Below are 144,179 nucleotides of genomic sequence, written 5' to 3' on the forward strand. Positions count from 1 at the left end.
TTATCACGAGACACAAGCTGACAATCTTAGGGATTTATTATCAAATTATTTAAACGTTTTTATACATTATTCAAAAATATGAATCTCACACTGCAACTGAGAATGGCAGCAGTAAGAACAATATCTCTGAAAGGAGCTCTCAGTGGTTTGTAATGAGGTTGCCTGAGTCTAAGGCATCTCTTCTGTCCACGCTCTCGATGCATGTTGACAGCCACAATATGAGTTGTAATAGCTAAGCATTCAGGGATCAAATTAATTCACCCTTCATGAAAACTTTATGAATACACTCTGAGGGACTGAATATAAATGTGCACATTCTGTACGGGCAGTGCGCAGTGTAGGCAGACAGACGCATCAGAGTACAAATGTTGTTAGATAATGTTTGCATTATTTTCACATATTGGCCAGCCATTAACATGATTATGCTATCTGCATTACTAAAGGAGAAAACTGCATTTTTTAAATAAAATTCAGTATAAGAACATGAAAGTGAGTTGTTACAATAAAGAGAGTAAAATGTGTCTGTCCATGGGAGGTAATGTATACATGCTATCTTTAGTAAAATAAATGGCAACTTTCATTTTGCTTGACTACCCAAGCACAACAAAGTGACTTTAGCACAAAGGACAAGCCACTGTCCCTATTGAAATAAACCATTTCTCCATGCAGTTTTCACTCTATCATCATCAAAAGATTTTCACTATTGGCACATATTCTTCTTAGACATGTATAATAATAATCCAACTGAAGTAATTTCTTCAGAGTGGCACCACAGGGGGAAAATCCTTGTAAATATGCAATTTAATTGAAGTCTTAGTGGATACATTTGCATGCACGGCAGAGTTTCCTTAATATTTAGGATGCTCACGAATTCCAACCATCATGTTCTGTTTATAACAACCCAGTTAAGATCATACCCCAGTTGCTAGAAGCCTGATTACAAGAGTGGGGGCATTATCTAGTATACTGAGGCATGTAAACACTTTCGTCCAATTACTGTTGTGTTTTATGACCACCGCAATGTGATTTCCGTGGCAATATCCTGGTAACTTTGTTTACTCATCTACAGGAACACAGAAAAATTGCACATTTCAATCCTTAAGTGTCTAAAATATTGCGTCCAACAAAAGATAGCCATCATATGTGCTACAGATTGTTTTGTAAAATATACAGGACATCATCAAATCTATTTTGGGACTCTATAGGAAACATGCACAAATCTATCGCTTTTCATTTTAAAAAGAGATTGAGAGAGCTAGGCATTGTACTAAAAATGCAAAACAGCTTCAAAGAGAAACATAATGGATTGAGCACGGGGGGCAGTTTGTAATTTCTCCCTGTCGTTGAATTACTAGGTGGAGAAAAGAGGAAAATGGCTTATGGAGCATTAACCTCTTCGTTCACAATCATCCTGCTGCCTCTTGCTGGTTATCTCTCTCTCGCTCTCTCTCTGGTTAGGTCTCTCTCTCTGTGTCTTGTATTACACACCGCTTAATGGCACCAAACAGACCACCGCTCCCTGGAGGCATCCTCTGTCAGCCAAGTGCCTGATGGTATTTTTTCACAACACCTCTTTGAATCCTAAGAGAGGGGTAAAGAAGCACCTTGATGATATCACTGATATTAAGTTTCAGAGAAGTCATCGCTCACCGTGTGAGGGGCTGAGGATGGAGGTGGGTGAGGAGAAGGCGACTGGGCTGATAAGGATCTCTTTGTCTCAAAGTGATGACCTGCACTGCTGGGTCAACATCCTGGGGAGCTAACTGGTGTGAGGTATTTTTCAACCTTGGAAAGGTGTTGAGACACTGAAGGGTGGTGTGGAGAGAGCTATTGAGTTACTCAGATGGGGTGCATGTTTGCTTGATGGCCGGAGGCATTTATAAGGCAATAATAGGCGAACAGTTCACGTCTTTGTCCCATCAGTGCCTGGTCTGTATCACAAGTGTGTGACACCTGCCCTCTCACACCTGACTCTAAGGCAGCGGTTAAGGACTGATGTTGAGCAAAACCTCAGCCTTCACACGCGACACTACCCGTGGCATAAGGAGAGAGATGCTGAACTGACCCAAAAGGCTGGTAATTAATAACAAAAAAATGTCAGAACGAAGGATGTAGCAGCCAAAGGCTTCCAAGTAGATCTAAGTCTACAAGTCCATATACCTGTACAGGCATATACGAGTAATACCTGTATAAGGCTTGCTGTTGGGTTGCGACACAAGCTGGAACGCAGTAATATCATCAAGCTGATTACTGCTTTTATTGCACGGGAATCTGAAAATATAGGAATTATAATGACTCCACCTTCATGGCCATCAATTCCAAGTTACTGTAATAAACCCTCTTTGCCAAAGTCGTTCCAGCCGCTGTCTCCTAGCAGCCAACTAATTGAGAAAACTGATGAGCTCCGTTAGCTTCCAAGTAAGCCCTTTTGTTCTACCTGCTTGCTAATTCCTTGCAAGTCTCCATCTTTGTCCACTTAAAGCTAATTCAGCAGTTCTCAGGCATATGAGCTCCTGATGACCTCCCAGAGGTAGGGAGAAAAATGTAGTAAAACCTTGTGATTCAGCTGGGAACTTGTGGTCATGCATCTTGTAACCTTTGGGTACTTCCTGCATTGTTTCTGAGACAGGGTCAGGCACGACGTGAGGTTAAACCTCCGTGTTGAATTTAAAAGATTCTTTAGGAGTCTACTATGCTTTAAACATTTTTTCAAATTTTACTCATGAGTTTATTTGGTATATCATGTTTTTGTAAAGAACAGATTGTCTTCTTTGTGAAAAACTGCTTTAAGAAGCAGTTTTTGCAAGGTGTAATGTAGTTTGAGTTTTTCCACTCTCAAAAGAAAACAACTCAGGGACAAAATCTGCATATCTGTCATGAAAACAGTCAAATTAAAGGATATCAATTAGTGATGCAAAACTCTGTGCATCGTGGAATGTAATATAGAGAAATTTTTAGCATCTCCTTAAAAAAAAATCAATGTCAATCAAAGTCAAGTGAGGACTGACAGGATTGGAAAACATAATATTAACAGAAAGGCACCGAGGCTCCCCATCATGAACCCATAAATAGCACATGAAACCAGCATATATTAAATGTTCTGTGGGGAATGGCAAAGTTATTAGTCGCCACCAGTAGGTATTTACTTGATCTTTTTAGAGTAGTGCTCTCATTTTAATTGCTGTCTGAATATTAAAGGACCGGAACATCCCTAATCCGCTCTGATCAATCACATATTGGCTAATGAAATAAAAGCCCCAACATTCTCAAGCATTGTTGCCATCTCCTTTTGGGCTGTAAAAGTAAGTTGGTGAAATGTGCAATGATAAACACCCATAAAGGCCTGTCTCATTTTACTGAGAGGCCATTATGGTAGTATGCTGAGAGGTGCTTTCATTCTCTGACAGTTAGTGAGATTCTTCTCATCTATAAAACATGCAGGTTACGCTGAGAGGTAGCTGTAAACTGCCAGTTTGCTCATTTAGTAATGTCTAGGGAGTGTAGCTATCAGGTATTCATCTTCCGCCTCCTGGCCTCTTGCTGTGGCCCTGACTGGGAGGACACTACCTCACAGTCATAAATGTACAAATGAAGGGGTAAAATCTCTTGTCGCTCCACCACTACCCCAACAAATGGTTTTATTAGCACTGCCACCACTGAATATGCTTTATATCAAATGCTTTTGGCTTCCTGTGCTCTGGAAGATTAAATAATCATGTCACATTTGTCAAAAACTGTCAGATTTGCCACTTCGCTGCAGTCTCTAGAAGCATATGCGTGCATATTAAATGATTTGGACCTGAGGGCTGGTTACATAGAAGGCTGGTGAAGCTGTTGCTAAAAAAAACTGTGACAAAACACAAAATCTTCCATTTGTACTATCCAATCTTCATTTGTAGCATCCAATGTGTTCTTAGTTAGGCTAACTGTTAATGAATTCAAAGCTAACTTTGCTCTCTTCAGGTTGTCTGCCTCTCCTACGGGGCCCCTGGGACACATAGCCACAGAACCAGAAAAGTTTGCTAATTGAAAAAGTGTAGAGCGTCAAATATACAACTATCTATCTTGCCTTTGTGCAATAACAATGCAATCAAATGGTAAGTGAACGGAAGAGTATGTTTACCGCTAATTGCAATTGAGTGCATTTCCTTAATGAAGCCCAGACTTGACCCTAATGTTTCCCTGTGCACAAAACACTGTGTGGGCATGTGTGAACGTCTGTTTCTTGGCAGTTGTGAATGTAAGATTCCAATATGTTCCTTTGTTTTGATAATTAATATAATTTTTACCTAACAAAGTCATTTTTACAAATGCTTTGCCAAGCAGGAAGTGAATGAGACGTACAGTCAAAGAATGCAGACAGGAATCGTGTGTTCTCCCATGCACCATTTGGCAGTATAAGGCACGGCCCTATTGTCTTTTATGATGATTAATCTGCGAGCACATACGTTTTCAAGACCTCCCTATCAACTCTTTGGGTGCAGAAACCCAAGAACAAGCCTAGAATGTGTACTCACTATGTACCCATATACCCACCTATTTCTTAACACCCTACCATAAAAGAACAATGACAGGAGGCAAAGCTCTTTAGTACATTTTCACAGAGGAGAGGAGCAAAATAGGTAAGAGGTAAGGGATGAAAACTAAAACAATTCCATCTATATATGAAACACTGCTTTTCCTCTGAAAATGCTCCCTTTAAGAAAACAACTCAACAGGGAAATATACAAATCAATAACTTAGTTGAAAAAGTTTGTTCAAGTTTTGATGAGAAACATTTTAATTGAAAATCACAATATACTATAAGACCATCATAAAAGTTAGCAACTCTCAAATTCTATAGGACTTTACTTATCATCACGGGAGCCTCTAGGAAAAGCAGGCTATGATGTGGGGGTAGGAGTTTTGAGTCGAGCAACATTCCTGTACTCAGCATAGCCAACAACATCAGATGACTTCTTTCACCATAACTCATTCTGTTGCTGCCTGCAGCTCCACAGCTCTGGGTCAGATGAGAAGGAGCAGGCTAATGTTAGACTGTGTGTGTTGTAGATGGCACAGCACAGAGGTCTGTCTGACCTTAACTGACAGAAAAACCATGGATAAATGAAAGATATCAACTAAAATTGGATTGCTCTACAGCTTGTTTTTGATGGCATACAAGATAATTGCCTTCACAGTGCCAGAGTAATTGAGCAGACTCAGGCATTAACAACATCGGTAACATTGTCAATACTGTCAACGCTGTTGTCTGGGGCTTCAATAGGAACTCACAAGGCAAAGTTGTAGAGGAAAAAACAATTACTCATCACTGTCCGTGTTCTGGTGACATTTATTTCCCCTAAATGATTGCTGGAAATTTAATACGTGAGCATATGAGACTATCATCTCCCAAATTGCAGATTCAAAATATTTCTAAAGATGGTTGAATTTAATACACTGCACCAGGCATTTTTGGTTTCAGCCACAAAACAGGAAGGAAACCGTCACAAAAAAAGAAAGTGTTAGCATCTAAATATGTTGACATACCACAGCAGACGGTTGTGATTGAGACGCCAGCTGGTGTTTAGAGTGAAAGCCTAAACCTAGTTTACCATAATGAAGCTCTCAGAGGGAGGCAATGCATACCTCATGCCATTTTGCTTTACTTGGCTTCTTAACACATCCAAACCTGAAACATACACACATGGATTTTTGGGAAAAATACAAGATCTCCCTAGTTGCTATTACAAAGTGGCACTGAGTGTATTTGCACAGCTTGAGAGAGCTCTGCTAAACAAATGACTGAAGATTCGATGCCAACTTGCATGTGTCTAAAAAAAAACAACAAAAAATCTTCATTTTAGGGTGCCAAATTGTGTAAGGATGGGGAAACAAAGGTTTGCCCTTTCTCTGTTGGATGTAGTTTGCTTGTTTATAGTTTGTATCTTAAGGAGAGAAAGTCTGTTCCAAGATTGTTGAAATAATAATAATTTTTTTTAAAAACTTCAATTAAAATGTGCTTATTAGTGCTAACAGCAAGCATTAAAGAATCTGTTCCAAAATGATGGTGCCCCGTTCCTCTCCGCCCTTAATGACTGCATCCCACAGCTCTAACATTGTCACACATTTGAACCCAGGCTGTAATGATTTGCCACAAAGGGGCAGTGGATTTTACTTATTCTTTAGAATCACATCAGTCGTCTACCAGCTGACACCATCAGCTCGCCTCTCAGCAGCGACTGTTGCATTTAAGCCACTTCAGGTCAACTTAGATGTAGTTTAAGACTCCCAAGGCCATGCTCTCATCTGAGGGATAGCTCACCAATTAGCCAAACCTACAGATGGGTGACTAATTAAAGAAAAAAGTTAAGACTTGACCTAAAGTAAGTGGATTTGGTGACTCTGTTATGCTGTGTGGAACATTTTGCTGTCATGTGTTGTGTCCACTTGTTCCCTTAGAGGGAAGAGTCATTGCAAATCAATAAAAAGTTATTCTGAGTGATCACATCTGTCCTTTGATGAAACATTTTTATCCTGACGGAAGTGGTCTCTTTCAGGATAAAAATACCCCCATTCATAAGGCAGGAGGGGTCACTGAAAGGATTGATGAGTATGAAAATGGCATGAATCATATGCTGTGGCCTCAATCTCAATCCAACTAAGCACCTATGGGAGCTTTTGGATCGACATTTTAGATAATGCTCTTCACCATCATCAAAAAAACAAATATGGGAACATCGTTTGGAAAAATGATGCTCCATCCCTTCAGCATTGTTCCAGAGAATCAATGTCAAGCTCTTCTGGCAGCACATGGTGGCTCAGCAGATTACTAAAACACTACATGTTAGTTTTTCCTTAAATTTGTCCTCCATTGGTAGGTACCTTAAGCAATTTTTTTACTAAGAATTTACAAGATCACCAAAATGTCTAAAAGTTGCTGTGCCCCTGGACACAAAATCCACATCTCTGCTTTTTCATACAATCAAATCCCAGAACAGAATCTCTGAAGAGTCACATAGTCTATCTTAAGGCTATCAGCTGCCTCGGACAAGCTGCAAAATCTTGTTTCTTCGCATACACACAGTGGGTGAAAATAAGGCTATAATTTATTATTGGTTAAAAAAAAATAATAATTTAAAAAAAGAATGAAAAAGTAGGGTTTATTGACAAGTTACATGTTATTCTCTCATTGCTTTTTTCCCTTTATGTTGTCAGTTATCTCTCTTTGGAAATCTTGGCCTCTTTGTGTAGAACTGTGTCTGCTCTTAATGCAACTCAAAAAATTGGTGCTAGTTATTACACAATAATATGGGATTTTTTGTTGTATCAGAAACATCTGACCCCAGTTTAAATTAGCTTTCCACACATACTGCTTACAAATATCACTGAAACTTCATACATCATGCACACCAAAATCACGAAAAAAAAAAAAACACACCTGGCTTTCTGCGTCTCCTCCCATTCTGCTGGCCTGTACTGACATGCCTCTCCATTAGTTTCAGCAGCTGAGGCAGCATTAACTGGCAAGCAGTTCATTGACTTGTCTTCAAAATGGACATCACTGTGCACCTCTTTTCGGGATTGGTGAGATGACAATTAGTGAGCTTAACCAAAACTACAGTTAGTAGTAAAATATAATATTTTTAAAGGGCAGTGAAGTAATTGGTTTTTGCTATGCATACATGAAAACAACATTCCAAGGCTATTGATATACTCGCCCAGGCAAAAACTCAAGGTTTTTAAGGTCATAGCGGAATGATACTTTGAAGTGGAATGCGTGACTGATTAAATAACCATGTCTTAACTTTCAGTTATAAATGCAGAAAGAGCTGAGTAGCAGCAATAACTGTATCTTCTTATCCCTGTCCAGAGTTACATTTAGCTATGCTCACTCTAAAATCTTTCATTCAAAAATTACACTGTTGGCTGGAGAATAAATATGTATACACTGTATTCAGACAACCCTTTTTCTCAATTTGTTTAATAATTTTGTACATGAGTCCAAACGTAACCCCTCTCAACCCTGCAACTCTCTTGAGTTTGTTGTCTATCACAGTCAAATACAATAAAGTCACAATTAAACAGACAAACAAGGAAGCTCATTAAAGCAGTAAACATTTTTGTTGGATAAACACTACTGAGGAGGCAATAGCCTGTTACATGATGCTGAATGTTATAATAATAACACCGCTTTGTCATTTTCTTTTTAAGCTCGACAACAAAGCCGCGGCTGAATAGTTTTTCTGATGGAAGTCAATCACTCATCACTCAAGAGGAGGAGGAAGGACGAGGAAATTGTCTTAAAATGCCAACAGTGTTTTTTTAGTACGAGGCTAGATGCTAAGTTGTAAAAGCTAGAAATATGAGAAGCGGATGGAATGATCATCACTTCTCAAAAACTTTACCTACCTGCAGATATGCTCCTGAATATGTTCTACATAAATACTGCAAATGTTTTTGTGAGGCTGTGAACGACAAATATATTACTCCTATATATACACATATATAGTCATTGGTCTACAATACTGTACCTGAAACATTTGTGCTTTTGCCTTGCATTGCCATTTTGGATGTATTCTGAACTGATATCACCTAACTGAACGGGATAATTAAAGCAGTAATTGAGTGTACTAGTAAAAAGTTTTCTAACCCTCTGGCAATACAGCATGAAACTGTTCCATCTTTTCCACTACTTGTCAAGACACCCACTCTGACATGATAAAGTTACCTGTATCAGCTGTAATGTGATGTGTTTCATCAACAACATGTCGCAGCCCCTTGGGGACTGCAGTGGCTGCAGGATGGCCATGTGGTGCTTGATTATCCAGAGAACATGAGAAATTAAATCTGCTGAGAGTACACAACATCCTCCTCTGAGTCTGCTGTCTGTCAGAACTTCCTCTTTTCTCTCTTCTTCCCTGTTCTTTCCCCCTCACCTGGCAGCTTTTCATTATATCTATAAATATACAATGTGTATTCACCTTGTCTTCGTGTTTGTCAAAGTGGCAAAGCCCATTAAAAAAAAAAAACTAAACTCATGACTGTGATAAACACAAGATCTTCTCATTTATTCAACTTTTCTCTCTTCCACATTCATCCACACCAAATTACATGCTTACAGATCAATCAACACCTACTCATGGCAGGAGAGGCAAGGAAAATGCGAAGAAGGATTGTTTCCTGAGTGCTCGTATCAAAGAAAGGACTGTGGAAGCTGCTTAGAAGCTGACTATTTGTAACAGCCTGAGTTTCAGCCACTTGAGATATAATTAGCTCTTCATCATCATACTGAAACACAACACAATAACGCTGTAACCTAGATATAGATATAGAACAGGGAGATTTCACGGGTATGCAGAGGAGGCAATACGCCCTTTTTTCATCTTGTATAAATCTATTCTAAGTTTTCTGTATTTATGTTCTCTATCTATCTCTCTGCCTATCTGTCTTCTGTTCAACCTAAAGATTTATCTGTGGTTCTCACCATAACTTAATGCAGTACATAATGTGCTGTTATTGTCCAGTGGGGTATCAGTCATGAAAGAAATCCAAGACCTTAACCCTGCTTAAATAAACTGAATAAAGTAAAATAAGTACAATGGAACTGAATCGGAGCCTTAGTTTTGTGTTAAGGGTGTTTCTCGCCATGTGTCCACACAGCAGACAAAAACCTCAATACCACCCACAGTACTGGGAATTCAGTGGCATCACAGTGTAGTCTTCGCTTTATTGGGAACCTTTAATCTGCTTTGTTTGTGCATGGAGGGGGGCGAAGATTGTATTAAAGAGATAAAATTGTTTCCATAGCCAGCTGAAGCATCAAAGGCCAGCCAAATTGCAACTCTTACTTGAGTGGGTTTCACTAAAGTCACTTATTTGTCCATTTCATCATGCTAATGGCAGAAGCCATCATCCCATTATAGCTCCACAGCTGAGCGAGGTTAAACAAATGCAGTTTGTTTGAGGTCGCGCTGCCTCCAAGTCGGGTCCCACTGCTCTCCCCCTGTACATCACAACAAATCATCAGCTTGTCTATAACTACTCTATATATGCAACCCTGTGAACCCTGCTGCATTAACCACCTCTTCACTCAGTGGCACTTAAGACATAAGCATTCTCTTTTCAGTCTCCTCTTGTTCTCCTTTAATCGAAAAATTCTTTGCTATGCATCACTCTGTTATGGAAATAAAATCCAATCTAACTTCCTGGTCAACCTAAAATCACTATTACTCTGAGGACTTGTATCACAGTATGACATTTCAAGCATCTGACTCAAAATTTTCAATATACAAGGCACTGTTACCATAATAACTGTCTTAAATGACAAAACTGCAGAAATAAAACCCTGCAGTAAACAGTACTTTCTCATAACACAGTCTGCAATAAACACAGTTGTGATCATTTTGCCATAAATGAGCCCAAATGGGTTCCGATTTTAGAAAACTGATGGAGTTCATGTGCACTCAGTGTTTGCAGCAGTTTCATCGAACACTGACTTGTAAGCTGTAAGGCCCTTCAAAAAAAGAAAAATAACTCAATCACACCTATTAAAATCATATCTGGGGGACATTTCACACAAAGCTCACCATTCACAGCCAACAGAACCTCATTTCTATTACCAGTCCGCTGAACAAAGGTCTTCGTGTATAATGAGTCCACATTCTCTAAGCCCGACAGTAACCACACAATCACTTGTGTCAACAGAAGGGAAATCCATTTCATCAGGATGTCCAGTCAGTGCTTCATTATCATACGCAAGGACAACAACTGTGCAGTCACGCAGCCCCTGACAGCTGCTCTGGATTGCTGGAGTTCAGTGCATTTGCCATGAATACATTCTGTCTGTACACTAGATAAAGCACATTCAATCAAAATCACAGGTCAGTTCATCATGTCCACTATGACAAATAGACTCAGATGAGGTTTTAACACTTTTAGGCACTGCTGTGTCAAAGTTATGGTAAAGACAATATAAAATGCTGTGACATGATAATTTTCTATTTCTGTAATCATGTAAATCCCTGCCAGAAATGTGGAGTTTAATAAGATATATTAGATGAAGAACTATTCAGTTTCAATATACATAAATGTGTGCGAAGAAAAGGCACTGAATGTCAGCACATTTTATAGGGATGGAGTAATTTCTGTTACCAAGCATTCAGCAATGTGCTTTATGGTCAGGGCCTTCACAGTTGAGAGCTTGTTGTCACTGTTCTTTCATCTTAAAATTATTATATTCATGCAAGGTTTCAAAAGTCACGTTGTGTTAAATGTATACCTTACTCATTTTAATCTAATAAAGGCTGCTGTTGCTATAAATCAGGTTCATTACAGAACATAGAAAAGGTCTCCTTCATAGCACCTTGGGTGCTTTTCTAGGATAATGTTTGTATTTTCTGGTTCAGTACTGCTAGTGCAGCTATAAAACATAATTTAGATATCAACAGTCTAAAAACAAACTCTAAAAACTATAAATTTTTCCAATATAATGGGCTTCATATTTTCAGACTGCTGACAGCTGTCTGATGTATCACATCATGCAGCAGTTACCTACAGAATATCCAGCTTAATGTTTACTCTAATGTCCTATTAAAAGTAGCTACTCACTGTAACTTTTAGGAGGCAAAAAATAAGGACGAAATCATGTTAAAAAATGCAGCCACTACATAAAGTGCATAAAAAATATAAATACAAACCTATAATATAAATACAAATATAAATAAATGTTTTTTGGCAATCCATTATTTACACAGTTAATTTAATTTAATTTTTAATTTAGTAAAATGAATGCCAATATTCATTTAGATATTTATTACTGTTCAAAAAAAATACATAAAAAAATATTTTCTTGTTAATGGGTTTTTGAGATTAATTTCATTCAAAAATTAGGACATTAAGTAAAATACTTGCTGTAAAATTAAGGTAAATAAATACCCATACACAAAATATATTTTTTGAAAACTTAACAGTAATAACCTAATCTTTTTCTGTTCATCCACTTTGGATGAACAGTGGGCTGTTAAATTCTTCCATTTACTTTAAATGATGGAGAAAATGTAGTGTTGATAAATAAACATTTTATTTAATTTAGTTTCAAAAGATAGATAAATGTTGAATTTGAGAAAATAAACACTCGGATCACAATGATTCTTGCGAGTTAACCACAGCAACATGAGAAAGCTGAGCATTATCATATACGCTGCTGAAATGTTAAGTATAGGATTGAGTACTGCCAGCTAACTCAATCAAAAATGAAAGGAGAGACAAACATTTTGTTTTTTTAAGAGTGAAATTGCATCTCCTCTTAGTGTTTACTCCCTGCTGTAACAGCTTAGTTAGAAGCAATCCTTCGCCTTAGAAGAACTTATAAATAAGCCTCTGGAAATGTACAAGTGCCATATTCCTCTGAGAATTACTCTCAAGTAAAACTTTTAAAACTCGTAGTGGAACAACATTTATTTCAAAATGCATTCAAAAATGGCCAGCTGAGAGCTACTTTTATGAATACGGCCCTTGGTTCCACAGAGAAACTTGCACATGCTTACAAATATTCAATGAACTGCCAAGGGTTATAGGATTGTATTCTCATTTACTCAGCTACTCAGAAAACATCACAGTCTTTCATTTCAGTTGCTTTGAGGCCCTCTTCTGTGGAGTGATATTTCTGTTTAGCTCACAGAGAAACGGTGAGGACATAATTATATAGCCCCATAAAGTGCTGATGTTCTAGGTGGAATTTTGACAGAAACTTAGTCACAGTAACGCTGCATTGGATTGTTTTATTGCTGCTATGACATGACTACATACGCTTTATAGCATGAATATATTTGAATCGCTGCCTCTCCTCTTAGGAAACCGGAACTGCAAAGCTGAAGCATAAAATCATCAAATGCAGTGTCTGGTGAAAGAAAATCACATCCTTCGCTAAAATGCGTGCTTTATATTCCTTTACTTACTTGTGACATTATGTTGCTCATTACCTGGACCATTACCATTACCTAGCCATTATACATAGAAAGCCATTATAGAAAACTTGCCACTGCAAGCGTGTAACCAAGTAGCTCATCAGTATTTCTGCTAAGGTGCACACTTTTCTGGGCTTGCTGTACATGGCTTGCATTTATTTGTTTCTGCAAGGGCTTACAGCATTTCCAGGACTAGAGATTAACTGAGAAACTGAGAGGAGGGAACTGAGGTGAACATTATGAGAACAGAAGCAGGGAGAATGAATTGATGCTCAAAGAGCGACATTGTCAAAACCAGTGAATCGCCTGCTGATGACAATGCAGAGCACACTGTCTGGGGATTGTGCCGGGAAACAGTCAGGGGTTGATTTCTCCAACCTTCTCCTTTCACTCCTTGCTTCACTCTACCAATAAAGAGCTAGTCTCACCCGACATCTCTCCACATTCCCTTATAGATAAAAGAGCTCACTCCATCTTTTGTGCATACAACTACACACTCGCTTTATCTCCACGTCTGCAAGAGCCAAAGAAGTGTATAGTACAGACACACTTTCACTTCTTCAGTGGAAATATAGCATAACAGCCGAAACTTTGTGGTGAGTGTCGAATTCAGCTTCAGCATCACCTGTTTTTGTAAAATGTTTCATTTTGTTCCAAAAATATGTTTCAGTTTCCAAAAAAAAACTGCACCAGTGGATGATTTTCTAGGCTACTGGAGAAGCAGATGTTGAAAATCTGTAGGATGCCTTGGAATTTCCAGTTGTTACCACAAACATTTCTTAAGAAACATGTGTGAAGGGAAAGCAGAAAAAGGGGATTTATCCATCTGAAAGGCAGAACCAGCTCAGTCATCCCACTGCTCAAACTAACTCTAGCAGATATGTCAGAAATGTAAATGGAGCCACAGTGCCCCCTACAGGTTAACAGATACATCAGCTTCATGAGCACTGAATCCATTCTTCTGGTTTTTCTGCCTGCAACGCTGCCTGTTAAATAGAAGCTTTACCTGCTTCATACTGCTAAAAAATATTCATCCACTTTAGAAATTCATACACTTACCACACACACAAACACACTCAAACACACAGGCCTTCTCATAATGTATGCGCAGGGTTTTGACGTGAGTCATTTTGTAACTGCCATCTCTAAGTACCTACTCAAAAAGCAATACGTTAGTTTTTTTCTAATACTTTTTTAGTAATGCTTTCTTTAAACCACTAGGACAAATGTTTCTTTATTGAATAAAACTAATACCTTTGTTTTTTTTTAAACTGCCTGTTTTCTGGTCTGTGCTCTATAAATGACCTCTACGGGTATTACCATTTTCAAAGACCCTCAACTTGTGTGGGACAAAAGAAATGAGAAACAGAAGGTGGTGAGAGACAATTTCCTCATGTTCCCATCTGAATACCCTCTCAATTACTCACAGGCCTGATGGACGAGATGTGGCATGTGTGCAGCATAAGGCAAGGTGTTTTGAAATGTTTGTTTCAGGACGGGGAGGGGCCAGAGGAACAGAGGCGATGGGGCAGGAAGAAAAACAGGGATGCAAACAGCGATGTTCTGACCTTGACAACGATGACTTAAGTTCTGTGTCCACCAGGGAGACAAGTGAGGACCTGACCTGAATGACGGGTCTCTTCATGAGCGCTGGCAACTGTCTCCGAAGACACAGACTCAGTTTCATGGCCTTCGCTTTAAGTAGGTGTGTGGTATTTATGTGTTCAGGTGCGTGTGTTTGTGTTAGAGGGAGAGAAGATGTGGGTTGGGTCCCAAAGTGCATGACTGGGTAGGAAGGGTAGGGTCATTCTCTCAAACACTCAATATGGTCATAGACCATTAGCAGTCCAAGCAATTGTAAACATTTCTCTAAGTGCCAGACGGACACACACTGACAGCGCAGATTCCCATGATTACTTTCCATTAGCAACACCTCATGAAAAATTATTTCTATTTGGCCATGTTGGCAGTATGCAGGCCACAGAGATTAGGTAAACAGCACTGATGTTGACCAAACACCAGGCCGGCTGCAGGGCTCACTGGATATTGGGAAGGGAGAAATCAAGCTGAAATTGGAGCAAGGGGAAGCTCACCAGCTGGTTTGTCACCTCAGTTCACATTTACAAAGTGATGGCAGGGAAAACCCTGTCCTTGTGCTGTACCTCTCTCAGAGGTGATACGATTAACTGGACCTTTTAGTGCAAGACCCAGTGCAACCCACTCACCAGAGTCATTTCACTGTTCAACAGAGCAGCAAGTTCTCTCAGCCAGGGGCATTGATTTTCATTCTTGGTGTGACAGTGCAACAATCACAAGTTTGTTCAAGAAGTTACCAGTTTTCCGCTATGGTTTATAATTTAGTTTATATGTGTACATATATACTTGGAATACTTGTGTTGTGGGAACATAAATCTGCCATACTGTGGGGAATGGCTTCACTTTTGGGGACAAAAATCAAATCCCCATACGATAAATAACTACATTTTACTATGACATTTGTTTTAGGTGTAGGTTAACGTTAGGGTACAATTTCAGATGGGCTACAGTACTTGTCTAGGAAATTAATGTAAGTCAATGTAAAGTCCTCTGAAGTGATGGAAACACAGCCCTATGTGTGTGTGTTTTTGTGTGTACTTGCCTAGATATACAACTGGCCCCAGAATGAAAGAAAGAACAAAGAGAGAGAGAGAGAGACCCTGAATTGCAGTCATATTGCTAGGAGCATGGCTGCATCACTCAGGCAGGTTATGGCACAGAGTGTGAATCTGCAGAGAGACGGATAGGCCCATCGAGCCAGACTCTCTAGGGGCCGAGTGTGTTGTGCAGCACATCCGTGGCCTGACAGAAAATCTAATGAAGAGTCTACGCTGACAAGATCCCTAAACAATGGGAAGCAAAACCAGATGCCATAGTCTTTATCACTCATTCAGAGAAACGGAAGAGTAAAAAGGGCATTAGAAATTTGACACAGTTCTTTGGTATGCCATGCCTAAATCAGGTGTTGGTGTGTATGAGCTTGTTGGTATGACAAACTATTCAGCCAAAAGAAAAAAAAAAGTCCCCCGTTTCAACAGTAATGTAGTGCCCCAACCAAATTTTAAACAGACTCAATAAAGTTAGGATTTGGCAGCAAATCAATTTCACAATGCAGAAAAGCAGACTACGTTGTCATATATTACAACTAGACCTTAAAAAGCACTCTAACATTGGGAAGAACAACAATGAAAAGTCTGTCATTTTGGAGTCTGTCTTTAGACTGAGAGCTCAGCAAGAGAATAAAAATGCCACATCTACTTTTCATTCTGGAAAGCCTTTTGCTTTGTAGGCTAAAATATTACCAGAGCACTCAGAGAGTCATTCCGTAATAAATAAGGCAGTGCTCTCCATTAAAGCTTGTGACTCAGAGAAGCACATAATATCCTCTGGACATTACATACCATTATCCTACACTGTTGATGTGCTACCACAACCACTGAGGGTTTTCAATAAGTGGGGATGGATGAACCCAAGCCACCATGTACTTTCCTCACTCTTAAATAACTAACTTTCAGAGAAATTTGCTAGTAGCTGTGCTTTTCATAATCCATTAATAATGTTAGATGGTTCAAATATTGCAAATTTTATCAGTTTTCATTTTCTCATGCTGCTCATCCAAATTTGACGTCAAATGCATTAAAACAAAATCCACGTCATGTTCTACTATCATTTGCATTAATAACTTCCAACAATGACAAGACATTACCCACAGAACATTATTTTAAAAAAACAGTCGCACCTTTACATGTTACTTTGCTCTGACCACAGAATAAAGTTACAGTCTATTCCGTATTGACCAGACCTGGACATGTAGGGTTGTGTACTATACATTATGCATGAATGGCTATGAAGGTAAACAATGCTGCCTTTGTGCCAAGCTACCCTGCAGGTAAACACTGTTTGAATTGACTGCATATCAGAAAACATATAAAAGTCAATCTCCACTGGATCATGGTATTCTACCCTCTGAGGGTCACTGCTCTCATCAAACCTGTGATGACTGCAGTACAAGTGGCTCCATACGACTGAATACCAATTGAATTTCTTGAACTCATCTCAACCCCTTCAGGTTCTTTACAGCATTCATAACCAGATTCCCAGTGCACACTAAATTGGCTCCTGTAAAAAAATGATCTAATACAGAAAGATGGGAAAGGTTTGCAGCAGGTAATGGATAAGGAGTCAACCTGTGTGCATAATTACCACAGCCATCATGATAAGAGTAGTCCTCTCCACTTTGCACTGCTATCTTCACAACCTAATTCTGATTTGAGATGAATGGTGGCACTCACATGAACTCCACGCACAAAGACAAGTAGAAGAATGGAAGACAGTGATGATATACATTAAATTAAAACCATGTTCGAGTGTCCTTTCAACATGAAGTCAACCCTGTAATTTTCTATGAAACAAACCTTGATTAACTGTGATAGTCTTCTTTTGCTATCATTGTCCAATACAAATCCAAAGATGTATGCAAAAGACATGTTCTACTAGTGGATGAATTAGCAATCAGAGAAATTGCTAGGTGTTTGTCATAATGACTGAATAACACAGAATCCTCACTGACATACTGAACATACTACAGTTTTTTTTTTTTTTTTTTTTTTAAAGAGAAAAATAGAACTTGTACTTGTCTGAGCAGGAATTCCACATTCAGGGAATCAATACCCAGGACAAAAGAGTCTGCAATCTTTGGTTGGGTTTCTCACTGTTGTCTTCAATTACTATCACAGGGATCTTCAATCTTATAATAAGCTTTTTTACATAAAGGTAGCAAAAGTAATTGCTACTACTTGCTAGTAAATTGTTGAATGCAACAACACGAGCTTGAACGAAGGCCTGAGTGATAAAAATGACAATCATATGTATCAATGATAACAGTCGTTAAGCAATAAGAAAAAGTGTTTGATGGAATGTTAGGTAGTTTCACTTAAATGCATCAGATGTAGACTGTAAGGTTTGGCTGCATAAACAAACTCCAAGTGTCCTCCTCCCTGGCTTGTAAACAGACTGTAATACATTGATAATGGAGCCCCTTCGCACTCTCTTCACTCTCCCTGTGGCTTTCATATTGGCCTTCCAAGGCACACCAGTCTGCACCTGCCCTGGCCTCTAGTTGCCTCAGTCCACACCTGCAGATCCCCCGGTGGAGGCTGCAGCTGGCAGGGACCAGTGGTTGCCCTTGCAAGATGTGCTTCGCAGTCTAAAAAAAGCCAAGACCCTGTGAACCTACCACCACCTCCATCTAAGCAAAGCACTCATTGCGACTTGCTCCGAGAGCTGACAGACATGATACTGGGGTGCAGCAACCCCATCCAGTCATACCAGGTCCAGGCCAGCCTCTTCATTCCCTTAAACCAATTTGGTTTAATTTATGTGTGAAACTGCATGTATTTGTGTGTTTTTCACTGATGTGTTTACATTCTTACCCATGTATCTTGATAAATAGGCTAAAATGGTTCAATTCTAATTATACCATTATTATCTCCTGGTCATTAGGTGGAGGAAAAAACTATAATTATGGATAGACTGACATAAAACATTTTATTGTGGTTAACCTTTCAGCCATATAACCCAGTCCTACTTTGATATGAACAAAAGAAAGATAAAAAGATGTTTAAAGATAAAAATAAAATGAAAATAGGATGGTCAAGGTAAAGGCTACAGGACTATCTTCAAAAAGAAGCTTAAGGTTCCAGAGCCAATAAAAAGCTGCAACACATCGTGCTTTCTGAATTAAAGTGGGCTCAATGGAAGAAATATTTGTCAGGCAAAAAAAAACATTAAAAATCCAGAGTTTGCTAAAACGCGCAATGACAGGCCATGGACAAGGAAAAGTGTCCTTTGGACATACGGACCATGTAACTTCTGAAAAAAGCTACAGCACTGTTTCATATGTTCAAAGGAGAAAATTAAAACAAAAGAGCTTTTTTTGTAAGTTACTTTAGTTTATATTCACAGAAGAGCAAACTGAGCTTGTAAGAAGACCATCCCCAGAGTAAAATATGGAGGAGGCTCGAGTTATGTTACGAGGTTGCTCAGAAAATTCAGGGGAAAAAAAGTCAGAAAATTATCAAGGCAGTTCTGCAAATCATACCACTCAGTTAGTGAGCTCTGATATTATGTGCAGGCTAAGGGTCACGGATCCTGCAACAGGATAATGGCCCAAAACATGCATATAAAAACCCTAGAATTTGTTCGCAGTAATTGTCTCAAAAGGGTGTGCTACAAAATATTTTTCTAAAGGCTGTTTCCATTTTCATATCATTTAAGATAATATGCTACATCAAAAATCAAAGCAATGTGTTCTATGGACATATAGAATAGAGAATAGTGGATGCCACTTAATTTTGGAACTTTCTATTTCTTTTAGAAAGAAATGTGATTTTTCTTCTTCACGTAGAATGGTACCAATAATTTTGGCCACGTCAGTGTGCCTCCCTGTCAATTTCAGCATTTAAAAACAGAAAGAGGAGAGGTACAGTAAGAATGAGCATGAGTCTACCAACATTTTATGCAGCATGGTGACAGTAAAACAGAGGCTCATTCTATACAGGAGGCTGAGTCAGGCCTTCTGCTGAGACTGGATGATGCACCATAAGCCACCTCATCATGATATGGCTCTCCTGCCCTCTAACCCTGCAGCTTACCGAGTGTCACCACAGCCCCTCCTGTTCCTGCTCTCTCCAGGCTCTCGCCCAGGTGACAGTTTGACCACCTCCCGTGAAACCTCCAGCCAAACAGAATTAAAGAAGAATTAAAAACTCAATGAGCCCAATAATTAAATTTTAATGGAGGACATAAAGCAACTTGACACCCTCTTAAAGCTAAAGGCAGAAACCACAACAGCATTGCCAAGTTGGACGTTTCTCCTTTCCAACACACGTATTGCTGCTGTCACGACAAAACGTTGCTGCACAAATTTTCAAGTGCTGCTGGCATATAAATGTATTGCAAATGGAATGTAAATTTATTCAAAAAGTTACGGGATTATAAAAAACATGTCAGCTTCAAACAAGCTAATCACATTGCAATGTTTTTTATTTCCAGAAAAGCTGACATTTTGAAGTCGCTGTTCATTTCAACGAGCTACACATGGAGTGTTGATGATGTTTTAAGGATAGGAGAGTAAAAGTTAAGCTGTGCCATAATAAATTATGAGCTGTGACTCGATACATGATGACAGAAATGTCAATATTCCATCCCACATTGCAGTCTGGTGCAACAATATATCAGTACAGTAAATCGCCACGTTCAACCACAGAACCAAACTGACCATTATTTCACCAACAACCAGTTTCTGCAGTCATGATTCAGTTCACATCTAAACTGAACACATAAAGCAGTATAATAACTAGCTTAAATATATTAATAATTGAAAACACACCAACCTTCAAATTTAACTACAATTTGCACAATTAATATCCCTTCAATTCATGTTTGACTTGTAAGAAAAAGACATTCTGACAGTTTAGCAAGCTTTAGACTAATACTTCCACAGTGCTCAAGAAGTCCCACAATTCAGACATTGCAGCCAAGCCTAAATGAAAAACAGCATGAGAAAATGGAAGTACTGCAGGCAACAGATTGGAAGCAGTGAATAGATGAAAGGCAGAGTTGAACCAGCTATCCAAAGATCTTATCAATCTATGTGCCCAATAACCACAATGTTTGCGCAGAACTATGTGACTCAAGTTGGACAAAAGCCACAAAAGCCAGTGCATGTCCAGCCTATTTAACTAAGAAATAGTTTGCAGGGACTATATGCATAAAATAATGTCATACTGTAGACTCTTTTGTTACCAGTGACAAAGACATGGTGTGGAACATTTCATTCACATTAAAATTTACATTCACAACATGCTACAGTGCAACACTGGCACAGGCGGTAAACAAAACTGGACAGCAAAGTCCACCATTATATGTTCTTATCAGTCCTACCACCTGTGCAAAGACAACTGCAGAATGCACTATGAATAGAGCAGCAGTGGGAGATTTGAGACCTTCTAAAAATTATAAAAGGCTTCAGCAGTGCCTTCAACCTTTCAGGCCCTCTGACAGGCTGCTAAACAGAATGAATTGCCTCCTGGCCTGCATGTAGCTCAATCAGAGCCTGGACGTCTGGCAGCATTAACTGATGAAGTAAACTGCCTGCCTGTGCTACAATAGCCTTCAACAGTTTAAAACAAAAACCTGCAATGTTCCCTCCCAAACCTTATTTCAATTCTCATGTGCCCTATTTCTCCAGCCACAGAAACAGTGCTCACTTTATATACTACCTTAACCTTGCTTTTGTGAGCTACATAAAGGACATTGACTTTAAACAATAAGGGTAAAAGTGAAAATAAAGAGGTTTCCTTGCCTGCCTGTATAACAGGAATATATACTATAAGACTAGTATGTGGTCTCACTGGTTCTTACTGGAAATAAAACACAAATTCTAACTTAATCTTCATAAATAGAGTGCATATGTATTTAAAATCATAGAGCAAAGCAATTCAGAAAATGAATAAGAAAACTGAAAAGCATCCTAAGATACATGCACTATAAAGTATAAAATATACTTCTTTAAAAATATATATTAAAGTGAAAAATGCACCATAAAGTGTCAATTTCTTATAATATATAGTGAATGATGACATTTCAGTTCTGTAAGCAACAGTGCAACATGTGCAAGTAATGCAATGAGTGCAACAGCAGCAGATAAACAGATCACTGCAGACACAACAAAGATGTTACGAATCAATTCAGACATAAAGCAGTTAGCAAAAACTCAAATGGCAACAACAAAATACTCAAACTGTATAATAACCACTGAGTGCTACATTTGTAAAGGTCAAAATCCTGATAAAGCAATACAACTGTTGTGACATTTAGGTGTGTGTCAGGTGTCTGCTAGGTGTGCTATCTTTGTCTTTTACATGAGGCTGATGATTCAGAATGCCGTGTCACCCTATCCTCATCAGGATCAGTATTTACATAATAGATTAAATTCATTAGCCCTATCCAACGGAGCAGTCTGTTTTTCACATCTATTAATCTTGCATAAATTACAGAGCATTAATTTCACACAAGATGCACACTGCTTAGTAGACTGTAATGCGTATATGTACGTGTTTGCAAATACTGCATGAAGAAAGAAAAGTTCTGAAACATATCTGCAGACATCCAGTGGAGACCATAGTTATAGACTGCTGCTACATTGCTATGCTGTGGAACTATTAACTTCATAGGTACAAAACTGTCTCAAGGATCAGCTGTATAAGCAACAGGTAAAGCAATCCTTTAGCATCGCATATCTAACTATGTGTGTAGGTTGTGAGCAGACTGCAGAAAATTACATAACAGTGGTGCAACCCTGAAAAAAGCGTTTCTGCTAACCCTCGCTGCTTCTGTGTCCTCTCTTTTACTCACAATGACATATATTTACCAAGCTTTTCCTCAACAAAAGCACTGGGTAGCCACTGAAGCACACATAATATTACTAGGCAATGTGATGAACCATATCAGAAGTTTGTTGGTGATGAACCTTTTGTTTTTTCACTGGCACAAGGTAGGACTAAAAGCTGAAACTGCACTTTATATGATACTGTATTTTAGCCTATGGACAGTCGGATCAATGAGATCTGATGTCCTGTTTAACAGGTTTGTGTCAGTTATACTCATCTCTTGTGTAATGCCTCAAGTACCAGCATTTCCTGAATCTCAACAGCAGAGGGCAGTCAAGGACAATTTATTAGTGAGCCGTCTGCAAGCATCAAACATCATCAACAGTTCACAAAGGTCGAAGGACAGAGGTCTTACCAGCATTGACTATGGCATCCACCTCCAAGACGGTAATATCTCCTTTGTAAAGAGATACTTTGTCACTCAGCCCTCCTCCACCTGTCAGCTCCTTTCCTTCTTCATTGTCATTGGCTGCAATAAAAAAGACAACTTGTTGCATTGATTCAAGAAAGAACATAAAGCAGCATCACTGAATGAATACACACATTATTTGTTTATTCGAATAGTCACACCAGGTAATAGCTGATCGTCAGATGTGCTTAAAAGGAATAAATATTTAGTTAAATGTGATGATGATGAATATGATGATGGTAGAATTCCTTTATCCATTATTTCGGTGCATTCTATAAATCATTACTATATCAAGATATTTAAAATACAACAAAATTAGAAAAAAATGTATTTGTTGTACTGCCCAGAAAGTGTTTTACATAGATACTGTGAATTTTAATTCTTATTTTGCTCACTTTTAAACAGTCATTGCTTTTATATATATATATAAAATTCTGTGTGATGCGATGTGTAGTAATATTTTTATGAACTACTAAGTACTGTGGATAACAAGCCAGGTAAGTTGAGCCATGACTATTTTGTGTACTTGGCAGTGACAATCTCTCTTTAGAGAATGTACATATACAAACAGCTGTACAGGATAAGGGGAAATTATCAAATTTTTCAGAGAGATCAAATTTTTTGAAGTCAAACTGCAGTGTAAAAAATCAACAGATAATCAATTTAAAACATGTGACAGAGCAATAGCACTTAAGATACCATCAAAAGCATGACTGTCATACTAAGAGACAGTCACAAGGAGGACAGCAGGAATTTGTAAAATCACTGACACAACAGTTTAAATGCTGGTTTGGATGCGTGGCATAACCAATCTGTGTATTTTCCTAATTGAATTGTTTTACAATTTTGATGTGTAATTCATTTATAGATTTTAAAAAACGACTTCAGCCGTACAACGAATGTATGCACATCTCTCAGCTCTCTTCATTAAGCTGGAATTCTACCTCACATCACTGAACATAAGCTGTAGTCTGTTGGTTTTATATCAAAACGATGAAGTGCCATATGCTTTAAAGCTCTTCTGAGCTTCTTGCTTTGCATAAAAGATGTAATTCCCTCATTCTTCAATACATGACTTACATGCAGCATTAAGTATTTATCAACATTCTCAGATTAAATGTTAAGCTGACAACTAATAATAACAGAGTTTTACTGAATGCAGGCTCTTCAAGAGGCACGCTAACCTAATGGATAACCATAAAGTTAATCATATAACTGCTGCAGCCACAATTCAGTTACCAGCGTGGGCATTTATGGTATGTAATGCAATACCAAAATGAAAAAATTAGGTTTGGGAGGATTTTCTTGACTTTTTTTGTTACATGAGACCCTTTAAACCACCAGTTGTCTGCAATTTAGCTTTAGATATGCAAAGTTTAGGGTATGTTGTCTAACAAATTAGAAAACAATATTGGCTCAGTGGACATGAAATTTCAGCTTTCTTTTTTTCCAGTTTTAGCCAATAATCTTCTTCAAATCATTTAAATCACATTTATTCGAATCCTGCTTTTCAAAGTTAATCCTCACAATGTTGACTAATGCGTTAGCAAAGATAAATCTAAGTTGATATTTCTTCTGAATATTAGTGTTGATCAAATATATTATAACATAGTTGCAACCTCAGAAAAATACTACAAGTTTTGTCAAAGTAACTGCATACAGGCAGATGCTGTGAAGTGCTTTTCACAGAAAAACTGTCTTCACCTAAAATCAGACTGTAAGTGTCTTGAGTAAAATTCATCTATTATAGCAATGGCCTTAATTATTACTTGAGGGATTGTAAACATAATAGAATTTTGTACTTTTTCTGCAAAAAAAACTTCAAATAAAGACTTTTAGAAGCAAGGTTGGGCTTATTTGTGCATCTATTTTGACACCACAAATGTCTGTTCACTTCACTTCATACATTCTTAAAAATATTATACTTTATATATTGTACTGTAGAACTACAGAGACATTTACAACATAGAGAACTGCATTACAATGCATAATACATCTTCCATCTTAAAAATGTGGGTGAACGGGTTGCATTAAAATTCTGCTGTGTTATACAAATGCAATCTGTGCAACTAACACCTAATGTTACCTTGATTAAATATTGCATGTAGTGTGAACACTTGTGGTAGTTTGGGTGCTGTCAGTTTGTTAATTTATTGAGCTGTGGAGGTTGTTGTTTGACCTAGCAAGTCTATTTCATCTTAATTAAAATGGTCTGCAGTGTTAAATATAAATTTGCTCCTTTGATGGTTTAGCTTAGAGTTTTAACTGTTGGGACTGAGAAAAATCAGAGTCACTTCAAAGACAGCATGTTAATCTGCTCCAAGTGACTTACTGGGTTACATTATAAAATAAATAAAACAATGAAAACACTGTTGACCATTATGAAGGTTTGTATTGAATTTATTCCCTACCCCATTCTTAATATAAAGGGGTTGGGGATATGTTTTTAAAATAAACTTTCATCATGGTGATGGTTTTCATCATTATTAAAAGAAATAACTATTACTTAATTTACCACATGTATGAAAAACAGACATCCTGTCTTTTTCTTCAGACTATATAAAAAAGAATCATTGGTGCGTTTTCACTTTTAAACAGTACACACTGGAAAGTTTTGTCTTTCAAGGCTAAATTTAATGAGTTCAGTTGACTTCAGTGATTAATTTATTGAACTCAACATTTCAAGTCAAAAGACCTGAGGTCAGAACAGCTTATTGGTTAGATGTTCTAAAGTGGTCTGAAAATTGAAATCAATGAATTTTAAATTGAATAAACTTGAAATTAGAAAACCTTTATATTTCTGTTAACGAAAACAGATTATTTGATTCTACGAAATACCTGTACATTTTGCAGTGTACTTGCAATAGTTAACTTACGATGATGTAATAGTCAACTTATGAACAACTAATGGATGGATCAAGCTGCCGTGTCATTCTGTAGCTCTTTTCCTCTGTGTTTCACTGCCTTATTTCCAGTGCAGCTGGGGGAATATCCTCTTGTCTATTTATGAAAGATCTGAAATCAGCTTTCAGCGTCTTCAGTTTTTCTGGCACAAAACACTGCTGCAATCTGGCTGAACCCTGTAAAAACTATGGTAATGTGTCAAGGTTTTGCAAGACACTCGGCATTTCAAACGCAAAGCTGCCTCTCTTACATCTATTTTCCTCTCTCCAGGTTGGAATCTTGTCCAAAGGTATGAATTCTTGACGACGATACTCCTTGCGCCTTTCCTCTCGATCTAGACGGAGCAGTCTCTCTGTGTAGGAAGCAAACAACATGTTTTAGAAAAAATAAAGCCACTTCTATTTAAGAATAAAAGATATAAGAGGAAAATGAACATAGCACTGGCACAAGTGTAACATTTATTTTCAGCAAAAACATTTCCAATAAAGCCCCGTTAGCTAAATAGTCTGTTTTCTTCTTCTGTTAATTTAAAACCAAAGTGTCTCCCAATGTCCTCCCTTTACTTTAACCAACTTCCACACATATCAGCGGGTCAGTTGCAGGTCTTGTCCTGATTAAGTTTTAGTTTATAATGAGACTCCACCTCTTCATCATCAGCCATGTCCCACTCCTCATTTCTCCTAATCCATCCCTCTCTTGGCTTTTTACAATTACTCTATGAAAATGTGATCCTTAATAATGTGATTCTGAATAATGTGATCCTGCTTCATGCAATATAATCCTCTTTTGGCTGGATAGGTCAAAGTGTAAGTTCTGCAATGAAGAAGTACCCCTGGAGCTGGTCGGGGCTCAGTGTGGGTACCTCAGGTTACTCCTCTTATTCAGCAGTTCTCAGCATTATGGCATGGATACACAAACAGTGAAGGTGCTGGTTTCACTCAGGAGCTTCATCACCAGCTGATTAGCTCTTCATTTTTTAGTTATGGTTGGTAAATCTTGAAACTGGCTGTTGTGGAGACTGCATGGCTCTTTGCTGAACCTGTCCTTCCTTGTTATAGCTTTATTTGAAATCACTGATACTACACTTTGTGACTGAGGGATAGACCGAGGAACGAAGCCAATATTAGGCTTTTTTCCCCCCCGATTATCGATATCACTAAATTATTGACAGATTAGTGACAAATTAAATGTTCTACTTCAGGACCGATGCAGCCACCTCTCTGTTTGTAGTCACTCCGGCTTCAGAAATGTCTCTCAAGCAGAGACTATGAAAACTGTACAAGAAAAACAAACTGCAGCCAAATTAGTTACTCTCACAGTGGCTGAGTCTATGCTAACAGCTAGCAGCTAAGTCAGAAGGCAGCTATAAATTACCCTGTGCTGAAAACAATAATTTAGAATGCTATAAGATATGAACCTTAGTGGGCAATGAAAGTGATAGAACAGTATAAGATTAAGAAAATAGAGAAGAACAGCAGACATCACTGCAGGAGACAAACTGATCAATCTCAGTCGATCACACAAAAGCAGAGGAGAGTGTCCTAATTTAATCACTACAATTTCTATTTTACACATTCAGTCATAGTCACCCTTATTAATGAAGAAGCGTAGTTAGGAATCACAGGTTCCTTGCTATCATATGCTGTTAAAACTTTACATTTAATGTATATCGGCTCCAAATAAGCCTTTCTTGATTTCCAACAACCAGCTTTTTATCGGTCCCAAAAACCACTTATCAGTCGATCCCTACTTTGTACTCTACACGGAGGACTGACTTTGTTGCAACTATCTACATTTGCTCCTCTGCTAGTTACATAATCTGTGTTCCCAAAGTTTAACTTCTTTTTGTCATTAGTTTGTTTGGTTTTAAAACTCCAACAAAGTTGTCTGGCATCACACAGCTGATGCTTAACCTCTGTATTATCCTGTCACTCTTTAGTGTTCATAGTATTGTGTCCTCATTTTCATCTCCACAGACTGCAAAAGAGCCTCAACTTGCTACTGTTTTTTTTTTCCACTTCAGATAGCACTGGGCTGTTCTGCAAAAGAAGCTTCATCCTAATTATGTGCTTCACTGTGAAATCAGCGCCAGAAAATACCCCAGTGCACAAAGTGCAGTGTGGACTTCAAACACATTCCCTCTGCAAAATAGTTTAAATAAAGTGGATGTGATATGACACAGAATAGCAACAACGCCCTACATCACAAGAACTCTGTACTATTTTATAACTATGAGTTATGAAACTTTCCTCTTACACAAATGAAAGCCTAAAACATTGGAGCAGTGAGGCCTGACTTTATTTTGGTAAGAAATATAAGGTTCTTGGTGACCCAGTAGTGGAGTGGTGCTGGTACAGTAACACCAGGGCACAAATTCCCTCAGCAGAGAGCCCCTGGTTTGATTCTCTACTAACTGGACCATTTCTCATCCCCCTAAAACCCCACGTTTTCAGTCTTTCTCTCCACTTTCAATTAAAGGTATAAACTCCTCAAATATATCTTGCAAAAAAAACCTGAAGTATAAGGTTCCTTAGGTCATATTTTGGCAACATCTCACTGTAAGTTTGGCTTGCATTAATAGGTATTACTGCAGGGTGGGATATCCATCGTATCCCTTATGTATTTTCTCTCCCTCTTGCCCATTTCTGTTACTCCCAAATGCTATTATTCTACATGGATGAATAAACAGACAGCTCTGAGGTTGAACACAGCAAAGCTCTCTGGACCAGCGGGTTTCATTATTCTGCTGAATTTTTTAGAGCTGAAGAATCACAAACCTTAGCGGAGCTGCCACAAGAACACAATTAGCTCTCAAAATATATTGTATGAACCCACCCACAGGTTTCCTATTAATTTCATATACTTGATGAGCCCCAGAAGGGAGGACTGGCCACTCTGCTGCAGACAAACTTGAACAAAATTCTAGTGATAAACTGAAAGAATATGGTATTCTCTGCCCACAGCATCTCATGTTATGTTGTTTATTTAATTACTAATATTCCTGTATCCTTAAGTAGTTTAGAAAGTTTCCCAACTTCACAAAAGTCTGCATCCTCGAAAGATTCTGCATGTTTTCACCCATTGTATGAATTAGGCATATTCTTCCACACAAACCACAGTTGTCAACATCACTTACCCTAATGCATCTTTTGTGTTAGTACATATTACAGTTTCACGCTGCCGACAGACTAGCCTCAGGCCAGATCACCACTTCAAAAAATATCCACTTTAAATTCCTTAAGTTTCAGAGTTTCTTCCCATTCTGACTTACCTTCATCCACTCTTAAAGCAATTTGGGCGTGAAGATATGTTCAGAATATGAAACCTGACTTATTTTGATGTTCATTCTGCGCTGCTACCTGCTCGAACTGGGAATGACTGGCTTTGACTAATTATTACCTTTGCTAGGAGAATTTGAATAACCATTATTAAATAGTTTGCATACTTTAAAAAACAAAAAAAAAGACCCGAGTCACAAGGCTTCACGAGAGGATACCGACTCATTTGTACATTAAAATTAATAACCACCAATAATATGGACACTGTCTGCAAACAATCCTAGTTGCAGTTGTCAAACACAAGGAAGACGTGGCAAATTGTGTCAAATCCATGTGATATCCAACGTGATGATTATTTAATCGCATATACACCCCTGCTCTTTTTACAAAGTACTGTACGCACACACAGACAAGCTAACAGGTGTAATTAATGCCCTCAATCCTGGCTGTGTTCCATTTAGTGTTTGCTAGTTTACTGTGCATGCTCACTCAGTATTAGTATAGCATAAACAGAAGAAATGGGATGCAGTCATCACTCATTAACGTGATTAATTACACCTGTGCTGTAACTGCTATGATAACTGAAAAGCAGGAAAAAGCTCTACTGTGTGGAGAAGTGAATGAATTAATAATAACCAAACTATTCACGGGGTTAACATGTCTTTCTTTGTCTTATATTAGAAGCCAGCAGCTCTGTGTTGTCTGTCTCTAAAACTGAAAGCACTTCAAGTCAAACTACGCCGATGTAACTGTGTATTCGAACCACAGAAACTGAGTTAGCCTCCAACACACGACAATAAGCCACGTTTTACATTAGCCACACGGGTCCTTTGTTTATATGACTAATGTTTGGGCTACATGAGCTTTTAGTTGAAGGGACCAGCTGAGTTGGTGCAGCACACAGGTGGAAGACAGGCTGTGTCACTTAGTGCTACTCCGGCGGGTAAATAAGGACGAGGGCAAAATGAGTGAGCGCCCAAAATGTTAGCTAATAAGCAGGCAAGGCGTACTGTGTGAACAGTGCTGCTGCGAATGTCAAACATACATTACGGCTGCCAAAACAGAGGCGCAACATCATTGTAACATCTGTGCAGTCACCGTATGAGGGTTAGCGAATAGCCTGGGTGATAAGTAGTAGTGCAGAATCACGGAGAGGAGCAGAAAGAGTGTCTGTCAATCTAGTGGCATGCTCAGAATTCATGCTGTCTGCCATGGAGAAGATGATAGCCTGATTCCCCCTCAAAAAATAAGCCTTACCTTTCTCAGTCTTCCAGTCCTTTTTCTTTTTGCTCATGCTGCCGGAATGATTAGACTTCGAATGGTTGTTTTTTGACTGTGGCAACCCCAGGCTCACAGTGAATAGAGTCCCGGGAAAAAGCTGAAATCTAAAGTGAAACAGCCTCTGGACGGTTGTCTCACCTGTGAAGCTGTCAAATTTCTATGGACCTCAGTCGGCTCAACCTACCGTGATTGCGCCGTGGATTATGTGTACGGATGCGGCGCAAGTGATTGGCTGTCGGGAACAAGGAAGTGGGCGTGCGATTGGTCGGGCTGATGAGTCAATCAGATAAGGTTCGCTCAGTGAAGAGGCAGGGTAGGTTGTTAGCGGCGGCTCATTCTGCTGCCGTGTGGGGTGGTGGGCTCCTCACGCCGGGCCACTCACAGAGGCTGCAACCTGCACACAGGGGAATCACTTCAAGTCCCTGCAAATAAACACTCATGTGAGTTTAAAAACAAAATACTTTAGAGTATTTTTCTCAGCTTGTTGCACAATGTTTCGATCCCATTGCGGAGATAAGTGTTGAATGCAGTGTATAAAATTATGGAATATATAACTCTAGTAGACAAAATAACCTATTTGCAATGTACGCAATAAATAATAATAATGATAATAAAGATTTTCTTTTTTCTATCTTTTTGTTATTTCTATTTTGATTTTATTGTATTTTTAAAGTGCGTGAAAATATCAGTAAAATTACAATAAAATAGACTGCAAAAGTACGTTTAGTGTAAAATAATATTTAAAACCAGTAACTTTGAATAACTATAGCAAACTAATTTTTTTTAATTGAAAATTTTCTTATAAAAAACTATAACAGCCTATCAATCAAGCCCTACATATTTGTTTGCTATATTAGTTTTTATTTATTAACGACAACAATAACAACAACAATAATAATAAACAGATGTTGTTGTTATTGTTGTCATTAAAAATTAGAAAATCTTAAAAATTCTAGAAAATCTAACATAATTATGGGAAATTACTGCCTTTGCCTTCATTCTATTGTATTTTTTTAATATATTTTTTATTATTTATTATATTTTTTGGTCTGTGTTTTGTTTTGCTATAGTTTTTTTGTTTTTTGTTTAGTTTTTTGGTGCCCCTGCTGCAAGACTATTGCCATTTTTCTCCTTTCTTTCTTTTGTTTGTTTGCTTTTTACAGTGTCAGCTGGTAATATAAAGCACCTCTTTATAACCTACTTATATAAATGCCATCATTTTAATTATCCCTTTATTCAAAGCCTTCATATTTAAAACAGCTACAGGCTAAGAGGCTACACATTCCAGGTCAAATTATTTTCGCATTCTAGCACAATCTGTGGAACTGTCACATTTAAAGAACATTGTGAGCATTTTTGATCACTTTATTACTTTGCAACTGCTTTGTTTTGCTACACTTGCTTTTCATATGAGTTTTTTCAAATTGCCCCAATTTTGTGTTTTCCTCCACATAAAAGAATCAACTATGAATTGAGGCAAAAAAGGCACAAATTGGTGCATATGGATTCACAAAAATGCAAGAAATGAAGTGCTTGATGCTCAGACTTTCCTAGTGCAGGACTCTCAGACACTTCTAATATTCAACTGAAAGCTAAGACTGTGGCAGCACCTGTTATTTAACCCTTTTTTAACTGACCATAAAAATAACAAATCAGAAAATCTCCCTTCCATAAAAAAAAATTTTTATATTCTTGATGAGACCATGGTCATGAATCTTAACAACACAGTGAAAGTTATGATGATAACTTGGTTGTTTGATATGTTAACTATTAACACAAATGGATAGAGATGCATGGTAACCTGCCCTTGCACATAGCAGAAGACAGTATCTCACAGGAAAGACCAGATCAGACCAGTAAGTCCGGCTGTCATATGTGTGAGGCTGGTTCCAGAGACCACCGTCTGTCATCTGTTGTGTTAGCCTGCTCTGGTCCAGACCCATCTGTTCTTGAAACCGCTGACATTATCTGGGAGTGGAAAATTTCTTTTATCCAAGCTGTACACTGAACCCGATCCAGGTTTTTGAAATTGAAGTCTGGTTTCCTGAAAAAAAGCTAAAAGCCACTTCTTTTGAGGGAAAATATTTGAGTTTCTATTAACATTAAACTGTGGATATAGTTGGAAGCTGTGCTCTTGTTTAATTTGTGCATATTATATCTTAAACTTGCATTACAATGTGTTCACTAATTGCAGTCAAATTAAAGATCTTTATCACACTGAGCTGTTGTGCTGTGTAGGAAATTAAAGTAATCAGACAAGAAATCAGGTTTTACATCTGGCATACAAATTTATCATTTGTCACTATATCTTAATTCATCTCCATAATATCTACCTATTATGAATTTACAACATAGTGGAACATTGTATCAGTGTCTGGGACATTTATGGCACTTTTCTAGACAAAACTCATCACGCAACATGCAAGTAGGAAACTAAAGTATCTTCCTTTGCCCTATATTTAGACAAAGATGAGATCTGAATTAAGTGGCAGCTGTTGTTTTTCCTCTGTACTGTTCATGCCAAAACACTAGATGTCGCTCTTACTACATTTTAAGCAGCTGTGTAAAACGTGCATGATTGCAGACTTGAAGCTGAAGACTAATATTATGTCTTTCATCAGCAGGCTTCAATTTTGCTGTTGTGTAGCTGAGAAAAATAAAATCCAAACTGTGTAATTCTGACTTCTGACCTTTTATTTTGACCCTTCAATATACCATCATATGCTGTTTTCTATTAGGATTAAAAGAGCTTTATTCACACCACTGCACTTTTAAACTATATAGAAATACACACCCATGCTGTCTGATCAGAATTCTTCTCTCGCTCTAATTTCCCTGTTAGTATTGCTGCACCTGGCAGGGTGGGGCAGTTTATCCGGTTTTCACATTTAAAGATGCTTTGAGTTTTTGTGACATCATGTCCAGCCCAAGCACAGTTCTGATTTCACATCTCCAGGTTCGATTACTATCACAGTAATTTTTTGACTGGCTTGATTCCAAATTACAATCACCTAACTATAACACTGTGTCGACTGGACATTAATAGCTTTTCCCTGTTTCAACTGAGCATGATTTAGAATAATTTCATGCAGTATTGGTTGCATACTGTGTGTAATTCTTGTGGTTCGGCCATTTTTCGACATGCGTGATGCAGACAACGTGATCTCTGGTGAGCAGCAAAAACAATAAAACTTGGCTGGTTGGCCTCTGTGACTGGTTGATTCTGCAGGGCAATCTGTATGTTCCAAACAGAGGAGGATCTATTTGTGTGAGTTTGCGTAGGCTATTGTTATTGTCATGGTTACGACACAAGGAGATTAAGCGCATGGCTGTAGCTACAAGTCTCTGCATCGTCTAATCTGTTGTTGGCTCAACATGTATGTCTTTCATGTCCCGCTTATGATAAAAACAGCGTAATGCAATTATTTTGAGAAATGTACAAATTAAAGTAAGCCCAGAGGCTGTGGGAAATATAATTATGCAATTGTTTTTTTATATGTGTTCTTATGTTAATAAATGTATGCCCTTTGATTGGCTTTTAGTGACTATTTGATTTGCTTTCTCTCAAGGCATTGTATCATCATGTCTGTTCTCAGTGAGTGGCTAATAATAAAATCTGATTGTTTTGCACAATAATTGGTACTTTTACAGTTATAACTGCATCTAACCAAGTAGACAAAATACTTCATGTCTGGTAAAAACCTGGACTTCAGCCATCTATGTGCAACCAGCCCTTGAGGCCTTTTGAAGACATCTTAATTCATTTAATGTTTACATAATTTTGCATATCTTGCTAAAAACAATAAAAGGATTGCAGGACAAGTCTCTTACTGAAAGCCTAAGATAAGGTTTCACCGTGTTCGTTCAGAATAAGCATGCACGTAAATGTAGTCATATCACTCTTCTTCAAATAAGTCTGTGAACGTATTCTCTGAAATGCTTCTAATGTACCGTCATTAGAGATAAAAATGGTTCTGTTCTTTGATCCTCGCGTGCTGCCTTTGCCTACCCTGAACATGAAAACATTACATAGAGTTGTGGTTTGTGGGTTGCTTTTTTCAAACCTTTTCAATCAAACATTTGTCTGCCCATATTATCCATTGTGTCCTGTCACATATTATGCTCATCTGTTCTACAGATGGGGCCCAGCGCGTTGCTATTCCATCAAAAAGAACCAAAAACTTTCATGAAGTCACTATGGAGAGCCTAGATTATTTCTGCATGGACTTAATCTGACACAGAGCTGCAGTCATTAGGCTTGTTTACTTTGTACTTTGCAGAACTTTTAAAGGTAAAACTGAAAAAAAAGAGTTGTATTTAATAATCATACATTTTGCATTTATTAACTAAGTAGGGTGTCTTTTACAAAAATACCAAATAAGTTTCAGGGGTGATCCTAATGTGCTCTGACTCATCTGGAAAGGAACCAAAGAAAAGATTTTCATGTTGCACGTAATGTTGAACCAACAGAACTCCAGGAACCTTATAAAATTAAACAGCTGATTGACACTGCATTCAGTGTGATGGGTAAATATTAACAAATCCTTGCATGAAAATGTGTTTGAGACATTTGTTATAACTTTTTGCACCATGTTATTGGCAGCGTCACTAATTTTTTCATCATTTTCTGTTTATTGTCCTGTCCCAGTAACTAGAAAAGAATACAAAATGTTGAAATGCTGACAAGTAATGTTAACTCATGCCTGCTCCTAAATGAAGAACACTCATCGCAGACCACTTACGAAGCTTCATTTATAAAACAGCTCTACTGTGTGCAGCAGCACATCGGTTTTCGGTCATATAAGCTACTGCCCTGCAGAATTGAGAGTTCAAATTTCCTTCAGTATTTCGAGTTACTTTGGCAACAGTTTAATGTGTCCTACTGTATGTCTTATTTATGTCTTTGGCACCTGTTTTATTCATGATTAGCAATTCAACCATAAGAGCAATTTGTCATGAGAGACTGTGTGATATGCTCATGTGGATATAGTGGTTAACTGAGTGGTACTTTATTTAGTCTCCATCCTCAAAATGGGTTTGAGGTTGGACTAAAAAAGCATCACACTGTGACTATTCTTTTCCTGCAAGATTCTTGTGGGTTGTAGCTTTGGCAAAATGTGTTGCAACGACTCCCTCTGTTTATTTTACTTTATTTAATAAAGGCCTCATCCAGCATGTCTCTTCACACCAGAGCGTGCATGCTCCCTGCCTGCTCAAAGCAGCAGGAATTCTTTCTTGATCGCTGGCTGAACTCAAGTTGAATAGATTTAGTGTGGATAGATGTTCAGATGTTCAAAGCATATACATAAAATTGTTCCAAACTCTTCTGACTTCTATGTATCAGTGCAGGATTACTCATCCAAATAAGCATCTAGCGTGCCCTGTCAGACGTTGAAGCAGAATATTTCAGAAGAGATGGAATTTCAAGGCAAAAATGCAATCACAGAATCTGTCTTTCTCTCTTTCAACACTGCAGAAGCCTGGCTTTTTAATGTTTCCGACCTCCTATCCATGTCAAACTGCATTATTATACAATATAATGTGATATATTGCACAGCAGCACAATGTAGCACAATAAACTTTGATTCAGCAGCGGCGGAGAATATTTTTTCAAGGAATTCATTCCAGTTAAAGTGCTAAGATATCAGTTTTTCCAGGTTATGATGGGACAATTTTACAGCTACATCGCAGCTCTCTTCAGCTCAGAAATGACCTGTGCAAGTGCAAACTTGTGTCAAGATGAAGAAGCTGCGAAGGCGTCAAATGAATCGTGTCTGCAGCCTGTGTGGTCATAACAGATAACACATCTAGTAAAACTGAATGAACTGGCAGTTTGCCTCTGCACACCATTAACTACAGCTAGGAGAAGTTTCCACAGAGATAGGAAGGCATGCGATACTAAAGCCACCCCCTAAAGGCTGCTTGGCCCCTCATCGGCACTCTGCACCCTGGCCCCAGCCCTCCTTCCATTAATTGGTCAACAGCACTCTTTCATCTCTGTTGACTCGATCCAAAGCAAACAACATTACACCGCACATTATGATTAAAGAATGTGCTTCTATTAGTCCGTCCATAAGACCTCTGCTTGGGCCATAAGCATAAAAGTGATGAAGGTCTTGTGTTAAATTTTGATGATCACAGGCTATGAGCTGAATTTATTTTATAGCAGTTTGTTGCATTTAGTTGGGATATTTCGAAATGTGGCTCAGCATAGATCAGCCATAACTCAATTTTTAAAATAATTAAAATGGATTTTTTTATTGCAGTCTCCAAGGTAAGAAATATGATCAAATAAAAGTGTAATACTGAAAGTCAGTGAAAGATACTCATATTTTTCAGAAAGTATTTTTCATATCTCAGAAAAATTTAATGAGGAAGCAATAATCTTTGGATATGTCCAACAATATTGAAAACTTTATGTTGCAGTTTGCTTCATTTTATTAGATTGTAATGATAAAATATCGTGTCACGCAAGGGAAGCTGAAAGAGGGGAAGGTCTGGAGAGTTCTAACTGCATGGCAATGACTGGCTTGTAAAGTTCAAGAGCTAATTGTAGTCACGGATGCTGCATTTGTCTCTGTCCAAAGCAACACTGAGTCATTCTTCACAATGAGGCAAGAAATGAATGTTTTATATGCAGGGTTTGATTATCAGCTGGCTGACAGGCTCAGCTCACATTTTTGAAAATAACCATATCTTGGGAATAGCACATCCCAGTCTTTTCTCTACCTCCCCAGTATTGTTGAGAAAGATTATTGTGGACTTGATTTGCAGCTGTGAGGGGCTAAACTTGTATATAAAATATCTCTTGGCCTCAGAATAAATGTTTTCATCAGTTTAGTGTGTCACAAAACTTGCAGTTTATCCATGAAGCAAAATACCAAGTAAGAAAAACATTGTCTTCATGTCAGAAGCAGCAAGTTTGCCAGCAACGAAGGGCAAGAAACACAATAGAAGTGAGACAAAGTATGGCCAAATTCAGTACAGCCCAATCACAAATCATTAATTTGCCTCAAGGGCCTTACGATCTGTACGAAAAAGAAGAATCTATGTCTCTTGATTCAAATGGGGAAAAACTCAAAACATGAGACAAACTTTTTGTGGGGAAAAAATGTAAGAAACTTCAGGAAGAGCAAGTGAGGAGAGATTCCTTTTCTGGGATGGACATGCAATAGACGCTGTGTGTACAGAAAAGGAACAGAGCATCAGAGCAGATTTAAAACACAGGCAAATGAAATGACAAACTTAAAGATTATAACCTTTGGAAGACTATAATCTGTAAGGACAAACAAAGTCCAGGTGTCACCAAACAGGAAGGACCTGATCTCTACACCGCCACAAAGACCTAGAAAGAGGACAGAATATGCAGACACACATTCTAAAGACTTGCAGGAAAAGGGAAAGCAGACAGAAAGAAAGAGGAAAGTCAGTCCCCAAGAGGACGAAGATTCAGTTCATCCAGACTGAGGCACCAACAACAAGGGCAGAGAGCAGGCTGATGGTCCAATACAAAGAAACCTGAGTGGAAAGAAAAGAGAGAGAGGATGCCAACCAACAGCTTGAACCAGGACTGGCGCAGTCTTGGTGTGCTTCTACGACTGTGGACGTCCTTATGAGAGAGCATTTTCTTTTTTGCTTAAAAAAAGTCAATTTGCAGTTTTTGGTGCTGCCACATCAGAATCCAAGACAAACCACTTGTTTCTGTTTTAATCATTTTTCAGCAATAATCAAAGTCATAAAGAGGGAAATAAGTTGTAAAAATATAATGTGGACATAAGCCTTGGTTTCCTCACTGTCTACAGTCAATGGTCTGCAGACATGCTGACCTGGAGGGAAAACAAAGGCGTAATTATTAACATTTACGATCATTGTACTCAGTCTGAGGGTATTATGTATGTTGGCTCACTGGAAGTGCCACGGGGACACATAAATGCTGAGCTGTCATTGAGAATATGAGGTACACCGACTCAATTCATGTTATAACAAGATAGCCAGCCAACTGTGAAAATGTAAGTTGTGCAAATGTTATCACAGTCATTCAGTCATGAGAAATTAAATACGTTTAACTAAGATCTGTCACAGAATTTTCACACAAATCAGTGCAACTTGTCTCAACTGACAAACCAGACTCACAACTTAATGTAGTATTATGGCTGACAACCACAGTAATACTGTAAGGTGCAATTCCCTAGGCTTCTCCTTAAATGTAGTTCATTATATTTGTAATTTAAATTCTAAAAACACAGGCCTTTCTTTTTGTTAAACTTAAAGTAGATCAGTTACTGAAGTGTTTTAACACAAAGTATTATATTAACGGTGACAGCATTCTTTCACGTTTTATGAAATATATGACAGAAAATCAAGGCAGTTTACAAATGTCCTGTCAAACCTTAATATAAACCTAACAGAACCCCTCACATATTACAATTCAAGAACAAATCCCCACTTTGTTGTACATTGTTTCCTTATTCAGCTACTTGGGAGGCAAGCTACATGCTTTCTCAGTGTGGTCTATTATAATGATATCAGTACAGGTACCTAAAAAATAGAAAGCTTTGAAAACTGCTCATAACATACTCTGCAAATCATCCAGGAAAACATATTGTTCTGAGTTAACGCAATAAAACACAAACAATTATATATATTTCTTCATGCCCTCAGCACCATAAACACATACTGTATCCATTTGCCTCCAACACAATATGGAGTTTTCAAATAATATTTAGACCACTGTGACCACATTTTTCTCTTCCTTTGCAGTTCTTTGTGGAGCCGTACTGCGTTTCTTTATTAAGATTGAAATTGACAACTGTATTCCTGTTCATTAAGCAGCAAGATGACTGTGCTCTCATTGTCTCACAATTCTCTTTTCTTAGACATTGACGAGTCATGATTTAGTTTGGATTATCTATTATCTATTACTATATACAATGCACAAAAAAAGAAAAGATGGTGACTCAAAATATGTTCTGACTATCAAATCTGAATAAAGAAATGCTGAAATCTTCATAGATGTATTCATTAAATATTAATTTATTATGTTAAATGTTTAATTGATTAATTCAAGCCCAACAGTCAGTTAACTGGCTTTGGCTATAGTGTAAAATCATGGCAGTCTGTTTATCAGAGTCTCATCTGAAATAATAAAAAGAAAACAAAAAGAAAATAATTTTATAATAGTTTTCTTTTTGTGTCAACCCGGGTATATGCATTTATGATGCATTTTTCTTTCTTTCTTTCTTTCTTTCTTTCTTTCTTTCTTTCTTTCTTTCTTTCTTTCTTTCTTTCTTTCTTTCTTTCTAACAGCACCAGTAACTGCGCTTTTCTCTTTTTTTCTCCTCCAATATTATTTCGTGCTTTTTCGTCCACGTGCACCAGTGTTTGCACTGCACGCGCTTCCTTAGCAACGTGTATCTGAACCAGGAAGTACTTGTGCCTGCTTTAGCTAACTTGCTATGGCTAGCACAGAGGAATGAAAGTGTGACAACAAAGTTTGTCCTAATTACATTTATGAGCTCAGCTAGTGTTCATGTTTATTAGACGCATGTCGGGTAACGTCGTGCTTAGCGGGCACTGCTATCGCTGATAGGAGAGGAGGGAAAACTGTAAGTTGGGACTGTTTTGTTGGTGTGTTAGCCAGCTGGTGGCTAACAAGCTAACGAAAACACAAGACTGCTAGCTTGACTAGAAATAACTTACCTACCCTCATGTGCCTGTCATGTGCTTTTATTCATCAAACAGGCACGTAACGTTAAGTGAATAGCGCCAGTTTGATAACACGAACTTGAAACTGACGTTTGTAACGATATGTTAACAAGAGCAGTTGTTTGGAAAGTTACTGATAACGTAAACTTACGTTAACGAGATGGGTAGTGTCTTTATGTTACGTGCAATCTTTGATCTTTGATTATGGATCGAGACTATGGATGTCACGTCTTTGATAACTACAAGATAAATGTTAAGTGCATTGTTGTTTTATTCGAGTTAGTACTTGAATTTTCTTTAACTCTGATCACTGATGATGGTGAGTGGATAGCGAAAGTTGATTTGTTATTAATGCATGTATTGGAAGGACTCGGAATGTGCATATACTTTGTCGCTGTAACTGTAGTGTTGGTACAATAATAGTGCCGTTTGTCTAGGTGGTTCATGATTGAGAGCCATTCTGCTTTGTAAGAGGCTCTGCATATTGTCCATCACTAACGTTAAAATCTTTTGCTATGTATTATTCCTGAATGGTAATGCTTGTATCCCCTCTCCTGTCACAGGTGTGCCATCAAAATGATTAATATACCACTGTCTGATAGGCAATGATAGGCTTGTCAAGTTATGCAGGGGTTATGGACAGTCTAATGAATTCTGCTGAAGAGCAGCAAGCCTCCTCTCCCCTGACCAACTCTTGGTCCAAAATACAGGAATCAAGCAAGAATCAGAAGCCGAAAGGTGTTGGCGGATTTGTTTTAGTGCATGCAGGTAAGAACACATCGTACTTAACAAGCAGAATTAGGGAAACACAGTTTATAGTATTTATTACTGGAATTGGTGCATCCATCGTGCATTGTAATGTTACTCATCTAAATATACATTGAACAAAAAAACAGCATGCAAATCATCATCCTTTTTGTTATTTAGAGTAAAAGTTAAAAATCTCATGTCTGTTGTTATGATTGGGAAAGCGTTAAAATTAAGCCAATTGTGCACCAAATATTTTTGATCTGTTCAACTGGTGACAAGTCCTCCACTATTAAGGTAATCCCCATGCAGGTGTCAGGTGTGGCTTTAAAAGACAATGACCAGATGGCATGACCAGTACACAGACCCTCCTTTGACCAGTGATTATAAAAGACTACCTTTAAATGCAGATGTATTCAAATGCCACAATGCCACAGATGAAAGAGAAAGATGAGAACAGTCCATTTGCATCCTGTATGTCATCTAGGGACATAGTCAGACACTTGAATGTCTGCAACTCTACCATTTGTTGTTTAAAAAATTGTGTCAGACTGCTCTGGATGGACGTATCCCACAAAATGTCGGCCAGCTTCATCGAGCCCTGCGAGAGGAGTGGGACAGCATTCCGAAATCCAATAACAACAACCTCATAACTCTGTGTGTCACAGATGTGTGGCACTATGTAACGCAAATGGTGGAAATACTTGTTACTGACTTGCGATTTCTGATCTATGATTCCACTTTTGATCTCGTCGGAATCATTACCAATGTTGTGTGTACTTTGTTGTTTCATAATGTTGATCAGATGTAGAGATGTCGTGAGTTGGAGCAACAAAATACTCATTCCCTTATGTTAAAAAGAATGGAAAGAATGTAATAAAATATTATATGCTGTGTTTATACTTTAGTTCAATATATTTTCCTTCTTTGAGAAAGCCAACTATCTCTTTATGAATGGTCAATACATTTTTCTGTTTTTTCCTTTTAGGAGCTGGATACCATTCAGAATCTAAGGCCAAGGAGTACAAGCATGTGTGCAAGAGAGCCTGCCAGCGAGTAAGTTTACTTTATAAGCATTACCATAGCAAACTGCATGATTATATTGTCTGTAAAAAGTTTTCACCCCCCTTGGAAATTTTCCCCTTTTGTTTCTTTGCAACATTGAATTGTGTCGATTTAATTTGGATTTTTGTAAAGAGTTTTTTTTTTTCTTTTAAAGCCCCTTTATGTCAAAGTGAAAACAGATTTCTGCAGCGTAAAGTCGATTAATTAAAAATGTAAAATTTAAAATAGATGACTGCATAATTATTCACCCCCTTGAAGTCAGCATTTAGTAGGTGCCAGTCACTGGGGAATCAGTACTACTTGCTGTAATGATGCACATAGAGAAAATAGCACTCTAAGAAACTCATTGAAAAGGTTTTTGAAAAGCGTAAGTCAGGCGATGGAGACAATACCTTCCAAGTCAGTGAATATGCCTTGAAGTAGAATTAAATCCATCATTAAGAAATATGGCACATGTGAAAATGTGCCTAGAGCCAGCCATCCTAAAAATCTGAGTGGCTACACATATAAGTGACCAGTGAGGGAGGCCACCAAGACGCCTATGAGTCCTCTGAAGAGTTGCAGGCTTCAGCAGCTGAAATTGGAGAGACTGTGCATGCAAGAACTGTTGAATGTTCTTCTCCAGTTTCAGCTTTATGGGAGAGTGGCAAAGAGATAGCCACTGTTGAAAAAAGCTCAGCTAGAGGAGAATTATTACTCCACCAAGGAATGCGGTGGAGTTATGTGATGATCACCGTACGTTACTCAAAACTGGACAAACGGATTAGGATGACATTTTCAGGGAAGGTCAGAAATGACACAGGGACCACCTAATTAGATTTTGCAGTGATGCAGCTTATAGTCTGGATCCACGGATTTGTTAAGGATTTCTGTATCATTGCAGGATAGCTGAACAGCGCTACTGTCACTAGGACAACAACTGAATGCTACGTCAGCTGCCTACTGACGATCACAGGATTGAGATCCTACTACAAATCCACCCCTGCGAACTTATCTGTCGGAAATTACAAAGCGACTGAGCAGCTTTGGTGGAGTACTGCACTCGCTGAGTGCTTTTCTTGTTATTTTTTTTGATCTGATGAGACAAAAAATGTAGCTTTTTGGCCCTCAGACTAGACACTATGTTTGGCAGACAGCAAACACTGCACAACGTCACAAACACACAATCCACACTTTGAAGCATGGTGGTGGGAGCATCATGTGGGGATGCTTGTGAGCAGCAGGCCCTAGAACGTAAAAAGCTAGAAGGTAAAGTGAATGCAGCAAAGTATAGAGAAATCCTGGAGGACAACCTGATGCAGTCTGCAAGAAAACTGCAACTTGGGAAAAGACTTATTTTATAGCAAGACAATGACCCGAAGCAACTGAGAATCTGTGGTTAGACTTGTAAAGGGTTGTTCACTCATGATTGAGTGAACAACACTGAATGCTGGAAATGCGACCAAAGATGCATTACTAAATAATGACTTGAAAGGGGTGAATACTCAAGCAGTTACCTATTTTAACTTTTATATCTTTAATCATTGACACTAATTTGTAGAAACTTGTTTTCACTTTACCATGAAAGCCATATCGAATCCTTGAATCTTCAAGGGAGACGAAGACTTTCTATAGCTATTGTATTTGTGCAAACAAGCAACATAACTTTGTAATGTCAACATTATCAATCTTAGTTTTTATGGAATGGTAGCAAAAGTGTTTTTTTTTTAATCTGAATAATTTGGGATTTGATAATATTTACTTTGCTAAATAAATTTTGAATGCAAAGCAACAGCTGATTGACAGTGTTCACAAAATAGCATTTCAGGGCTTTTTTCAACAATGTAAAGGCTAAGCTATAAAAACTATGTTGGTGCTGAGAAGATCTTAGGCCAAAATATTTTGCTAAGACCCCTGTAGAAACCAGACAATGCATGTTATTTTATGTATGCGATTAATATAGTAATATGTCAATAATAAGAATGCTTTCATCCATACATGTAGTCAACCGATTTAGTCCATCTACTGGTTTGCAGTTTAGTTGCTCTGACTTGTTTTTAATTGTGGCAACTAAAAACTGTCAAATATTATATATGCAAGTCTTATAAGCAAACATCCCTCACTACATTTCTGCACATGATGATGTTTGGCTTGTTCTATCAATGGATCCAATGTCTTCAAAAAGTGTTAAGGCTCCCTGTTTTTTAATATTAAACTGCCTTATTTAGAACACAGAATGTTTTGCAAACTTGCATCTTTTTTTTTTTGGAATAATCCTTATCTTCAAAAAAAAAAGATATTGAGGATTTTCTTGAGGTTTGTTAATTTTGGATCAGGTTGGGTGGGGAACATCTGTGAACAGCTGCGATTCTGTGTATTTTCAGTGGGATTCCAATTTGTTTTTGGCTGTACCATTCAAGCACTTTAAAGCTGTTGTTTTGAAGTCGTTCCAGTTTTCGTTTGGCAGCATTAAGACCATTTGTTCATGGAGGAGAAGTCTTTGTTTTTTAGCATTTTAACTCAGGTTCCTTTCAAGAATGTACTTACACTTTGTTTTCATTCATTGCTCCTTCCATCCTTGCTGAAACCCAAAACACATCCACCGCTATTACTTACAATAAGTACAGTGTTAGATGGGTAATGAGGTGTGCCTAGTTTCCACAGGATGCCGTACTTTGCATTACAGATAAATTGTTCATTTTTTAAATGGGTCTTTTGCTCGCATGCCAACGATCATTTCTGTCAATGTTAAAACTTTGAGTGCTTCCTGTGTTCTTTTTCTCACATATGCAGAAAGGCAACATGCTATGTGATATGAATGGTTTTGTGGAAAAATGGAAATCAGGATTTATCTGACTGAATATATGTTTTATGTGATGAAATAGAAAAAAATGATGCACCACGTATGGAGTAGAAATAACTGCTTATACTTTAGAGCTACAACTAATGATGAATTCTATTATTTAGTCTATTGATTAATTCAGTATTTGGTCTGTAAAATGAAAATAGAGAAAAATCTATGTTTCTGGAAGCCCAAACGTGTTTTCTCCCCAGCCCAAAGATACTCACTTTACTGTTTACTGTAAGTAAAGAGACCAGATCATATTGATTTTAAACAAGCTAGAATCAGAGAAGCTAGATCTTATATGCCTAAAAACTACTCAAACTGATATCCACTGGTTGTGTTTTGCTTTTTTTTCAGGCTGTGGACCAGCTCAAAGCTGGGGCACTTGCAGTGGAAGCAGTGGCTGCAGCGCTGGTTGAACTTGAGGTTGGTTGATTATGATCCTGGGTTTATGATAAAGTCACCTTTTATTAACTCAGTGTTTGGTAGCACCTCATCTACATCATGCAGAACAATTATTCTTTCGGCCCAGATGGGACTCTAAAGGACAGCATCCAAAAAACCTTCAGAAAAACCTTCAGTGAGGACAAAAAATGTTCTTCAGCATGTGTATGTGTTTATCCAAGACAGCTTCATTCTGCTCCAGCTTCAGATGCATGTGTGCACATCCCGCTGGATGATCATAGAGTGGTTTTCCTCAGTACAGGCTTGGAATAAAGATTCTGATGAACTCTGTGCAGTTTCAAAATAGACAGAGAAATGCAGATGGCAAGCACTTGCGTTTTTAAGGCAGATATACCATATACACTAGTGTATATTTACAACTTCATGTTTTCTATGAAAACTCACACTTTTATTCAAGGGTTTTCTAATCATCAGTTAAACTTTCAACATGATTAGCTAACACAATGTAGCATTAGAGCGCAGGAGTGATGGTTGCTGGAAATGTTCCTCTGTACCCCTATGTAGATATTCCATTAAAAATCTGCTGTTTCCAGCTAGAATAGTCATTTATCACATTAACAATGTCAAGACTGTATTTCTGATTAATGTTATCTTCGTTGAAAAAAAATTGCTTTTCTTTCAAAAAAAGGGTATTTCTAAGTGACCTTAAGCTTTTGAATGGTAGTGTGCATGCAGTACATGCAATGCCTACAACCCCTAGCAAAAATTATGGAATCACCACTCTTGGAGGATGTTCATTCAATTGTTTTATTTTGTAGAAAAAAAGAAAACTACAGACATGCTACAAAACTATTTTTATTCAGGATGCCAGCCTTCTGGCCTTACGAAACATGTTGTCAGTCAGTAGTCAGTCACAACTGCTTTTTTAGATTAAGCAGAGGAAAAAAAATCAAACAACTGAATGAAAATTTTGAGTGGTGATTCCATAATTTTTGCCAGGGGTTGTAAAGAGCAGTCACCCTCCTTATAAGTTTTCTTCATTTAGTGCTTTTTGGCATTGAATTGTGGTTGACAAAAATGTACAAAAAATACGATTTCATGCCAGATTGAAAATAGATTTCTACAGAGTAATGTCAATTAATTCAAATTATAAAATGTAAAATACATGATTGGGGTAGTATTTACCCCTTTTAAATTGAATATGGGGAAATCCTATTCCACTCTGGCCATGACCCATATGTAAAGATAGATATAATACTTGCAATTATGAAAGTGAAAAATTACAAAGGAAAAGCTATTTAGCAGCTAAGTTTCTTAGAAAGAAACCCATTAACAACTAAAAATAGAGTGAAATCTCTGATGTACTCTCTGATTGTGTTACAGAAAGTAAATCCTAAGCAGCAATTTTGGTTGGTAATATTGCAAAATGTTAGTATGTCTTTATATCTTGTCTTCTCTCTGTTCCTCATCCTGTGTTCAAATTTGGTTGGTCATTGTTTTCTTTAGCAGAGTTATTTCAAAGTAGTTTTTAAGGCCTAGTATTTAACCCAAAAAAAAGCACATTCTGCTGGGTTATTATATAAGATACGGTAAGCTAGTGACCCTTTTTTGCCATGGTTCAACTGAAAAAAGAATGACTTGTCCTCACCATATGAACATGGACAATATGACTCATCACGGATATTGTTTTATCCCTGAGTCTGTATGTTTTAATTGTTCTCAGGACTCTCCATTTACAAATGCTGGCATGGGCTCCAACCTTAATTTGTCGGGGGAAATTGAATGTGATGCCAGTATCATGGATGGAAAGTCACTGCATTTTGGCGCCGTAGGAGCCATTAGTGGTGAGTTACTGCACATGTGTTGATACTTATGTAATACGGTGATGTTGCCGTGGCCCTGAAGTTCACTCACCTGGACCAAAGAGTCAAACCTTTATCACTTATACATTTTACCTACTTACTGTCTCAGAGCAACTGCCATCGTAAATCCCTATGCTGTGGGACCACCCATTTTTTTCCTGAGAGGACAACCAAAAAGTGCTATTAATATGAACAGCTCAGTATACTTGCAGAGTGTTTTCCTTGAAGGCTTTCAACAAAAGAGTTTTATTTTCTTTTTTTTTTTTTTTTTTGCAAGAGTTCATAATGTATTCCAAACAACATCCAGAAGGTGAAAGCGGGCATTTAACATGTAGTCCAAAAGACAACAGATTGTTTTTGTTACCACATCTGCACGATGTTAACCATGTAATTTGTACATGATGAATGAAACTTGTTTGGCTTAGATATAAAATGTGTACCAGCCAACCTGTGCTTTTCATAAGCTCTCAGAATACTGCAAGATGTGCTTAAATAGGCTTCAATCAGCCCAGTGTTCATAGCTGTGCCTCTATAACAATGGCAGAAAAATGGGCAACACATTTTATTAAATTTAGTGAACATATCTGTGAAAATAAACAAAATAAAGTTTGATAAACACAACGTCAACACAGATTTTTACAAATAATCAAAACTGTACGCTATTCAGCTGTCCTATGAAATCTGACTGGCAGAAAAAAAAATGTTTTGAAAACTCTTATTTAATTCCATTATTTCTCCATTATGTGCTATGTTTTGCGTAATCTAATTACGAGTTCAGTATCTTGATTTGTTTCCGCTGAAATACCATCATTTTAACTGAACTGCCAGCTCTGTGATAATTCTGACTTTTCCTTCAGGTATTAAGAACCCAGTCTTAGTTGCAAACCGTCTACTGAGTGAAGCACAGAAAGGGAAACTATCAGCTGGCAGAATACCACCCTGGTGATTATCATGGTTAATAATTAATGTTGCTTTAATATGACTATTTCCACTTGTTAATTTTTTTTCTTTTGTCAGCTTTTTAGTGGGGCGAGGAGCACATGATTGGGCAGTCAGCCATGGGATACCACCTTGCCCTTCAGAGAAAATGGCCACCAGTGAGTACTCTTGCACTGATTCTCAAATATCCATTATCTAAGAAATTTGTTTTCTGTAGTTGCAAAACTGACCTCAAATACTTAAAAAACATTTGGAAGACATGCATTGATTTATGTGGATGCAGTAGAACAAGAATATGTTGTTGCACCCAGAGTTCAGTTTGTCTGCATACAAGAGGAACAAGCGAAAGATGGAGCTGGCGGAGAAAATGGACACAGGACAAAATCAGACAAAGAAAAGACGGCAATCAAGTGAAAATGTAAGTGTGTTTTCAGTTGAAATACGAATGATCATTTTATTGGAAATAAGTGCATTCTTTCTCAGCTGAGAACGGGTCCCTTCCTGTTGATTTAGAGGTAGTTTTCCTCAGTGAACAAATCCTGTTCTTTCTTCATCCTACAGTTGCTATAAAGGTGTTGAGATATGACTAGGGGCATCATTTGTGCTCAACAAAATCCTCAGAAAATTAGACGTTTCAGAAATCTGTTGTTGATGAAACATTAAAATCCATGCAGCCTAAACTACAATTAAATTCACAAGTTTATACCATTTAATAACCAATGCCAAAGTGATACTGTGCCTGCATGTGACAATACCCACTTCACTCCTGCCCCATCCGATTTCACAAAGTTTTCCTCAGAACCTTAGAACTATCAACAGCACAGGACACGAAATGCTCAACAGCACTTAGGAAATGTTTTTGTGGCTGTTAGTTGTGACACACTTACACAAACTGCCTAGTTACAGGCCAAAGCAAGAAGAGAACACACACTACTGTTCAAAAGTTTTAGAAATGTCCTTATTTTTGAAAGAAAAGCATTTTGTTCAGTGAAGATAACATTAAATCAATCAGAAATCCAGTCTAGACATTGTTAATGTGGTAAATGACTATTGTAGCTGGAAACGGCTGCTGGAATATCTCCATGGGGTACAGAGGTCCATGTCTAGTGACCATCACTCCTGTATTCTAATGCTATACTGTGTTAGCTAATGGTGTTGAAAGGCTAATTGATGATTAGAAAACCCTTGTGCAATTATGTTAGCACATGAATAAAAGTGTGAGTTTTCGTGGAAAACATGAAATTGTCTGGGTGACCCCAAACTTTTGAACGGTCATGTAGGTATCCTAACTTAAAATGCAAACCCTGATCTCAGTACGATGATAAAAGCAGAATAAAACACCTGGTTGTATTAAGTTGGCAGGTTTTGTTACTCACTGATCTAGTAGAAACAATGCCATGAATGTTTGTTTTGAACCCTCTCGGTAACTCTCTGCATTGAATGAATTCTTGTCTGAGCTTTACTTGTATTTATTTTACCTCAGTGTCTGTCCATCTCTCTTTTCGTTTTCTTTACATCTTGTGGCAACAGGGCTGTTTTTCTTGTGCTAGGAAGGGTGTCTACAGTTGTTCTTGTTCTGTAAATTGAGACTTCTTTGTCCCGAATGATTTTGGACACAACAGTAGATGGGATTGTTTGGGGACAGCGAGCCATATAGGAAACCAGTCTAAATGCTGATGCTGTCATAATTCTTTGGCCGCTACGTAGTGCAAATGGCATTTCATTCATATCGGTTCAATTCAAAATGCATGCGACTACATCACTTGGTCTACTGAGACTATCAATACCAATGGAAGTTACATGGTCCATAAATCAGGTTTTCGTTCATGCAGCTTTGTGTGCAGATTCTAAACCAGCAGTCATGCATGAGAATATATGGCGTCAAACTGAATTAAAAAGGCAGGAAATTAAAATTGCAATTTGGTGTTCTTTCTTTTGTTTGTTTGTTGTCTTACAAGGAAGCACTTGTAGGAGACTTCACAACCAGGACATCAAGACAAATTCTGTTAGATACAATTTCACGTTCTCACTGAGTTATCAAAGGAAATGGCATTACTGGGTTGTACAGACAGTTCCAAGAAAGGATTAGGGTGTTGACAGGAGTTAGTGCAGAGTTTCATTGCCTTGAGCAGCACGACTAGAAAGTGGCCTCATGACGTTCCGAGCTGAAAGCATTTGAGAGCAAACTCATTCTGCTTTAAACTCACTAGAGCAGCACAGAATAGAGTGGGAAAGTTTATCTTGGTTCAGATGTGAATTGTGTTAAATGGAGTGAAACGCATAAATGGCCACGGCCTGATATGCTTCATTGGACTGGTTTTTGAATCGTATTATGGTTTATTTAGTTCAGTTACATCAATCCTCATTATTAATGATATATACATTAAAAGAAAGACTAACAACTGAGATGGTCTGTTTATTGATGTATGATTCAAAGATTGATTTTATTGTCAAATGGCCATTTCACTTAAAGACAGTTAAAACATTGACTTGTCCTCTGTTTTCATTTGTCTCTTGCATGTTTACTCCAAACTGCCTGACCTATTTAAGATTAATACATGGCTATTTGGTGCATTTGAACTTCCACTTAGTTGGAAACTGATACTTTAACAGTGGCTATTCGCAGGCATGCCATGTTCAGAATTTTACTGTATTTTACTTTACCTTTAATTTTTCCTCAGCTGCTGACATGTAAAGCCAATTAATAGGAAATAACCTCATTTTGTATCAAGACAGACTATTAGAGACGAGGTTCACCACAAAATATTATTGCAGCCTGGTTTTAATTTTCATACACGGTGTTCTTTTTATGCCTTTGCCTTTTTGCCAAGCAATAAAATCTTTCCATTCTTTGTTTTAGCGCAATATATGCACCTGTCTCTTGATGGTGTATAGTCAGAGTGTTGTTTAGAGAAATCTAAAGCGTATCAATACAATTCAAAAGATATCTTTGAGTTTTACAGTCATTATTTACTGTAGATTTTTCATTTAAAGACATTGATAAAGTATGACAGGATAGGCTTTGTAGCATCTCAGCATAGCTGGCTCTGGTTCTTTTTGGCCTCAGAAGCCTGGAGACTGGGCTGATTTAGGGGAGCACAAGACAGATGAGAAACACTGTTGTGTTGGTTTTTTTTTTACTTTGCCTTTTTAGTCCAAGGTTTAATCAAGATCTTCAGTTTCTGCTAGAAGTGGAGTCCTGATCGTGTATCATAATGCCAATTTGCACATTTACCCTGTAGAACTCTATTTATCATGCAGTCTGACTCATGATGGTTCACAAACAAATCACTTCCAACAAAAACTGCAATCAGGGAAGGAAGCAGCTGATTGAAATTACAGCAGCACTTTTTTTTAATGAAATATGAAGGGCACAGAAGAGTGATTCATAAATTCATGCAGTGCTGTCTTCATTTTGGCAATATTTTTAGTCAAGGATGACATCTGTGGTTCAGAATGTGAATGCTTGTATTCCTCCTCTTCTGTGTTGCCTGAAAATTTTACTTAAAAATTGTCACTTGAAGATGTTCATTTATGTAGTAGTTTCTTGTTTTCAGTTCATGTGACTCTTTTCCTTACTGTGATGTAGGAAAATGGCTCAGGGTGCCTCGACACAGTCGGAGCTGTTGTGGTCGACCTGGAAGGGAATGTAGCAGCAGCAGTGTCCAGCGGAGGTCTGGCTATGAAACATCCCGGCAGGGTTGGCCAGGTACTGAGATCCTCTTCTCCCTTTGGTCTGTCAAGTTTTTATTCACTTCTTTAAATGATATATTTGTATGTAACTTCATGAAAGATTAAACCTGTTTTTCGTTTGAGATGACTTCAACTGTAGACATGTCTTTTGTTAGATTTCTCTAATGGCCATACAGTTCTGTATTTAGAGAATGAAACTATTAGTATATACCTACATGTGCTTTCTGTCAAATTCTAATGATATGCTACTCGGAGTTACTGCAGCTAGTGCTCTTTTCCTTGCTTAAAGTATCTGAAATTTGATGAGAAAGATCTACCACCAAATTATTCCCAAAGTATGGACCTGTTGTTTGAGGATAATTTGATTTGACTTGTGAAATAATAAGTACAAATTATTTATATCGAATCATTTGGAGATCTTTCGAAGTCCTTTGGCAGACCTAAATCCATCCACAAGATTTTTTCTGAAGACCTCAGAAATCTCTTTAGATCTTGGCATGATGACACCTAACTCACTTCAGTAGCAAAGCGAACACCAGGCCCTCAATGTCAAAGGTTTAAATAAGACATGTTCCAGCTGTCACTCTATGTAGCCTTGATTGTACCCCCTTGTGGATGCAGACAGCTGTGCACCCAGCATATACTTAGTTGTTGTTTAGGGCTGCTTTCTAATTTCTTTATAGTCCACTAGTAGGACTCCTTTCCATAGTTGTGCAGTAGGTTGGCATCTATTTACTTGTACCTGTGGATGCAGAAAGCAGCAGTGGCCTCAGGAAGATCTAATCACTGGTGCAAAATCTGAAACCACTCATTTTAATTTTACAGATTTAAAAGTGTGTACTTACTTTTTCTATGCAAATTGAAATGCTGACAATTTCAGGTAGCAGTACGTACCAAATGCATGATTGGCTGCCTATTCAGCAACATACAGCAAACAGTTCAGAGTTTGTGAATATCTGCTGATGACAATGGAACATCCAACAGCTAAGGATCAAAACAGAGCTAAAAGTCCATTGTGTATTGGACTCTGTATTATTATTTCCCTACCCACTGAAGCAGATTGAGGAAATCCACTCATAGTGAAACTGGCAAGGTCATGGTGTTAATGTACACATTTGTCAGTCATTCCAGATACAGCTCATATGTTTACAAACATATAAGCTGCTTGAGATGTATGTGATTTGCTGTCGATGGAGCTAGTGAGAAAAATAATAGAGTTGGAGCGTAATGACTGATTTGTTTTTTGAGACGGGCGAGTGAAAGATGCCCGAATGTCAGAAACACTTTGCATTATAGATTTCCTTTTAGTGTTATCAAGTAGCTAGTCAGAAATGCAACACCAGTGGAAAGAATGAGGCTGGAAACAGTTCATTTCTTGCCAGCACATTAGCCACTAACAACTTAGGAGGAGATAATTTGCCAGGGTTCTGTGCTTTGGGAATTTTGATAGTTAAGTGGATCAATGCGCCTTTAGAAAGACTGAACGTAGCAGATTGGAGTTTTCAGCAAGCAGCTGTTACCAAAGAAGCCCCCTCAGCTTTGTATTCCCCATCTCTTGTGTTTCTCTTTGCTGTCGCTACTATTTGATGTAATTAATAGAACTAATCTAAACCCAGATATTGTAAATTAATGAGGCAACTTCTACGGATCAATTTAATTATATACTGGGCTCCGTTTTGTGATGTTAATGCAGAATCTAGTGAAACTATTTCATGCAGAAAGTCTTTTACTTTGAGCCATGAATTTCTATTAAAAGCAGCTTAACTGGAAAAAAACAACAACATGGGGCTAAAGTGAGTGAATGAATCGGTAGGATTTACTGCCTTCACCTAATCTTCACTCCCGATGTTAGGAAAGCTGAACCTCCGAGCAACAGAGCCGCGAGTATGGCCTGCTGTTCTGGAGTGGTTTAAGATGTAGAAATGTAACTTGGCTCACCTCAGCCCCCTGTACTGTAAGTTCATCATTGTATGATATTTATAGCGAAAATAAAAGAAAAAGCCTTTTTCATTTTCTTGTTCTGTTTTCTCAGGCTGCTCATTATGGATGCGGCTGCTGGGCTGAAAATGCTTGTAATATGAACCCTTACTCTACAGCAGTGAGTACCTCAGGTATACCAGCACCATCTCTACAACTGACTTTGCTGTTGTGCATGTGTGTGTTAGTGTGCATGTTTGTGTAACATTTCCTCTCGCTGTTACCGTTTACCACCAGCCTGCCTTTTGTTTTTGCGATGATATGAATCAGCCCCAGTGAGTCAAGTTTCAAAATGCCCGATAATACTTTCCAATGACCTCCAACCGTTCTTGCTGAGTGATTCTCATCAGTCACTTCCTCAACTGATTGAGTCATCATACTCTACTCTTTGTTAGTCAGCTGCATGCCAGGTGCATTGCAAAGCTCTGTGGATTTGCAGTGACATGTGACATGGGACACCTGTCGTAGATGTGATAGAAGGAGAGCTGATGGGAGTGCAGCATAAAAATGGAAAATTTGCAAAGTGCAGTCGTCTAGATTTAAATAATATCTTTGTGCATATAAATGACTGATGTTACACCTGTCAGTTACGTCAGCTGTACGATGCTGTATTTTTGTATCTTAATAAGAATTTCATGTTATGGTAACCATTTTAAAATAATATGCATATACACATGGTTTGAGAACAAGTAGCTAGCCATCATCAATTCTGGTTCAATTTATGTTTTAAGATGTTTTAAAATCATGAAATTTATTACTGTTTTTTTAATTTTCCAAATGACTGATGGTGGAATATTTAAGATTTGACAGTCTCTTAAATATTGTTCATACTTTGTCACTGAAAATCAGAGGTAATAAGGCAATAGGCCAGTTCTCTGGTATAATAAAGGCATTAAAATGATGAACAATTATAGAAAGTGCCCGGCAACTTCATCTGCAAAAATTACCTAAAATGACTGGATGAACTCACAGCTACAGCAGATAATGAAGCTCATTCCGGGATATTTTGCAGCTATAAGTACTTTGAAGGTTTTGTCTCTTCTCGTGAAAATAAGAGTATCAGGACAGAAAAGCAGCTCTTTAGAGCAACTGTTCTTATTAATAAAAGACAGACCTTCCATAGGGCTAAAGATGGCGACATGTACACTTGGCACAGCTTTATTTTGGATGGTAGAAATTGACTTAATGGAGTGATTGTCAGCTTAACCTTAACCCTCTAACACTATCCGTAAGCTCTGGCTCTTTAGGGCTTAAACTAATAAAGCCATTAGGACAAAGACATCCCTTCCTTTCAGGACCAATCTGCCAAGTTGAAAACAAGTTGCATTGTTCTTGGACATTTCTATACAACATAAACAGCCATGCCTTGATGTTTCCAAAAATGAGAGTATGTGCCTCTTATAGCTGAAGGCAACATTGCTGATTGTGAGCTGTCTGGTTTTGAATGTGAGGCTATATTAGTCCACTTCTTTAAGATGCGTAGACATCTGCGACATGGCTTCTGGGGAACATTAAAAACCTTTTGATGTGGATCTGTAGCCTAATGCATTTCAGTGCAGATGAGCTGATTCGATGAGACAGGCTGAAGCTTGAGTTGTATGTACTTGGACGACTAAGCATTTTGCACATTTTTACACTGCGCTAAAGCTCACTTGAATATATAATCCCCAGCAATTGCTGAGACATTTAGTGTGGTGAAACAACAAAGCAGTTATGCTAACCATTTATTTAACATTAACAGTGCTTAGGAGTTTATACTGATGTCATAACTATAGTTCTCAAAGCCCCAGTATGATATCTGCTCTTTAGAAGACCCACAATGTATACCTCTGTCTGGAAGTTCTGTAGGTCTCTGGTACATTTCACTGCAACAAAATAATGACAATAAACCGCTTTTATGTAGTATTACTTTTATGGCCACAACATTAAAACCACCTGCCAGATATTGTGTAGGTCCCCCATGTGCTGCCATCAGATCTGTCCCATGGAGGAATGGATTCCACAAGACCTCTGAACATGCCCTCTGGTATTAAGCGCCAAGTTGAAAGGTGGGGCCTCTGTGGATTAGACTTTTTTTCTCCCAGCACATCTCACAGATACTTGATGGGATTGAGATCTAGAGAATTTGGAGGCCAAGTGAGCACCTTTAACTCTCAGTCATGTTCATGAAACCATGCTTGAACATTCTTATCCTTGTGAAAGAGGCCTCTTCCATCAGGGAATACTATTCCTATGAAGAGGTACACATGCTTAGCGACAATGCATAGGTAGTTGATATGTGTCGACATAACATCCACATGAATAGCTTCACCCAAGATTTCCCAGCAGAATATTGCTCTTGAAGTCAACCTGTGCTCACCAGCTTACCTTCTTCCCATAGTTCTGCTGCAGCCTTCTGCCACCTTCTACCATTGCTCTATCACCCAGTTCTGATGCTTGCATGGGTCAGTATTGGAACTGTGACTAGTCTGGAATTTAAGCAAATTTATTTTTTGCAATCTGCGCTACAGCAGCTTTTCTGAGGGATCGGACAACATGTACCAGCCCTCGCTCCCCACGCTAATCAATGGGCTGTTGATGCTCATGACCCTGTTGTCACTTCATTGATTGGCCTTCTTTGGGCCACTGCACACTGGGATCATCCCATGAGACCTGCCACTTTGGAGATGCTCTGACCCAGATGTTGCAGTCATAATGTGACCTTGTCAAAGTCACTTAGATACTTGTACTTACCCTTGTACCCGGCCTTCAGCACATCACCTTCAAAAACTGGCTGGTCACTTGCTTCCTAAAAAATCTCACCTCTTTACAAGTGCCATTGTAAGGAGATCATCAGTACTGTTCACTACACCTGTCAGTGGTTTTAATGTTGTGGCTGTTAGGTGTATATTGTTAGCATCCTCGTGGTTTTGTAACTTTAATTTTGTTTGGTTCATTTATATCTATGACCAAGCAACATGCCAGGTTTGGTATTGAAGGTGTGTGTTGTCAACAACTTAAAGGTGATAGAGCCAGACGTAATTCAGTCGGTCTATCTTGTATTTGTTGCATTAACCAAGCAGTATAAGACTATTCTCTTCATAATCATCTTGTGTTTATCAATTATCTAAGTTGATGTAGTGTAGATGTTTTCTCTGTATGTATTTTTACCTCATCCTAGCCTCCTATATTGTGGCTTTGCCTTGATGTTACTTAAAAAACAGCCAGCCGTATGGGCTTTGAGAGCACAATGTGTGTTCCAGTACAACACCTGTTTTTAATTTCCTAACATGAAAGGCGTTCCCCCTAAAAGGAAACAGAAAAACAGTAATTTTCATCCTGACACACGGAGTATGATCCCGACCCTAAATGTCACTCGTTCTTCCTTTCACCTCACCAACACTTTGCTCATCCACACACCCTCCCTTTCCTTCCATTCTAGTCAGTTTTGTAATATGCAGCTCATGTGGGACTATGTTTTACTGCTTCATCTGACCTTTACTTTGCTGTGGCCAGTGAGAGAACAACTCACAAACTTCACTGTTTACCCTTGCTTCCGTTGGTTTCCGCATACCGTGTCTATGTTTGCTGGCCTCTTTCTTTTTACATTTTCATTCTGATGAATTGCTGCTTTAGTCTGGGCTTCTTACTGCAGTTCCAATTCAAGTGTATTTGTGCTGCCATCATATCCAGTTCCTTTTGGACAGAAGGATTTATGGTAAACATAGTACAAAAGGCACAGTACTTGGCCAATCCAACTTGCAGCTTTCCTTAAAAAAGAACTTCAAGTTGCTCCAGGCATTTGGTCTCCACAGTTACCGAACTGCATTCAGTTCTGTTTTAGTTACCTGATTTTTTATGGGGCCTTCATTTGTGTTTACAGAAACAATGAGGCTATATTCCTCAGCCTTTATGGGTTTTCACAGGAGTTTTTGCCAGATGTGTTTTGTTTTCGATTTCTTGTGTTTTTTTCCTTCATATGGGCTAACCCAACATTTTAGAAAGACTGCATTGTAAACATGCAGCCTGCATTCAGTATCTGACTTTTCCTTAGAAACAACAAGGTGTTAGCATTTGATGTTAGGACCTTTACGCAATAAGTGGCATGTTATCTTAGATATAAAAAACCACACCTGCTAGGTCTGACTTGGAACTGGCAGAAGTTAAGGTGAGATATTGTGCAGAGTGCTCATGCTAAAGTTCCTACTTTATTTCTATCCTTGGACTATTTACCACATGCAGCATAAATGGACAGTATCAGACAGATTCAGGTGCTAAATAGAGTCAGCTTGAGACTAGCTTGCTGGCACTTTTCTGATTTTACTTGAAATAATTTAGGGGATTAGGTTATAGCATAGATAAAATCCCACGTCTTGACACACAAATTCTATAAAGCAGTTTTCTTCTGTTCGGCGTACAAACAGGTAAAATGGCAAAATTGTAAGTCAAACATTTGCCATACAGTCACTACTACTGTTCAGTGTCTTAACTCTCCTGTTAGACAGTAGTCTAATAAAAATGGTCTCTTCTTGTTTACCCTTCACATTTAAATAAATCATATTTCAACTTAGTCATTTGAGCCTATCAGGGAAAATCCTGTTTCTAAAAATACATTTTATGGTGATATGTGAATCTAAAACCTATTGACATTAAAAATGATGCGTAAATGTGTGGTGATGATACATGTTGCAAGTATGCATGCACACCCTGCAGTTACACAGAGAGCCAGCTATAGCACACAGTTTACAGAAGTGGAATTAATACTTGGTGGTTTGCTGTTTCAAATTCCCAGACCAGCTGGGATCAGGGCAGGGAAAACTAAAACACAAACTCTCCCTCAGCAATTACTGTCAGTGTGCCCTTGAGCAAGGCAGCTGTACTTGGCAGTCCCCAGGTGCTGTCAGTCTTACCTGAAATAATAAAACGTAATTACATTTATAAGAACATGCCAGAATGACTGCAGTAGCGCAATTTTTATGAGCTGAAAAACCAAATCCTTTAATTTCACAATATTTTCCATTACGTAGCTTAATAAACAGATGTATTGGAAAAATGTTATCTCTTTAAAAGGTTTTCAATATCAAAGGACAGTAAGTGGTAGTCAGGAAGTGTTTGTACATTTTAATCTCTTCAATATTCACTTAAACATCCAGTTGTGATTACCACACACAACTAATGTTTTGAAAGTCAGATGTGTCTGTGTCTTGTCCGCAGTGTTTGGGCTACGTGTGCTACAGTCTCTAAAAATTAACGCAGTTGTCGTGTGTCTTTTGTCAGGCTGTGGAGAGCATCTGATTCGCACCATGTTGGCACGTGAATGCTCTGCTGCCATGCAGTCTGAAGATGCCCACCAAGCACTGCTGGAGGCTATGCAAAACAAGTTCATCAGTGAGTCGCCCACATGTAGCCTGATTACCACTCCTTTCCATACACACACAGATTTGTCAGCCAAGAACGTGTTTGTGAAAAACACGTTGAGAGAATTAAACAAACAGATGTTGCATAACATAAGGAATGAGCAAACAACTGGAACGCTGGAAATAATAGAATCAGAAGAGGCGGCTTTTGATTTATGGCTCCTTCTCACTGTTTAAACAGGACCTTCAGATGTTCCACACATTATAGCTGACAGCCACAGATAATTTTGGAAGACATAATTGTTTTGTTGAGAGTTTATGTGAAGATGTAATTTTTTGCCATATTCTCAGAAGTGGTCAGTTTTAGAAAGTCTAGTTAACTGTGTCTGCTGCGCCTGTGAATGACCACTGGGATAGCTCAGTGCAGAGGAAGAAAGGACTTGTGGAAACGTGGTGGTTTCTGCCTTGCTCTGGCCTCCTTTAGAAGTCTGTCCCAGTTTGGCTTTGTCATGGATATCTGTAACACCGAGGACGGACTGAATGAAGTCAGTCTGAAGTTAAAACTTCTGTTGTTTCTTTTAAAATGCACATTAAGTTACACAAAGACCCATAAATTCTGCCGTTGCAGAGTCAATGATGAGGTTGAATGAGAGATCTCCACTCTCATACTGCTTCCAAGATACGTCAGGTTCTCTGAATAGATTGTCGTTAACCACCAATAATACAGTGACTTTAATCCTATAGTTACGTCTTCCAAACACAAACACACAACTACTCAGATTCTCCACAATAGTTTAATTCTATTTATTTATTGCTGTAGACTAAATAATTACAGCAGAATCAAACTGATCTCTTGTTTACAACTTGGAAAGATGTTAGAGTTATTATGGAATGTTTATCAAGAGAAATTTTTATTAAAATGTAGAACAAGTACAAGCCTTTCATGTGAGTGTTATTCAGGCTACACACAAAAAAGTGTTTTATAGTGTGAAGGGAACATTACAACATGGAACCAAAATCTGTGGGAAATGCAACTAAAGAACAATGGTATGCCGACACAATATTTTCATCAAATGCACCAATTGGACCTGTTTTCCTTTTGCTTGTTGCTGTTTTGAGACGGTTCAAGACATGCTATAGCTGTTTATAGTTTGTTCTTTTCCAAACCGAGCCCTTTTTTCTTTTATTGCACCACACTAATCACCCGATCCAAGTTTTTTTCTGTATACACAACACCTCATTCAAGTTGGTCTCTTTTGAAATTTAGTCGGAAAGCAAGAGAGGTTCTCATTCCACACAATGATTTTTCTGTTTTGTTGTTTGAAAGGATGTTATTTGGTCGGATTTTTTGTTCTTTGAATGGAATATTGTGTTACAGTAGTGCATACAGTGTGGTGAGTTCAAAAAATACACTACCTGTCATTCACCTATTGTTATCATACCCACACAAAAGTGGTGAAATATTTCCATTTAACAGTCTGCCAAATAAATAAATGCATCAAGACAGAATCATTGCTTTCAGGTGTTTAAGTTGGCTATCACAACAACTTAAATGGAAAGTTTTTTTTCTCATAAACCACCTCAATTTTCAAGGCTTGAGTTTTGTCTCAGTTTTTTTTATTTTCAATTTATTGTTTTTCAGTTTGTTATCAGAATATCCATATAATATCCTGTGTGTTATAGTGAGGAACTTTAAGTATGAGACATTTTATTGAATAACGAGAAATTTCTTTTCCGTGTTTATGCCACATTTAGTCAAGTGTGTTGCTTTCTTTTTTGTGTGTTCAGGCTCACCCTTTCTGACCAGTGAAGATCGTGTTCTGGGTGGGGTAATTGTCTTGCGGTGCTGCAGATGTGTGGAAGCTCAGCCATCTCAAAATATTCAGGGTATCTTGGGTAAGACGTTAATAATTTCAAGTCTGATCATGCTCAGCGCTCCATGCCACAGATAATCGTAGGCAAAGATTTGGCTGTGAGTATGTATAAATCTATCCTTAGATAAATGGGAAGAGGGGGAGGAGGCACCGTGACTTTCCTGGCAGGTGGTCTGTGTTTAACTTGCACAATCAGGCTCTGGTTTCACACCCTTCATCTCAGATTCAAACAGAGACCTCCCACTATGGAATCAACCACTAATCTTTAGAAAAGCGGAGGCCTTCTGGATACTGCCCAGTTTGGCTGATTGTATTGATGGATCTGGTTTCTTTACCTGGAGCTTAGGAGAATGCTCCTTCTTTTTGCAAAGCTACTTTTCACAGAATTTGACTGAGTTCTGTGTGAGGTTTGGGCCACAAGACTTACTACGGGATTTGAATGTTGCCTTTGCTCTTTGTGCTAATTCTGACATAATACACAATATATCAAATCCTCACTTCGACAGAGAAGGGCAGTAGAAAGTAGACTTTGATGAGGAAGTAAACATGATGGCAAATGACTGGTGAGTTTGTATTGTGCATTATGTCAGCATGACAAATAACATGTTCTAAAGTGACAGTTATATGGGAAGAATGAGCCAGTTTAAAGCTTTATATGGATTGTTTGGACTACCTCAGATTGCTATGGACTGTTGATTTACAAGAATAAGCACCATGTCAACCACATCCTTATGGTGCTGTAATTGGGTTTCCACTTCAGCTCTCAGGTTCTACCTTCCTCTGTAGTTATGTCACAAACTGCCAGTGTTATATTTTCATGAAAATGGGCATGCTCAAAGTTTACTACATTGAGTCACCTGCCAAATGTTCTACTCTGGCAGATGGCAAGACTACTAACTTCTGTCTACTTTGTGAAACTGAGCTTTCAGCTTAGTAAAATAGTCTGTTCTCTCTGCTAATCCTAGCTCGCCCCGCTTCATATTATTAAAGTAGTCAGTATACATATCCATGTTAATACGTTTTCTCTTGTTAACTCTGTTTTTAACCTATATATCCATGTTCTTTCATAGTGGAGTTCCTATGGAGTCACACCACAGAGAGCATGTGTGTTGGCTACATGTCAGCCCAAGACAGCAAAGCAAAGGTGAGCATCCCAATTAGCCAAATAATCAAAATGAATTTTAAATACACTTCTTCGTTCTTACTTCTTCTTTGCTCCTAATTTGTCCTGTGTAATACATATGCATCACTGGAAGTGGCTTGAAAGTGGATGCTTCTTTCATAATTTATGAGAACTCATTTGTCTCCTCTTTAGACTTTGAGTGATCATTTAGAAAGACTGTTTTGCATCATATTTTGTAGGATGAATCAAAAAAACTGACTCTGTTTTCTTATTATGTTTAATGTAGTAGATTTGTAAACTGTGAATGAATATATCACATGAAAGGTGTTTCAGCCAGACACCTGTTCTGTGACAGTTCCCTCAGACAAAATCACAGGTAAAATAATTTGTGCATTGTTTGTTGGTCAGTTCATCTGTCCTGGGTAATAAATGTCATTTTTTCTCTACCAATAACAAAACTGAGACATGTCATCGATCTATGCAATGAATATATGTCCCAAATGCATTTAAAAATGGCTTTTAAAAAATGAATGGAACAGCCCTGATGTTTTCACACTATCCATCCATCCATCCATCCATCCATCCATCCATCCATCCATCCATCCATCCATCCATCCATCCATCCATCCATCCATCCAAGTCTTTTGCTTAAGATATCTTAGCAATCTGCCATGGGAACTTTGTTATATTTGGCAGGAGGAACTGATTAAAATTTCATGGCCAAAGGTCAAGCCCACTGTGACACAAACACTAATATGACAAAATTTCACACAAATGTCTGATAGGATTAAAATTCGGAAGTTATGACATTGTATATCCAAAAGGTCAAAGGTCACCTTCACTGTGACATTATAATATTCTTGAAAAGCGCTTTTCTGGTCATTATTCAACATCACAATTCAGAAGGAGGCAGTCAACAGAAGGGGGACTGTGACCATATTTCACATTATGTCGGATACTGAATTTGTGAGACTAATCTTGGGCACCCACCATGAAACTGTAATGATTGCACGAATCATTACTGATTTCTTTGGCTAATGTATCACTGTCACTCTGTATGAGGACAGTGCACTGTTGTTCAAGTTTGGTTCGGATTTCAAAGTGTTTGCCCTCCGTCCCTTGTCCCTGCCCCCTCACCCATCCTTTCTTCTCTCATGGTCTGACTCTATCATCACACCCTCTCTTTGACCACTACCTGGTCCTAAAGTACCATAAAGTTTACTGAGAGTCAAGCACCACTGGGGATATCAGTATCAATCTGCATATTTGTCAGATGTGCTCTTTGTGTTGGGCTTTGCGGTGGAATGTGAGCATGCAAGCTTTCCTGTCATGCCAGTGCCAATGTGAGCAGACCCCAGTGAACTGTGTACTTTGACCAAACTCCTGTGTGTAAGTTTTTTATTTAGTTTGCATTCTTACATAGTGTATGTATAACTAGTGGGTTAGCAGGTGTTAATATAGGCTAGCATTACTTGCATATTGTACAATAAACTATTGTTAAAGTACTTTCTGAAAATCATAGTGCATTCATTGTACCTCACTGTAGATATACAACAGCATTTATAACTGACGTATCAAACAGCACAGTCCTACAGCAGTATCTATGTGCTCATAATACAAATAAATGGTTTTTACACATATGAAGGATTTAATAACATGCTCTGACTAGTGAAGCAGAGGATGGTGTGATATTAACTAGATAAGAGGGAGAGTTTGGTGGCCAAGGCAACTAGACAGTGTGGACTCGAAGTCAAGTCAAAAAAATGGAAAAGTCATATTCTGTGCCCTTCTACTGCTCTACAAAATTCCTTTTTCCCGCAGTGGTTCAAGCTGCTCCGTCCATGCTCTTGGAAATTTTGCAGAGAACTTGGAATCTGTAGCCCTAGCTACTACTTAAAATCTAAACTGCAGAAACTTCCTGGATCTCGACACCTCAGGAGCATAAAATACTTTTGAAATCTATCGTGGTGGACCAGTCTCCCAGCATCACTTCATTGAGATAAGCTTTCAAAATGTTCTGTATAAAATCAATATGCTCAGTGGGTGCAGATCCCGGAATATCATCTGTCAGTAGTGGTTTCTGCATCTCTTGGGGGAGGGTATCCACTTCCTCTTGAGGGGCCATTGGTGACACAGTGATATTGGAGAGTGCAGCCAAGAACACAGCTGCTCCACCAAACCTCACACCACTCTATCAGAGACTTGAGTAGCTAGTTGTGGGAGTGAAGCTGTGAAGCTCTGATATGCCTCTGTGCTTTGCCATCTGCATACCAGAGCAGCTGGCTGTTCTGTCCTTCGTGCCTCCAGACTTGGTACAAAACAAGGTTTCACTCATTGATCCCCAGCTGGGCCCAGAGCTGGCCACTGGGGGGATTCCATAACGCCCAGAATCTGTTTTTTTTTTTTCTCCAATCTGGTGAAGTTCAAAGAGCTTGAGATGGGAATTCTAATGTGGCCAGGCTCCAGCTATGATGTCTGCTGTGGTCTGTATGCCATGGAGGTCCAGGAGGTGGCAAGGTGTCCAAGGCCTTGATGGTAAAGCTGTGGGGAAGGCCTGCTGCATAGGCAGTTTGGGAAAAGGGTCTGCAGTGGACTTCAGTCCTCCTGTGAAGCAAAATCTTTGTCTTGCCATCTTGAACTACAACACTGGGAGCAGAACAACAGCACTTCCCAAAGGCAGCGCGCCCCCCCCCCCCCCCCCCCCGTCAAGGCGGTGTGCTCCACTACACTGCAAAAACTGTTCACAAACAGCTTGTGGAACATGACAAAGAGGCCAAGGTGTAGACCTGACCTCCAGTTTCTCCACCTCCCAGTCTGAATGAACAGTCATGCAAGATCCACACAGCCTCCAATTCGCAATCCCATATTACCCAAAGGATTTGCTGCCAACATCCTGGTGCCAAACAACACAAGATCCCCCTTCAAGATGTCCCATGTCCATGACCTGACAGGTCAGAGCTGTTGTGATGCACGAAAATCACCTATACATTATTGAGCAGGTGGTTTTATTGTTTTGACTGATTGGTGTAGAGCCAGAGCCATCTACAGCCTCAGCTGCTATTCTACAGACATTCCTCCCATTCCTATTAGCTGGGCATTTCTAACCAGCCAGAGTCCATCTTCCACTGCTTTTTTGTGATAAGAACATGAAAGGACTGATACACGGTAGCTGGAGTATTTAGGACAGAGGTCATACTGGAGTGCTGCTGTATCTGTTTTCCTTCTCAGTTTGGTGTTTTAATTCAAAACGTTTTTATGATAAAATTTTCAGAATTAGTTAGAAAAGTTAGATTTTGGACCAAATATTAGACACTGTTCTTCTCAGATTTTTCTTGCTTTTCAATTAGATGTTGTTTCTGAAGAAAGTCTAGTCTGTGTCCCAGTCCTTCTTAGATTAGACTGTACAATAGCAGCAGTACTACAGAGAGCAAGCATCTGGTTTTATTCAGACACTCACCTGTGTTTGCACTGGATAGACATCAAAACATGTAGCTATGTTTTACAGAGCTACACAAAGCTGCATGGACAAGCCAGTTGCGGCACTTCTGAAACAGTTAGACTATTGTTTTATGATTGTCGTGATTCCACAGATGAAAGAGAAATGTAGGATCCCCACCACCACCACCATAGATCAGTTTCCTCCTCCTGGACATCATTACCACTATAAAGATTTTTCTGCTCAAATTGCATAAGGCCAGAGAAAAACAAATGGCATGCAATTCAGGCCTCCTGGTTATTTTCAGCTTTGAGTATTACACGACAAGTGTCTTTTTTTATGGTACTTTTTACGGTACATGTTGTTTTTATTATCCATCTTGCCAGGAGAATAAATAGCATATGATTGTTTTTTATTGTATTTTAAAAGAGAAGAATGTTAAAACCACAATACAAAAACAACAGCATAGTCCACATGCTAAATTTACCCTTTGGTCTACACTGTGGTGTTAATGTGTGGCTTCTCTAGCCCCTAAACACATTCATATCACCAAAGAATGTTGTTTTTCTCCGACAGATACAATGGAACTGTGTTTTTCATGTTATATTTTGACTCATTTGTAGTCCTGTCATGTGGTCACTTCAGTCAGTGGGTAACGAGCTGACAACAGCCTCACTGTAGGTTTGCATGTCTCCATGTTTTTATGTCTATCTAGCCCAACTATCACATCACTCTATATTTCTCTTCTTTTAACTCCACTGACTTCATAATTAGTTTATGCTGCTTCTGTATACATAGATTCCACAACAAGGACTCAAGGCGGTGCTGAGATGGACATCATGCCCACCATGTTATAAACAGTATAAATCCATTTTGAAGACCTGAGATCATGTTTGGGATTTCAGTTGCAATGTTCACCACACTGCAGCCAAAGTAACTAACCACTTACACTGTGTGTAGCATTAGTACATATGCAATTATTCCGACCTTAATATATTTCCTATGCACATTTTCCTACTCTATATAGACTTGAATGCTTTTTGGATTTAACCATTTTCAGGTGCTATGAATTTGGGTAATGATGAGGGTATGGCCGTACATGATTAACCCCTCATAATAAACTATATAAAATTATTGCAAAAATGATTCAATGCAGTACTCTTAAAGTAGCTAAACTACTGAGGTGTGACTGTCGGACAGTTGACATTTTGTTGCAAAAAGCGCAAATTAACTGCAGAGAATGGAAAAAAAATTATACATAAAGCTACCAAGAGCCTATTATCCTCCAAGACCATCATATTCAAGAACTGCCGCTTACCTGGAGCGTCCAGACGTACAAGGAATGAAATGCTCTGAGACATGTGAAGGTAGCCAATATTGAAACATGGCTACCTCTGAAGGAGACTCACAAGTTGAAATGTCACAACTGGCCAAGGCAAGTTTTTCAACATTTTTATGGACAAATCAAATGATCATGACTCTTGATGGACCAGATGGATGGACCCGTGGCTGGATCACATGGACACCATTTCGAGTCAGTTGCAAGCAAGGTGGAAGAGGAGTATTGGTATGGACTGCTATCAGTAAGGATGAGTTGATTTGACCTTTTCAGGCTGAAGATGGACTAAAAACTTAACTTCCAAACCTGCCACCAGTTTCTGGAACATGCTTACAGGAGTTACAGGAGGAGGTCTGCAGTATTTGAAAAGGCCTTTATGCAGGACAATGCATTCACATGCGTCTAAGTACTCTACTGCTTGGTTCACCCGCAAAACTCCTGAAAGATGTCTGATTAACCTGGCCTGACTGAAAACCTCCTGAGAACTTGTGGGCCCTTCTCAAATGTGAGATTTACAGTGAGGGAAGACAATCCATCTCTTTGAACATTTGGGAGACTGTGGTTGGTACCTTAAGCAAAAGTTGAATAAAGGAAGAAACTGACAGACTCCATGGATGAAAGGCTCATGACAGCTGTTGAAAAGAAAGGTGGTTATATTGATCACTGAATATTTTTGATAAACCCAAAATGCTGTCATTTTGTGTGACTTGCTGGACTTCCTTAAAACATTGCATTTTATTAATGACAAATCTTCAGGAATACAGCTCAACCACTGTGCATACAGTGTGTTGGGCTACAACATCAACAAGGTTTCAGTCTATGTACTTGGTATTGCTAAAGGCACTGAGCAGAATAATGAGACATTTAAAAGCTTTTCTTCAGCTGAGTGAAATAACTGCTTATCAATATCAACACGTTTGAAATCAGTGATGACAAAGGTTGGCACAACACAGCCACAAAACCTGATTTAATAGTTAAGTATTTGCACATTAGTTTACCGGATTATTTGTCTGATGCTGACAGGACTTGATGTCACAGAAGTGTTGCGTTATCTAATTTCGAAGCCTGAAGCGCTATTCATCCTCATTACTCTGCCCCTATAACCTGGAGATATGAGCTGGCACCATAGCTTATAAAGGACTTGGAATGTTCTGAGCACTGTGCTGGTGTAATTGCTTGTTTGGTTATGATAACTTTTCGCTCTTCCTGCTGACTCATGCTATTGAGCTTGAAACAATATTAAAATCTCAACATATGACACAAACATTGAATGTAAGGGTCAGTTACTGCACAGTGGCATCAATGTCACATATATTTTTCTTGTGACATACATGAAGTCACACGGCGAGCAGGTAATTGTGTCCAGTTGTGTATTTTCTTCCGTATATTCAGCGTGGTAAGGATTTAAAAGGACATTGCAAAGTTCTTTCCCTCTGGCATTCAAACATCAAAAGGGAAACATTTAGCATGTCACCATTAGCTGATTATGACTTAGCTATGGGCAGTTTAAATGAGGCCTTTTCTTAACCTCATTCTCAGAAGATGAAGGGAAGAAGATGGACCCAGAAACGCAGAAACGTGTACTGGAGGCATAATAGTCCCTGAGAGTATTGCCATGTGTGCATGGCCTTGTCTGGCTGTTGTCCCATTGTAGTGACAGTTGCCCTCAGGGTGCTAGGGGCCATAGTCTAAGCCCACATAAAAAAAAAGACCAACAGACTTCTGCAACTGGAGGAGTGATGTCAGGAAAATTCAGTGGCCTGGTAAATAAGTGGATGTACTCTTCCCCCCAAGGCTGCAGTCTGTGTTACCCTCTGTGGAGCGAGAGAGAGGAAGGAAGGTGACGGTCATTATTGGCACAGGGCGAGCTGGTCACCTTTGATCTCCCAGTGGAAGTATCACTCCAGTCTTCACAGCTGTGTTTGTCCCTTCCCTCCTCCTTTTTCTGCTTTCTGTCTCTGCTCAAACACAAAACACTATAAGTCTATTCTCTTTCTCCACTTTGTCACTCTACAAATACAGACTTCGCACCTTTGGACTTCAGGGGTCCAAGCTCATGATGCAACAGTTGTGTATGTTCTTGCTCTCTCAGCCATCTTACACTTATTCATGGCTTTCTCAGAAACATGACTTCTTACCAACCATCCATCCATCATCTATACACCGCTTTATCCTCATTAGGGTTGCGGGGGTGCTGGAGCCTATCCCAGCTGACTCGGGCGAAGGCAGGGGACACCCTAGACAGGTCGCCAGTCTGTCACAGGGCTACATACAGAGACAAACAATCACTCTCACATTCACACCTACGGGCAATTTAGAATGATCAATTAACCTCAGCATATTTTTGGACTGTGGGAGGAAGCCGGAGTACCCGGAGAAAACCCACGCATGCACAGGGAGAACATGCAAACTCCATGCAGAAAGATCCCGGGAAAGCCGGGATGTGAACCAGGGATCTTCTTGCTGCAAGGCGAAAGTGCTAACCACTACACCACTGTGCAGCCCTCTTACCAACCAAAGAGTTCAAAATTTAATTGTGGCTTTGGAGCTTGGGTGCCTTTGTGACCTGCAGGAGCTCTACAGGGTCAGGCCTAATGGACCTTGGTGCTGTCTCCCAATTAGTGCTGGGAGACCTCAACCAGTGGTAAAACCTAAAAGGATATTGTGGGGAAGAACAGCCAGGATGAACTACAGTTCAGTACTGGACTCAGTTAGGGGGCCGTACTTGAGAAGATTGTTCTCAACTGTACTTGGTTCCTGACAAATTACCTCAAAGCTTTAGTAGACAGAACTCCGGAGAAGGCAAAAAAAGTAAATGATGCATCTACTGGCACAATTTCACCAACCACTACAACACCCAGGAAAATGAAATTAGCAGCGTAACCGTCCAGGAAAATAAGACAAGACTCTGAGTTGCTAAAGCCAGGAGGACAAGGCCCAGACAAGGTGCAGAAGTCTACTTTTCTGAAAAGGCTCTTAGGGAATAGTTGCCCATTGACGCTGAAAAATTACTGCCGTTCCCATCTTTAGTAGAGAAGCTTTAGTGTAGCTCAAGGAATTTCAATTTTAGAAATGAATGTCTAATCAGATCAGTTTAACTGTATTGTTAACTTTCAGATTGTTAATGCAGAGGATTAATTTATTGTTTAGTTATTAGGATATCTTATAAAGATCCAAATTCCTTCCTTATAGTGTCATCATGAGGCATTGTGTAGCATATTTGTTTAGCCTTACAGCAAATAGATGCATCTTTCAAACTGGACTTTGTAGACCTGTGTTACACGTTTCACATCTACCTCATAATCAAGGCTTTAGGTTGTATTTTGTATACCTGTAGAAATGCATATAAACCATGTTGCACCTTTATCCGTTTCGCTATTTCTAGTGTAATGCCCATTAATGATACTTAATGATCTTGTGAAATTTGCTCAACTTACAATGTGAAAATCTAAACTTTTACAAGAATCCAAAAGATCAAAACTAAGTCTTTTCATCAATTAATTCCCATTACTGCACCTCTGTGTACAGCATATCTCTACTGGGATGCCTTTCTCATTGTGTGTGTTCTTTTGTTGCCTGCAGACACATATATCCAGATTACCGCCTGGGACTGTTCCTGGTCAGTCTTTGGCCATCGAAGGAGGGGTGTGTCGGCTGATGGGCGTCGTGGAGTGAACCGTGTTCTCCCGTCTTCTGGGCTTCTTCAGCAATATTCCAGTTCAGACTCCACACATGTGCACACACTTACACTTAGACGCACACATGCACAGCACCCTCAGCTCCCCACGGCCTTTGTGATGCCAGAAGTAATAAGCTTTCTCTGTTTTAACAGGTGTCCAGGAAGGAGGGAGTGTTAGCTTCTACTTAGTGCACTTACAGGACTTCCCTTTGCCACTGTCTGCCTCCAGCATGTACACTATGCCAACGTTACCCCCGAGCTCTCCAGTGTCACCTGGATTAGACTTGATGCACCATTGCCTTGATGCACCATTTTTTCTTTGTTACTCTTTTCCAACTAAAGTGGCATCCTTCCTTTTGTATATAAGCTATAATTTAGGGAAACAGGGTGGATGTTCATGTTATTTTGTATTACTGAACAGATGTGACTATTTTCAAACTTTTAGGAATTTCAAATGCAAGACCTTATTTTGTTCCTAAATTACTTTCCGATTTTAAAAAAGATGTCAGACTGCACCTTGTGGAATGCCTGCTACTCAAGGTTATTGTTATAAATGAAGAATTTATAGCTGTGAGAGTTGAGTACTGACGAGAAAAAGCAATTTGCAGCGTTAACAACTTCCCCATACTCGCTCACACATGCTGTTTTTAATCCTCCAGCTTACTGTACAATGTAGCATAATGTGCATCTTAGGTCATGATGAATTTTATCACCATTTCACTCATAGAATGCTTTGCTTTTTTGTTTTCAAATGTGAATACATAGCTACTGCATGTACAAAATATACAGTAAGCCACTTTCTTTTTTTCTGAGTTGATCAAGAAGGAGGAAGCTATGCACTTCCAGAGTGATGCTTATACATATAAATATATATATAGTGCTCAGGTAGCAGCATTTGACCCTACCGCCAAACATGACTGTTAGTCATCATTTAAAAATCACGATTTATATTTGTACAGTCCCATTGACAGAGACGTGTATTTTCTTGCGAAAAAGTACAGCTAAAAACTAATGTATGCATCAAAGCCCATGAAATGGAGCTGTTGAGAATTGTACTTGAAATGAGTAATTGTCGGAACTGATGCTTCTGTTGGTCCCAGTGAAACCACAATAGAGTTTGTTTATTGTTTACTTGAAAATGCAACTAATATAAAATGGTATAAGCTATGGAGATCATATGTGCACCGCTCTCTACAGTGCTCAGAAAGTAAATAAAATCTATGTTGCTACATATCTGCATCTGCCTTGAGTCATTTCAACGCCATAACACGAGACTCCCAACTGTACATTCGTTGCTATTTGGAGAGCAGTTTGTGTAAACCCTAACAGACAGAATAAATGTAATCTGAAGCGTGGACTGCCAAAAATGTATATTCTGGGAATAAATTACATGCTGGAGAGTCAGTGGAACAGAAAAGGAATTCTGCAGAAGGACTTGTGAGCATGCTAAAATAACACACAGGAGTGAAGTCTGCTGAGGAAAGTTTCTCAGAATGCCCTTTTCTTCTAAGTAGTGTTGGTGTTCTTCCTCATAAACATTTAAAGGCTCTGATTAGAGAGTGGAGTTGTTTGTATCACTTGTATCACGCTGTAGGGCAAGACTTTATCCAGTGGCTGGCTCTGGATTGTGGCCATTGTAGTGTCTGAGAGGAATGTGCAATAGAGCTGTTCAAGAATATAAATATATTCAGTGTTTGGAGGGAGAAATGCCTCCCTGTCAGTGCACCACGCCCGCCTGTGGGATAGAACCCCATATTGATAATATCCAGCCAGTTAGCCTCTCAGGTGTAACATGTCACAGTTGTTTGACATCACTAATGCGCAAAATGTATTTGACAGGTCAGGAGGAGTATCGCAGGTTTGGTCGGGGAGCTGCTGTGCATGTTTGTTTTCGTTCCACTGCCACCTGACCCCGGTGTGATCCCATCCAAAAGGTGGGCATACGTTACCTTGCCCCTCACCCACACTCACACCATTCTCCATTAGCTTGATTATGTGTTATTACAGAGCGCCCTCTTTTCATCAGAGCTAATCTGTGTTGCTGGGAGACCCTCTGCCCTATTCAACGTCGAGCCTTCCCCCTTTCAAACATCATCCCTCTCTGTCCTGGATCCCCTTCGCTTTGAAAAAGGATCCTGGGTCTTTAAAAAGTGGACGGGGTCCTGAGCCATTCAAGGTATATCCAATGCCTCGCGCTCAGCAAGGCTCTTAAATGCAAAACAGACGGTGGAGCAAATAAAGATCAAAGGCAGCAGCCTTGCCTGTCTGGCCTGCTGTCCTCACATGCCAAGCGCTGCTGTCACAGTGAGTCACGGCCATGCAGCTTCCGTGCTCATGCTGGCTTCCCTCCCTCACCACCTCAGGCCCACCAGCCCCCTCCACGCTGCTCGCTGCCACTTTGTGCCAGCGCCTAAAATCAACACTCGCAGGGTTAAAGCCAGGCAGTGCCTTTATCAGACCAGGCTGGCATTTCTTCAGTTTATTCACTGAGGCTTCTCAGGGGAAAAGTGCAGAATCACACACCGTTTGTCTTTGCTTTATTTCTTGCAATGAATTCTGTGCAGTATAGGAATTCAAAATTAATATTGTTTTTGTGTAATGATGTGTTTGATTCAAAATTAAGTCTGTTTTGAACTCACTTCTCTACGCTGTAAAACAAAAATCTGTAAAATAATGGTGAAAATCTGCCAGCAAAGGAGTCAGAAAAAATATGGTAAAAATGGCAGAATAATGTTGATTTAAATACAGTAAAATGGTGTAATTATAAGGTCACATATGTAAAAATACTGATTTTTGATGTGGAAATTATATACGGTTTTAGACCCTTTTGCTTTCTTTTTTTTTTTCACAATCAACATCTAAGTTAATGCTTTTTTTCTGGGATTTTACTGTTTTTTGGCTGTACATTAACAAAATGGGGAAAATCTGTCAAATGCCAATTAAAAGTATATATTTTTACATTTCACATCAATCCTTAACCCTCCTGTTGTCCTCATTTACAGGCACCAAAAAAATATTGTTTTCTTGTCTGAAAAAAAAAAATCCAAAAATTCAGCAAACAAATTCCACAAATTTCTGAAAATTTGCAAAACCTTCAGGAAGAAAATTCCAATAATCCCTTAAAAATTTCCCTTAAAAGTTTTGTTTTAAAAAATCCCCCAAATCTGACAAGAAAAAATTCTTGTAAATATTTTCAAAAAATGAATAAAAGTCTTCCCAAAAAATCCTAAAAAATCTAAAGTGATTACATATATATCAGTAAAACTTCTAATATTCTCTTAAGAACATTCACATAAAAATCAAACAAAATCCAGCAAAATTCGCTGGATTTGGGTTGATTTTTTTGTGAATGTTCTTAAGAAACATTTTTAACATTTCTTTTTTCCGACAAAAAATGTTCAAAGATTTCCCAAAAATGTTGAAAATGTGGACATCAGAAGTTTCACTGTGAAAATATTTTTTTTCCCACATTTTCAAGCTTTAAAACAGGTCAATTGTGACCCGCAGGACGACACAAGGGTTTAGATACAGATTTTTTTTCAAAAAATTGCAAATATCTGTAAAATAATGCTATTTTTTATTATTTAAATAAATACCATAAAAATTGTGTAATTTCACTGTCAAATGTTGTAAATGAATACAAAATTTTGAAAAATAGTGATTTTTGATGTGGCTGTCATTTCCAGTTTTGACCTGTTTTTTCACAGTTTTTATAGCTATTGTGTACAATTTAGAAATACAGGCACAATCTGTAAAATTATAAAATGACAGTAAATTGTTTTAACAGTTAGAAACCTGTAAAAAAAAAGAAACATTATTATCACAGTGTATAAAAACATGTAGTCATCTATTAGTCATAAATTTTGTTCAGTTCAGCCATAACTAAATTCTACTACAAGATGATAAAGTAGATTTTCGTTCGTCTCTGTGTGTGAATTCATAAGCAGGTGCATGTTATTTTTGAAAACATGAGCCAGAGGCAGGTGCTACTCAAGCCAATGCGCCCATCTAACAAGATGGTGTTCAGAGTGATATTTTGTGTCCAAGTGAAGTGGAGCATTCATCTATGTGCTTTGTCATTGCTCTGGTTGGGCCGCAGTTCGCTGCAGCATCTCAACAATGTCATAGCAGCAGGGGTTAAGTAAGGCACCGTGCCCTCTCAGATGTTCCACATCTACTTGACCTGTTTGTTCAGCTGTACGCCCAGGCAACCCCCCTCCCAGATGACCCACTCCTCCCCTGAGTCGCCGTGCCAAAGATGCGAGCCTATGGCAGGCAGAGCGCCAGGGGCCCGTCCCCCTCTGTTTTGTCAGTGTGGCACCAAGGGGTGAAGGTTGGGGTTGGGGTGGAGAGTGGGTGGGTGCTAGATAAGCAAACTCTCGGTCCAGGTCAGCTATTCCAGATTAGAAGACGAAAGAAAAACCTTTTAATTAGCTTTCCCATGCAGTAAGGGCCCTGCGGTATTGCGGCCCAGACACTTCCTGCATTGTGCTACACCACCCTTAAAGCGGCAGAGCGAGTGAAAGAAAGTAAGGGAGCGAGAGGCTAAAAATGGCTCTGCCACATCTGCACCGCACCACAAAACAAAGAGATGTCTGATTGCCACCACGCACCCTTTTTATTTACCTACTGGAACGCCGGCAGCGAGCTCCAGCATGTACAACAAACCACCTGAACTTAACAATTTCTAGTAAAATAAGCAGCAGAACACCTCAGCTTTCTGTTTATTTATTACCACTTCAACCCATCCAAGTTTCCACTGCTTTATTCTTCTTTTGTATTCCCACAGTTAGCTCCTGTGTTGAGAGCTACTGAGAAATCCCAGAACCGGCCCTGTCAAACTCAGATATAATTTCCTTCTTATAACAAAAATAGAGGCAAAATACCAACAATCATATCTTGGTGATGCTTAATGAGCCCTTTCGGATCCTTGACAATATACCACTAATATGGTGCTTTGCATCCTTTGAAACATACCAGAGGCCTGGAAATAGTAACACAAATGGAGGCCTCACTGACGTCTTACAGTTGAGTCTTCTCTGCACTAGCTGGCCTACAGTGTGTGTGCCATCCTATACGTTTTCACACTGGTTGCACTCTCCGTCTCTAAATGTTGCCTTCCTACCAGCGCCTTGGCACTGGAATCGCAGCGCAAATCGTGCAAGTGTTTGTATGGGGGAGGGGAGACAAAATGAGAGATGAAAAATGAGGAGGGTGTACGAGTAATTGCCTGCTCTCGAGACACGTGGAGCCTGTCTGGAGAAGAGATACTGGGTCGGGGTTGGGGGGTGGTAGCGGTGGAGGTATGTCATCAATTTGAGCTGGGCCCTAATGTTTCAAAATAAAGGCGTACACCTCGCTTTGATCTTCATGGCCTGCTCTGCAGACGCTCCTGCTAAGATAACCATCCATGCCTGTTACTGTAATCTTAGCCTTAAAGCGTGCTTTAGCTCAGGAGAGGGACTTTAAAAGGGAGGTTTTACACGTTGTTGCTCTGATAGCACACAAGAAGAAGTAGAGGGAGTGTATCTACACTGGAAAAGAATGTGCATGTGTGATTTACAGTCATTATTCGAGGGTGGGTTGTTGATAAAAGGCTGCGTTTGGGATAAATGGGTCGAAAGACGCATGAGGCGGAATTTTGTATGAATAGGGAAACAACTGGGTGGTTGCGAGCAGCGCCTCAGGGGTGTGGAACGTGCTGGGGCCTGCTGCATTATAAAGACAAGCCCTGCACCCGGCCAGCTGTGCCGTACACAAGACTGCAGGAATGAGGGCACCATGAATGGCTTTCTCTGTGTGACAATGACTGCAGCACTCAGCGGAGAAGGAATGGTCAGAGGTCCCTGCCGTGGACATGCAGCATTGAGTGTGTGTGTGTGTGTGTGTGTGTGTGTGTGTGTGTGTGTGTGTGTGTGTGTGTGTGTGGGCACATGTGTACACTGAGAAATTACTCAGGAATGTGAGGATGCATGCCAAAGACAAAGAATTTGAGTCGCATTCAAGGGAACCTTACTCTCCTCGCCCTCTGTAGAAATATCACAATCCCATCAAAAGGCCGGGCCTGACAGCCACACTGGATGGAACTAATGGAAGTCTTGTGCACTGGCTTAAGTCCGTTGGAGGAGTTCAATTGATGAGACGCTTTTTCTTTTCCCGCAGATGAATTTTCCTCCGACAGCAGGAGAGAATAGCAGCGAGTGAAATTTGAAGTGAAGATCACACACACATATTTTTTTTCATCTAACACATTAAACTGACTTTTAAAAAAATTTATTTATAGATTTATATCTCAAAAATCTTTCCGTACAGTTGAATTCACACATTCTTTACGCTCTATTAGGGTTTAATCCTAACTTGAGACATGCATATCGATGGCAACGTGCGAACTGGAGAGGAATCTCAAGTTAGCATTCAGCCACATGTGAATCAGTAACCACAGTCATAGACACCCAACTCAGACACAGCTACAACTTAATAAATACTTTACAAAAATAATGCAGGCTTTTTTTACAATGAAGATCTGCCTCGGCAACACAAGGGACACAGTTAAATTACAGGGGTAAATTAATGATTTTTTTTTTTTAAATGTGCATGCTAAATAAACATACTCACAAGCTTAAATGAAAACCTGGATATTGTGAATGACAAAATGAAGGATAACCCTGCCCTCCCTCCCCGACACATTCCTGAGGGATCGCTTTATTCTATTACCACAGGCCTCTCCGATTCAACAAACATAAAGAATCTACGGAGACGAACATCTAAACAGACACTTCAACAATAATAATTTTCCCTTTTATCAAATATTAAGTCAGTTTTCCCTTTAGTGACCAAATCTGAGTTACAATTAGTAGCAAGATTACTGGCATATTTCATAAAAAATTTAGAAAGACAAAGTTTTGTGTCTGGTTTCGATGAGAGAAAGTTCCTTGTGAGCAAGTAAGAAGGGTTGTGACTCTTGGATTTTCATTCCTCTTGGTTCCAAAGAGCAGCAAGTCTTTCCTCAGAGCCTAAAAGTTCTTGTGTTATTTGACCTAAAACTTAATAAAAATGGTTTCAGCACCATTTCTGAGGTTTAGCTGAATACTTAAGCAGTGTTTTTTTTTCTTTCCTTTTCACTCTACAGTGGGCTAGAATTCCCTCGCTTCTTCAAACTGTTTGTAGTAGTCCTCATCCTGAGGGTTGTCTGGACACTTCTGCCCGTTGTTCGGCGGCCTGGCCTGGTTGTAGCGGCTCCAGTCTCCTTTGCAGATGATCCAGGGCAGGATGTCAACCTTGTAGTGCAGGTCGGCTGAGAACTCTGTGCTGATGAGGTTGGGTGTGCCGGCACCTTTGCCGCGAGTGATGAGCTTCATGTTGTCGTCGTAGCAGCAGTGCTGCGCCGCCAGCGTGGTGGATTCAAGGGTCAGCATGGAGCGGATGCAGTAGCGGGCTGTGGGCTTATAGATCTCCAGCTTCTCTTTAGGCCCGCTGGCGTCTTTCCATCGGAAGTCTCGGCGTGTAGGGGCGTCGTGTACGTCCGCTGTGCTGTACGCCACCTCGGTTGGGTAAGAGCAGGGGCAGCTGGGAAGATCATTTGCTACTTTGGTCATGTACTTCTTCAGGAAATCGCTCTTGCAGTTCATCCAGCGCTCGCAGCTGTCCGTGTCTGGAAGAAATGAAGGCACTATTAAATGCAACATCTCCTTTCTAGCATTAGAAGATGAAACCAAAAGTGTGAGAAGGTGTAATATTTAACAGGGAGGTGAGGTTATTAGGACCAGACAGACAAAGACAGAGTGAGCAGCGGCATACTGTGCTCTTCCTGCCCTGCTGCACATTCTCTGCACAGTAATGGAGCACCGTGCGAGCATGAGGAATGCTAAGTGTGTGCAGGAGCGCTGCTGCCAGATGGATGAACTGCCTTTGATAGTGTAAGAGCATCTGAATGAGGGATAGTCTGGAGTAAGACAAGAGCAGACAAAATCTTACCAACACCAAAGAGCTCTGTGGCATTGAACTCATCTGTTCCAGCTAACAGGCTCACTTCAGTAGCTGCTGTCTTGAAGGCATCTTCAATACCTTTAGAGAGATGAATGCACAGTGAAAGATGGATCAAAGGATGAAAGAGTTGTAAATCTGCACATGGACATAAAAAAATATATCCCTATGTAAGCACTGTTTCTGTGATCAAAAGACGAGATGTTACCTGGGCAATTGGGCATATCACAGGTTCTGGACTCTGTGGCTGTACAAGCATAACCACAAGACCTGGTTCTCTTCTGGTTGCCATTTCCACAAGTGACGCTGCATGCTGACCAGTTACTCCAGTCACCCTCTCCGTCCATATAGTCTTAGATCAGAGACAAACAAAGAGAGATCCTCAGCTTTGATGCAGGCCACATGCTGAACTTACTCAGGCCCGTTAGCATGCCTCACTAATAATAAGTGGGGTTAGGACATGAAAAGGGAAGTGGGGGAGCACACTTTGGCTTTGCTACTCAGCCTGTCTGCACACACACGCCATGCTGTACATGCTAACGCAAAATTGTTGAGGGGAAAAGTATGTGTTCAGTCAGTGAAGGAACTGGAAAGCATTTTGCTAACAAATCTACAGGGGATCCAGGAGGCAATTTACAAATAGAAATTTTCCGTGCTGGCGGAGCATCCCAGACACAGTGGCACTGGACACCGTTCAGCTGCTGTATCTGTGATTCATCGGTTTGGAAATGGGAAGTGAAATGGCAAGAAATCCTCCTTAACTCCAATTATCATTGAGAGCATCACTGTAACGTGTATACATGGAAACAGTTACATGAGGCTCTACGGCCACGTCACTCCACCACCACCGCCACCATCACTGGCCGTACCGCACGCATGCACACACATCTTGAAAGCAGCACTCTATCAATGAGAAGAATTAATGTGGGCATTCTGGGATGGAAGCATTTCTGGCCGGGCTCCAAACCTTCCTATACACCCCCTGCTGCCATCTGCCCCTCATTACGAGCATTTTGTGTGAATACAGGCCAGATAGCCATCTACCCCCCCCCCCCCCCCCCACACACACACACACACCCCACCCCCCCACCCAAAGAGTGTATTGCGGAACTGGTGGCTGCTCAGCCTAAACTCAGAATTTATCAAAACCTGATAATAACCTCTGCTCAGACCACAGCTAAATGTGCTCTGAATGGCCTGTGATGGATGACCCCTCACTGCCTGTCCACAATTACGATTATTAAGTTTAAAACCAAGACAGTAATGATGACAAAATATGTCCTTATCCATTAGTGTGGTATGAAATAAAGGAAGAATGAGAGCTCACCACAGCGATAAGCCAGAAACATTACGCATAGTTCTACAAAAAAACCTTATAAAATCCTTGTCCTAACCACTGTAGTGCAAGTGGATAAAATGACATTTTCCACAGCACACGCATTCCTGTTCGACCATGTTGGTTTGGGCATGCTGCAACACGGGCCGGACACATACTGTACGACAGTTAGCGTAAATTCTTTCACGGCAGATTTATCTGCGGGGTTACTTTTGGAGAGTGTTGTGAGAATGGCGTGGAAGTCTAACAGTGCTTCTGGCCCCATTCCGGTTACTAAACTTTGATGTAGCGAGGCGTTTAAACTGTGTCACGTAGCTAGCTCCACATCACAGAGGAATCCATCTCATAAAAGAGTGTTAAAGGCTTCAATCAGGGGCTCCCAAAAGCTTGCCCGGGATGACTGCACTTATTATGGTGACAGTTTAAATCAGCAAATCTGCAAATTACAGATTCCACATCACACTATGGCCATCTGTGGAAACGCTGGGGACCGGCGCTCAAATAAGAGCCTATGGACGTGGCTAAATATTCTGCAGCGTGCACTCATTTCCTCCCAAACTCCTGCCCTCCCTGCTGTCATTCTCACCATATTCAGTCTGAGTTTTGCTTCCCCTCCTGTCCCAGTCTGCTGGTGGACGGAGGAAGTTGCTGTCCTCGGTGTTGCTCCCATAGGAGCGATCCTGCTCCTCCGTTTGGTGAGTGGTGGAAGAGGAGGAGGATGAAGAAGTGTGAGGCCACCAGTTTCTCCAGTTAGGTGAAGCCCAGCTGGGTTTGCTTTCCTTACGGAGGCCTTTTTCTGGCTCGTGTCCCTCCAGTCCATCCACCACTTCTATGGTCACCTGTATTAAAGAGGAAAGGTCAATTGAAAGTTGATATCATCAAAGGAGCACCGATTTTCGATCGAGTGCAGTAAGGTGGCACTTTCTGATACCCCTACTCACAATATTACTCCCTCCCCACTTTTTTGGCCCTAACACATGTGCCTCCCAGATGAGGGGGGAACACCACTCCTGCCCCGCAGTCACCCTCCCACCTCTCGGCCTCTCTCCACCTAAACACAAAGTTCAAAGGGCTACTCAGCCTCCTCCAGACCATGAAAGCCAGATGAATCCCAGGATCAAAGACGCCCCCCCTCCTCTTCCTCCGTCCCTCCTCCCACAGCCTCACGCCCTTGCTCAATTGGTCGCTCTGCTCTCTTCCCACATCTTGAGATGTTAATACACTTTGTTCATGCTCGAAGTTAGCAGTGATGCCCTCAGAAATGGAAAGACCCCCCTCGCGGGATTAGACAGGAGAATGATTTAAAACATGGCAGCGGTTACTCAGCCATCTGCATCATTGAGGGACTTATGGGTGAGGGCTCGCCACACATTTACATAAGCTGCCGTCTGTCTTCGTGCACATGGGTTAGTAGTGAGGCGCTGCTGGTTAGTGTCTTCCTTTTCACGTCATTATGATTGACGTGAGGCTTCAGTGTCTATCTTAAGCTTTACTACAAGCCAGGAAGTGTGTGAAAGGGGAGAGGGAAGGGGGGAGAAAAAGGGTGTAGTGATGTGCACCAAACTATTCTCCGTCCTCCTGTTTGCTCTTCCTGTCCTATGTGCTTGAGTAGCCATGTCTTCAGTGAGTGAAAGCATCAAAGTACACTGGCAGGTGCACTGACACACATGATCACCTGTATGTTGGGATTCTGTCCATTGATGTCAGCTTTGGAGAGGTCGGGAAAATTGTGCAGATCTAGGAGGAAAGCTCCGGGGCCGTCCTTGTGTACATTGCTGCCTTGTGCCCAGGGGAGGGTTGCAGGCCGATGGGCCAAGCGGTGTTCTGGACCGGACCTCCGGTCTTCAGGAGTCAGCTGGGCGGAGGAGCTACTTTTTACATTTATGTTGTTCTGCTGAGGAGAGAGAGGACAGTAATGTTAATTTACTGTTAGTTTGTGCATTCATGTGCATAGTGCGTGATTGGAAAAAAAATCCCTTCTGTGAAAACGTTAAAACTGAGAGGCCCTCTGAGTCCTCTGGCATCCCCAGAGTCTGCACACTCAGCAACATTAGATTGATCTCTTATGTTGACAGAGGTTCACGTGGCCGTGACCTCCGTCGTAAATCCTGCGGACAGTGGACTCTTTACTACTTGGAAAGAAAGAAGGAGCCGCTGAAATAGTGGGACAAACATCACGCTGTGTTTTGTGCCTCTGCATGGTTTCACCAAAATATAATCTGTCTAAAACCTGCATTCAGAGACTGCATATTTTTTCCATTTATAACTGGCAGAGTGTGCTGCTGCTGCTGCTGCTGCTGTTTTACTTATAGTAATATGATGTGGACATATATAGCACGTTCTGGTGCTGGATGGGAGAAAACAGCTATGTAAGGCTGTTGGTTTTCCTGCACTGGGGCTATTCAGAGAAACCTAAGCAAACACTGCAAAGTAATTACATCTGCTTTCTTGTAGACAGAAAAACATTTGGTCTCCTGACAGGGGTGTTGTAAATTCATCCCAAAAGGACAGTTGAGGCATATGTCCCCTGTCAGGTATGCACAGAAGGAACAATTATTCCTCAATTGGACAAACAGCCATAAGTAGTCAGCAATCATCCATTGTGGGGTGGCAGAAAATAAGATCAAAGAGAGCCATCAATCATGTTCCCTGTTTTCTTTTTTCATGTCCCATTTCTTCCTCCCTAGTGTTTTTGTGGCCGGGCTGAGGCCTGAGAATATGGCAGCAGAGCTGTACGGTTGCGGTGGCCAGTCACAGACAAAGTGTCAGCTCAGCCACATTGTGGTGGGTATAAAAGCCCCCAGTGGAGCTGTTTGTGTCCAGCCAAGGTGCACTCGGGGGCAATATAGGACGCTGTAAATGGAGCCGCACAGCAAGGGAGGAAGGATTATAAATGTACATGTAACTTGTATTAAACCGCAGAGGGGACAGCGGCTGCACAGAAAGACCTCCATATCCATTTAGCATTACTCTTCTGGATTCGCAACCAGAGACCAGATGGAGTTAATATGATAACGAGATGGATTTCATAGAATTTCAAAACTTTCTCATGACGTTTTTTAATGTGAGCTTTTGCCATAATTACAGTGATTATACACATGATTTTCAGACAGAGGAGTTCTGAAATGTTGCCTGTAGCCACCAAATGAGAAGAGGAAGAGGTTTTTTAGCATAGATAAGAGGATCAGTTGCTTTTTATGAGAATTTACGTTCAGAATCATAAAATTTGAGGGTGAAAAGATTCTGAAAAAGCAGATTGGAGCTCAAGCCACAAGTGTCTTGGTTCCACAACCAAACAATTATGGCTGAGCGCTCAGCGCAGAAAAACATCATTTCAGCAGCACAGTTGGTGCCTCAGCCATCGACCCTTTATGTGAACATCACAGGACTCTCTTTGGTTCTATCACACGTACTTGGACTTTGAGATGCCCATGTGATAACCCTGCTTTTCAAGTTCCCAGTCTTCAGATTTCACTTCAGTGGCTGTAATTGAGCTCCGCTGGGGGAGCGACCTCGACAGAACACAAGTTTGATCACAATGCAAATACAAACATGCAACACAGTAAACACTTGTGGTTGGGATCATCAGGGTGGTTTAGATTCTTATGGATTTTAATAGCTTTTTACTGCAGACTGAATCAATTTCTCTTGAATGACTACAAATACTAACTTAAATCTGCTGTCTGAGAACACATTTCACGCCACCATAAGACCGTGAGGTGTTTTCAATTACACTTGTTTAAGGAAATTCACCCAGAGACGAGCGAAACACACACAAAAAATACTGCTATTGCGTTATGATTGCCTCCATGAGTTTAAGATGCTGCAGTAAATATTTCAGAATACACAAACTGTGAAGCCAGTCACAGTGTTTGCAGGCAAATTAATCCTCCATTATCCAGTCTAATCCTATCTGAATCTTCTGTAGTGTCATATTCTGCTGTATTACACATGGCTGGCAGATTTTTTTTTAATCCTGACACAAATTTGGTTTATTTAAAGTCAAAGTCTTTAAAGTCTTCTGATTAATCCCAGAACAACTCTCTCTCTCAGTATGGGAGCCTTCTGAGCTGAAGCCTGCAAGTAAACATGAAGAGTTTGTCAGTTTATGGGCAAATATTGGTAGCTTAGCAGCACTAATGTGATTTATGTGCGAGACATGTATTATATCGCTTAGGACATAAATAAAATTAATAGGAAAGTAACATGAATCAAACTGAAAGCCTTTCGTAAACAACTGGAACCATCTAAACCAATCAGGCGTCCTTTCATTGACTTTCAGGATTACATCAGTTTTAAAGCTGTTTATATCATATGTCACTGAACATTAAGGCTGAACAATACACAATAAAATCATATTGTGATATTTAACAGATACTGAGATTACAATATGAATCATGTATCAGAAGGAATTATAATTTAATTTCTTTTCCATTGAAAAATATAAAAAAGTAATTTTTACTGCTTGTACAACATCCCACGTGTGAATCTATAACTGCACAAGCAATAAAATAAAAAAGAGCCTGTAATAAATCAGCGCAAATAAAAGAAATGTTAAAATCATACATGTCTGAAGAAAAAATATACATAACTGATCTTAATTTCTAATCAGATAAAACAGTTTTAGCTGATCAATAATATTACAAAACAAATACGAAAAAATAGCACAATGGACTGAGTAGAATAAAACTTCAAACATGTTAGGACCATCATAACTCGCAATGAAAAGCAGGGCTAATTGATTTGGATTTACATATTGCACTTGGGCTTATTGTGATTATGAAAATATTTTGATCAATTGTTCAGCTCCACTGAACATTGAAGGATATTTTTTCCTGTGCGTATTTTTAAAGCAGTTTTCTATGTAACATCTGTTATCTGTAAAAAATTACACAGCTTACAAACTGAGCCATGTTTAGCCCAGGTAAGCATGGCTCATAACAGCCTACTGCAATTAGTGACAAAGTAATACAAGGAAAAACATACACACAAGCACATGAGTTATATATTTTCCTAACTTTGGATTTCCCACCATATAGTGAATTCAAACCAAAATTCCTGCATTTCCAAGCCACTTAATCTCATGTATTAGCTAGTATTACCCCCACAGACCTAAGAACCAATGTCACTTCTTTAAAGTATTAAACATTTTCATTTATAGCATTTGAATAGTCAAAGCAAAGACAATAAATGTCAGTGGACGGCTTAGTGCCTCACTTTTTGGTGCCAACTGAACAGATGGTGATTTTCTATCAGTAAGCACATCAGAGTCTTATCTTACCCAGTATATAATCTTAAATATGTTGCTGTGATTAAAGCCTTGAACTTGTATGTAAATAGGAAATGTCTGAGGTTGTCCGACTGAAGGCATCCCATCCCCCAGCCAAAAAAGACATCTAAGCTGCTTTTTCCTGCAAGCACTGACATTTCCCTAAATCTGTATTTCCATCTGGGAACTCAGCAGTTCATGCTTTTTGTCTTAATCAGAATCTAAGCAGAATGTTTGAGGAGAATCGGAAGGGTTGAAAATTACAATCAGACATCATAAAGGGCTGGCAGTGGTGAATTAGTTGTGTAAAGTCTGTCAGTTCCATATAATGTCAACATAAACACCTCTCTCTGCCTTTCCCAAATGACTCTCAGTGGAGTTTGAAACTCAAGCTAATGAGAAAAATATGTTGTTTTCTGAATTTTTTCCTCCTCTTATACAAGCCAGGCTGCAGTGGCGCACAGGAGAAACTCATTTAAATGTTCAAAAATCGGCAGTGTTCCTCTTTGATGGCGGGCTGCTTTACAGTCCCTATCACTCATCTGAGAGTCTCCTCAACAAGGAACATGCTTTAATTTGGAGATCAAAAGTGACACACCAGTCCTCAGTTCATCTGGGGCCTCCCAGGATGTCACCCCCTCCTCCTCCCCTCCGACTCCCAAAAGCCATGAATGAACACTTGCACACACAAGCCACCCCCTCTCCCTCCTCACAGTATCTCTTCTTCTTCTTCTTTTCCCGCTTCCCCGTTTTTCACTTTGTGAGGAGCTGCTTAAAGGGGCATGACTCTATTTTCAATTGGGAGCAATTCAGGGGTCCTTCCCCCGGGGAGGCTGGCAGGAAATGAAGGCAGTCCACATTGTGCCAGATGCTTTTCAGCACTACACTTATGTAGGTGGAGGAGAAAATCATCCTTCCCCTGTCAGACGCCTCAGACGGGTAAATGTTTATTTACTCGATGAAGCCGGGAAGACACAAGGAGCTCTTGGAAAGAAAAGATGCAAATAAGCTCAAGAGTAGAAAATTCATCATTTAGTACAGTATTAGCTGTTGAATTGTGTTGAATTTGTAACAATATGCTAAATGTGCAGTGCCACGGTGGCCTTCCGGGGGCCGACATGCTAATGTGTCGTGGACCAAAGAGTTTCCTGTCTCCACTTCAGGTGCACAGAGCTGCATCCTGTCATTTGTGTTCCTGTGAATGGCATTTTAGATATGACACCTTGGGATGACAATACACCCCCTGGGCCGTGACAAGCACGGCTGAAAGATGACATCACCGTCTTCAATGGAGGGTTAGTGAAGCATATCTGCACATAGTCTGAGCATTCATGAGCAAAAAGAAGAAGAAGAGAAAAAAACATTCATGGCAGAATCGCTATGTAAATTTGAACTAATGACAAAAGGAATGTTGAAGGTGGGATGGGTGGTGTGCGTTTAGGTATTTTGACTTTGATTCCTCAGGAGAAACTCCCTGCTGCTCCTCATCCTGCTCATCCAAACCAACATTTGGCTGTGTGACAAATATTCGATAAATTCCTGGAATATTTCCTGCAGCTTTGCATGGCCTAATATTCAACAAAACACAGGCTTGCTGTTGCATATACGCAGCAATGGCAGCGATAGTGGAGATAAGAAAAAAATGCCCTTTTACCAGGCTCTGGTGAAGTGAAAATTCTTTCCATTCATTTCCCCAGAGCCCTAATAAAGGCATTTATAAAAGGACCACCATACCAGTGGGCATAAATACGCATTTATCACGAGGAGAAGAAGAAAGTATTTCAGTAGCATGCTAAATATACATCAAAAAGCAGCTGAAGGATGCTTAACACCCTCTAAAAAAGCCTGTTGATCCCAGGCCCATCTTAACCCTCGGGTCAGGATTTGGGGCTCTACTGGAGTCTGTGTGCTTTATACTGATGTTAAAATGGGCAGTTAAACCATTAAAGCTGTCTTAAGTGGTGTCATGTTGACAAATGTCTCCCTTGTGAAAGTTTGTTGAGGCATGTTCTAAAGTGGACCTGGAAGGCCTCATTAAAAAATGGAGTCAAAAGAGTTCCAAAGCTTGATTTTTTTTTCTTTTTTTTTTTTTTTGGTAAACATTATCGAATCTGATCAGGTTGTGTGAGTACAGTTGAGGATCAAATAAGAAAGTTTAAAGTGTGATCAGAAACAGGTTGATGCCCGACACTCCCTCCTGGCAGGACTGGGGCACCTTCAGGGGTTCATCTCTGACCTTCTGCCTTATCAAATGAACGCCTGGCTGACAGTGATGAGCCCCTGATGACAGAGATGTGCCTGCAGCCAGCATTTAACCCCCCAACAATAGGGAGGTGTGTCTGGTGTTGGGGAGGGGGGCTGATCTCTGACCTGCCTCTTCTTCTGCCCCCTCTTCTGGCTCCCAACCACTCCCCAGGGACACCCATTGGGAGACTGCATCCCTGTGTGTCTCCAAAGGACCCCCCCCACCCCCCCGGGGGATGTGGGCTTCATTTCACCTGAGCTTTTTAATCATCAGATCTTAGATATGACATTTCGCATCAGGTGTCCCCTCCAACAAGTCTCCCTGACTCACCTCTCTAAGTGTCGCGTCCTGATCCAGGCTCAGAGTTACATTTCCTTGAGGCAGCGGGTTGCTGCGCAGCACTGTGATGTGCAGGGTGAGGAGAAGGAGTCCCAGGAGCAGCAGCAGTTCCGCCGCCAGACGCACCATCCTCTTGACGCGGCCGCTCTTGGGAGCCTGCGGTGTGGCCGGAGCTCCGACTCCGCCTCCTCCCGGTGCAGAGACTCCAATCTCCGGATCCGCCGGGGACGAGGAGCCGCAACACCACTTCGGAGCCACTTCGGGAATCAGAATTGCAAAAAAAGAATGGAAACGGATCGGAGGAGTGGAAGTCGAGTAATCTAAGAAACTGCTGTAGTTTAATTTGGATCCAGTTGTTTTGTCCTAATTTAAAAAAAAAAAAAAAATCCCCTCCTTTATTTATTGTTCATACAGTTTGCTTTCAGCCAAGTGTGAGCTTCTTTACGCAGATGTGCCAGTAAACACAGCGGAGTGAATCCTGCGGGGCTGATCCAGCGTGCAGCATTAACACTTTCCGCTCTTGGTGCGTCCTCGTCAGATCTCCAAAGCTAAGGAAACTTGCAGCCCTGTTGCCCCGTGGTGTCCCCGCCACATTCCCAGCCTCATGCTACACTTTTCTTCACTTCCACTCCTTCAGCTTTTCCTGTTTTGTCCGCATTCTGCGTGTATCCAGCGCACTGTCCGGTTGAGACCTTTGGAGAGAAAAGTACAGGTAGCTGGGGTGAAAAAAATGCAACACACACAGATCTTCCCAGTTTTAAGACTTCGCGGCGGAGTTGAGTCAGCTTCAGAAATCATCCATTGCTGTGGATTGTGGGCCCACAGAAATGCAGAGTCGCGCTGGTGTGCGTCTCCAACAAGTCCTGAAGGGGGAAACTAGTCAAACCAAACCAAACTACGGCTTCACTGGGACACACGCTGGTCTTGTGCGCTCTTGAGGTGGTTTTATACCAAACGCCCCTGTGCAGGCGCCCTCCCCCTGATTAACTCTTTCGTCCCTCGTCGCCAAACTGAAGCCCTGTGGTGGATTTAACATCACATACCCTTATGAAGACGCAGAAAGTTGTATCAAGTTTTACTTTTTGCTCCTGCAGAATAAGTGGTTTCTCGTCACAACGTTAAAATGGCAAAGAAATGTAACTTTATAAACCGTTATGGCAGATTTCATGAAATATCCTCATTTTGTTGTGCATTCCAGATAACTTCATATCCAAAGAATTTACTTTTGGAGGCAAAAAAAAAAAAAGTCTACACAAATGCCCAATAAGGAGTCCCTGATCAGCTTAACTACCCTTGGTGGTCCCCGGAGGCGCACCAGGCGCACAGGCGCGTCGTAGCGCAGAGGAAGACACCCGAAGGCGCTTCACAGGAGGTCTGCCTCTCATGTTGACATGTGTACAGCAGCAGCCTTGTCTCAGTCTGCCAGTGAAACGGAAGGTGCTGTAACACTTCACTTAAGCAAGACAAATGGTGCGTAATGTGATTAGCCCTTGTGAGGCGTTTTATTGTCCGCTTCAAAGCCCGAGGCCGCTGCGTCAAATTATGCACCAGGCAGGGATGCTGCTGCTGCTGCTGCTGCTGCTTCAGCATGGGTGACAGTTCACTGATCCTCCGGGGCACGCATTCCCCATCATCTGTCACCTTTGAAGTCAATACGTTCACACGTGGAACAATGATGTTACTGATGATAACTAACAAGATCATGTTACCTGGAGGTGTCACGGATTATTTGTCAGTGTGGTAACAGCAGAGTGTGAAATCTCTCCAACTTCAGCTGAAGGCAGAATTCAATCCACGGCACAAAAACATAGTGTGTAGGCCTGACTGTAACTGTAAAATAAGCCACCTGCATAATTCCTAGAAGAAATTCTGAGGCCTTGAATTTACCTCAGCTGATGGAACTTCACTGCGTCTATCAGTCAGAAAACACAGTGGCAGCTTATTTTCATTCTAAAGTAGGCCAGTGACCAAGATAGTACTAAGCAGGATAGATGTTACCCAATAAAATATTTAATTCAGCCAAATATACCCCTAAATCTCAAGCACAGCAGTCTCACAAATATGTGATGAGGCTGATCAAATGTTTGAATTGGGCCAAAAATACACAATAAATGCTCCATGTCATCTTCTTTTCAAATGAAATACATCACCAGCAGCTCGGCCTACTTCATTATGCCCCCAGTTAACAAGTGGTTCCCAGTATACAGCTTTACTGCAGTCTTACTTATAGCTGAGCTGTCCAAACCATGTACATCTGTCCCCTGCCTGCCTCACTTCAAACCTCCCTCTCCAGAATAGAAAAATCTCTGTCTAAATGGAAAACAGAGAGCAGCGAGAATGGCTTGCCTGCTTTGGACACAGTGGTGGACATCAAAGGCGTAGCAGAGGATCCCCCTTCAGAATAGCAGCTACATGCCATTCCAATAAGTGCAGTGTATTTGGATCTGCAGTTCAAAAGAGGCTGGTGCAGGCAGGCAGGTCTCTGGGGCCTTGCCACCAGTAGTCTGGCTGCACAGATGTTTTGAATGCCAGCGCCGACCATTTGCCACTTCTGCTGAAGCTGAAGGCAGTTACAAGTGATTGGAAGGAAGCCTGGCAGGACTCGTGCTTCCCACCTTGCCTGACAGTCGGTGTGTATTACCCAACGCTGTCACTTTGCCTCACTGGCCTGTTTGAAATGGACACCGCTGCAGTATAATGATACTATAACAAAGTCCTTATGTTGATGACAACTGTATCTTTAAAAATAAAACAGATAAAAATAAAAAAGGATGTTTAAAAAAAGATTGTTTCCTCAAAGATTCGCAGGAATGTTTGAATATTAATGGTCTGGACAGATCAAGATACATTTCATGAAAATGTGCAAATTTGCTGCTGACAAATACTTCATTTTCTTAAAAAAAAAATACAATTATACAATCCGAACTAGACACATTTAACCCTCCAAAAAATATTGTTCCCATGTCTGAAAAAAATCTAAAAATTCAACAAAAAAAATTCCCCAAATTTCTGAAAATTTGCAAAACCTTCAAGAAGAAAATTTCAATAATTTCTTGAAAGTCTCCCTTAAAAGTTTTAGGGGAAAAAAATCCACCAAATTTGGCAAGACAATTCTTGTAAACATTTTCAAAAAAATAGTAAAAATCTTCCCCCCAAAAATCCTAAAAATATCTAAAGTGATTACACATATATCAGTAAAACTTCTTTTTTCTTTAAGAACATTCAGAAAAAAAATCAACCAAAATCCAGCAAAATTCGCTGGATTTTGTTTTGTTTTTTTTTGAATGTTCTTAAAGAAACTTTTTTTTTGTTTTTTTGTTTTTTTTTTACATTTTTTCCCCCACCAAAAAAATGTTCAAAAATTTCTCAAAAATGTTGAAAATGTGGAAGTTTTAATGGTGAAAATATATTTTTTCCCACATTTTCAAACTTTGAAACGGGCCAATTTGACCCGCAGGATGACACGAGGGTTAAAAATCTGTCTGCACCTTCTTTCAAGTTTAGGGTTATATGAGGCTTCTGCCATACAAATCTGTCCTCCAGCACTCCATGTGATCCGGCTCCCCACATCTTAAATCTGAATACTAAAGCAAAAAGCCTCCATCATGCCGTACAAGCTTAATTTCTTTCTCAAAATTCGTTGTGAAATATGAGATTCATAGAACAAGCATTCTCCCTGCTGTTCAACTCTGCAAAAATGTTGCTGATAAGTCTCAGCAAGTTGGAATTTGCCTTTCTGAATAATCACAGCGGAGCTTAGTGTTTGAACACTGCATGTCTGTGATGCACTGAGAAGGAGTTCAAGCTTTCGAGTTTCTCTTTGCACACATCTGTCTTCAGCTGTGAGCCTGTGATGAATTTCACAATGTTCACATGAAGACTGAAGGTGAAAGTAAATAAGAATTAATAACAGACATCCGGAGGACGTTAGTGCACCCCGATGCAACATTTGAGGCCACCCTTCCCCATCTCCTACAGATCTTTATGGAATAGTACATTGGTATGACATCACAGATTGGAGGATTAAAGTAACTGTTTTCTATTGTTTCTGGCTATAGGAGCCAGATGTGAAATATTCACTAACAGAACAAAGTGATCCAGTATAGGGAACAGATTTCAAGAGTTTTCTCCTTTAGGGGAAAATGAGCTTTTTTCTTTAGTGTATATTTGCAGTTTATCTGCTTTTTCCCAAGAGACGTATATTGTAGTTTTACACCATCTTGTAAAATGTGATCACTCTGTTGTTTATGCAGAGAAAAATACAAACATGGCAACGTCCTGAGGAAAAACAAGTGTCGACTAGACCCAATCTGACACACTGTGAAAACACATTTATCATCCATCTATAATCCTTCCGGTGTTAATCAAATGATTACCCCATACCACGAGAATTTGGAGTTCAGCGCTAATTGCTAGGTAAGGTTTCTGTTGGCTCAGGTGCTGCATACTCTGCATGCTTACCTTCACAACTGTTATGCAGTTTGTGTGGGAAAGAGAACAGCAGGTCTTTAAAACATCAACAATTAAGCTGTTAAGACTTGGTGAATATGAGCAGTCTCACTACAAAACAAGCCATAACACCTTTTTATTCTGCAAGCGAGTTGTTGAGATTTAACTGCATGTCAAAGAAGTAATTGCTGCATGATCTATTATTTACAGGAAGGCTATCATTTACTGTGGAGGTGAAAGTGGTGTCAAACCGAGGAAATTTTTTGTAAAAACAGTTCACTACAGAACACAAAGTCTTTGTCGATTTTTGCTTGATCTGTTCAGTTGTGAGTAGTGTAAATAATCACGCATCGGGAAATTAGCGCAGTTACAAAGGGAAGGCTCAGGACATTTAGGAACATGCCATTTGGATAATTAATCAACCTCCATATTCCAAAACAGATTTTCCAAAGTAGCCCTGCACAGTAATTGTGTTTCCTAGGAAACAAAACTAAAATCAGCAGGGTCAACAATCTAGCAATGTAGCAGTAAATTTAAATGAAAAAGAATTTAAATTAGAACTACAGTACAAATGCATTTTACAAAACTTTTAATTAAGTAAACAGAACTCTTTACATTATACTCTCAGCAACTGTGTATTACTCTCTGGTAATTACCAGCATTTTTAATTAATGGCAGCTGGTATTCATTCATGTGAAGCAAAGAAATGCTTCCATAACAAGATTTTAACGTCTAAATATAGACAAAAAATTTGAATAAATGTGATCTAAAATTTCAAACCTGTCTTCAAAAGTGACTTCAGAGGAGCTTAACTTCTAACCAGAACTGACAACGTGTGAATTGTCTCAATGCATAAAAACTAAACTACTTAAGATTTTTTTTATATCATATGTGACTTTGAGAGCAGTCCAGCAAGGCTTGTACAATAATGTCACATATAATAAATGTCTTAAGGAATAATATTTCAAGAGTTCATATAGTTTATCTTTTAAAGAAGGACAAATAAGTATTCTGTTGAATAATAAAGTGGTAGAAACATATAAAAAGCAGCTGCCAAACATTTGGCCCCTCCTCTGCTGTGAGATATGGGTGTTACCCTGGCACTGTGTGTTTATGAGTCTGCAGTGGGGTGGACACTTAGTTTTGACACTGAAGTTAAGGTGTCAAGGGTCACATCAGCTGTCCAGCTCAAAATCTGCCTCATCACAGAGGTCAGGCCGAGAGGAATACTTCCGCCGTGAGAACTTCAGACAGAGAGCGTCTCCCACCTCGTTCATATGGTGCAGCACCTGAGGAGAGCGGAAAGTCTCAGAACATGTATGTATGTTTCAGTCAGGTAAAAAAAAATGTAGAGGAATTTAATGTGGGCCAGTTCCTGTGTGTGTGTACCTGGTTCAGCATGTCTCTGGTGTGCGCTGCAGACACACAAAAGCGAGCTCGGGCCTCAGTAATCGGTGTGGCTGGAAAGCCGACCACCACCACACCGATTTTTCTCTCCAGCATTTCCCGAGCAAAAGCCCTGGTCAGCAACAAAAAAAAGAAGCAGTGATCAGTTTGAACATATTGTAGTACACAAAAACTTGATTCCACCTGACCCCGACCCCCTGACTCACACAGTCATCTAATTGTAAGGACAGAATTAAAATCTCTTTAACATCAAATCCTCAAAACCAACACTAAAATGATTTTTTAAAAATTCCTTTTCAATGTGAATCTTTAAGACAACATGTTGCGTGTGCGTTTTCATGTTGCGATGTGTCCTGTAAGAGCATCTGTGTCAAGTCTTAAAGTAGAAATGGGCATCAAGAGTTACCTACAAAATACAAAACTATGCAACAACTTATCTCACATTTTTGAGATATAAAGTCTCCAAAATGAGCAAACAAACCACATTAGAATGAGGAGTATTTGAAAGTCACGCAGAATGTTGATCCATCTAAATCCTTAATTATGCAGTGGGAATGTGTGGTTGGAAAGACTTGTGATAATTTCTGCAGAGCACCGTAAATTAAAAAGAGCACACAGCTCACACTTTTGATGGCCTAGAAGCAACATATCTTCATTTCATGACTTTAGCTTTAATGACGTCAAGCAGGGAATGGCTCAATTTGTGGCAAAATAGACAGTTTGAAGAGGTTCAACATTAAATTGTGTTCTGAAAATGGCCTAAGGAATTTGACAAAACAAACATTTACAGTGTTGTGTATTTGTAGATGAGTACTGAGCATCAGCAAAAACAATGCATTCACATAATTGTTGAGAAATATTCAGTGCTGTGATGAGACATTTGTTTTTCCAAATAATATTTGGTACAAATGAAATTTCCACTTTTATGATCATCAACGATAACAGAGAGTTAGGGTTAGATGTAAAATCAGCTACATTATAGTACTTAGTGACAATTACTGGACTGGATCTGCCTTTTCACGGATATAAATGATGGCTGGCATTGAAAGACACTTTATACCCATTTCATTATATACCTGAGTGACCCAAACAATCCAGGGTTATACCTAATCAATACCTGATGTTGCCTCTTAAGTGGTTACAGGCTGCATGACTCCACACTACTGATTCATGGAAACTTTGGAAAAAGTAGTATGGCTGCCATCCAAATCACTTATAGATGATAGAGATGATACAGGGTGAGCTGACCAGAAATTGTTTGTGACAACAAAGGAAGTTAATATTTACGGTTTCAAAATAAGCCGAAGCACAATGAATATACAGATCATTTCACTCTAAAAGAGACAAGTGTCTTTGCTGCTAGTTTAAGTGTACTTACACCACTTTGCCTGGCATGTAGAGCAGGACTGGAACCACAGGTGAGTCATCATTGCCGTAGATGATGAAGCCCATCTCCTTCAGCCTGGCCCTGAAGTATCTGGTGTTCTCTGCCAGTTGGCGGATCCGTCTAATGCCTTCAGTTAAAACAAGGACACCACCAGATGTACATGAGCAAAACACCAACTCGCTGCATTTCCCCCCATATTTCCACTGTCCCTTGCAGGGAGGGACATCACCTGTCAGCAGTAGCTAATGTAGTGTGAGTTCTTAGCAGCGCCATCTCTTTGTGAGTCCTACACCTCCATCTGTCCCGTTCAAGCCTCCACTAAGAAGTTGCTCATGATTGCAACTCAGCTGCAGCAGCAGATGGTTCAGTTTTGTCCGCCTGACGGCATGGTATACACACTCGCATGTTGCCAGAATGGGGGCTCACAAATTGGATATGATGGATTTCGCACAAAATTAGTGACTGTGGACTACCACTGGAGCCTGGCCATAACCGAAACCGAATACAAATAAAGCTTAAGTATCACATGTATTTCAGATAAATATATTAGAAAACAAGTCAAAGGCAGCAGAGGAGGCCTGCTCTGCTGACCCCCACCCCCTGTGTTCTCAAACAATGTGAATCGCTGGGGAGCCTGCTCGCTCCATGGCTGCAGCAGAGTTTGGCATGGCCCAGCCTTGGAACACAGCTCTGTTTCCCTCTGATTACCTGGGAACAGATTGGCAGTTCTTTCAAAGGGATGTAAGAGAGCACTTTAAATCCCCTTATCTCAGCAGAGGGGGGGGGGGCACGTAACATTCGGGCATCTGCCAAAAAGCACAGACCCCATTTTGTAAATTGTTCCTCTCTGCTAAGATAGAGGGCATGGAGGTCAAAAACCTGCTGCCAGACACAGAAATCATTTAAGTAGGTGAGAACGTGTAGCTGCTGCTGTCTGTCAGAGTTGTGTGAAATTCAACATCAAACAGAAAGATGAAGAAGACACAGAGAGACTGAGAAAAAGAACTAGGCAGATATGCAAAGACCATGCTACGTTTCTTGTCACAGTGATATTTTATCGTGTTCTGATGGACACTGGAGCTGATGTTTTAAAAGACTGCACTGTTTGCTGTGTTCCCTCCCCTCTATAAGACAGGTCGAGACTGATTTTTCCACAACAGCTCTTTCACTGCGCTACGTCAGATGCAAAGCATGTCTGGTTCAGAGCCAGATGAAAAAGTTACTCATCTCTGCATGAAACTGCAATATACCTCAACCACAACACACCAGGCTTTCGTTCTTGTAGTGATTAACCCATTAGAGCGCTCCATGTAGACATGTTGTTTATGTCTGTACGCCACACAGTTTACATAGCTTATTGTGCATCCTTTAAGTCTTGTAAATGCGGTAGTGTATGACTCTAATCTGTAATCTCTCATTTATTTACCATTAATTCCAATAGTACTGCTTGTATTTCCAGAAGTACAACCACAATGACTCGAGAAGAATTGCTGTGGTGCTTTTGCGACTGATCTAGTAACGACTGCTTTCCTGCCCTAGTGTCTGATGCCATTAAAGCAGCAACTTTTCAGAGGAACAGCGCTCCTCACAACACACACATGAAAATGATTTCCTCCACGTTAAGGTCACGTGTGCTCAGGGACTGCACGTCTCCCCTCTCCTTACCACTGCAGACCCCTGTAATTGCTTCCACATTTTCTGACCAAGCAGCTGTTTGTATTTCCCTGCAGGTCTTATTCCTAATGCTAACATTGGTAGTGTCCTCTGGATTTGGTTTGCAGTTGTTTCCATAAAAATTATATAAAGGTGTAAAAATTTTTATAAGCCAGACATAATATTTGTCTGAGTAAAGAACGTTTGACGAGTACATAGACAAAAAGACTGAGAGTCAGGGTGACATTCACTGGAAGGAACTACAGTGGGCTCAGATGCTTACCCTCTGTGCTCCCGTCTTTTCCCATAATGCACTTCATGGCACGTATGATCTGCTCAGTGACAGGAGGGGACATGGCTGAGGAGTATACTGCACTGTGAGAGTGACAACGCAGGTAGTCCACCAGGTCCTGTAATATTAGACACAGTGGTACACAGATAGTCAGCAGAGATACAGTCTGTCTACAATCTATTTTTACTAAAACACTGCAGAAAATAAAGAAAATACAGAAATAAATGATTACAGATCTCCTGTTTAACACAAGCGTGACCCTGCACTTTTATTGCAGCACCACTAGAGAGAGCTCATGTATAGTCAACACCTGAGAAGCAATTAAAACACCTCAAATCAATTCTTTGTCCTTACTGACTGTAAAATAGCTCTGGATCCTTTCCTGCTCTCCAATGCCCAATGAGGGAACCAGTCCACTAATTTGAGAAAAAAACGGCATCAAAATGAGCCAGAATGAAGACTGTCATGCTTATTCTTCTGGAACGTCAGCATTAGATGAATTCTGCTGGTGGTTGACAGGAGAAGAACAGGATTTCAGGAAACTGATCCGGTCGTGGTTCCCCATAGCACATGTGTGTAAGTGGTCTGAGGTTGGGAGTGGGCCTGGAGCCGTGATGGGCTGCTACTCGGTGGCTGTGTGATGGTGAGCGGGTGCAGGGTGATGACACATAGCCAGAGATGCTGTCTGGCCACCATTTCCACTCACCACCATCTGTCCCCACTGGGCGGCGGCTGTGGCTTCCTCAAACACATGAGGGGAAGGGATTTTAGGGGAAATGCTCAAACGTAGGATAAGAACCCTGAAACAACCTGACATCTGTTTTCATTTAAGGCAGGAGATTTTCACAGCTTTATGGCCCCGCAGGATTTTGCTGCGACCAAGATAAACCAGTTAAGAGAACATGTCCGAAATCCATCTCATGCCTCTGGCACGGAGTGACAGCTCAGAGTGTTTCCTCAGCCACACGGTGGCTGCAATACTGATGTGGCAATACATGTCCGCAAAGCCACAGAGTAGGAGTGGTGCCAGACCAGCACACACACTTGCACAAACTTTAACGTACATGACTTCAGTGCAATCGAAGTTTTGAGTAAAGGGTTAATGAATAAAGCCTTCTACTGGCATGGTTGAAGTGAATTAGAAGGAGCTTGGAGTGTATTTATTGGGGTATTTATTTTTGGTACTCTCATAAAATAGCTATAACATGACTGTTTTCCAGAACACATCTGCAGAGTCTTTTGTTGGTCAACCTGAATCCACTTAATGCAGGATTTGGGGGATTTCACCACAACAACAAATATGTCAAATGTAAAGGTTCTCTCCCTTTTCTTGCCTTTTTCTATCAGGAGTTTACTACAGCCAGCTGTCAAACCAAGCAGAGTGTTCATACTTCAAACATTATCATGCTTGTTAAAAGTCATCCTGTTAAATCTGGAGCGCAGTTCCGATGGCTGCCACAAGAAGGGACTGGCACGCTGCCAGCTTTACCTTCTTATTATGGCGGAGTAAGGCTGAGCCAACATAAGGCAAAGGAAGGAAGGGTCCCTCTGAATATCTAATTCAAACAACATGGCCGTTTCCTCTGTCGCTTTCTAATCAACTGCCACAAAACTGGTGTGGTTATGTACTAAAGTGTACTTTTTAATGGAGTAAAAAGGAATTACAAAGGCCCAGAGTTACAGCCTGAGGCACATTTGTTGGACACATGAGCATTATGAGAGAGGTGGGATGTGAGGGAATGTGTATGATTGACTACCATACGTCCATAAATACAGACCTGGCCAGAGAAGTTTATGAATACCTTGCAATATTTGAAAATATTGTGTATGATGTGTTTTTAACCTGCTGTGGAGCCAAATGGGGTAATTTTGTTATGCAGACAATGCTTGCCAGGTTATTAAAACCATGTCAGGAAACCATCAAAAAGTCAGCTCAGTTGTTTTTCTGTAATGGTAACTTACCCAAGGCTATTGGAATTGTTTGTGTGATTAATCACACTTCATGAAATTGATCTTGAGCCTATTTGAATCCAGAAGGATCAATTTTTTTATGGCAACCAGTCTAGTTTTTGCTTGACTGGAGAATCAACAAGTCTACAGCAGTGTTAACAGTTCACTCTTTCACTGGTATGAATTGGTGATGAAATGAAAACAGTGAACACGTGATTACTTTTTAAGCAGGGCAGGGTTGTTTAGTCTTTTTTTTTGTAAAAAACTCACAAAAATGACACTGTTTTTTATGTGTCAGTCTCTCTTCACTGTTGCACTGTGAAGGACACTCCATGTATCCATTAGGGCTGTAGATTCCAAGTTGCCTGGTTGGTCCATGTGCCTTATCAGACCCAATTTTTATTGGTGAGACAATCACTGGTGGTACTTACACAGAAAGGTACTATATCAACATTCCCCAGGTTTTAACCAGTATTTTAGAGCCCTGCACAGAAATGGACTGCGGGGATGCAGGCCAAGAAAAACTCCACTTCTACGGAAGAGACACGTTCAAGCCAGACTGAAGTATGCTAAGGACAATCTGGCAAAAGATCATGAATACTGGAAGCATGTCCTTTGGTCAGATGAGACCACACTGAGCTCTATAGCTACAGAGACCTTGATTATGTTTGGAGAAAGAAAGGAGAGGAACACCGTCCCCACAGTTAAATGATGGGAGTATTATGCTGTGGGGAAGCTTCAGTGCGTCTATAACTGGGAATCTTGTCAAGGTTGAAGGAATCATGAAGAAAGAAGGATATATGAAGATTTTGAAAGAATACCTCAAGCAGTCAGCTTCAAAACTGGGTCTGGATCATCACTTTGTGTTGCTCCCGGTGAAGAATTACCTCCAGAAGACCAAAGTGAACGTTGCTGATTGGCCTGCACAAAACCCTGACTTGAATCCCGTCGAAAATCTGTGGGGTTAACTGAACACCAGGGTTCATTCCAGAAGACCATCAAATCTGGAGGAGCTTGAGCGATTTGCCAAAGAAGAATGCATGACTGCAAGCTGTTATCCAGCAAAAAGGATACATGATTGACTATTAGCATCAGAGGGGCTCATAATTTTGACCCTGATAGTTTTAAATTTTTGTGAAATAATTTTGTTTCTGTGTGCAAAGTAAAATAATATAAGCATCCAAAATAAAACTAGGATGTTTGGAAAAGCTATGTTAAAATTCCCTCATCTGTCTAACAGTACTTGGGAAATTTCTGGAAAAAAAAAAATAAAAAATTTCACAGGGGGCTAATAATTTTGTCTTCAACTGTATCAATAACCAGAGGATTAGCTTGTCTGCATCATATTCCACAATAATTCTTTTTACTGAGAATTAATCACCAGTTGATTAAGCTCTATTTTTGTAAATCATATGAATATGGGCAGTTGCATACTTGTCAGCTCTGACTGTTATCGAGGTAAAAAATGATGTAATATGCTGCAAATACTTATTCTTTTGATTTTTTTTATCATTTGTTTAGACTAATAAGGCTAGTACTGAGTCCAGTTAAGGGAAATCTAGATGTAACGTGTGAATTTCTTTCCCCCTTAGACAAATCAATTGGTTGAAGAGGAGGTATGGTTTCAGTTGATTGTCATGGTCTTTGGCAGACTCCAGCCCCAGTATCCACTGTTACAGTGATGCTACTTGGCTGGAATATCCAAGAGTCTGGGGTGTACTTTATATTCGGTCACCTTATTGAATAGTGTGATTAAAATAACCTTGCCATGTTTTTCTCTCTCTCTTCAGTCTATACTGCCATCAATCAACAAAACCACTGAACTGAAGGTGGCAAAGTATTCTTAATAGGCCTAACTTTATAATAGGAGATTTAGATATTTTGATATATTGATAAAGACAAACCTGTAATATAAATATGTAAATATTGCTACTAGTGATAAAATAAAAGCAGAGCAAGCTGCAACCGAAAATACAAAAATCCACAGAAACCTTTTTCCCCGCGATATAGCCTCCAGCAGCCCCAAAGCTCTTTGTGAAGGTCCCCATCATCACATCCACATCAGCCGGGTGCACATTAAACAGCTCAGTCACGCCCCTCCCTGATCGTCCCACGGCCCCGATACTGTGGGCTTCATCCAGGTACAGATACGCTTTGTACTTCTTCTTCAGAGCAATGATATCAGGGAGTCGCACCACCGAGCCCTCCATGCTAACGACAGAATCACACAAACAAAGAATACAGTTACAATAGGATCAACATGGACACACATTTCACCAATTATAAACCAAACTCTTAGAGTGATTAACAGGAAAAGAATCTGACCCTGAACTAACTTTATCCACTGCAGAGCATCTCTCCATCTGTAAATGCATATTACATAAGTTGACATGCTACAGTCTTCCAGGAATCTTTCTGCTGGCCTCTTTCACTTTACTCCCACCTCTCTCCCATCCCTTCCTCCCCTCTGATGCAAACCTTTTAAGGCTACAAATAGACAGCATGAGCGATTATATGGCTAGGGCAATGGAGCAATCCCAGACCTGCTATACTTACTATGGCTGAGAATGTCTGCAGCCCAAATGACATAAGACAGGGTTTCACCAGGACCGATGTTGACATCAAAGGCAGGCCCAGGATATAGCTAAAGCATGCTTACTCTTTATCCAAGCCTTTTGATGTTACCGGGAGGTGATAGATGGAGCATTAGTTCTTTCACTGCTGTACTGAAAGGCGGCATTTCGCTCTCAAGTCTGAGGTTGAAATTAGACATTATTGCCTGTTAAAGACAGTCTGATGAATTGCAATAAAGCTGTCTCTAAGAGTACCACAATTGTTGTGGAAGTAATCATTATGTTAATGTCAAGTGATGGTCATGTTTATGGTTTTCCTATTTTTTGATGGAAAAAAGTCCTAAAACTATTCAGTAAAATTCATAGTGTCATATTCAGAAGGACTTAAATGTAAATGGAATTGAGGGCAAAAAGGGGGAAGAAAGGAGAAAAGAAAATGGCCGTGATAAACAGTTGGAGCTGGGGGTGTAGCCAAGTCAATCTCTGTGGCTCCATTTGGCCTTGATTTGGAGCTAATGAGCAGATGGAGAGGGTCACTACGACTCAGGATAGCTTACTGCCGGGAGAGACACACAATACCTTTCTCCTCTCTCCAGTAATCAAACGGTACCCAACCATGGGCACGCACACACACACGCGCACGCGCACGCGCGCGCACACACACACACACACACACACACACACACACACACACACACACACACACACACACACACACACACACACACACACACACACACACACACACACACACACACACACACACACACACACACACACACACACACAATCTATTATTCAGAGGCAGAAAGGGAAGCAATTGAAAGAGAGAACATTACAGGCACTGCTGAGCACAGATTCACCTCAGGTTACAAATAAAGATTCCTACCTGAGTTTCGCTGTGCAAAATTCAGCTAAAGACCACCTGGTAATCCATACTTACTCAGACTGATACAAGAGCTCTATTGACCCAAGATATGTGTCTGTGAGAGTGACTATATTAATGTGTAGGCTGTATAACAACAGCTGACCTGTAGATGCCTTCCACCATGATTAAGATCTTTTTCCAGGGCCTATGGGTGCGAGGCTGGCCGGAGCAAACTGCCTCTTTTAACATCTTCTCTAGACTGTGCATATCTGACACAAATAGACACGTACACAAACACATACACACAGAGGAGAATGAGAGGGGGAAAAAAGTGGAACATTTTATTTGTAAAAAATACTGCACAACAGACTGCAATCATAGCTTGTAGGGAACACCAACTCAAACAAACAGTATGCAAAGTAATGATTTCCAAAGGGAAAAGCAGTCTACAAAGTATACAAAGCACTGCTTTATTTGCCAGAAACACCTTCTACAAACAACATACAGGAAATACCACTGCAATGTCTGCATCACAGAGGATTACTAATTGAGCATAAAAATGGGTTTGGCCAAAGACCCATTCGGTGCAAACTGCTTGGTTAAATTCTGCAATAATTTGTACAGTGACACGTAGAGTTTCTAAGAGGTAATGGTGAGACTATTTATGATCCTCTGTGGCACACCAGCAGATGGCAGTATTGAATAGCTACAGTTAATAAGGAGTATTATTCAAAGTATGACTGCAATCCAACCATTTCTTGCTGAGCAGCAAGGAAGCCTGTCATAGCTAATAATCTATCATAGATGATTGATATCACTGCCTCAACACAAAAAAACAGGTTTACTTAAGAGGCAGCAGATGCTGTGCTGCTAAAATCCCTTCCTGAAGCTTACCATAACAAGAATACATTTAATGTTACTAAGGAAGACTGAGGACAGCAGAGAGCGGAAGAGAAATCCACTGTGGCTTGCTGTGTGCACATTCAAAAATGAGATTATTTCACAGTTAAGCACTGATTGAAGATAGGCATGGCCTGACATTGGCTGTATGACTGCCGTACTAGGATGGTTATCTCTGGTCCTACATGATACACGTGCACACAGTTGTGAATATCCATAAAATGTCACCCTATCTTATCTTTGCTCTGACCCTCAGGGTGCAGAAATGCTACTAGCTTAAAAAACAATAACTAAATAAATATATTTAATTGTTTGAAAGAAAAAGAATGAATACCGTAATAATGAGCATCCTTTTTGACTATCTGTAATATTTCTGACATCTAAGTGACACTATGCTAGACTGCACAAACCAGCCCAGCTGCTCTTTGGTATAAAATGCCATCTCTGTTAAAGATACACCTCTTAAAACATTCCATACGTCCCAACCAAGTGATGACCTTAGACTGCACTTGAACTAACAGCTACTGCAAAAAGATCACAATGTCTTTCTTTTTTTCCATTATTTGTTATTGTGGCTGAGTTAACTGGTATAACCCTCTTAGTAAATATCCTGCTAATAAAGAGTGTCTGCTGCAGGAGCTTTAGAGGCGGGGGGGGGGGCGGAGGGTCAGCAGCTCAGGTGCCTGAGGGCTCTTTGCCTTTAGACAGGCCTCTGGGATCTGCTTGGAGGACCCATAACTGACTCTGCTTGTACCTGTCAGGACACATTTGCCGCCACAGAACTGGCTCATTTGTGCTGTCTCCTCAAAAGAACAGAGATGCTTCTAATGCAAGCACAATTGATACTGTATCATCCATACTTAATCATTTCCCCTTCTATCTATTTACAATATGCAATTTGACAATATAATACAGGACAGAGTTTTAGTAAGATGACACTTTCATATAAATAATATTCTGTTTTGTATTTCTGCTGTAAATGGATAACACACAGTCATGACTGTAAACTGAACCCATTTCTTTAAAGCTTTTACACTTGCTGCTCTAAACACAGAATGTTAAGTAGGTCTTTCCTAAGGCAAATCCTGTACTGCACAAAAAGTAAAGTGCATCTTGCAGCAGCAACAGTTTAGTATGAAGACAAGTAAACTAGACTGTGTAAGCAGTACTGGCTGCAAACAGAAACAGAATCTTCACCGATAGACAATCTCCCGACAAAAACAAAAAAGACACAATGTTTGCCGCTCTGGAAGGTACAGCAGACAATGACTCTTAAAAACCAAAGATGTTGGTAAATTTAAACAATATAGATCTCATTGGCTATAACTTAGACACACATTATGCCATTTCTCCTGCAACGGGGTCTCTCAATCAAAACAATAACAAAAGATGCTGACTTTGTGAAGTTATTAACATGATATTTAGTCATGTTCATTCATATTTTGTCATTGTATTTCAGTGAAATAGCTGCAAATAATGTCAGGTCATGTAATTGCTGTGTTGTGAATTCAACAGTGGGTTACAATGATGTTATGCATGGTCAAAATAATCATACTAAAATAATAGTTTGCCTACTTTTTCTTACTTCCACACTCTCTGATATACCCTCTGGTGTTCACTGTATTTCCCCATGTGATACAACACCAATGACAGGCAATCAAAATGAATTTCATTACACTGAATAAAATTTTGGTTTGAACATTGTTGAAAAACACAATGGAAAAAGACAAGTCACTTGTCTAGTTGTTTTAAAGAATTTTATTAGAATTAGAATTAGAATGGCTTTATTCTAGCAGAAATGTTACAAATAATACCTTTAAATAACAATTGTGTTTTTGTAAGGCTAAAGCACTGATTTTCGGATAAGAAAGTTGATGGACTTACTGTTGTGTTTGAAAACTCGAATAGTTGCTCCTGACAGTCTGGCCCCCAAAATCAGAGATGTGTGATTGAGCTCATCGCTTAGTATTAAACAACCCTGGAAATCAGTAAAGAGAGAAGGCTTCATTTAAAATTCACGAAGAAAGCTTTTTTGTTCCAGTGTAAGAGCTGAATTCTCTGCTTCTGCAATCATGAAATCAAAAATTCCTTAGGAACTCTACTAAATTCCTGTGTAAATACATTACACTGCAGACTTGATAGTAAGCTATGTTACTGATAAGATGGCAACATTTGCATAGACAGGGTAGAATGGCATTTTGGGTTTAGTTGTCTGTGCTTAGTTAGAGAGCCAATTAGACTGTCCCTTGGGTACAGAAGAAATTAATTAGCTTGTAAATGGTAAACATGATCATCAGTTTAGGGATGGAAATCATGGCATTGGGTGCTAAACATCTATATGATTGCATCAGTTTTTCAAGAGATAGCTTGTTTTTATGTTTTGCAGCATATGTTTAGTTGTTTAGCATAGTGTCCTTGTGGAGTGTGCAGTATATAAAACAGGATTCACCTGGCTAATTATATGTCAGCTCAGTCCTATTGCCCTGCCCCCATTCGTGCTTCAATTATTATCACCTATGTCTAGGTTTTGTTTGAATGATAATTTATATGCTCTATACATGTTTTTTACTTCTTTGATGTCTGATGAAGTTTTGACCCACAGACATATTACAATTTTCACAAAAGAAAGCACAGTACTTCATATTCCACAGAAATCAGCATGCAAATTAATTCAGCTGTTCCACGAGATTCTCTCCAGTACATTAGCATATATAATGCTGAAGCTCTAAGCATTTGACTGCATTAGTCTGAATGAAGTCTTGTACTGGGTATGTTGACACCGTCTCAGTGACAGATACGCTCGGTTTGGCCTGGGGTCCAGCTGGCCTGGTCCCTGGTCTACCAGCAGCTGTCACTCTAATGTTGTTGTGCCTGCACAGCAAGGCCTGTCCTGGCACAGCCTGTCCCTGTAGGACAGAGTTGGCAGTGAGGGTTGACCCCCAGCCTCTGCCGGGTTACTGTGGGGGCTGCAGCCTAAGGGGCTGATACACCTCTTGAGCTGCATAAACGACCCTGTTCTCATCACTTAAACAGTCAACCTCCTCTTCCTCCTGTCCAGTCCAATCACAGATATTCGTGCTGTGTGTTGCCCCTGGTAACCCACGGCCCGCTGCATGAGCCAGGCTGGTCTGCCTAGGGGCCAGAGTATGGGTAATCACACCCTTGAGTAGCGCTCTTAACAAAACCTGCCCTTCCTCGTCTATGTGTCTGAATGAAGCCATGTATGCCCAAAGCCTCATGCTTCTGGCTACTGTAATGTTTAATTATGATTTTAATTAAGAGGGTTGGCTCGGGAGTTGTTCGCAGATGACTTTAGATGACTGTTATTCATTAATTTAGGCCATATGCAAGAAAGGAAAAAAACCCAAACTAATTAGATTAATATCTGCTGCACTGAGATATTACACCAAATACAGCAGGATTTCCAATATACTATGTGGAAATTAGTGAGTAAAATCACATACCTTGCCAACAAGTGCTGGAATGTTCATTGAGTTGGTGGCGAAACCCATCCCGTAAGTCATAGAGGCCTCTACTCCAAGGAAATTGGCCACAAGTTGTTCAAGCTCCTCGTGGATGCTCAGGTTACCTACAAGACAGAAATCAACAAAAGAATAACTCACGCTGACAAGATCATGGTACCTGTTGGTATATCTGGTAGCCCTTTAGTCCCTAGGTTTTGCTGGTCTTTGTCATCCAATCACAAATTTTGACAGAGATAAATGTGTCCTGATAAAACCAAGAGACCCAAAGGCAAAGACCTGGCTCAGCATCCGTGCCTCTCGCTTTCTGGGATTTGAGAAGCTTTATAAAGATTCAAGATGTAGCAAATTGTATTGTAGGTCAGCTCCCCTTTCTTATCCCTGGTAATATCAAGGCAGGTCCTGCAAAGTCTGAATGTTTCTGCAGTGCATTTTGTGACTGAAACAGTTGGTTATAACCCAAAGTGACAGGTGGGAACCAGAATTCATTTAGAAAATTGATCAGATTGTAAACTAGCGCCTGACATGGTGTTTTTTCTATTTTGTGCAATGAAAGTCCCTTTTCAGGGATACCTTTCAGGTATCAGCCCTTGTGGTTCGCTGATAAACAGAAGAATTACTGTTGTAATTGGGAGCTACAGGGAGAGCGGTAGGCAGTAAAAGGTTTATATCTACTGCATTTTATTTCTGCTGGCTCTCAGCAAAGTTATATATGATACGTATGGTAGAAATATACCATAACCTATAACACATTTCAACACTCTTTATACTTACTATAAGGCTATTAAACTGGTATCTATACGACTGCGTTAAAAGTTACTCTATAAATGATTTCAATGTGTTTTAATAATACAGTATATCACTTCATGCATTTTCATTAAAAAAATGAAGCATTCATTGCATAATACATGGGCTACTAATCACTGTAGTCATAATCAATAACAATCAGTAACTACAGAGGGCAGGTATTAAAGTTCAAACAGACTGTATGTTTCAGGAAGGACTGGAAAATGGGTATTGAGTGATGTGTATAAAACTATAATGCAGTGAAGCAGCTCTGTCTTTATGGTAATTCACATTCGGTGCTTTCCATCAGGCCTTGCGCCAAGTCAAATCGATTCATACATTTCCTCGACCACTCAGGCTCACAGCCCCTGCTGGCATATGCAGCTTTTTTTAATCAGACTGCATTGGCATTTTCTTTCTTTATTGGACATTTAACTTAGCCGTGGCTTGAAAGGCATGCCCTGCCTCCTTATTGAAATGTTAACCTCAGAAGGCTGCTTTAGGTCTGAATACACTTCAGGAAAAATAGGGTGAATAGACCTTGCTCATTTAGCTTACTTGACTTAGGTGAAATGCAGGCGCACCTACATCTTGCTAAGCTTGGTCACCTGTCCAATGAGTTACCAAGGTCACCCTGCTGTAACCACAATCATCAAAGTCTGCTGATGAGAAAGCTGAATGGCAATTGCCAAGTGTTATTGTGGAGAGACAATAACGTCTGACTGTAAATCTCTCCAAGCTAAATCTGTCTCTTTTACAGAAAACATGTGACTGAGACTTAGTTTCAAAGCGTTTACGGCCAGTTGAGGACAGAGCCAGTATAAAAGAGTTAATCATTTGTATCACTAACCTCAAATGGAGTCACAATAGACAAGTGCAGCAATTGGCTTAGTTTGAACATGTAAAGATGCAAAACAGCCATATTGTATTTGTGTATTAGAATAGTAATATTTTTACTACAATGTGCTTCTTGTAATTTGTCATTCTTTTGAATGCTTGACTTCATCGTCTAATTTACTATATGTTAATGATTGCAGGAGAAGTGGGAACATTGAGCTGTCCATTAATACAAATCCATGAATGTTTGACATGCCTGTTTATTCAGAGGGCGTGCTTCCATTGCACTTTGTATCTTTTGCATGCCTATTTGGCAAAAAAAAACAAACACCTCAAATTGCACTCCATGTACATTTAAACTTCTCTACACTTTTAGTGTACATACAATTTATACAGTATGTTAGTTGTGGGGAAATGATTTGTAATGTTTTTTTATTCATACCTTTTGGGTTGAACTCAACCAAATTTGGCATTATATACAAACAATGTGTTGAATTGCATTTTCTAAAAGAATGTAAAGGGAGATATGTAATGAAACATTTGGAAAAAAAGAATCAGTCATCAAAAGTATTTCATCCTCATTTCTCATCCCTGTACTTATTGTAAATATTATTACTACTATTCTGTTATTATTTTATTTCTATTACTACGTCTATTGCTACATAAGCTGCTGTAACAATATGAATTTCCCCTGGCGTGGGGAGAAATAAAGGACTTATCTTTTCTTATCTTAAAACATTTCATTTCAGTCTAACAGTATGGTGTTTTTGTGATTTTTATTAAAATAAATTTAGTGCTGGTAAACTCAGTAAAAATGGATCCAGGAAAATTTGGTTTGGAAGATTTTCTGTAGATCGCCAATACAAATCCCTGTGGTGATGATACCATCACTACTACTACAGAGACACTACGATCTTTAATAATTTATGCTTAATAAGGTCTCATGGGAGAAATGCTTGTTATTCAGTAACTCGTTCAGTGAGCCAGCTGAAACACACATTAGAAACCCAGGGTAAAACAGTTCCATTTCGAAAGAGAAATAAACATATAAATAAATAAAATAAATGAATAATGGATAGTCTGGAGGTTTGTGTGTGTATGTGGGTGGGGAATGGTGCGCAAGTCATACTTGCACTCTGACAAAAATACCAATAACTAGCAATCACATGCTTTTTAATTCCTGCGGTTTTCTCTGTTCTTGTCTAACTGCTGATATCACGGGTCTCTACACAGTGACTCAACTTGCTCTGAGTTTGTATGTCAGCTCATCTTCTACTAGCCTGCTCTCAGAAGATATACAGCACACTGTTGTCAGAAGTGTCATAAACTGAACATCACCAGCAGAGAGAAAACTGGTTTTCTCGGGTAAACTTAACTAAGTGTGGCCTGTTCAACAAGCTCCATGTTAACTCGTCAATAGATTTTGATGAGTAATCATTAGATTTCCCTGCTGCAATGCTGCTTTGCCAGAACACAAGATCCCGGCCCACATAGCCACTTAAACACCATCAAAAGCGGAACTGAAGTTCAAAGGATGAAGCACCATTCAAAATTCATCAGAAGCCATAGATTTCACTTTCAGATCCTTGCTGTTCTAACGCTTCCATCACATACATGTATATTACTTTTGCATCCTGCTGTACAGTCATGCTCGGATGCCGCTCTTTGTGTTTGGCTTCTGTCTGTTTTTGGATTTTTCCCTATCCCCTTTCAAGATTTTTGTCTGCCTTTTGAACGTTTTAGTTTTGGCTTCATCCAGGTTTTTGCGTTTTGCATGCTCACTCTAGGATTTGTTTGCCATGCTAACTGCTCACCTGTGCATGGCTATTGACTGCGTCAGTAAAGACTTTGATTTTGAATTTTAATCAATTTTTCTGACTGAGCCGACTTCCTGGTTTGAAGACTGTTAAACATGTTTTACACCAAGGGTGTTTTTTTAACATTCCACTATCATATAGCATCTCCCGCCCCTTAGTGTGAACCAATATGTTATGATCTCAACTTATGCCCAAAAGGTACATAATTTAACAAAATTTGAATAATTCATGTAACATTGCAGTCACTAGAAGATAATTAAAGATGCGGGCAGTAAAATTTGCAAGAAATATAATAAAAAATGATGAAGTACAATCAAAAGAAATATAATAAATCATGACATTTGTGATGAAGGAGATGGAATTTTGTTCCCAATTTGGTACTCAACCTATTCAGTGCCATCAGGGTCTGACAAAGACCTTTGTAATACAGGCACATATGAGACATGTTAAGCATCTTACACAAACAGCTCAATAATTTGACTTATAAAACTGACATTTTTTGCAAAAGATAAAACGAATGCCCTTGTTGAAACTAGCTCAAAAAAGTGGCACACAGCTTCTTTTATCTGTACAAGTGAACATTGACCACAAACTCACCTATTTCCTGCCTTGTGCTGCAAACGCTGGCACCATACTGATTCACTTTATCAGCCACAGTTTGCAGGAAGTCTGCGTTGTTTTCAGCAAAGCCGAGGTAGTTGTAAGAGCCCATGTTAATGACATTGTGTAATGTCCTCCCAGTAAACCTGCAAACATGTATCAGTTAGAAATCAATAGGCTTTATTTTTTTCTGCACATACACACACATTTTCACACACACAAAGTAATCAATATTTGATTAAAAATTCTATTTGATAAATCAAAAGCATGTTACTTTATCCATACTGTTCTGTTTGTGAGGACTGCAATTATAACAACATGTATTTAGGGTAAACAGCAGTGATGGCATGCAGAAGCAGCTTGTGTTATGTCAATTTCATCTTTTTTAAGTACTTCATCAAATATTTACGTGTCACTTTTAGCCAAAATCAAGAGATTATACTGCATTGTAATAAATGAAGTACACATGTAACAGTGAGTAAACTGGGAAACCATGGAAAGTCTGAATCAAATAACTTCTGGCAATAAAGCAAGTTCAGGTTAATATCACACAACTTCACATGGTCAGTCAAAAGTGCACATCCACATTGTACATCATCAGAGTCTAAAGGAAAAGTATTTGAAGAGAGTTTCTCCATTTCATCAACTGACCTCCTTATTCTCTTAACTCGTGCAAACCAGCAAACCACTACAAACCACATTTACGTCTCTTTACCCATTCACCACACTTCACCAGAAAAGACAACCTCACTGCCCCATTTCTACATTTTCAAGTTACATTGACCCTCTTTAAACTTGTAATCCATGCTTACCTCTTCACTGATTCTTAATATCACATTCTTTCCCTGTGGCTCTGTTCATATTCTTTTTCATAATATATTCCCTGGCTGTGCTGTGCAGCACAGAGGAATATTAACTGCAGCCCAGAAACCCAGGAATGACATATCTTTGCTGGTGACAAATACCCATGTTTGGGTATGCCAAATAAATCTTGGTTGTCTAGCTTGTAGCCCCAGAAGAGAGATGATTGTGTTCTGAAACACTTGCTGGCCTGTTCTAAGCTGGAAAAGCATTTGTACATTCTTAAATTGAGTGGTATACACTGAGAAGCCAGAACATTATGCCCAACATGCTGTTGGCCGTATTCTGCCAAAAAGCTCCGACCCACTGAGGAATGGATTCTACAAGATCTCTGGAGGTTCCCTGTGATATTTGGTGCCAGGACTCAGCACATCCTTGAAGTCCTTCTGTGAGTTTGAGCTACCACGGGTCAGATTTGTTCCAACAAATACCCCAATACCCAGTGGTAGGTATCCCGCAAGTCTTGTAATTGTGGAGATGCTCTGACCCAGTTGTCTGACAATAACAATGAGGTCCTTGTCAAAATCACTCAGATCTTTACACCTTTCCATTCCTCCCACATCCAACATTGTAATGAGAGCCCACTGTTCACTTACCTTCTAATTTAACAGCGACCTTGATATGTGCTGTTGCTATGAGTCAGTGTTATTCGCTTAAGTAAAGCACTATAATGGTTTGGCTCATCAGTGTGTTTTATTATAATCCGCTACAGTATTTCTACAATGAATGATTACTTTACAGTACCTAAATGTCCAGTTGTAGTCATCAGACACTCTCTCCATCAGATCAAAGACAGGTCCTGGCAGACTGCATACAGGCCGGTTCCAGTTGTCTCGTACCCTCATGTACAGGTTACGAGTGTAAAAGTTCTCAAAATCTTGATAAAGTGGGACAAAATCCTGAGGATAAGGAGAATTTTCATAGTAAGTCAGTACATTCTTTAAAGTAAGAGGTGTTTTTTTCATTCAGTGATTCAGTATTAACCAAAAAATAGATCTTCTGGTGATTCAAGCCACATTTTCAACTGTTACATTGATAAGAGAATTGGATCTAGTCTTTAAATGTCTGTGATGTTTTCATACTATTTCAAGACAATCCTAACACTGATGCACATACAAAGGTGTAGTTCTACGGGAGTGCATGGCCACCTTTATTCTCCAAGCAAAGAAATATTCATAGCTCACATAGTACCAGTGAAATTTCTTAACATTTTTTAAGCATTTTAAGAGCCAATCATCATACAAGTCCTGCATGAGAGCCAATAAAAACAATCAATTGTCTACAGCTGTATTGACATTTAGAGCATATTGACTGATTCATTCTCAACTCATGTATTGAGTAGCATGCAAGAAAATGTTCCACTCTGAAAGTTGCTGGTTGCTACACTTTTGCACAGGGAATTAAACAATTTCTTCTTACTACCCGATGTTAAATAATAAACATAAAAGGCAGGACAACATCCTTTCATTCTTTATTCACTCTTCTAACAGCCTCTGTACTTGTTATGCATTTGAAAAGAAACATTACAAAACCACCCTGTTGAACTTGAATAGCTTGTGCTGCAGCTCAATGCCTGTAGGACATAAAAGCTTACTTAGCTACGTTTTTATAGCCTTGCCTATAAGATGAGCTTGACCTCTGCCTGCATTGCAACTTTTATTATATTTTGATGTAGCTTCATTTACAAGTAAGTAAATGGAATAATTTAAAACACAAGCTACTTTTCACTTACATTGCTAAATGTGATACAAGTTTCAATCTACTACAGTCATGGTATCATTTAATACATGTTTAAAGAATAATCTCAAACTAATGCTACTTTTAATTAAGGTCGCCTAACATTTGAGCATGTGGTAAATTATATTTAAGTAATGTGTGTAAACTTGCCAACATAGGAACAGTGTTTTCGTAACCTTCGAAACAAGCCGCAGCTTAAGCATACATATACAAATGTGTTATAGGTGCTCTCGGGTATTTAAGCAAATAGTACTACACCTCTATCCAATGATGATGCTTACTAGGGCTATTTTCATCTTTGCCATCGTTGACCCTTCTCTGTATATCTGACCTAGTGAAGCCTCCATCACAACTGAACCCTCATACAGAAAAGCTCTCCTTTCCTTTACTTCATACTGCAAATGATTGTTGTCAAGCACAGGCACAAACTGCCAAGTTATTTCCTCTAGAGACAGCTTCACTCTCTCTGTCTACAGACATACTGCCTTACAAAAATAACAACAAAAACACTGTCACACCATCAGTATTTTTTTAAACCTATATCCTTTTCAATAGGACCTGGACAAAAAATAATCTGACAGCTACAAGCACATGCATTTTTTGGACTTATATCAAGTCTATAGTAACATAAAGGCTCTAATGTGGCATTGCTCGAGAAAATCTGAGGCACAGTAACAAAGAAAAAGCTTGCATCCTCTGAGATTTAATTAGATCTTCAAAAGATATTCTCTGTGGCGTCCTGGCTCACCCATAGCAACATTTTAGTGCAGAGGAGCACAAGGGAAGAAAGCAGAGGCAGAGCTTAAGGAAAAACTGAAATAATTAGAGGAAAACAAATTGCACTGACACCGAGTGCATGTCTGGGTGCATGTGCATGTCTACAGGATGTGTGTAATCCTTCAATTTGCCCATGTTTGCATGTTTTACCTACCTTCTGCTCCTCTCTTTCCTGGGCAAGGTGGCACTTCTCTAAGCCCACAGCTCTGAGGAAGTCTCTGAAGTAGCCGAACAAGGTGACAATGCCAAAGCCCAGGTATGTCATAACTGCCACATACATGGGCGCCTGTTCAAAGGACTCCTGTGTGTGCTTCCTGGAGGCGACACCGGTCCCTGGGCCATTTTTCTGTACAGCAGGAGGCACACATAAGGTGTCTTCAATGCAGACCAGACAACAGAACACAATGCTGTATGAATAAAAGTGGCTCAGTTTCAAATGAAGGTTTGTAGTTCCAATTAGCCTAAATAAAAAGGAGTCAGACAGTGGCTTACTAATCACTAACACATATTATTCAACACTGTAGCAAGAAGAGGACTATTCATAGCAATGTTACACTAAATAAGAGTCATTTTCTGCATGAACATGCAGGTTTTGTACATATAAACCAGCAGAATTTATACTTCTCTTCCGGTAAAGAGGCAGTTCGGACTGGGGAGCCAAGGCCCATTATCTTTAGACTTTGGCTATCTCTCCAAAACTATCAGTTCTATGACCATGTGTATCACTGACATTATGGCAATGCATAAACCAATAAAAATATCTTCCTTTACTCTGAAATATATATTAAAAAAAAAAAAACAAAGATTAAAAACGTGACATTTTGGTACTTCCTCTGACAGTGCTATGAAGATGTCACTTACGGTCGCCATGTTGTTTGCTTTAGCTGCTGCACCTTAAACATCCCGAAAAAAAAAAAAACTTTTTACGAAGTACGCATAATATTTTTTTTTCAGAAAAGTCTTTGAGGACTGTAAAATGACTGAAAAAAATCTTCAAGCAGTGGTAAATGACTTTGAGACGAGCTGCAACTATATAGAAAAGTCCTCAGTCAATGCTAGCTTAAAACACACGCTCTGATGCTAACGCTAACCGTTAGCCCTGTTTACTTTAAATAGTCAAATACTTTAAAAAAAAGGAGAAAAAAAAGCCCTGCCATCCCATTTAATTGAATTGTGAATATTTTATGACTGGGATGTAAATACGTGACGCATATAACACCCAACTATTTGCTAAATTGAACTGAATGTAAAGGCATGCACTGAAAAACGTTAAAAGAGCTAAAGTGAAGCAGTTTGAAGTAGTGTTAGCTAGTTTTTATAGCAGCGAGCTACTAATAGGGAAGTCATACACTGTACATAGAGGAGTCTAAGAAAAAGCACAACTGCACCTTTTTAACTGTAGTATTTAGCCTGGAGGCAAAGAAAACCTGCTTTGGCAAAAGAAAAGCATTTCAGGGCGGGGTCAGTATTGCTGTTGTAATCCTTTCCCTTGACAAAAAAGAGCAAAATCATATTGTTTCCTGTTAATAACAACACATTTGTGTTGAGGATAGCCAAGTCACAAAGCAACTGATTTATGCACAACTGCTACTAGAGATTTAAAACAGTGTCAGACACGGATATTGCATTTCTGGGTATAGGCCAGGGTCTTGTAGTGATGTTTGTTTGTTTGTTTGTTTTTTTAGTTTAGTATAAATGCAGTAGGTGAAGCCGGTTCTTCTGAGGTGAAGAGCCTCAAGGAAGACAACATGTTCACACACTGAAGCAATCAAATACCTGGCCGCACCTTGAATCTGACGCACGGAACAATTTGAAGCACAGATTTTCTTTTCTTTTACATAAATCTTAACCCTGCAGCCGCTGTCAGGCATACCTCTCTCTTGTTGTGATGGCCATTCCTGTCGATATCTTCCCGTTTCAGTCCATTCTGGGTGAGCAGTGGTTTCAGGTTGCCGTCAGCAGCACTTCTTGCCATATTCCTTCCAGCACCGCGGCGGCTGTCTCTCTTCTGTTTGACTGTCAGGTAGAACCGGTGTGCTTCACTCAACTTCCAAAGGTGACTTCCTCCTTCTGCTGTGTCGGTTCAGCCTCCTTTCAAACGTTATTTGAACTGCGTTTGTATCCAAAACCTCTGCAACAAAACAAGAAGTAGCACTTCTGTTAGCTCACTGTTTCGATATCGTGTAAATGTGCCAGCTTCTGCTTTATTCCAAAATAACACTTTCGAGCGTTGAGTCCCACTTCACATTTAACAGTATGCCCCTAGTTGTCTGTAGTTTGAGTTTTACAATATTTTTTTTTCTTTAAAAGTAAGGCATTAGTATCTTAAAGTGACACCTTTACCAAACAAAATTGTATAAGAATACCTTTTCTAGTACTGGAAAGCAAAGTACGTTTACTCAAAGCAATTTCCGCACAGCTTACACACAAAACGTATGATGACTTAATGGATTATGATGCATTGTTGCACAACTACAGAACAATATAGCATGTAGCTCAAATTAACTCCATCTATTTACAAGTGAATGCATCACTGTCAACATACAAAGATAGATTACCTTTTCATAACAGGTGCATTCAGTTTAATGGCAGTACTTTGAATATTCCCATTTAATGCCACTTGTTACATTGCAGAAAGCTTGCACATAAAATGCATGATGACTTTATGGTTTATGATGCATTGTTTTACAGCTGCATAACAAGATAACATGTAGCTCAAATTAGCTCTACTTACGAATTAATACATCACTATCAGCACTTCCAATCTGTATTATATAATGCATTCAGGTGCATTCAGTTGCTTTTCATACCTAAGGTGCTTTTTGCTAATTAAACTTGCACTTTGGAACTGTTGGAAACAGTACTTTCATAGTTATGTATAGTATCTTTACACTGAAATGCTTGAACTAAATAATAAGCAAAAATTTGCCTTCACATTTTTTTTCCAGGCAATTCAATCACACGTGGTATAATTATGTAGAAGAGCTATAACTTTTATCAGGTGTGGTCAGAACAGTGGTGGTGTAGTAGCGCTACACAAACAAAATGTATCACTAGCATTTAGCCTGCTTTCATACTTACAGTAATCTGACTACAAAGTAATATTTATAGTCCTCACAGTCACATTGCACACCTTACAGGTTATTTAAGCATGTGCACCCACACTGAGATTACACAGTTTAGATCACTATTCATTCTGGCTATATACATGAAATCTAACATAAAACTGCTGAAGACTGAGCTGAAATATATAATTATGTACAGTAATAAGTTGAACTTCTCTTAATGCATTCACAGGTCAGACAGCAGCTACATGTGGAGTTGAAAGGGTGCCTCAGTCTGACTCAAGGACTCATCAAGAAGACAGATGCTTACGAACACAGGGGCTTGAACTCATCCTTGCTTTGCTGGACTGCTGTGCTGCCCTACATGTACGGTAAGTAAAAAGAAAATGCCATTTTCCCTATGCAAGCAAATAGATTGTGTTTCAGGTCACAGGTTTAAGCAGTAGTTTCTAACAGTCCTGCTCAGCCTAATAACACGCATTATACCCCCTGCAGCTACTCTCGCAGGGATGTTCCTGTTTGAGAGCAGGAAAGTGTGCTGTAATTTGCAGCTACTGCAGTTAGTCTCTCTAGTTGATGATTTACGGAAGTGTCATAAATCCGACATACTGTTATTGGCATAGGTCGAATCAAAATAGCCTTGTAAACTCACTTCGGTATGCAGGCTGCTGACAGTTGGGTGTCTGCCTGCATTTTGAGGGTTTTCCCTCTTGGGCAAACACAAAGAGATTGTTTGTTAGTAAAAGGTCAACGCCTACTCAGTAGTCTTGTGGTACATTTAGTTTGTGGGTGTACAGTAAATTGGAATATGCATGGTACTGTAACAGTTAGTGTGATAAAGGGCTTTTCTTGACATAGATCTATTACTTTTAGAGAGATTGTCTTGGGCGTTCACAAGCAGAATATGAGATGCGGGCAGTCAAAGCGATAATCAAAGAGAAACTTGTAATTTGGAATGCAAGATTAGGAAATGTTTTGGATGACAGTATCTGCTATACAATCTGCTTATTATTTTTTGGCCTGCTCTGCTTTTGTGGGTTTGGGCATTTCATAGTAGAACTACATTATGGGGCATTTGCCACCCTGTCTGGTATCTTCCATCTCCATTGTCTTCATTTTAACACAAATCATTCATGGCTGTAGGCATGAGACTATCCTACACAACCTTTCACCATTTGACAGACATCATTTCTGCCTGTCCCAACCCACCACAATATCGAAAATTGTGCTACCTCTTTGACATATGTCTAAAGTTCTTAAATCTTAATTTAATTTGCAGAGCTGGTAGAATCAGATCTTCTTTGAATGCTCTGTGTGATGTTTTGGCTGAAAACACCAAGGCCGTGTGGGATGTCACTTGTCAGCTGCCATCATTTCAGAACTTCCTTTTCTTGACATTAGCTGATGAGGGCTGGTGTTGTCTAATAACTGAAGACTCTTGTCAGGGAGGGAGGGGGAACGCAGGCTGACATTTGCATGAGGGTAAACTAGGAAAGCTGTCAGAGGAGTGCTGGGAGATTGCGAGGATTGCAGTTTCAATGAAGCTGAGAGAAAAGGACATGTGATGAATCCGGATTAGTCGGCCTGCATCCAACTGTTGCAGAGAGATTGACTGAATGAAGGGTAGCATCCAGCAGTCTTAGTAAATTAAAGGTATCCGCAGCTCTCACCTCCCCTTAGCTTAGCTGGGAGTCTTGAATGGAGCCGTCACAGCGGCTGGTGCCTCCTTGTCGTCACTACAGGGCTGCTTTATACCAGCGGGACCAGATGTAACCTACATCTGTCAGGCTTCATTAGCTACGTCAATCTGGATAGCACTGTTCATTTTGGGTTTGCAAATGTTGTTTTTATTATTAATTCTTTAATTAATTTTACACATTTAAGCAATTAGGATTTAGAATTGGAAGAGTCCACCTCAGAGCGTTCAGTTGAATTTCATCTTGCAGTTGATAAACTGTCATTCTGTGTTTAACTAAAGTTGATCTGTCTACAGGAGGATGACAAAATTAGGCTAATTTCCACAGGGAAATTCTCCATTTTACACTTCAGCGAGCATCTTTCATGTTTTGCAATTAAACTGAAGATTGGACTTCATTCCTTACGTATCTGTGTAATATTGATTGGTGTTTTGATTTTATGACAAGATTGATTGTTGTATTTCTCACCCTGGCTTCTCTGCATTTAAAATTATTCAATGTCATTTTACCATTTAAGATGTGATGGAAAAAAATATTTTGAAGCCTCAATGAAAGAGATTTTCCTATCATGAATACAGATGAATGGTGAGGCGGTGTATATCTGGAGTACGCTACCCACAGTGCCCAGTGGGACATTTCTGTCTACGCTGCTTTCATGTGAATGTCATGCATAAAGGGCTTTCCTTAAATACACAAAGAATATTATTCCATTTTAGATCTGCTTGACTGTTTTTAATAGACCTACTTTCACAATGTTAGCTTAAGTAGTTATTGTTTTTCTTCATGAATCCATGTGCCTCATGGGTTTCTTTCTGTGTTTGCCTGTTGGTTAAAGAGAACAAACTTATATGTGCTCATAAAACACAGCTGAGACCACAGTTCTCACACAATAAAAGGCTTTGCTAAGTAGCCCACGTCAGATATGTCCTGCCACCTTGTGGAAACACAGGGGACAGCACCTCACCCTACAGTCGCAGACACACACACAGACAGCCCCATCCCCACTTCCCACCCCCACCCATGTTTTCCCTATAACGAAGAAGACTGAGCAAATGTGTTTGCATCAGCAGATGGACAGGTCTTCAGTGACATGTAGTATTTGCTTACAGTAATACTTAAGCAGGGCCCATCCAGGATTTGGATGGTTGTTTATGGATGAACTCATGTCATGCTGTGCTGTTGGAGGCCAGTTGTAATGCAGAGCTATATTTAAACTCCCCCTGGGGTGCCATTAAATCATGTAATTTCTTCGTCAGGCCTGGCTGACCTCATTTTAATACTCACATCAGACAGCACTAAGAAGAAAAAAAACATTAAAAAGAGGAATATTGAATTTCTATCTACTGTGTTATCTTGCGCTTTAAATTGAAACGCTATTGCAGACATTCTGATTGTGTGAGACGTGCAAAGACAGAAAGCTCAAATTCTGTAAATTTGAATGTTGGAACGGCAGCAGAAGTGTGATCAGTGGTGGCTGGTAAAAAATATTTCCTTTTGGGACTGTGCCATATACAACCACTCTCAGTAACTTTCCCAATATGATTTAAAGCAATCGAGCAAATAAATGCAGTCCATTTATCAAAAGTGCTGTACTATTTTTTTCATTACTTGATGCCAACAACAACAACAAAGCAAAAAGTTATGGCAGTTTTACGCCCACACTCACTGAACACATAGCACAAACAGTCATTTTTACACATATGAATAAGCTAGAGTGCTACACTGACCGTTCGATAGAAGCAAACAAGAAGTTACTGCAACATTTTCCTTGTCCAGCAATAATGATTTGTATTTCGTATATTACGGAAGTTGTTGACTATATTGCATAATTTAAATAGTTTATGCTCAAAGGTTATTAAAAACAGTTAAATAAAGCTTTTGACCAGGGAAGCTGCTGCATTACTGCTTTTGGCCAGCCATCACTGAGCGTGATAATAGACATTGTGTCTTGGTTGTGTGTTTGTTTGTGTAGGCTGCCAGGAGGGAGAGATCAAAAACCATCGGTCCATTTGGGCCACCACGAGAAATGAACCATAAAAATTTGATGCGTAAAATGACTGCATTGTTGCTTTTGCTTTGAGGGGAAGGAATGAGAATACAAAATGTGTTTTTCACTGAGCAAAAAAGGGATATAAAACTTTAATTGTGTTTTTTTGGGTAACAAGGGAACAGACTGAAATGAGACTTGGCAGTGGAATGTTGCAGACCCATAAATTCAATTAAGCTTTCGGGTTTTTTAGCAGTTAAGTGAGTTTGTATTTGACAGTATGGGCTATTAATACTGTGTGCACTGTACAAAAGTCCTCAATTAGCCCTGCGTGACAGTTTAGACCCTGGTCTGTTAGCTCCTGCAACTGCAGTACTCCTAACCTTGAGTGGGTGTTTGGATCCACAGGGGATGGAAGATTCCCCTGTTCTCTTCAGAAGCAAGCGGGAGAACGGGGAAAAGACAGACAGAGACAGATATTTATAGAGAGAGTGGGAGAAAGTGAGATTGTGGCTTGAAAGGTTAAAGTAAAATGGAGCAGCAGAATGACAGAGTAGGAGAATGACAGAGTTGTCGGGTGAAACAGGGAGGTGGTGGAGAATAGAGATGAAGCAGGAAGATTTAGAAATGGATGATGCTGCAGATATCACCACAGGCTATGTGGACCCTGCTGTAAATTTCTGTCTCTCTAGGTCAGGTTGGCACTTTCTTGTCTGTGTTGACCCTAATTAAGTCCTGCAGATATTGAATGAGTCACTGAAGGGCTAGAGGAAATATCCTTTTAGGATATATCCTGTGTTTATATGCCCATTGTTTCCCTTTGCCTCATCCGCTCTCCACTCTATGAACATTACTTTACTGTGATGATCCTAAAAGCAAATTACTAACACCATGAGGGAATTTGAAATAATTATATGCTGCATAATGATATAGGTAGCTGAGTTTATTAGTATAGTCAGTTGAAGTGAATTAGGGGTTTTCTGAAGTGTTATTAATGTTGAATAGCTCATACATTAGTCAAAATTTGAATTCAAAGTCTTAATATTCACATCTAGGTAGAATTATGTCACTAAGCAGACAGCTAAACCAGTAAATCACCTCCTCTGAAGTCAAATTTGCCCAAATCTGTAACTCCTTTTTCTGGTCTGACAACTGCGGCAGCCATTTGTTCCAGGCACCCAGGAATCTATTGGCCTTATGACACTGAATCTCTGCAAGGCTCCAGACTCCGAGCGAGCCTCCCCCTGTAGCTGTAATTACTGTTTCCCATCTACTGGGATTGTCCCGACCTGGCCCACTGAGACTCTGCACTAAATCTTCGTGATGTTGTCAGCCAACCATCCAGATAGGTAGCTGGACGGGCAAAAAAAAGGCAGGGCCTCCTGGAAGTGAGTCCCACTCCGTGGTAATTTGTATGGGCCATCGCGGGCCGATTTTAATGGATGGTCTCCCCTCCCACACAGGGCTTTCTGAAGTCATTGTCACACTGGGCAAATGTGTCCAGGAGGATAGATGGGAGTTTGCTATGTTCGGGATAGGGCGGAGAAAATGTTGTCTTCTCTGATGAGACACACAGTGACACAGACAGCCATTTTCTTGCTGTAAAAAGAAGGAAGGACTTTATAGGAGCTGTGCTGTCAGGAAAAGGAATAAATGAGGATATGTGGAGGGAGGTGTTAGTTACAGCTCAGATGTTACTCGTCGGTGTTGTTTGTGAATGCAGGTAGTGTAGACATATTACAGTTAGTTTGATCAATGATTCTTTTGTGGGAATAGCATGCTTAATACAGCAACACATGTTTTTTCAGATATAATAATTCATAGACAATTCTGTCAATGGTATGAACAAGGGAGAATGGACCAATGTGCAAGATCAATGGATGTCTTTGTGTTTATTTTAAATAACAAGTGTTCAGTCTGGTTTTGATATAGAAGGCTGCCTGACTGAGAGAACAGCTGAAATGTTTCGGGCTTGGTGCCTCCTTTATGCTGAGAATGTCTTTTTACGACATATGAATTGGACTGAAATGTAAAACATTTCATTGAGCTTTGTTGCAGGCTTATAGGGTCTGATGATAAAAAGGTGCTGATTGTTTCGGTCCCTAGTAGGAAATATTGATTTGTTTATATGTTGTCCAAAAATAAATTAAACACTTTTCAAATCAATGCGTGGCTTTTGAAACAAAAAATAAATATTCAGACTTTCTCTGTGGAACAAGTTGGAAGAGAGCCGTTCGTTTTGCAACACACGGCTATTGTGTGTGTGTTGATTAAAACATGATGCCACAGTGACACATATTGTATGCATACACAGTCTACACAATATGCTGAAGTATAGAACAGTGATGTAGTATGTATAGTAGAATTCATTATGTACAGTTATTCACAGCTGTGCATATCAGCGTGCAACTCTGCAAGATAAGTGGGACCAGTTGTGCTTGGAGCTGGTCTGCCATGCAATCAAAGTGAAAGAGAAATAAAAAGAGCAAGAGAGACAGATAGCTAAAGGTTTTTTTTTCTAAAGCCTGCTTAGTCGAGTACAGTTATTATGAGAGTATCAATCCACATTACGACGCACTGCTGTTTCACTCATTTACAACACTCTGCCTGTCCATGAGAATATCACAGTTACTGTATTTTAAAGTCACATTCAGTATTTGTTATTCTTCCAGCTTCAGCTGGAGATGAATGTTAATAAGCCTTATAAGCCATGCAGAGCTTTGACTCCTTGTCACTGCACTGCAGGTTTTATCCGGGCTTGTATGAGGCAACCCATGGTGAGAGCTTGACACTCATGTCTCTTATTTTCCTAAAAGTGGGTGCAAATGCAATGTTTAATGCAAACTGGATGCACAAGCTTGCAACCAAGTAATTACTGCAACCTTTGAAATGTGAAGAGGAGGCTCGAGAAGGATGATTGTATCATTAAAGGGAGCGAGACGGTATCAGCAGGTGGAATTCTGGCAGGCTTCAGTAAAGGCCAATCACATCAGCTGTTTTTTTTTTTTTTTTTTTTTGGCTTAGCATACACATGAAACCAAGCACCACTATGTCATTTGATGCGTCTGATCATCTGTGAACCTTTCACTGTCTTCAGTTCTCTGTCATCCCAGTACTCTCACTTTGGAAAAGTCCCCGAGAAAAATGGGTTGATAGAGGAAACTCCCAGAGCAAAGAAAGATGTTAATGGTTCACTTCCACCCCATGAAAAAGAGATCAATAAAACAAATGTGTTATGATCCTGCTCCAGCCTCTGCCCTTCTTCCTCCTTTTCTCTTTTTCCTTCTTTCTCCCATTGTTCCTCATCTGTTTGTTTTGACCTGTCTCTCTCTGGCTCCCTCTATCTGTCACCTCTCCCTCTTGTCTCTCATCCCTGTGTCTTGCTCTCCCTGCTTCACCTGTCTACACTCACCTGATTACTACACCTGACTCACATTGCAGTAATCAGCTCACCTGCCCGCAATATCTCCTGTTCACTATTTAAACCCTGCTCATTCATTCACTCCCTGCCGGATCATCGACCCACATACCCTCAAAGATTCACATTCCCTTCTAGATTCTGTTGCCCTCTGAGATTCAGTAACCCACATGCATTCATGGACTCTGTTTTTGGACTCAGTTTTTCCTTCCCCTGGATTTCCCTCACTCGGACTCAGCTCTTCTTTTGGATTCTCGCTAGCCCTGCTTCAGTCTCCAGCCTGTGTTTCCTGTCATGTTTCAGTCTGCCCCCTGGATTCCCTAAGCTTATCTTCCCCCCACCCTGTTGTTCGTTCCTCCATCTTGTGAGTACCCTTCTTAGCCTAGTTTGTTAATTCACTTTAGTTTTGTAGACTTCTGTTTTGTAATCTTAGTGTTGGTTTTAGTACTGTGACTTAATTAGCATAGATTTGGTTTAGTTTCCCCCCTGCTCGGTTCCCCATTTTCTGTACGGGTTTAGTTCCTGTTTTGTTAAATAAAAACTTCTTTCCCTTGAACCTCCTGTTGGCCACTATCTGTGTCTGCGCCTGGGTTCTCTGACTCCTTCCTCGTAACAAAATGATTGCATCTAACGTAGCATTTCTTAGGTTTCTAGCATGTCCTTTAAATAAATGGTGCCGTTAATGTCTAAGTCTACCAGTTTGAATTGTTAAAAAATATTCTGTCATGCTTAGAATTTTAACCATATCATGAAAAATCATAATATTCAACTCCCCCTGGACACATCACTTGACTGTTTAACAGTGGTTCATGCCACAGAACAAACTCACACCATTAGGTGACACTTAAGAAAATCTTGCCTCTAAATTGGTGCTAAAAGCTGAAGTGTTAAAATCTCACAATTTTGTTCAGTAACAGTCCTATTTGTGCTAAGAGCTGAGGATTTATATTGCTGCAGTGTAACTGCTCATGTTGCCATCACCGTGAGTGTCCACCAGAGTGCTACACACATATTCTGTGCTTAAGGTGGCTGGTGAATGTACATGCACATGATTGCACACTAATACTTCTTGTGCTAATGTACACTATTGTCATGCCATAACGTTAAGATTTTCAGTCTGTAAAGTTCCACAGCGCTCTGCAATATGTTTCTGCACCCATTCACACTCTCACACACCAGTGGCGGCAGAGCTGTCATGCAAGGTGATAACCTTACATTGAGAGCAACTTGCCATTTAACGTTGTGTCCAAGGACGCTGCGGCACATGAACTGATCCACCAACATTGCGATTAGCGTACAGGCTCTACTACATGAGCCATGCCCTATCTCTAGGGTCTGTCTCTTTCTTAATTTAGCAAAAACATTTCTTAATAATGTAATGACTAAAAACATTTTGTTTTAATATTGTGAAGTGCTTATTGGATCTGGCACGTGGGTGATTTTTGCACTCCAAATTTTGTGTTTACTGTGTCTCAGTTTGCAGATGAAAAGGGAAGAGACATTGAGAATGATGCTGGCTGTGACATTGGTGGCAACAGGCCTGTGAGTCTGAAGGCGAAGAGGGGGAGGGCTGCATGCAGGCAGAAGCAGAGAAAAAAGGAGAGGTGAGTGACTGACGGGCATGTGTCAACCCTCCTTCTATACTAAATGTCGAAGGGGGACAAGGGTGGCTCGTTAATTGGGGCGAGATGTGAAAGTCCCTGTCACTCATCATCATTCTCACTAATATGTTTGAGGCAAAAGCCAGCTGAAGCATAGAACTGACTGATTAGTCACTGGAGTGGCGGGCTGCTGAGTGAAGGATGCATTTCCACTCAAAACATCTTTTCTGGACATAGCTCTTGTACGAATAAGATTGTACCACACTGAGCTGCTGAATAGAAAGCTGTCTTCTTTAATTATTGAACATCTGTACATTTAATTTGCAAGGCAATTTCAGAGAGCAGCCCTGTGAGACCAAGCCTTGTACTGATATTTTTTTTTCTCAATTCCACAAACCATGCAACAGTGAATCGCTTTCGTAATTTTAGCAATGCCACAGATTGTCATGGTGGTCATAATAGAGAACAGGGTCTTGGCCTTTCAGCATCCATAATTTTTTCCCTGACCTTGATTTGTTCCCTTCGTTCAGGACCTCTCATGTGGTGTCCTGAGGGAAATAATGGCAATGAGAAGGAGAGAGGAATGCAGCCTCTGGAATTGACTGTGAAATTAACAGGAGACACGTTATTCTAGCATGCTGCTTAACCAGTGTGAAAAACAGATTGTGACAGCGATAACACAGCTGGTAACGCAACAAAAAAACTCTCCTGTTACTACTGCATTGACAGTAATTTTAGTTTTTTTTGTAAGCTTACCTGACCATTCCAGTGAAATGAGTGCAGTTTCAGCAGTTGTAGTAGCATGAAAGGGGTTAGTTTGATTACAAGATAAGTTAATGTTACATAATAGGTTCTTTTTGTTTTTTTTCTCCTCACACAAATTGAACACCGCTTTCGGTGCCGAGTTTAAACTGTTATAATTAAGCTTAATTTAGCATATAATTAGATTAATATGGTACCAAATATTCCTAATTGTTGTAAATGGCTGTTTAATACTAGTAGTTGGCAGTGTTGCTTCTCAGTAATTCCTGCTCTTGAATCTAACAATCCAAACAAAGCTGACCAGGTATATAGTTGAATTAGAGTGGCTTTTAAGATCTCATTTCCATAACCCTCTAACTGGGAAAACAACAGCAATTATGGCAGTCGTATTAGCATGAAGTGACACCCCTGAACTGCAGTCATGCAGCAGGTGGGTAATTGGCCCTGAGCTGTACAGTGGGCACACTGTGGGACTGTCCTTGTCTCTTGATGGGGACACCAGCCGTTCCACAGGGCGGTCTTATCAGCTCACCGCCCTCTAAACCACATGCAGCATTTTATAATTAACCAAGTGAGACGAGCAGGGTCAGAGAGAGAGATACCACTGTTCTGTACTGCAACTAGCTGTGCCATTATACCGTACAGTAAATGTGTCTCTTCTCTTTAGCCTGTTTACTCTTGCTCTCAATACATCAGATGTACAGTGTGTAGATTATTTGCATGCAGAGAGTGTGTTAGTGGGAGACAGAGAGTTTTATTGCTGAGAGTGAAACTGGACTCCAGAGGCCTCCATGGTGTTAATTGAGGTGTAATGTGATTTGTTTTGCTGGCCCTTCCAACAGCCCTTCCCAGTCCATTGAATCAGATCCCCTGTGATTACTCTCTAATGGCCTCAGTTAGGTCTGTGTGCTTTAAACAACCCACTCTGCTAAAGATAAAATGATAAGGTTAATGCTGCAATGACACTATGCAAAGTTAATAACCATTTAAACAGGGTGTCTTTACAGCACCACTGCAGTGTACTTAAGAGAACACAAAAACCGTTTTCAACCCGATGCAAAGCCAAAGGGCTGATGCTAGTGCAATAATATTTGCATCTGGTAAACATGCATATTTTTATGCTTACATTATCACAGCGCAAATATCCCACTCAGTATTGCAGGTGACGTTATGTCAGCAAAGGAGCAACCAATAAAGAGCTGTAGTTAGAATAAGTACACAAACCTTTTCTTGTACGACATGCACTATAAAAGTCGTCTTTTTCAGTTCATTAAATGCCTGAAGCCATTATTCACTATCAGTCACTGAACATAATTACACACTTCAGCAATGTGACTTGGAAGAGTGTGTTAATATCAGAAATACTTCATCCCAATATAATGTGTCTTTATGGTGCTCAAAGAATTAAATTGTCAACTTACATGTGTCCTTTTAAATGTAATGACAGGGTTACTCAAAAAAGTCCTCAGACCTCATTGTAATCATTTTACTAATTTTATATATATTTTTTGAGTAATTCACATCTACCAGCTGTTTAACTCAGCGTAGCAAGAAAAAAAACTATTCACAGCAATGTCTGTCACTTATTTCTGCTTATTGTTAATACTGAATATTCTACCGAGGTGAATATTGTGTGATTTTATCTCATAAAATATGCTAACAATGACACTACAAATACACATTTTTCAAACCAGAGTGTACAGCTGCCAGTATCTCTAAAGCTCTGCTTATTGTAAGATAAAAAATAAGATCCAAAAAAATAAAATGATAGTGTTTTGGGTGAACTGCCCCTTTAATGGTACAATCAGTGACCTCATCATACAAAGATGCAGGTGTTGGAATTGAGTGACACTTTGGCTGTGTCACATAATTTTCTTCAGTACCATATTCAGCAGAGACAACATGCAACAATAGAATTTTTCTTTTCTGTTACAAAAGGTAGCAGCTGCCAGGTGCACGTCTGTTGAGAATGTATTTATTTATTATAGGTAGGCATTTTGATGTGTGGCGCTGTAGCCGATTAAACCAATCATTCTTGAGTGACCTTTCTGCATTGGTACCACCGCATTGCAGTTCATGAATGTTTAATGGAAAGGATGGCTGGTTTGGGTCTGCCAAACTGGGTTTGCTGCTTGACAGAAACATACTAACTCAAAGGTAGAGAGGAGGTTAAAACAGTGGCTGCTACAAACAGGATGCCAGACACAACTTCTGCCAAGGAAAAAAAACTCTTAGACTTGTGGAAATCGGGTATGTGTAGAGGCCACTTCAATATGTTATAGTGGCTGGTATTATAGTAGAGTGTTTGGTATTCTTGCCTGTTGAGTGGGTTACCAGGAGCCATGATTACAGATCTGTTCTCATCTTCTTGCCATTGTGTGTTTGGGTTTTTTTTTTTGCCACCCTGTATGAGCTTGGAGGATGGGTGTGGATAAAAGCCAGGCCAAGAGAAGACCAGGTGCTGCTGATTGAAGGCTCACAGCTTTCAAAACCTGGCTTTTGTTGTTGCTGTTAGATTTTGTTTATACTAATCATATATTTAGCTTATTTTTTGTAGGCTTGGAATCTAGACAAAAAAGAACATTTTGAGTTCAACTTTACTTTTTGGACAATCCTCAATTGCCTTGTTTTTCTGCTCAAATACAGTTGATATTAATCTGCAGAAGTGCTCCCAGCCAGTTACTACAATGAAGGACAAACGGTTGCTATAATTGTGGTTACAAACTGCATTTTTTTTTTTTTTTTGGAGTACATGACTTCATAGATTCAATAAAGAAAAGACTACATGATATCAAAAAAGACGGCAAGGATAGCCATATTAAACAAAGAACTCATACACATCTATATAGACAACTTTGCTTCCTAGATACATGTGAATAAATGCAAACTTTGTGGATCAATGCTTTAATGAAATGAACATGATATGCTTTAATGATGATGATAATGCTAATTTTATTTTATATACTGCAGATTTTTGGAATTTGTCCAATGAAATGAAAACTAAAATCCCTACTATATGTGCCTCCATTGATTCAGAAGAGGAAATCCATGCATATCTTCAAAGGGCTGAGGAAAGACATCACTAAGTTCATAAAGTTAAGACAAATATATAGTGAAACTATGGAACAGTTCAAACATTCTCACAGATGATACTAAGGAATGTTGATTAGAGGTGCATTTTGGAAGATATGAAATCATGATTTCAACTTACAGAACATGGGAAACCCCAGAGTCGGTCTCCCAGAGGCGGAGCAGTGTCCTGCAGACGGAGTCACACTCAGTTAAACTGTTGCCTTTCAGTTGTATAGCGGTAATAGGGCCAGTACGACTGACTTTGTTCCTGTCTAAATCACAGGCAGCAAAAAGTGATAAGATCAGACAGATCACAATTCCCAGGATGGAGCTCATAGCTTCAGTGTTGTCAGTAAGAGTGGATAACATGCTCAAGTCAGAGCTACAACTGGAACTTGAGGATTTAGCTTTTTGGATGGACAGTCAAAGATATATCTGCAATAAAAACAAACAGTTCCACTTGTGTGTCCCCATGCACAAGACTGTGATCTGGGAGAATGCTAGCATTTTACAATGGTGGTTTGGAGACACAATGTTAGACCCAGATGATGATGTGTCCAGAGGTGCCAAGAAAGTTGTTGAATGTAAGCAATAAATATAAGGTGCAAAGTGTCTCAAGCTGGCAAACCCATTGATTTCCAGTTCGATGTGGTGAATAACTAAGAGTTTAAAAGAAAAATAGTCACTTACGGAGCCACTGTCCTAGACAAACAAAACCCGACAGACCAGCTGCTGTCACACACTTCACAGACTGGCTAAGACACATGAAGGCAGTGGCAAAAAAGAAAAGAAATGGCACTGAATAAAATTGGTGTGAACTCACATGCCCAAAGCAAAAAAGTTACTTTAAAAGTTAAGGTATTCAATATCTCTTTGTATTGAATCTCTATCCTTGTTCAGCTTTTACATATTCTTCACCCCATATTATATTAACTAAACTCATCACATATCACTCAAGAGTACCAGATTGACAACTGTGTTCCTAGAATGACAAATACAAAATGAAATCAACAACTTCAGAGACTTGGCTACATCCCCATTGAAGTAGTCTTCTTGTGCAGCAATTCACTGCTCACAGTGCTCCTGCCATGGTTGGAATGTTCTCTCGAAGTCTCGTACTGTGTCAAGCAGCATCTGTGATGTGAGCTATTACTCCTTCACTGCATCAGAATGACCCTCCAACTCGAATTTAATTTTGGGGTAGAGAAATAAGTTGCAGTGAGACAATCTGGCAAGTAAGGTGGGTGGAGAGCAACGATTGTGTTACAGTTTTTCTCAGTCGCTTTGGTAAATTTCTCAAATCATCCTCGACATTTGCAAAACATGAAGTGCATTTCTCAAAACAATTCATACAAATAGCAAAACACCATGGATTACCTGTAAAAGGCAGTCTCTTGCCCAAAATCCTTAGTTCATCTCTCAAAAGTAAATATATGTGTCAGTGAACATGTCGGTGGCATCAGAACGACCAGTCCTTGTGTTATTGTGTGTGGATCAGACAGTCAGATTGCTTAGTCATGTTGTCATTATAACAGTGTACTCTGGAGGGATGTTCTGATGTAAACTATGGCTAATGTTCTGATGAAAATTATTGTAAATTCTAAATTACACTTTAGTGTATGTGGGAGATTGATTGCAAGAGACTGGACAAGATTCATATTTACGCTTTTACTGTTTGTATTGTAATTTATTGACAGACCACATCATTGTGATACAGAAAGGAAAAGACAGCACTGGATACCACAAAGAAAAAATCAAAAGTAGAAATGTGAACATAGGACAATCTCCTAAGGGAAAACTGTACATGCAGTGCTGTAGGGATTACAGTGCAGTCTTCCTACACCTTCTGACGTTCCTGTCTGTTGGGCCACAAATTCTCATCCACATCACAAATTCCTTCTCTTGCGTCTTTTAGCGATTTCAGAAAACCCTAACCCTTCACACATTTCCCTTCATTAGAGAAAGTCAAGATCCACTTGGGAGCAATTTACCAATTCAGGACAGATTTAGAAAAAAAGCCTAATGGAAATGTATAGAAATATCCTTGACATATTATGACAACTTGTTCAACCATTTTGCATGTAAAGACTTCTGCGATGAACTAATGCCTGAATGTTGTGGGGGGTGAGACTATTCAACACAGACCCATGATAACACATTTTGATCAACATGACATAAGCAATTGATAGTGTAGGAAACAGCAGAGAATTGTATATAATCATTTGCATGGATGTACCAAAGCATTTGCAACTTGTTCGAAGAAATGAGAAACTGCTTTCTTGATGTGCACAAGTGACACAATGATGTGAAGATTGAACAAGTAGTTTTGAGAATTTCAATTCTGATCTGAGAAATGTACCAAAGCGACTGAGAAAAACTGTAAGTGTGGCCAAAAAACTCGCACATTTCTAACATGCGATGAGATGGTGCGTATTGGTACGATGGCATGGACAACAGTTCAGGTCATCGTGCCAAAAGTTTTCTGAGACCCCTCAGAATGTTGCATTAGAATTTGGCGCCGACTGTCAGACCCTGGGGGTCATCCATATCGTAAATTCCGATAAATATTGAACAAATCAACCACCATGCTCCTGTGTCTGCTGCTGAACTGTTGCACTTTCTTCAGTCTTGGAGACTGCAAGCTGTTTGATGTCCCTCTTGTCACCAGTGATGATTCTTAACATTAGAGGTTGGGTCAGTTTGACACAGAATTTCATGTTTGAGTGCATTTGAGGTCCGTGGTGAAATTAAGCAGGAGCATTACTTCCAGAGAACTTTCCAGGCATGGGCAGGAGCTCTGAAGTGGTGTGTTACTGAACAAGAAGCCTACTGCCAGGGGAATAGCAGCCATATTTAAATCACATTTGTTTTTTGCTTTTCATGGGCACAGTCATGGAACTTTTTGATTGTACCTTATAACAAGCTCACACGGAGTGAAGAAGAGTGGGTGACGACTAGGTAGACAATGAGAGAGAGACTTTGTAAAGAGAACAGGAACAACAGGCTGTGGTGAGGAGTTGTCTTCTTTACACTCAAGCCCACAGCCTACACCTTCTCTGTCTCCAGCTTTTTCATACATATCACCACATACTCTCAAGTCACCAAGCACAGTGAAAATCAGTGCAGTGCTGAAAGAAGACGATAGCAAGAAGAAATTTGCACAGAGATAATAATAAAAGAAGATTGGGAAAATAATTGGGTTTTAGGGGGAACTGAGATTGTGTATGAAATAGCAAGAAAATGTGTGGAGGAGAGGTGCTGGTTTGGCAAGCGGACAGCAATGTTTTTAACAATTACTGAATTGATTAAAAAAAAACAAAACAGCATATCCCTAAAACAGCCCCTCCACTGGTTTGCTGAGGCCATGTTTGACTATAAAGGAACAAACAACATCAAATCAAATCAAAGTCCTGTACTCTCTGTTTGCAAGATAAACACAATCAACTTCTCATTTCTGTCTGACAGCATCCCACTCTTCTAGCTTTATGGAGGAGACAGCACAAAGAGAATACCAGTCAAGTGTGTCAGGAAGTGTGAGTGTGTGTGAGAGAAAAAGACAGAAACTAAGGCTACCTTCAACCTCTTAGTGAAGGGAAACTTTTACTTCGGCGAAGTCTTACATTCTTACATTTTACTGCCAAGGTGGCATGATGAGATAAAACCTTCAGCTCTGAGCTGAAATCTGAAGGAGAGAACAAGCAGATGAGTCAGCTGCACTAACAGAGTGGACGGAATATGAATATAATTTCAATAAAAACTCTCTATTTTAGGACTCCTACATATTCAGTGATTTCAACCATGGTTGTCCAGTTTACGACTGTAGCATAATATATATCTAATTAAAGAAAGAGAAATAGTAAAGAAAGGATTGGGTTTTTGAAGGTCAGATGCAACTTCTTTGTGTTATTTGTGTTTTTGATTATATATCTGAAGCACAAAATGACACACAGCAGACATTGTTTAGAATTATTATTTGTACTGTAGATGCAAAACATATAAGCTCCTAAAGCACCTCAACGACACCTTACTACTTAAAGATTCAAGCGTCACCTTCAGGTGTCTTTTTAAATTTCCATTGGTTCTAAGTTAAGAGAAGCACTGAAGAGGGAAATAGATGATAGAGCCCTTTCTGTCTGTGCTGGGGCTGTGATGCAGAGAGCAGGTCTCATTGATAATGCATCAGCAGAGGAAATCCATCAGGACCACATCCATTTAATGCATGAAGCAGACATTTATGCATGAACGTGTGCATGGCCTCTCGCTCTGAACCTGTGGCCAGACTAAGTGGGGCTGTCCTCTGCGGTTGTCACCGAGTACAGTCGGCCTCACCGACGTAGCGGCTCCCCAAGACATCAGTCCTGCTCATTTCCAGACAATAGGATGAAACATTCATGAGGCGTCGTTTTGACAATGGCAGATTCAACATTGTTTGGTTTATGGTGGCCTCTCCACCTCTTTTGCTTCTCGCCACTCCGCCCCGCTCCGCGAACATCATTATCTGTTGGCCCACTTGATAGGGCTTTCAGGTGAAAACATAAACCCGGTGTGGAGTGATTACCCAATATGCTCCTGCAGAGGAAGGACTGGCATTTCTCTCTCTTTGTTGTGCATCTGACCTTTAAAAATATCACAGATTAAATCTTTAATTATTTATGAAGGCTAGTGGTGGTGGTGAGAGAAGGGGATGTTGCCACATATGATGGGGCATTCTTACTTTAAGAGAAAAGAAGGACTTTCTAGCTGCTGCTGTCCTAATCCAGCTCATACATCTAGAACCATGTGCTGAGACATTCAGACATTTTTGTTTTCTTTAATTTGCACTTTCAACGTGCAGTCTTTATTTTCTTTAAATTCAAGTAGAGACCTCTTCCTAGCATGTGTTTCACACTGTTTTGGTGAACTTCAAAACAGCAGGCTTCAGATCTCTCTGACTCCTCACGTCACTTACCCTCATGCAGTAAACATTCCTGACACATTCATTTTAAAATAATCAAATAATAATGATGCTAAAAAATAATAAACAAACAACAGAGAAAACAACGATGCTATTTGGAAAAAAAGGATTTCCCTGGAGAGTAGTTTAACCAGTGTTTGATATGCAAATTGTCTTTTTCATCGGAACCGAGAGTAAATGTCAGTAAGGGACACTGGGGAGGGCCTGAACATCTCAATTAAAGAGCGCTAACATGCATCATTCCAAACAACCCAAGAAATGAAAGGCATCATTTAGATTGATCTACAGCATCAGTGAGAATAAATCAGAGCAGCAACCTAATAATGCAGCACTCTGGGGTGTGCCTGAAAATTGCAGATAGGAATTCACAACAGTATCTGCATAATGATGTTCCAGTTGATGACGTTTGGAATCAGTATTTGGAAAATGGCCACTGTCACTGTGATGCTAAGTGCTAAGGTGTTTCTCTGAGAAAAGAGTGAGTGTACCACTAAACTTCTATAACGGCTGAATTATGCTTGCAGTTATTTGTTTAAATTTATTTTTTGGATCAAACTATGGTTGAAGGCATTAAAACAATTTGTCTGCATAACTAATTAACTTTCTCCGGTGTTCATGCCAGTTAAGCAATTTCAAGGAGTTTGTAAATGTAGTCTTTGGCATGCTCTTTCTCTACTATATATTGAAAAGGCACTTAAAGTTGGCTCTTGGCTAATTTTGGTAAGCAACATTTTCCAAACATTTAGAGCTGCTGGGTGTGGGTATATTGTCTGAAATATCTGAAACTAATTTCTTAATGGCCCTGATTATCTTTGGATTTCTAGCAGGAGAGAACAGCATGTTTTGGAGGTGACTTTTAACAAACTGTACCACAGATTCTGTGGGCTCGTTGAAAACTCTTTTTATAAAACATTAGAAAATTACTTTGTGAAAACAGTAAAAATGTCATATAAATATATAACCTGACAGACCACAACATTAAAACCACCTGCCTCATGTTGTGTAGGTTCCCCATGTGCTTTCAAAACGGCTCTGAATCATTGGGCCGTGGACATAGGACCTCTGGGGGTCCTGTGTTATCTGGCCCAGAATGTTGACAGCGAATCCTTTGGGATGTCTAGGTTGTGTGGTGGAGCCTCTGTGGACTAGGTATGTTCCAGTGCATACCATGAAGCCTCGATTGAATTAGGATCTGAGGAGTTTGAAGGCCAAGTTGGTGCCTCTTTGTCATGTTCCTCGAGGTGTTCCTGAGCAGTTTTTGCTGTGTGGCAAAGTGCTTTGTACTTCTGGGGGATGCTGCTGCTTGCATACTGTGCTGTTGCCGTTGGGGGTGGGATGTACTTGGTCTGGAATAGGCAGGCCTACCAAATTTAGGCTTCGGGTAAATTCATCCCCTTTTCCATTGCATATTTTATGTGGCTGAAAATGGAAATTGTAAATTTTGATGAAGACTCATGCAATAGAGCAGGTCTGCTCGGTTCTTTGAGTAAATTAAACATTTTAATGACAGCTCTGGCCTCCCTGCTTGAAAATCTTCCACTTAAACAACTCCCTCCATCACTATTTTGCAGGGGCACTGTCGTTGCATCCTGGGCTTAGCACCACACAAGAGAACTGTGAGTGTTTTGACCCAAGCTGAATCATATGGTCAGACCATTCTCCAGCTCTGAAAAGATGCTGTTTAGATAGGTCTGGCTACTAGGACTGGAACAGTGTTTATAAGTGATTGGTACATGTCAAAGCAGCATCTACAAGAATGCCAGAATCCAAGCCTTTCCAGCAAAATATTGCATTGTAATGAGGTGATTAATTTTAAGGTTTTGGCTGATCAGTGTATTAAAATTTTCATGTGTCTCAAAGTGAAAGTTTTAACATAGTCTTCTCACACAAGGCACAGGCCCAGTCCAGGATAATGTGTCTGACTGCCCTAACAGACAGATCTTTGACTCATTACTCTTGTGTCTAAAAATTGCTCACTTGCAAGTCGGGGGATGTTCTTTAAAAATCACTCAAGTGAACTTAAACACACTGACTTTCATTAATCAGAATGTGAATTTACTAGCCCCAGTATAAGCAATGTGCTTGGATTTATCTTGGTGACATCCGTGTTGGAACACAGCTATAACTTACAAAGTCTAATAAAAAATGGGTGTTGCTATTGTGTAGCAGCAACAGGACCACACATTTATCTCAAGAGGACAGTGTGAGTGCGAGTAGACGATAATACATGTATACGGCTTGTTCAGAAAGGCAGCATGAAACAGGGCTCAGTGCATTGTAATGAGAGTATGTCTCACATCTGTATTTACAAATTCAGCATGGAGCTACCACAGGTTGAGAAACATTAAGCCTACTGTGTACAAGAGTATCAGGAGTTACATTAACAGCCCCCACTGAGAATGACCTAATTAGCTGACCAAGGAGGGGTTGAAATGTTGGGAAGTCGCAGCATGAGAGGTCGTACCACTGATGTCACCTCTGGTTACTCTGTGTGCCTTTTTATTAAGAAACGCCCATGTGGAAGGAGCTGTTTGAGGCATTTATGAGCGTTAGGAAACATTTAGATAGTAGAAATAACATCAAACTGCACCTTGTCTGGTTTTGCCTCCATGTACAATATTTTCAGATTTCTTTGTAGCAATTAGGGGATGTTTGATGTATGCCTGTCAGTAGGCACTCTGTGTTTTGCACTGGATATACTGAACATTGTGCTATCGAGCTGCTCCCTTTACAGATAGCATTTTTTTGCTTGGTCAGGATGTTCCGTTACACATTATAATGCTGTTGGGGTGCATGACCCACCAGTTCTCCTCACAAAATCATCTGGTACAGTCTTTGCTTGTTACACTGCTCAACATTTTCCCCAGCATCTTGCACAAATGCAAATACAAGATGTTGAAGATTAAAAGAACTACTTGGAATGTGAAAAAAGACTGCATTTAAGGCTTTAGATGACCCAGTTTCCAGGCATCCATGCAGTGGCTTAGTCGCTGTGGATGCTTCTAAATGTAGTATTTGTGGATTCACTACGCAGTGTGTGTGTGTGTGCACTTGTGTTTGTGCGCATGTGCACAAATATGTGTCTGTTGTCTGCACATGCACGCATACATGCAAATTCTTTTTTTGTGTTTGTGTTCTTCCAATGCCGCTTCTTTCACTTGTGTCTGTGTTTTACTCATCCTCAGATCTCATAAAAAAACAGTGACCTAGATATAATTAACCCCCTCAAACCAGCAGAAAGAAACATGTATTTAAAAGGAGCACAACACCCATCAGTCTGCTCTGCATGTCAGCATCAGGCTGCTCCCCATGTTAAAGTCAGGTTCCTAATAGAGGGAGATATCATGGACTCCCTGCAGCATGGCGGCACATGGGGCAAACACTCAGAGAAATATAGAAGACAGGTGATGGAATGAATAAGCTTGTCTCCAGGCGGTCTACTGGCTGACAGGTATTTCACATGAAACATGCCAATTCTAGAAAATGGGAGCCTCTGTTATTGTTGAAATGAGTATCACTTATTGAACAGCAGAGAAACAAGAACAGAGAGAATGTCTTGAACCGTGGCTTTTCTTTCTGTGGCAGCATGACACAGAGACGCATGAGAGGGAATCAAATTTAATTTATTCTCGCTCAGATAGCCACTTGTAAGACATTATAAGGTGCAATTTTCCATTGGCTAAACAGCTCCCCTCATCTCCTTTGAGATGAATGAGCACACACATCACACACCACTTTTAAGAATATTCACTAATGCGTAAGAGTGTGTGATTACACTTTCTGTTTAATCTAATAATCTGGTTTAATTTGTTCATTTGCTCATGCATATCAATGTGGGAATACAGAATGTGTGCAAACCATTTTCTTCAAAACGGCAGGGTGACTTATGGGTGATGTAGTTAGATAATAGGCCAACATTAACCCATGTATTGTGTCTGATTTCATCAGTCATATTTAGTTTTCATGTTCTCATGAGATGAATTTCTTCTGACGACCCTCTTAGAAGATCAAGATCCTCTTATTAGCTCATGCATGAATCTGATTGCATAAATTATGAGTTCTCTCAACTGTTGCTCACATGCTCGCAGTATGTCATAAAGTGGCTGCTTATTCAGGAAAGTGGAAAATGAATTCAAGGATATGAAATTAGGATTCATATGATTTCAAGCAGAGAAGTAACGCTGCTTTGAAAAGAAAATTACCAACTGCACACAATGATTAACCAACTTATGAAGGTTAAATTCACCTCATTTTAAGCAGCAGTCTCAGTTGCTATTCTGTATCTCAAGTTCTCACTAAGTTTTGCACAACAAGGTTAAAGCGAACAAGGCCTGGGGGGGCTGATTAGCTTAATTTAAGAATATTCTTATTTCAGTAGTGGGAGGGAAAGTACTCTATCACAACAACACAGGTCTGGTACGCTTAATTTCAACAATGGAAATTACAGCTGTAATCGCAACTTCAGGAACCCCTTGGCAAAGTACACATTTTGGAGATTTGTAAAGTAAAATAAAGAAACAACAACCCAAACAGCAAACCCACCTGAAAAATTAGCCTTTCTTCATGAACCTTTAATCCATGAATTCAAAAAACCGAAAAAATTAAACGGTAATTAGGCATGCGTCTTCATTTGGGCACCCTCCTAAGTGTATCCATTTGGCAGATAACCACAGCTTGCAGAGCTTTCTGTTGGACGTTAACATTTTTCTATTCTTGATTTAAGAATTATCACCCGCTTATCGTTGCAGATCATTGCAAGTTCTGAGATATTTTTTAGTCTGTTTTAGATGCACAGCATGTACTAATATCTACCCACATTCAAGTCAAGGGACCGTAAGGACCATTGAAAAAGCTTCAGTTCACATTTAGCAGTTCATAGTGGATTTTGAGGCATTTACATGTTCTCATTGTGACTGTGTGTTTTTCTCTGTCCGCTCCAACTTCCTCCCACAGTTCAACGACATGAATAATAGGTTAATTAGTGATTCTAAATTGGCTCTAGGTGCGAGTGCAAATGTGTATTGTTGTCTGTCTCTTTGTGTTATGAACAAGCGACCTGTCCAGGGTGTATACTGCCTCTTTCTCAATGTCAGCTGGGATATGCTTCAAGCCCCATGACCCTCTACAGGATAAAGTGGGTGCAGCTTACAGATGCATTGGATTGGATTATTGTCCTGTTGTAGAGCCAGCTACATTTCAATTGCAGTTACTTAATTGCCTGCCTGGAATTCGTGAACATTTACTGGAATTCGTTCTTTCCTGTATCAGTGCGTTGTTTAATGCAAAACAACCCCAAAGCAAGATTTTTCCACCCTAATGCTTAACAGTAAGTAAGATGTCTTTTTTTTTTTTTTTTTTTTTTTAAATCAAATGATGTTCCTTTTATTCTCTCAACCTCTTTGTTCATTATGGCCAAAGACCTCAAGTTCAGCTTCATTTTTCCACAGTGCTTCTATCCAAAATTACCTTGTCTCATATATTGCTTTGTTAACTTTACATCTTAACTTTTGTGATGAGGTTGCATGTAAGGCTTCCTTCTAATAACTAGATCCTCTTTGTGCATTACCAATGCACAGTGGGGCCATGGCCCACCACTCCTGTGTCACCTAAACCTTCCTGCAGCACGTTTACAGTTTATATGAGGATTTTGCTTTGGATTTCTGTATAGCAGACATGCAGTCTTATTAGATTTTTTTCCATCTTCCAGATCTTGTGTCCACAGTCTTCTTTAATTATAATTTCTTAATCACATTTCAGTCAGTGGAAATTACAAACTGGAAGGGCTTTGATATCTTTTTACAGCCTTTCCCTAATTTGTAGGCATCAGTTAGCTTCATTTTCGGATCCTCAGTCAACTCATTACGAAGAATGCATGATTTTTGAATGTTATTGCAAAGTTTGAGCTGTGTCCACAGCATGTTAGCAGAGCAGCTGTGTCTATACACAGGTGGGCTTCACATACGGTACTGAGTTGTTGGTCACCTGTGTGCTGAGGGCCCAGGATGGACACACTGAAATCATGAAGCTCTGGAGCTGTCATCATGACATTTCCTAACAGCAATTCTTGACCTGCCTGACAAGCCCTAACAATTCAATTAAGGCCTAACTTTATAATTAGAAGGGTTCCTAAGGAGGAAGAGTAACCAGACTTTTACACAGTTGAAAGGCTCGTTTTTTAATGTCTGTTTGCTGCATAGGACACCCTTCAAAAATTACCATAATATGTAGTTTGTGTTCAAACATTTATCTACAGCTATTATTGTACATTTTTTGTCCATGTGCAGCCTGTGACATGATATGACGTGGCACATAGCATAGTGTGAAAATAAACAACAAAACTGTGGCTGTTATTTGTGATAGATATCTGTGTTATGAATTCATTCTGTAGCTGGTATTTCGTAAAACCGGCTTTAACAATGTCAATAATAGCTTTGACTTTTTGGCATAGATGTTGCACAAAATAGTGACTAATTCTTATGTTGATGCCTTACAAGATAGCAGTATTCCTGCTTTTTTCCTGCACAATGCGGCAATGCTGATGTGCTGTTTCCTCACCCTCCCTCTGGGAGGTATGAACCAAGGGAAAGGAAGGATAAAGACAGGAGAAAGAGGAGGCGGAGAACACCCAACGCAGTAAACTTCAAGTAAAATGCACTCATCTTCTTGTTCAGGAGAGCTGAGTTTCCAGTTTTTGTCGAGGAAATGAAGCATCAATAATCCAATACCTGTGATCCGCTGTATAGTATATCAAGTCAGTTGCTGAGATGATGGGATTATGCTGAAGTGCACACTAAGACTACATAATAATCTCCACACAGACTCATTAAACTCGCTTATTTTGCTTGATCAAGCAAAGCAAACTCACTTGTAGATTAAGATGCAAGAGAACAAACTGTGCCTCCAAGGTTATTGTATGATGTAGTTAAGATAAACATCAGAGCTCTGAGTCTGTTAGACTTTGTGGAGAGTAAAAAGAAAATCACTGCATCCCAGAATATCTAGAATTCCCATTAAATAATTGAATGTAGTTATGATAAAATATCTTTTCTTAGTTCTCGCCAGAATGGCAACTATTGAGAATCCTACTGGCACACACCTACCCTGGGGCTTGGGGATTACATGTGCTGCGTTCATGTTAAAGCCTCTAAACCCTCGCCTCCGCAGAGCTGATCTGACTGCACAATCATCCCCCTCACTCTCAGCTTTACTACCAGCCATGAGGCCTCCATACTCCCAGGATGCCAGCTGCTTACGTCCAGATCAGCAGGGCTCTGCAGTGCCCGCGAAGGTCGGACCATGAGTAAATTTGTCAGCTTGCCTCCGTGTACACTGGATCACCTGGGAGTTGACACTCTAGCTCTCCATGAGTTCATGGAGTTGGGCGTTCTGTTCATGTTCAGCCTATTTTTATGTATCTGTTTATTTTTGAAGGAAAACAGAACTGTTGAAGTTATTGTTTTGCTTATTTCACTTGAACTCCTCGAACACTTGACACGTGTGCAGACCTACATTTATTTTGTAGTACAATTGCACGTGTCTGCACAAAACACACACACTGTCTGACACCCACGCTGAACTGCACATACACAAACACTCAACACATATGCCAATTTCAAGGGCGGGAATTGAGGACCTAGAGCCAAGAAACACCATGCCGGGCAGAGCATATTCACTTAGCCCCTGGCAGTTCTTCACCCTTACCTATCGTCATTGCATCACATTTCAATATTTCACAGAGGTGTGCCGCCAACGCACTGCTGACACATCAAAGGGCTGCAGCAAATCCACACTCCTCCTTGGAACCTCACAGCTATGTCGTTGCCGTTCTGGGGCAGGCCAGACAGGCGCAGGGAGAGGCCAGGCATGACTAAAGACCTTAGCAGACATATTAAAAAATGGATTCTCTATTTCCCACTTCGATGAGCTAAAGTTATCAGGCCGGCCTGTGGCTAGAGGTTTCCTGGTCCAGTGTGGCATGGTTAACTCTGAGGGTTAAGGAGAGAGATGATCTGGATCATAAGATGTGCATGACAAGTAATTACTTTCTTTAAAGTGCTTTACATTTTCAGACTCCTGCTTTTTGGCCTAAAGTTGCTTTTCTATTAAAGGTACCTTAACCATGTCTGTTATCTGTAAAGTTTGTACCCAGGTTAACCAGGGCAGGTTGGTATGCTATAATCAGTCCATCTATTCGGCATATTAATGTCTATATCCTCATTTCTTAGAATTAAGGACTGCAAATACACAGAGAGAGAAACAATAATGATATCCCCTCAGTATGCCTTCCATTACTCCTGTGCTGGTGGAGGCAATATGGGCAACAATGGTTCTTCTTGTGGATGTATCAGATACAGCTATGCAAGAGCAGCATTAGCACAAAGCGAGTTAAAGTTAAAAGAGCATTCTCATTTGTTGCCTCTGGCTTTGCCTACTTACCTCTACAATGTCTCTTCCCCTCTCTCTTCTTTTTTACTCTTGGCTAAATGAGTTAGGGCCTTAAATTGAATTTCATCTTGATGTATTTCTTCCAGAGGGCTTGCTAATTAAGAATTTAATTATGGCTGAGAGCAATACACAGGCAACAAAACCCCCTCATGTTTAAAACATACTTGGACTCACCATCTCTTACTCTCTCTCACCCCCCTCTGTCTGACTTTCTCTGCTCCCTTCCCTAAGCATGTTATTTTTATAAGTTTTGAGGTGAACTGAAGGTAAGACGTATGCTAAGATGGTAATCAAAAAGGACTATACCAGAAATTCTCAAGAGTGCGAATGCAGTGCATGCATGATCAAAGTGATGCAGGAAATGGGAACGCTTGTTGATGTTATTAAAATTACCGGCCTGTTTGCTTGGAATAAAAACTTTCAGTGCTTAGATGGCCAAAAAATAACATTAAAAATGCTTGTCACATTTGGTAAAACTTTATTAGCATTCTGTGTAAGTGTACTTCTTGTGTGTGCGTGTTATTCTAAAATCATTATTATGTGTCTTCTGTCTGTAAACACTTTGAATGTCATGTATCTGGAGGATCGTTTCCTTGCGTGGGAAGTCTCCACTCTGTAGGCCATTCCTGCTAACATCCTGCACCTTTTCTCCCTCTCTCTTTTACGTAGTGCCTATCTGCTGTCTCTGTGGACCAACCCTCCACCCGTTATTTGTCACAAGCAGATGTTTCAGAGAACTATGACCTCCAAGTGTGGTTGCTGGGGAATGGGAGCTTGGCGCCAGTTCTGATTGGAAGCCTGCAGAGCAGAGAGGGCATGGTCAAGGTGAGTAATACTAGCTCCTCTCGGGTCCTGAGGTCAGCTAATCTCTCATGGCAATCAGGGAGGCAATAGAAGGAGTGAGAGGTCCCTGCATGGGGCTGTCTAGGCCCTGACATAGTAGTGATGGAGCCAGATTGGGACCGACTGTCAGGGACAGTATTTAATGTCTGCTTTCCATCTATCTCATCCACAGACTTAAGGGATATGCTGTTGGGCCTACAGAATAGCATAACATGTAGCTCCAGAAATCTACTCCTGTGGTCAAAATACACAGATTCTCAACATTATGGCTCTAGCCTGGATGGTTACCTTAACCTGTACTACAGATTCTGCATTCTTTGAAATACAGACATCTGCAGGCAAGTACCAACATTCTAGCATAAAAAGCAGGCTGGTTTTTGTTTGAATGCCAGGTGAAGTTAATGAGCAACAGGTAAGGGACAAGAATGGGACTTAAAATATGCAGATAGAATATCCATGTGGAGACAAGGATCAAA

The 144,179-nt window shown here is 39.8% G+C and overlaps 4 protein-coding genes across 11 annotated transcripts in view; 1 reads left to right on the forward strand and 3 right to left on the reverse strand.

The window, feature by feature from the left end:
* The window catches only part of macrod2 (mono-ADP ribosylhydrolase 2), a 411,911-nt gene extending 381,429 nt beyond the window's left edge, over nucleotides 1-30,482 (reverse strand). For all 4 annotated transcript variants that reach the window (XM_055018437.1, XM_055018436.1, XM_055018435.1 and 1 more), the window contains exons 1-3: nucleotides 30,284-30,482; nucleotides 25,999-26,100; nucleotides 22,791-22,904 (exon numbers count right to left, since the gene is read on the reverse strand). In XM_055018437.1, coding sequence (XP_054874412.1) covers nucleotides 22,791-22,904; nucleotides 25,999-26,100; nucleotides 30,284-30,320 — 253 coding nt within the window. In that variant the 5' untranslated portion in view covers nucleotides 30,321-30,482. The remainder of the gene's footprint in view (nucleotides 1-22,790; nucleotides 22,905-25,998; nucleotides 26,101-30,283) is intronic.
* Nucleotides 30,483-39,729: 9,247 nt separating this feature from the next.
* Nucleotides 39,730-71,542, forward strand: tasp1 (taspase, threonine aspartase, 1). 3 transcript variants are annotated; one of them, XM_023278029.3, is made up of 15 exons: nucleotides 39,730-39,912; nucleotides 40,576-40,780; nucleotides 41,748-41,815; nucleotides 45,006-45,074; nucleotides 46,777-46,897; nucleotides 47,773-47,857; nucleotides 47,933-48,012; nucleotides 48,166-48,272; nucleotides 51,444-51,563; nucleotides 53,580-53,658; nucleotides 58,781-58,891; nucleotides 60,649-60,756; nucleotides 61,805-61,878; nucleotides 70,215-70,349; nucleotides 70,465-71,542. In XM_023278029.3, the coding sequence occupies exons 2-14, from the start codon at nucleotides 40,618-40,620 to the stop codon at nucleotides 70,305-70,307; spliced, it is 1,278 nt and encodes a 425-aa protein (XP_023133797.1). In that variant the 5' UTR covers nucleotides 39,730-39,912; nucleotides 40,576-40,617; the 3' UTR covers nucleotides 70,308-70,349; nucleotides 70,465-71,542. The 3 variants fall into 3 exon arrangements, with proteins under 3 accessions (XP_023133797.1, XP_023133796.1, XP_035807690.1); XM_023278028.3 differs by having other exon boundaries at nucleotides 70,215-71,542; XM_035951797.2 differs by lacking the exon at nucleotides 39,730-39,912 and adding an exon at nucleotides 39,922-40,331 and having other exon boundaries at nucleotides 70,215-71,542.
* Nucleotides 71,543-76,568: 5,026 nt separating this feature from the next.
* On the reverse strand, nucleotides 76,569-88,418 carry ism1 (isthmin 1). Of its 2 annotated transcripts, none has more exons than XM_023278034.3 (6): nucleotides 87,475-88,418; nucleotides 81,306-81,521; nucleotides 80,217-80,469; nucleotides 78,503-78,646; nucleotides 78,286-78,375; nucleotides 76,569-77,962 (listed from the first exon to the last, which is right to left on the reverse strand). In XM_023278034.3, exons 1-6 carry the CDS (start codon nucleotides 87,610-87,612, stop codon nucleotides 77,445-77,447), a joined length of 1,359 nt encoding a protein of 452 aa, XP_023133802.1. In that variant the 5' UTR covers nucleotides 87,613-88,418; the 3' UTR covers nucleotides 76,569-77,444. The 2 variants fall into 2 exon arrangements, with proteins under 2 accessions (XP_023133802.1, XP_023133801.1); XM_023278033.3 differs by having other exon boundaries at nucleotides 81,306-81,524; nucleotides 87,475-88,417.
* Nucleotides 88,419-92,504: 4,086 nt separating this feature from the next.
* On the reverse strand, nucleotides 92,505-115,928 carry sptlc3 (serine palmitoyltransferase, long chain base subunit 3). Of its 2 annotated transcripts, none has more exons than XM_023278025.3 (12): nucleotides 115,733-115,928; nucleotides 114,014-114,205; nucleotides 112,090-112,244; nucleotides 110,482-110,630; nucleotides 106,427-106,551; nucleotides 104,847-104,940; nucleotides 102,226-102,331; nucleotides 100,613-100,832; nucleotides 96,663-96,789; nucleotides 94,718-94,853; nucleotides 93,322-93,451; nucleotides 92,505-93,221 (listed from the first exon to the last, which is right to left on the reverse strand). In XM_023278025.3, the coding sequence occupies exons 1-12, from the start codon at nucleotides 115,832-115,834 to the stop codon at nucleotides 93,108-93,110; spliced, it is 1,650 nt and encodes a 549-aa protein (XP_023133793.1). In that variant the 5' UTR covers nucleotides 115,835-115,928; the 3' UTR covers nucleotides 92,505-93,107. The 2 variants fall into 2 exon arrangements, with proteins under 2 accessions (XP_023133793.1, XP_035807688.1); XM_035951795.2 differs by having other exon boundaries at nucleotides 114,014-114,234; nucleotides 115,733-115,878.
* Between the last annotated feature and the right edge of the window lie 28,251 nt (nucleotides 115,929-144,179).

This window comes from Amphiprion ocellaris, chromosome 16, assembly GCF_022539595.1.
Source record: "Amphiprion ocellaris isolate individual 3 ecotype Okinawa chromosome 16, ASM2253959v1, whole genome shotgun sequence".
In the NCBI taxonomy this organism is placed as follows: Eukaryota; Metazoa; Chordata; class Actinopteri; family Pomacentridae; genus Amphiprion; species Amphiprion ocellaris.

Excerpts from the sequence above, each read along its gene's own strand:
- tasp1 (XM_023278028.3), top strand. The coding sequence starts at position 40,618 with ATGATAGGCTTGTCAAGTTATGCAGGGGTTATGGACAGTCTAATGAAT. Across the intron at positions 40,781-41,747 it reads ATTTGTTTTAGTGCATGCAG|GAGCTGGATACCATTCAGAA; the intron begins GTAAGAACACAT and ends TTTTCCTTTTAG. Across the intron at positions 61,879-70,214 it reads CCCAAGACAGCAAAGCAAAG|ACACATATATCCAGATTACC; the intron begins GTGAGCATCCCA and ends TGTTGCCTGCAG.
- ism1 (XM_023278033.3), bottom strand. The coding sequence starts at position 87,612 with ATGGTGCGTCTGGCGGCGGAACTGCTGCTGCTCCTGGGACTCCTTCTC. Across the intron at positions 81,525-87,474 it reads AGGACGCGACACTTAGAGAG|CAGAACAACATAAATGTAAA; the intron begins GTGAGTCAGGGA and ends CTCTCTCCTCAG. Across the intron at positions 80,470-81,305 it reads GACAGAATCCCAACATACAG|GTGACCATAGAAGTGGTGGA; the intron begins GTGATCATGTGT and ends TCTTTAATACAG.
- sptlc3 (XM_023278025.3), bottom strand. The coding sequence starts at position 115,834 with ATGGCAAGAAGTGCTGCTGACGGCAACCTGAAACCACTGCTCACCCAG. Across the intron at positions 114,206-115,732 it reads GCCATCACAACAAGAGAGAG|AAAAATGGCCCAGGGACCGG; the intron begins GTATGCCTGACA and ends CCTGCTGTACAG. Across the intron at positions 112,245-114,013 it reads AGGAAAGAGAGGAGCAGAAG|GATTTTGTCCCACTTTATCA; the intron begins GTAGGTAAAACA and ends CCTTATCCTCAG.